At 43.6% G+C, this 143671-nt stretch overlaps 4 protein-coding genes and 2 pseudogenes across 17 annotated transcripts; 2 read left to right on the forward strand and 4 right to left on the reverse strand.

The window, feature by feature from the left end:
- The first annotated feature begins 2178 nt into the window (after positions 1 to 2178).
- On the forward strand, positions 2179 to 13244 carry LOC130707020 (ATP-dependent RNA helicase DDX24-like). Its single transcript, XM_057539651.1, is given in 6 exon segments — positions 2179 to 2895; positions 8382 to 8849; positions 8852 to 8926; positions 10003 to 10156; positions 10416 to 10931; positions 12936 to 13244. Coding segments are annotated over 6 exon segments (2028 nt in total). The 5' UTR covers positions 2179 to 2180; the 3' UTR covers positions 13036 to 13244.
- On the forward strand, positions 10944 to 102102 carry LOC130704545 (cyclin-Y-like protein 1). Of its 14 annotated transcripts, none has more exons than XM_057539654.1 (14): positions 10959 to 11311; positions 12936 to 13011; positions 14156 to 14178; positions 19808 to 19929; positions 20324 to 20473; positions 41084 to 41158; positions 43045 to 43079; positions 49137 to 49237; positions 52793 to 52828; positions 55030 to 55081; positions 56054 to 56173; positions 59995 to 60161; positions 63437 to 63599; positions 65152 to 65660. In XM_057539654.1, exons 4-14 carry the CDS (start codon positions 19857 to 19859, stop codon positions 65266 to 65268), a joined length of 1089 nt encoding a protein of 362 aa, XP_057395637.1. In that variant the 5' UTR covers positions 10959 to 11311; positions 12936 to 13011; positions 14156 to 14178; positions 19808 to 19856; the 3' UTR covers positions 65269 to 65660. The 14 variants fall into 14 exon arrangements, with proteins under 14 accessions (XP_057395647.1, XP_057395642.1, XP_057395637.1 ...); XM_057539655.1 differs by having other exon boundaries at positions 19812 to 19929; XM_057539653.1 differs by having other exon boundaries at positions 10960 to 11311; positions 19804 to 19929.
- Positions 45884 to 46624, reverse strand: LOC130707021 (10 kDa heat shock protein, mitochondrial-like). The gene has a single exon (XM_057539666.1). It carries the CDS (start codon positions 46324 to 46326, stop codon positions 46018 to 46020), a length of 309 nt encoding a protein of 102 aa, XP_057395649.1. The 5' UTR covers positions 46327 to 46624; the 3' UTR covers positions 45884 to 46017.
- LOC114238582 (frizzled-5-like) lies at positions 70650 to 81154 on the reverse strand (annotated as a pseudogene).
- LOC130707018 (thioredoxin, mitochondrial-like) lies at positions 93059 to 93574 on the reverse strand (annotated as a pseudogene).
- Positions 102103 to 112077: 9975 nt separating the features above from the next.
- On the reverse strand, positions 112078 to 113895 carry LOC130704560 (interferon alpha-inducible protein 27-like protein 2). Its single transcript, XM_057539648.1, has 4 exons — positions 113756 to 113895; positions 113587 to 113616; positions 112849 to 113010; positions 112078 to 112298 (listed from the first exon to the last, which is right to left on the reverse strand). The coding sequence occupies exons 1-4, from the start codon at positions 113760 to 113762 to the stop codon at positions 112096 to 112098; spliced, it is 402 nt and encodes a 133-aa protein (XP_057395631.1). The 5' UTR covers positions 113763 to 113895; the 3' UTR covers positions 112078 to 112095.
- Positions 113896 to 143671: the final 29776 nt, after the last annotated feature.

Here is a 143671-nt window from a genome sequence, read left to right on the forward strand (position 1 = left end):
GAAGTGCAGTCCCCGTAGGCTTCAGGCACCAGTTGGGCACAGACTATGCCACCCAGGCTCTTGGGGACACACTGGCAAGTTCCTCCAAGAAATGAGTTAAGCTGTGTCCCATGCTGGCTCCGGGGTGGTGGGGAGGCTCACTCGACCTAAGCTTGGTGAATTCCCCCGTTGTCCTTTAGGACTTCCCAAAGTCACCGGACATAGAGACAGTGCGTGGGAAAGGTTTCCCAGATGGTCTGGTGATCCCCACATCGAAAAAAAGATTAACTACCGTGAAGCTGATTTCTCTGCATGTAACAAAGGACCCAGTTTAGCTTGATTATTGGAGGCAGCCCGACCTTCCCCAACCATCAGTGAGCAACAGGCGAGGCATGAAAACCTGCGGAAAACACCTCCAATACAGGCTGGTTGAGTTGTAAATTAAATGCTAAAACGTTTTCGAGGCTCCAGGCACACAGCCAGTACGTAAACAGCCACTGCGCTAAAACCAAAGCAAGAATACAAGAACTTACGTTCCCATACATGAGCTAGAACAGAGCCCCTTCAGAGGAGGTACGGCGGGCTCCACCTGTTGATCCCGCTCCCTAAGCCCGAGAGGAGGACCTACCCGCGCAGCCCATTGCACCCACCGTCCGCGCTCTCGGTACCTGGACTGCGAAAGCCGCCCCGGGCAGCGAATTAAATGCGGGGTCTAGAATGGGGGCGGGACTTCCTTCCCAGCGCGCAGGCGTTCGTGAGCGCAAGCCCCTCCCCGGAACTGCGGTGGACGCGGCCGAGGAGGGCTGGTGCAGCAGTGTCTGAGGCGGTTGGTCGGCTTCCCTAAACGGTGAGTACCGAGGCCGGAGCCGTAGCGGGGCAGGAGCCGTAGCGGGGCCGGGGCCGGAGCCGGCACCCGAGAGGAGCTGGAGGTGGCCTCCCAGCGCGGGGCTCTCCAGGCCGTTGGGTTCTTGGGACCAGAGAGGGCGGCCGGCGGCCTCGTCAAGCGGCCTGGCCGACCCTGCGCCGGGGGCCCCTCGGTTTCTCTGCTTCGTGAGCCGGTTCGTGCCTGACGCGAGGCGCCAGCGCCGGGCTCCTGGCCGGGCGCCAGGAGGAGCGACCCCCCACCCACCCCCACCCCCGCTTGCTCTCTGGGTCGCAGTCCGCGTCCTCGCCCCCATGTGCCTCCTCCCTTCCCCCCCATCGTTGATCCGGGTTGCTTGTCATCGCGGCGTAGCCCGTGCTGGGGGTGAACCTTCGTTGCGCTCTGGGTTGCTTTGCCGGTGGGGCGCCATGCTGAGCGGTTCTGGACGTGCGTCACCTTTTTGTCTTCGCGTGACGGTCCAAGGATAAACAGACCCTCATCATCCCCATTTTCCAGACGAGGAACTGAGGCTCAGAGTGATTAATACGTGCACCCCAGACCCAGAGCTGGCCAGTGACGCGTCCAGATTTGAACCAAGGTTTCCCTTTGTCTTTCCACAGGATCTATTTTTCTCGGCCTTTCTGAAAGGGGAGAACGTGGCTCGAGTTCCAGTCTGACGACTTGTTCATAGATCACTTGTTTTTAAATCACTTAAAAGGTAATGAAAAAGCTGGTTGGGTTTTAAGCCATTTGGCAAAGGCCAGAGTGGTGGCAAAGGCATCTGCCCTCTTGGGGCAAGGCTTGAGAAGGAAGAAGGCTCTGTGCACTCTTAATAAAGCTGTCCCCCTCACCCACCCTCCAGCGACCCCCTCAGGTTCTTATTCAGCCTTCAAAATGGCTTGGGAGTGGCAGGCTTCACCCACCACGCTTTACAGAATGTTATTTATTGCAGAGAACATTTTGTGACCTAGCTAGTAAACCCCTCCCCCCTTTTAAAAATATGAGAACGCTGAGGTTCAGAGAGGATTAAGCAGGAGCTGCCAAGGGCACACGAGCGGTTGGCATTGGATCTGGAATCCAAACCAGATCTCGCTCATATTTCTTTGCCACACCTCCTGTGTCCCCTCTGTTGCAGGCCAAGCTGCCCACTCTGCGGGTACATTTCTTTCCTTCTTTGATCTTCTCTAGCTGGCAGCATCAGCGTTAGAGCCATCTTTGTGTCTTCACTTCTTTGCAGGGCGTGATACTCTGTAGGCTGCTTAGAAGCTATCTGTTGCCTCAGAACCCTGTGCTTCTCAGTTGCCAATCTAATGGAACATTTCTCTCCTTTTCAGCAACCATGAAGCTGAAAGAGAAAAAATCGAGGCCAGAGCCACCAAACTATGGCAGAATTCAGAGGAAGGGCATCAGAGTTGTGGGAAAATGGAAGCAGGTGAAGATTGACCCAAATATGTTTGCAAACGGACAGATGGATGACTTGGTGTGCTTTGAGGAACTGACGGATTATCAGTTGGTCTCCTCTGGGGAGGGTTCCTCCAGTCTCTTCTCAAAGGAGGAGCCCAAGAAGAGAAAGTCACAAGCTGTTTCAGAAGGAGAGGAGGAAGGAGAGTCTACCTCCTCAAAGAAGAAGATGAAGTTGAAGAAGAGTAGAGCTGTGGAAACTGAAGGAAGCAGTGCCCAGAAAGTGTTTGAGGGCAAAGATACTGAGCCAGGGCCCCAGGGAGATGGCACAGTTTGTCCTGATCCAGAGGTAGGGGAGATGGCATCAGAAAGCCCGGCCCAGACGGTTCCAAAAAAGAAGAACAAGAAAGGGAAAAAAAAATCAGAGCCTCCCCAGGGTACTACTCCAAAGGTGCCCAAAAAAGCAAAGACGTGGATGCCTGAAATGCGTGATCGCAAGGCAGATGTATCAGCTTGGAAGGATCTGTTTGTACCCAAGCCAGTTCTCCGAGCGCTCAGCTTCCTAGGCTTCTCTGCGCCCACACCAGTCCAAGCTCTGACCTTGGCACCTGCCATTCGTGACAAACTGGACATCCTTGGGGCTGCTGAGACAGGTAAGGGCATCCTTATCTGGCCAGGGCAAGATTGCTTCTGGATTGAGCTTGTGGCTGCTAACAGGCTGGTTGGCTGGGAGACGGGAATGTTGGGGGCACGACCACAAAAGCACTGTTGAGTGAAGGTTTTCAGAGGTCGGCTAGCTCTGGGTTGAAAGAGGCCACTTCCTGATTGGTGCCCTAGGCAGGTCACTTTATTTCTCTGCGCTCTGTAGACCCTATTATAAAATGGAGATAGACAACTGCAGTACCTACTTCTTTTGCTATGTGGGTTAAATGTAAGTGCCTACTAAATTTATACATTTACACAATAGTAAACTAGTAACAAAGAGCAATAGTAAACTAAAATTTACACAGTGCATTGTAAGTGATCTGTAAATGGTAGTTTTTTTCCAGGTCTTGAGCCTTTTCTGCATGGCTCAGAGGTAAAGTAGGGCTAAGATCAGCCCTCTGGAGAGGTAGATCTTCATTAGTATGAGGAAGAAGTGTCTCATTCGCAAGAGTTGTCCAAAGATAAAAAGGGCTGCGTTGGGAGTTGGTGGGTTTATTGGCATTGGAAGGATTTGAGTTTGTGATGACCATTGGGTGGATTTGGTAGGCAGATTTGGGCAGGAGGTGACTGTTGGGACTAGGCATTGTTTGAAGATCCCTCATTCCTTGGGCCACCTAAGACTTTGTGAAGCCAGGACAGGTTGACTCACCCTGGGGAGACTCAACTACTGATGGGGGAAAGAGCAATACAAGCCTGGAACTATTAGTCTAACTTGACCAGCAATAACCAATAGAAATATATATGTAATGTGAGCCACATATGTAAGTTAAAATTTCCTAGGAGCCATATTAAAAAAGGTTTTTAGAAAGTGAAAATTAATTTTAGCAATATATTTAACCAATTGCATAGCATATTTCAGTACGCAATGAATGTAAAATTTTTGAGATATTTTACATTCTTATTTTTATACTGTTTTCAGACTCTGATGTGTATTTTCAACTTGCCGCCCATCTCAGTTTAGAGTAACCACATTTTAAGTGCTTGACAGCTGTATGTGGCTAGTGGCTACTATATTGTATGGCATAGAACTGTAACCAAAAGTGGGTCCAGCTGCTCGCCGCTCAAAAGCCAATAAAGAGGCCAGCTTGGTGGAAAGGAAAGTTTGCTTTATTTTGGATGCCGGCAACGGGGGCAGTGGGGGGTGGGGTGGGGGGGTGCTCCTGTCTGAAGGCCGACCCCCCCCCCCCCAACCAGTGGACAAGAGCTGTTATAGATGGAGGGGAGGGGGCCGCATGCAGAAACAGCAGAGTCAGCTGTTGACAGTCATCTTGAAATTGGTCATTGGTGGTCTGACCAGCATCGTCTTCATTGTTTTAAGTACAGTTAATCTTCAGTTCCAGGGTCGGTTTGTTTCCATTTTCTTGAGGCCAGTTCTCGGAATGGCAGGTTATGTCATGGCTACAGTCTGGTCATCATGTAGTTAACTTTTTCCACCTGGTGGGCGTTTTATCTGTAGATACACAGAGGGTATCTACAAGACAGCTCACAGAATATGGCTCAGAATATTATCTGTAGCCCTCGAGAAGGAACTAAAGGTCCTTAGCTATGCTTATTGACTAAACTTTTATGATTTGGTCTTGTTGGACTGCTTTCCTTTGCTTCTGCATTTTCTCACTTCTCTGATTAAACTTATTCTTTGGCTGAAGTTTTTCCACAGACAAAGGCAGGCAGAGGACATGGGAGGTGAGGACCATAGGGTCCTGCTGCATTTCAGAGCTAGACCATGTAGACCAGCGGTCCCCAACCTTTTTGGCCCCAGGGACCGGTTTTGTGGAAGACAGTTTTTCCACGGAAGGGGGTGGGTGGTGGTTTCAGGATGATTCAAGTGCATTACATTTATTGTGCACTTTATTTCTATTACTGTTAGTTACATTGTAATATATAATGAAATAATCATACAGTTCACCATAATGTTGACGGGAGGCCGAGCTCAGGGAGTAATTTGAGGGATGGGGAGCGGCTGTAAATACAGATGAAGCTTCGCTAACTCGCCGGCCGCTCACCTCCTGCTGTGCGGCCTGGTTCCTAACAGGCCACAGACCGCTTCGGGTCCGTGGCCTGGGGGTTGGGGACCCCTGATCTAGACACTCTGTGCCTTGGATTTCTGGAAGAGTGGTCAGGAAACTTGAGGTGAGGTCCTGTATAAGAATCATAAAGATGGAAGAGGGAGGAAACCCCAGGAAAGGGGGATGGAGGTAACAGTAATAGCTTAGAACATTTATTTAACATTTAAAATACGTCACGTCCTGTGTTACATGCATGAACTCAGTTTCTCAAAACCACCCTGAGGTAGGTTCCGTTATTATTCCCATCTTAGTGAAGAGGAAACTCGGCCTCACAGAGGGTAGACAGTGTCCCTAAAACTGCCCCACTGAAAAGTGGTAGTGCTTGAATAGTTCTAGACTAGGTCTATGCGCTGTTAAGCATTCGGCTACACTACTTTGGTATGTGCAGAGAGGCCTGGAAGTCTGTTTCCGGAAGGCAGAGGAGAGATGTGAGCCACTGTGGCTAGAGATTGACATTTGGATTTATACCACAGCTCCTATCAGGCTATTTCTATGGAATGCTGTGAATCCACAGGTCCAAGTCTCCAAGACTTTTGGGGCTGTGGGCAAACTGCTGCCAATGCAGATAATGAATATATCCATCACCCCCAAAAGATGTTTGGGCCCCTTAATAATCCCTCCTTCCCTACCTAGGCTCCCCTCCTTGTTCATCCCCAGGTAACCTCTGATAGTCTTTCTATCGCTATCAATTAGTTTGCATTTTCCAGAATTTTAAAATGGAATCATACAATATGTATTTTGGGGAGGGAGAGTGTCTGCTCTTTAAACTCAGCATACTTTGAGATTCAAAGCCATGTTACTGCAAATACCAATGGTTCGTTTCTTTTTATTGATGAGTAGTATTCCACTGTATGGATAGAGTGCAGTTTGTTTATCTGTTGATGGATATAGTTCTGTTCTTCCTAGTTGTGGGCATTTACAAGTAAAACTATCATAAATATTGGTGTATCAGTCTTTGTATGGATATATGCTTTGATTCCTGTTGGGTAAATACCTAGGTGTGGAATGGCTAGGTCTTATGGTAAATGTAACTTTTTAGGAGTTTTCCAAAGTGATTGTACCATTTTACATAATCACCAGGTTATGAGAGTTCAGATTGGTCCATGTCCTTGCCAGTACTTGGTGTGGTCAGTCTTTAATTTGATTTAGACTTGAAAAATTTTAGTGATATTTCCTTGTGGCTTTCATTGGTATTTCCCTAGTGACTCCTTGAGCAGTGTCTTTTCCAGTGCCTAATTGTATCCATGTTATCTTCTTTGGTGGTGTCTGTTTAGTTCTTTTGCCCATGTTTTAACTGGGTTGTGGTTTTCCTATTATTGAATTCATAATATATTCTAGATACACCTCCTTTATCAGATATGTGATGTGCATTGTTTTCTCCCAGTCTGTGGCTTCTTTCTTCATTCTCCTTACAGTGTCTTTCGAAGAGCAGGAGTTATTTATTTTTTTAATTTTTATTTATTTATTTATTTATGGCTGTGTTGGGTCTTCGTTTCTGTGCCAGGGCTTTCTCTAGTTGCGGCAAGTGGGGGCCACTCTTCATCGCAGTGTGCGGGCCTCTCACTATCGCGGCCTCTCTTGTTGCGGAGCTCAGGCTCCAGACGCGCAGGCTCAGTAATTGTGGCTCACGGGCCTAGTTGCTCCGCGGCATGTAGGATCTTCCCAGAGCAGGGCCCGAACCCGTGTCCCGGGCATTGGCAGGTAGATTCTCAACCACTGCGCCACCAGGGAAGCCCAGAAGTTATTTATTTTGATGAAGTTTAAATGATCACTTTTTCTTTTACAGATGTGCTTACCTAAGAATCCTTTGCCTAACACAAGATCACAAAGATTTTCTCCTATATTTTCTTGTAGAAGTGTTACTAGTTTTAGGTTCTGTGTTTCAGTCTGATCCTTCCTGTGTTAACTTTTATGGGGAGAAATACAGATCAAAGGTTTGGTTTGGTTTTGCATGTGGCTATCTAATTATTCCAGCACCGTTTGTTGAAAAACTACTCTTTCTCCACTGAATTGCCTTTGCATCTTTTTTGAAAATCAGTGACCGTATAGGTGTGGGTCTATTTCTGGAGTCTTTTCTTTGCCATTGATCTATTTGTCTATCTTTACTGTTTTCCCAATACGTCACTATGTTGGATACAGTAGCTTTAGAATAAGTCTTAAAATCAGGTAGTATAAGTCCTCCAGTTTTGTCTTTTTAAAAGTTATTTTGGCTATTCTAGGCCCTTGGCATTTCAAGGTGAATTTTAAAGTCAGTTTTTCAATTTCTACAAAAAAGTCAGCTGGTATTCGGATTGGGATTGCATTGGTAATAGAGCCAACTGAGGACATGACATCTGGACAATATAGAATCTTCCAGTCCATGAATGTGGTATAGCTCTCCATTTTTTTAGGTCTTCAGTTTTTCTTAGCTGCGCTTTGTAGTTTTCAGTGTATGCACATCTATTAGATTTATCCTTAAGTATTTCATATTTTCAATGCTTTTGTAAATGGTAATTTAAGATTTCCTATTTCTGATGCTAATAAATAGAAATCTGCATTTTTGTATATTGATCTTGTATCCTGCAACTTGGTACCATCAACTGGTTTCTTCAAGATTATATAGGATTTTCTTCAAAGATGACTATTCATCCAGTCTGGGTGCCTTTTGTTTATTTTTGTCTTATGTGTTGCACCGGCTAAAACTCCAGTACAGTTGGAATTGAAGTGCTATAGTGGGCATCATTGCTTGATCACTTATTTGCTTCTGCTTGAGGCATTTTAATTTTGGAACCACTTTAAATTCTCAGCTTGAAGTGTTTTGTTTTGTTTATTTGTTTTTGTCCACACAGATGGTGTGAATACTTAGGCTCCATATACGTTCAAAGGCTAGTTTGAAAATGTTCAAGCATAGACAGAAGTTTTAAAGTTTTCTCGAAAACTAAGAAAATTTTCTTTTACTCCCTCCTTCCCCACCAGGGAAAGGTTTTGGGAAAGTATTATATAGATTTTCATTCCTTACCCTTCAATTTTGTGTTCCTTCACAAGAGCAACAAACACACACACACACACACACATACACAACTTGCCCATCTCTTTAGGGTTTCATTGTTTGGACATTTGTCTGTAGTTTATTGGTGACCTCAGCCCGCAATGCCAGTCTGTCAGACTTTTCCTCAGACTCCTAATTACAGGTGCCCTCTGGTTGCAGAGCTGTAGGGGTACCGTACCTGTGTAGGGTAGAAGGAGCTTTGGATTGGTCAGGGTGGCACTTGGCTATGTCAGGGTCCCTCATTCCGTGTAAAGGATAGAACCTCAGGCAAAAGTATGTACATCTGTTGATTGACACTGTTTTTGTTTGTTTTTTGTTTGTTTTTTGTTCTGCTTCTAAGGAAGTGGGAAAACTCTTGCCTTTGCCATTCCAATGATTCATGCGGTGCTGCAGTGGCAGGTGAAGAAGAAGCGTATCCCAGCTCTAAGTAACACAGGAGCACCACTTGGGAAGACCAGTAATGAGGCTGGAGTTGAGACAGGATCACCAGGCAGGGCTGGAACTGAGTCTGGAGCTTTGCCTGCTGAGATTGGAATTGAGGGTGAAGCACTGCCCAGTGAGGCTGGAGCGAAGGCTAGAGCACCACGCAGCCAGGCAAGAGCCAAGATTGGAGCTACAGTCTCAAACCAGGTGCTGCCCTCCTGTGATGATGATGATGATGATGCCGGTGAAGGACCTTCTTCCCTGATCAGGGAGACGGCCATTCCCAAACAGGATGAAAACAAGGAGGACAAGCTTGATGAAGAGCAGACTAGAAAGTTCAAACGAGAATTGGGTGGCAGAATTGCACATCCAAGGCGTCCTTTGCTTGACTGGTTCTGACTCCCACTCGAGAGCTAGCCGTTCAAGTCAAACAACACATTGATGCTGTGGCCAAGTTTACAGGTGAGGTTTAATTCCGTTTAATAAATGTTGCCTGAAAGGATTCCAGTAGCTGGGGTGGCAGAGGTGAATCAGCTGTGCCCGCCCTCTAGAGGGAACCTTTCTCTTCTGCCAGAGAATTAAGCCCGACAGAAAACTATTTGAGTGACACATTCTTTATTCTCCCAAGGATAACACATAGCTAATGCTATTCTAGCTGCATAGGAAATTGGTTAACTTACTGGATACAGTAGATACTTGGGGCAGTGTTTGGCAAACCACTGTTTGGGTTTCTTTTTTTTTTTTTTTTGTAAATAAAGTGCTGCCACACCCACTTATTTACATATGTCTATGGTCACTTTTGCATCACCAATGCAGACTGGAATAGAGGTAGTAATTGTACAGAGACCATTTAGCCCACAGGGCCAAAAATGTTTACTGTTGGAAAAGTTTGCTGACTCCTGCCTTAGGGCATTAGAACTTAACTTTTTCAGGGAATTCTTTGGGAAAGGCTGCAGAGTCGGGGTTTCAATTTTATAGTAAAAGGAACAGTTACTTATCAAGCTCTGACTGTGTATTACAAGGCACTTTACTAAACACTTTGCTTGCATGATCCTTTGTGTTCCTTCCATACTGGCTACCTTACGAAGTCCTCCACTAGAGAGGAGAAGAGAACACTAGCCATCAGAGGAGATTCAGTTAAATTTTAATTGAGGGGCATGGGCAGGAACTCCTAGGGGAGGTGTGTCACAGCTACAAGTTACATCTTTCCCAGCACTGTGGTGCACCACTGCTCATTTTTTCCAGAGCTTTGGATGTCACCATGCCTGGGTTCAAATCCAGCCCTACTGGTGTGGTTGGAGGGGAAAGAGTAGAAAAAAATGAGGTTGGGGAAATAGTCAGGGCCTAGATCATAGAAGACCTGGTAAGCCCTCTAGCAATGGCATCAACAGGGCAAGCCAGCTCTTAGCACCCCCCTGGAGAGGGGAGCTGTGCTGGTGACTGGCAGCCTTTACTAATCTGGGGGCGCCTGTGTCAGCGTTGGAAGAACTGAGCAATTAGTCTGAATAACAGTGTCCCTTTTGTTTTGTGTACCATAGGCATTAAAACTGCTATTTTGGTTGGTGGAATGTCCACACAGAAACAGCAGAGGATGCTGAACCGTCAGCCTGAGATTGAGATTGCCACTCCAGGCCGGCTGTGGGAGCTAGTTAAAGAAAAGCACCCTCATTTGAGCAACCTTCGGCAGCTCAGGTGAGAAACAGTACCTCCCCCTTGCCCCCACCCCCTGTTCTGAAGCGGACCTGAGGTGACATGGTACAGTGTGCAGTGCCTTCTCCCTGTTACAAAGTGCCATGGTGTGGTACTAGCCAGACTTGGGCCTTTAGAAAACCGAGCATGTGTGAGGGAGATTGGTTGAGGGCCCTGGGGGTGGTGGGGTGGTAGAGTATGCTGTGGATGACTCCTCTTACCTGCTGCTAACCAGGTGATGTGGGTCTGTCTGGATCCGTAGGTGCCTGGTGGTCGATGAGGCTGACCGCATGGTTGAGAAAGGCCACTTTGCTGAGCTCTCAAAGCTGCTAGAGATGCTCAGTGATTCCCAGTACAACCCAAAGAGACAGACACTTGTTTTTTCGGCCACGCTGACCCTGGTACATCAAGCTCCTGCTCGAATCCTTCACAAGAAGCACGCTAAGAAAATTGACAAAACTGCCAAACTTGACCTCCTCATGCAGAAGATTGGCATGAGGGGCAAGCCCAAGGTCATGGACCTTACAAGAAAGGAGGCCACGGTAGAGACACTTACAGAGACCAAGATCCATTGTGAGACTGATGAGAAAGACTTATATCTGTACTACTTCCTGATGCAGTATGCAGGCCGCACCTTAGTGTTTGCCAACAGTATCTCCTGCATCAAACGCCTCTCTGGGCTCCTCAAAGTCCTGGATATCATGCCACTGACCCTACATGCCTGCATGCACCAGAAGCAGAGGCTCAGAAACCTGGAGCAGTTTGCCCATCTGGAGGAGTAAGTCAGGCCTGTGCACAGATTAGCCATTGGGTCTAGGTCACCAGGATGGTGGGAAGCTACCTTCTCTCGTGGGAGCCTTATCGGTAGAAGGTAGCCTTTTTTTTTTTGCACAGCGTGAGGCAGGCTTACTCTCATCTAGTACGTTTGGTTGCTGGGAATGCCCAACAGAAACTTCTTTAATAATGAGTAATGGTGACAATAATACCTATTATTATTGAACACTTAACAACAGATTAAGTATTGTGCTTGCATTTTAGATACATTATTACATTCATTCACTTGTAACATCCTTGAGAAGAAGAATAGAGTCAGGGTTCAGAGCACAGACTGGAAGCGGACTGCTTGAGATCAAATCCTGGCTGTGTCACTTCTAGCTGGTCGGATTACTTTGTGTTTCAGTTTTCTCATAATCAGTATAATAATAGAAGTTATGGCAGAGGGTTGCTCTGAGGAGTAAGTGAATTTATGCATTTGAAGTGTTCGGAACAGTGCTTGGCACATGGTATGAGCTTGCTAAATGTTAGCTTTAATACTTACCACTTGTCATTATTCTTATTTTATAGATTAAAAAAAGTAAGGTTTAGAAAAGCACTTAAGCTTGCCCAAGGTTTCTCAGCTTGGAAGTGGTAGAGCTGGGCCTCAGACCAGCCTGTCAGACTGCGGAGCTCACGCTGTCGTGTCCATCTGCTCTTGGGCCAGAGTGATGGTCAGGCAGGCAGCACGGGGCAGATTGTCAAAATGAGGGCCTGGGAAGCTGGGCTTTAAATTGGCTTCTGCCCACATTGTTTTGTCAGGTTACCGGTTACAGATGAGTTTCAAGAACAAGTGGTTCACTTCCCTCTGAATGTTAGTAAGTAGAGTTAGTGGTTCATTGGATCAGGAGTTGGCAAACGATAGCCCATGGGCCAGATCTGGCTTGTTGCCTGTTTGTATAAGTAAAGTTTTATCGGAACACAGCGAGGCCTATTTATGTATTGTCTATAGCTGTTTTTGTGCTATAATGGCAGAGTTGAGTAGTTTCAACAGACATCACCCACGAAGCCAAAAATAGTTTACCCTCTGGCCCTTGACAGAAAAAGTTTGCTGACCTTGACTTAGAGCGGTGGTTTAATATTTTACAAACTTTAGTTTGCATCATGTTCCGCAGCCCTATCTCAGAGATACAGGAAGTGGGGACCCTGAAGGGCCTAAAATCTTAAGTTTTTAAGACATACGTCAGGTGCTTTTGACTCCCCTGAAACTACACATACATTAAGAAACATCACCCAGTACATATTATTGAGTGCTTGCTGTGAACCTGGCACTGTTCTAGGGGCTGGTAATAGAATAGTGAGTAGTACAAAGTCCCTGCTGTCATGGAGTTTACATCCCAGGGGAGGGAGGTAATAAACTGAGAAGTAAGTATGCAGTTCGTCAAGTGGTGCTAAGTGCTAAGAAGTAAAGTTGTATAGGGAGTTGTGCAGACTGTGGGTGTGTGGTCTGGGAGGCTTTTCTCATAAGGTGAGATTTGAGCAGAGAGTAGAAGAAAGTAAGGAAATGTGAATATCTGAGGAAGACCTTTATGGCCTAAGGTGCACTAAGTGCACAGGCTGGGAGGCAAGAGCAGGTTTGGCATGTTTGAGGAAGAGCGAGGAGAGCAAGGACGCCTGTGCGACTGGAGGGAATTAAGTGGGAGGGTGATAGGGGATGAGGTCACCGACCTAGAGTATGGCCCCATTTAATGCACTTGAGGTAGTCTTTATTATTGCAGAGTGTGGCTTGTCGATTGCGGCCAGTGAAACCCAGGTTTGGATCCTGGCTCCACAACTGAACAGCCATATATATACCTTGGGAAGTTAATCTCTCTGAGCCTCAGCTTCTTTATCTGTCAAAGGGACATATGTAATAGTATTGTCTCATAGAGTGTTTGTAAGGATTGTTGTGTTTAGAGTACTCAGTGGTAAGAATTTGATTAATGATAGCCGTTAGTTATTATTAATGAGCTTTCTCTCTCCACCACAGTTGTGTTCTCCTGGCAACAGATGTGGCAGCTCGGGGCCTGGATATTCCTAAAGTCCAGCATGTCATCCATTACCAGGTAGGGACATCAGGGAATTTGTAGGCATCTCCCAACATTGAGTGGGGAATTTTTAAAGCAAGGGTTGAGGGAGGAGGAATTGTTGGTCCCAAGGCCTCACGCAACAGAGAATACCACGAGCATCTAGTGACCAACTGGCTGCTGCCACTTTTGGAACACTGTGGTGAGAGTTATTCTCCAAAACCTCTTGACACTGTCTGATGTCAAATATCAGATAGCCCCTTTCTTTTTGACTTGGGCAGGCTACTTACTATTGGTAGGTTAGAGTCTTAGTTTCTTCCATGAAATGGGCATAATAAGTTTAGCATGTAAAATGATTACCCTGCTTGTAGAGAAATAAAAGAGTGTGGTAATTAAGTCCTGCCTGGGCTTAAATCCCAGCTGTGTACCCTTGAGCAAGTTATTTAGTGTCTTTGTGCCTCAATTTTTTCATTTGTTAAATGGCAGTTATTACAGTATCGACTTCTTAAGTTCTTATTAAGGTGAAATAAGTTATTACGTGTGAGGAGTTTAGAAAGCCAGGTGGCACTTCCTAAATGTTAGCTGCTGTTGATCCTGACATTAATATCAGCACATGTACCTGGTAAAGATTAGCATAGAGTGGTGGTTAGGCATATGGGCTCCGGGACCACACTTCCAGTGTTTGAATGCTTCTTGGCTGCTGCTTAGTGGGTGAGCTTTCGGCATGTGACTTAGTATGTCTGGTTTCAGTGTCATCATTTGTAAATTGGGAGTAATAACGCTACCTACGCCATAGGGTAATCACTGAATTAAACGAGCTAATGCTGACGGATCGCATAAATAAATAAAGTAAAATAAAGACTCTTCACTGCATAATGACCGAGGGATCAATCCTAGACGAAGATATAACAATTGTAAATATTTATGCCCCCAACATAGGGGCAACTCACTACATAAGGCAAATGCTAAGGGCCATGAAAGGGGAAGCTGACAGTAACACAGTCACAGTAGGGGACGTTAACACCCAGCTGGCGTCCTCAGCAGCCTCACTACCTGCAGAACTTCTGACACTGCTCTTCCTTCCCAGACAGTGACCTCGCAGGGTAGGCAGGGCCGTAGGAGGTGGGGGAGGGGAGAGAGCAACAGGACTCCACTCACTGTATCCCTCTCTGCTTCCATCCAGGGCTGCTGTCACTGTGACCAGAGGTGAGTGTGCTGGGAAGGGGCTTGAGCCCACCTTTACCAGGAGACTTTGGGAACCTCCAGTCTTGTATCAACCCAGGTCACTCTGAAGCCCTAAGACTTAGGCTGGGTGGGCAGTGGGCGGGGCAGAGATGGATTATTAGACGTGAACAGGATTCTGGAGATCAGGGAGCCAAGTAAAGTCATTATTAACTTTAAAAGTTGTGGTCTGGTTTAGATAGCCTCAACCACCAGAGGGCAGACAACAGAAGCAAGAAAAACTACAATCCTGCAGCCTGTGGACCAAAAACCACAGTTACAGGAAGACAGAGAAGATGAAAAGGCAGAGGGCTATGTACCAGATGAAGGAACAAGAAAAAACCCCAGAAAAACAACTAAATGAAGTGGAGATAGGCAACCTTCCAGAAAAAGAATTCAGAATAATGATAGTGAAGATGATCCAGGACCTCGGAATAAGAATGGAGGCAAAGATTGAGAAGATGCAAGAAATGATTAACAAAGACCTAGAAGAATTAAAGAACAAACAAACAGAGATGACCAATACAATAACTGAAATGAAAACTACACTAGAAGGAATCAATAGCAGAATAACGGAGGCAGAAGAGCGGATAAGTGACCTGGAAGACAGAATGGTGGAATTCACTGCTGCGGAACAGACTAAAGAAAAAAGAATGAAAAGGAATGAAGACAGCCTAAGAGACCTCTGGGACAACATTAAACGCAACAACATTCGCATTATAGGGGTCCCAGAAGGAGAAGAGAGAGAGAAAGGACCAGAGAAAATATTTGAAGAGATTATAGTCGAAAACTTCCCTAACATGGGAAAGGAAATAGCCACCCAAGTCCAGGAAGTGCAGAGAGTCCCATACAGAATAAACCCAAGGAGAAACATGCCGAGACACATAGTAATCAAAGTGGCAAAAATTAAAGACAAAGAAAAATTACTGAAAGCAGCAAGGGAAAAACGACAAATACCATACAAGGGAACTCCCATAAGGTTAACAGCTGATTTCTCAGCAGAAACTCTGCAAGCCAGAAGGGAGTGGCATGATATACTTAAAGTGATGAAAGGGAAGAACCTACAACCAAGATTACTCTACCCGGCAAGGATCTCATTTAGATTTGATGGAGAAATCAAAAGCTTTACAGACAAGCAAAAGCTAAGAGAATTCAGCACCACCAAACCAGCTCTACAACAAATGCTAAAGGAACTTCTCTAAGTGGGAAACACAAGAGAAGAAAAGGACCTACAAAAACAAACCCAAAACAATTAAGAAAATGGTCATAGGAACATACATATCGATAATTACCTTAAACGTGAATGGATTAAATGCCCCAACCAAAAGACATAGACTGGCTGAATGGATACAAAAACAAGACCCATATATATGCTGTCTACAAGAGACCCACTTCAGACCTAGGGACACATACAGACTGAAAGTGAGGGGATGGAAAAAGATATTCCATGCAAATGGAAATCAAAAGAAAGCTGGAGTAGGTATACTCATATCAGATAAAATATACTTTAAAATAAAGAATGTTACAAGAGACAAGGAAGGACACTACATAATGATCCAGGGATCAATCCAAGAAGAAGATATAACAATTATAAATATATATGCACCCAACATAGGAGCACCTGAATACATAAGGAAACTGCTAACAGCTATAAAAGAGGAAATCGACAGTAACACAATAATAGTGGGGGACTTTAACACCTCACTTACACCAATGGACAGATCATCCAAAATGAAAATAAATAAGGAAACAGAAGCTTTAAATGACACAATAGACCAGATAGATTTAATTGATATATATAGGACATTCCATCCAAAACCGGCAGATTACACGTTCTTCTCAAGTGCGCACGGAACATTCTCCAGGATAGATCACATCTTGGGTCACAAATCAAGCCTCAGTAAATTTAAGAAAATTGAAATCATATCAAGCATCTTTTCTGACCACAACGCTATGAGATTAGAAATGAATTAACAGGGAAAAAAACGTAAAAAAGACAAACACATGGAGGCTAAACAATACGTTACTATATAACCAAGAGATCATTGAAGAAATCAAACAGGAAATAAAAAAATACCTAGAGACAAATGACAATGAAAACACGACGACCCAAAACCTATGGGATGCAGCAAAAGCGGTTCTAAGAGGGAAGTTTATAGCTATACAAGCCTATCTAAAGAAACAAGAAAAATCTCAAGTAAACAATCTAACCTTACACCTAAAGAAACTAGAGAAAGAAGAACAAACAAAACCCAAAGTTAGCAGAAGGAAAGAAATCATAAAGATCAGAGCAGAAATAAATGAAATAGAAACAAAGAAAACAATAGCAAAGATCAATAAAACTAAAAGTTGGTTCTTTGAGAAGATAAACAAAATTGATAAGCCATTAGCCAGACTCATCAAGAAAAAGAGGGAGAGGACTCAAATCAATAAAATCAGAAATGAAAAAGGAGAAGTTACAACAGACACCGCAGAAATACAAAACATCCTAAGAGACTACTACAAGCAACTTTATGCCAATAAAATGGACAACCTGGAAGAAATGGACACATTTTTAGAAAGGTATAAACTTCCAAGACTGAATCAGGAAGAAACAGAAAATATGAATAGACCAATCACAAGTAATGAAATTGAAACTGTGATTAAAAATCTTCCAACAAACAAAAGTCCAGGACCAGATGGCTTCACAGGTGAATTCTATCAAACATTTAGAGAAGAGCTAACACCCATCCTTCTCAAACTCTTCCAAAAAATTGCAGAGGAAGGAACACTCCCAAACTCATTTTATGAGGCCACCATCACCCTGATACCAAAACCAGACAAAGACACTACAAAAAAAGAAAATTACAGACCAATATCACTGATGAATATAGATGCAAAAATCCTCAACAAAATACTAGCAAACAGAATCCAACAACACATGAAAACGATCATACACCATGATCAAGTGGGATCTATCCCAGGGATGCAAGGATTCTTCAATATACGCAAATCAATCAATGTGATACACCATATTAAGAAACTGAAGAAGAAAAACCATATAATCATCTCAATAGATGCAGAAAAAGCTTTTGACAAAATTCAACACCCATTTCTGATAAAAACTCTCCAGAAAGTGGGCATAGAGGGAACCTACCTCAACATAATAAAGGCCATATACGACAAACCCAAAGCAAAACATCATTCTCAATGGTGAAAAACTGAAAGCATTTCCTCTAAGACCAGGAACAAGAAAAGGATGTCCACTCTCACCACTATTACTCAACACAGTTTTGGAAGTCCTAGCCACAGCAGTCAGAGAAGAAAAATAAAAGGAATCCAAATTGGAAAAGAAGAAATAAAACTTATTGTTTTTAGATGACATGACACTATACATAGAGAATCCTAAAGATGCCACCAGAAAACTACTAGAGCTAATCAATGAATTTGGTAAAGTTGCAGGATACAAAATTAATGCACAGAAATCTCTTGCATTCCTATACACTAACAATGAAAGATCAGAAAGAGAAATTAAGGAAACAATCCCATTCACCATTGCAACAAAAAGAGTAAAATACCTAGGAATAAACCTACCTAGGGAGACAAAAGACCTGTACTCACAAAACTATAAGACACTGATGAAAGAAATCAAAGATGACACAAACAGATGGAGAGATATACCATGTTCTTGGATTGGAAGAATCAATATGGTGAAAATGACTATACTACCCAAAGCAATCTACAGATTCAATGCAATCCCTATCAAAATACCAGTGGCATTATTTACAGAACTAGAACAAAAAACCTGAAAACTTGTAGGAGACACAAAAGACCCCAAATAGCCAAAGCAGTCTTGAGGGAAAAAAACAGAGCTGGAGGAATCAGACTCCCTGACTTCAGACTATACTACAAAGCTACAGTAATCAAGACAATATGGTACTGGCACAAAAACAGAAACATAGATCAATGGAACAAGATAGAAAGCCCAGAGATTAACCCACGCACCTATGGTCAACTAATCTATGACAAAGGAGGCAAAGATATACAATGGAGAAAAGACAGTCTCTTCAATAAGTGGTGCTGGGAAAACTGGACAGCTACATGTAAAAGAATGAAATTAGAATACTCCTTAACACCATACACAAAAATAAACTCAAAATGGATTAGAGACCTAAATATAAGACTGGACACTATAAAACTCTTAGAGGAAAACATAGGAAGAACACTCTGACATAAATCACAGCAAGATCTTTTTTGATCCACCTCCTAGAGTAATGGAAATAAAAACAAAAATAAACAAGTGGGACCTAATGAAACTTCAAAGCTTTTGCACAGCAAAGGAAACCATAAACAAGACGAAAAGACAACCCTCAGAATGGGAGAAAATATTTGCAAATGAATCAACGGACAAAGGATTAATCTCCAAAATATATAAACAGCTCATTCAGCTCAATATCAAAGAAACAAACACCCCAATCCAAAAATGGGCAGAAGACCTAAATAGACATTTCTCCAAAGAAGACATACAGACGGCCACGAAGCACATGAAAAGATGCTCAACATCACTAATTATTAGAGAAATGCAAATCAAAACTACAATGAGGTATCACCTCACTCCTGTTAGAATGGGCATCATCAGAAAATCTACAAACAACAAATGCTGGAGAGGGTGTGGAGAAAAGGGAACCCTCTTGCACTGTTGTTGGGAATGTAAATTGATACAGCCACTATGGAGAACAATATGGAGGTTCCTTAAAAAACTAAAAATAGAATTACCATATGACCCAGCAATCCCACTACTGGGCATATACCCAGAGAAAACCGTAATTCAAAAAGACACATGCACCCAAATGTTCATTGCAGCACTATTTACAATAGCCAGGTCATGGAAGCAACCTAAATGCCCATCAACAGACGAATGGATAAAGAAGTTGTGGTACATATATACAATGGAATATTACTCAGCCCTAAAAAGGAACGAAATTGAGTCATTTGTTGAGACGTGGATGGATCTAGAGACTGTCATACAGAGTGAAGTAAGTCAGAAAGAGAAAAACAAATATCGTATATTAATGCATGTATGTGGAACCTAGAAAAATGGTACAGATGAGCCAGTTTGCAGGGCAGAAGTTGAGACACAGATGTAGAGAATGGACATATGGACACCAAGGGAGGAAAACTGCGGTGAGGTGGGGATGGTGGTGTGCTGAATTGGGCGATTGGGATTGACATGTATACACTGATGTGTATAAAACTGATGCCTAATAAGAACCTGCAGTATAAAAAAACAAACAAAACAACTAATACTAAACTTTCATTGGGTTATTTGTATGGAAATATGTTAAGATAAATGTTTCAGACATTACATGAAATTTCTAAAAATCTTATATTTGTATTTGTATGGAAATATGTATGGAAATATGTTAATATAAATGTTTCAGACATTACATGAAAAAAAAAAAAAAAAAAGCTGTGGTCGTGTGCAGATTTGGGGGGCAGGCTGGAAGTGCCCGCAGGCTCCTGTAGGACAGAGGACAAGTCTGGGGCAACAGAGAGGTGCCCCTGACCTCCCCCCACCAGTCCATCATAAATCAGGCAGAGCACTTCTGATTTTCACACTCTGTTTCTCAGAAAGATAGTGGTGTCCTTGGCTCTGCACCTAGTGTTCCCACACTGCCTCCAAGATGTCAGCTAAAGCCATAGAGAGTGGGGGAGGAGATGCCACTGACCCCTTCCGGCCGGAATCCCCCTCTGATGGTGAGTGCCCTAGGGAAGCTCCAGAGGGCGGGGTGGCCCAGGGCTTGGGGTGCCTGAACCAGGGCGGAGGGGGTCTGGGTTCTGGCCTGGAGCTGCCACCAGGTGCACTGTGCCCCATCAGGTCTCTAATCTCCTGGGCCTCACACTCCTGCTCTGTGAAGTCTGGAACCTGCCAGCTCCGCGTTGGTGCTGGGTCTGCCTCTCTCTGTCTTCTCCTTGGGTTCACCTCCAAGCATCTTTGTCACCTCTTAGCACAGCTGCCATTGAGGTCCCCTCCCAACATCAGAGTTCTTGGGAGTTTCAGGAGATGGTGGAGGGCACCGTGTGGGGCCTCTAGTCCCTCAGCTGCCCACCCTGCTGGGAGCTCCCCCACCTCTTTTTTTTGTTTTTCCAGAGGAGGATGAACCTTCCCAGTCATCCAACCAGACCTCTGATGGTTCTCCTGGCAAGCCACCACAGGGGCCACCCCAGGGGCCAGATGGATCTGGCTCTGACCCCAGAGACCCACCCAAGGATGGAGGCAGCAGTTTCTCCCGTAAAGCAGGTAACTGATCCCTGACCATCAATCCACGGGCCCTCACCCAACTCCCCACTGCTTAGTTCAGCCTTCTGAGTTGTCAGTGTCAGGCCCACGTTCCGGATAGAATCGCTGAAACTCACATTGTCAGAAAAAGGACACGGTATACATGAGAGATGAAAGAAATGACGCTCTAGAATCAGAGGAGCCACACTTCAGGACTTGGCTCTGCCTCTGACTTGCTGAGTGACCCAGAACCAGTCACTTGCCCTCTCTGGGCCTTGAATGGTTTGCTTTGAAGCACAGTGTAGGATGAGGTCCCTCTTAGGGCTTTCCCAGAGCCAGATCATATTCTGTTAGGAGGGACGGAGGTGCTGCTCAGGCTCCAGGGCAGCCGGCAGGCGCAGGCTCAGGCTCAGGCACGGCTCCTTGCCGGTTAAGTCCACTGGCCGTGCCCGACCTTTTGGCCCCATAGCACCCAAGGCGGGTGAGTACCATTTCTCCATTTTCGCTCCTCCCGTGATGCCCCAGGGCCTGGTTGTTAAAGTCCACCCAGGACACACCCTCGCAGAGCAGTGTCCCGTGTAAGGGTGGGGCTAGCCTGGGGCCAGGGCAGCAAAAGACACAGGCTTTTTGTTTTATTTTGGGGGGGGGCCCATAGAATACACACAGCATTAAATTTACCAAGGTAACCATTTGTCAGCGTGCAGTTCAGTACTGTTGACTATATTCGCATTACCATGCAGCCAACCTCCAGAACTCTCTTCATCTGCCCAAAGTGAAACTCTGTACACATTAAACATTAACTACCCATATCCTCCTGCCCCCAGCTCCTGGCAACCACAGTTCCTTCTGGCTCTAAAAATTTGACTAATCTAATCTAAATTCCATGGAGGTGGTATCATACTGTGTTTGTCTTTTTGTGACTAGTTTATTGTACTTAGCATAAGGTTCCCAAGGTTCACCTGTCTGTCAGAACTTGCTGTGTAAGGCTGAATGATATTCTATTGTGTGTATATACCACATGGTGATCATCCGTTCATCCGTTGATGGACACTTGGGTTGCTTCCGCCTCTTGGCAATTGTGATCAATGCTGCTGTGAACACGGGGATGTAAATATCTCTTCAAGACCCTGCTTTCCATTTCTTTGGATATATATCCAGAAATGGGATTGCTGGATCATATGGTTTTCTATTTTTAATTTTCTCAGGAACTGCCGTACATTTTCCATAGAGGTGATGGTGACTAGGGTGGCAGTGGTGGAGCCAGAGACAGATTGGAGTCATGCAGCCACAAGCCAAGGATTGTTGGCAACCCCTAGACAATGATGCTAGAAAGAGGCAAGGAAGGATCCTCCCCTAGAGCTTTCAGAGAGAGCCTGGCCCTGCCTACACCTTGATTTTGGACTTCTGACCTCCAGAACTGTGAGGGACCATGAGAGAATCAACACAGTTTGTGGTAGTTGGTTACAGCAGCCTCAGGAAACTAATATGGGCAGACCTCATTTTATCGTACTTTGCAGATACTGCGTTTTTTACACGTTGAAGGTTTGTAGCAACCTAGCATTGGCAGATATTGGTTCACATTTTTAGCAATAAAGTATTTTTAAATTAAGGTATACTCCGTGTCTTTTTAAACAAAAGGCTATTGCACATTTAGTAGACTAGAGTATAGTATAAACATAACTTTTATATGCAGTGGAAACCAAAAACTTCACGTGATATTCGCTTTCTTGCGGTGGTCTGGAACCGACCCCTCAGTATCTCTGAGGTGTCCCTGGACAGAGATTGAAAATCCCATTGTGGTTGAAGGCTGCATTAGAGTCAGAGTCTATACAAGGAGGAGGTGGGAGTCTCTAGGGGGGTGCTGGACATTGGTAATAGAAAGGGGGCAGTTTCTGTTAGTGACAGGGTCTAGGGCAGCACCGTCCAATACACCTTTCTGTGGTGGTAAGCATGCTCTCTGCGCGATCCAGTATGGTAGCCACTAGCCACATGTGACTATCGAGTCCCTGAAATGTGGGCCGTGGGACTGAGGACCTGAGTTTTAAATTTTATTTCATTTTAATTAACTAAGATTTAAATAGCACACATGGCTAGTGGTTCCTATAGTGGCCAGCATGGGCCTAGTGTATGACCTTGGGTGTGTGTGGCAGAGAGTTCAAGATCTTTGGAAGTGAGGCATGAGAACTTCAAGGCCAGTTTGTTGGAAATATCATCTGTGCAGAAACGGAAACCCTCAAGACAGGTCAGGGGTACTGATGGAGAGAGAGGTGATGGTGAGCCATGAGCTGCAACCTTCAAGAAATGACTGCAGGTCTGAGCCTGATTTCGTACCTTCTCTCCCTTGCCTGGGACCAAGGCTCCTCTTTGTGGGGAGCTGGCTGAGCTCACTCCTGCAACTCCTGAAATCTCCGAAACTCCTGGTCCCAGCTGCCCCAGCACCCCAGTCCCTGCCCCTGTCATATGTCCCTGCCAGCCCCAAGAGCTCTCAGCAATTCAACATGGTCCAGGCATGCTCTGCCTCGTGGTGCCAGGGGCTTCAGCCACAAGGCAGGATACACACAAGGAGCAGGGTGACTTCTCTATTTTTTTTTTTTTAATTTTTGTATTTTATTTTATTTATTTTTTTATACAGCAGGTTCTTCTTAGTTATCCATTTTATACATATTAGTGTATACATGTCACTCCCAGTCTCCCAGTTCATCCCACCAGAACACCCCCCCACCACTCTCCCCGCCTTGTTCTCTACACTTGTATCTCTATTTCTGCCCTGCAAACTGGTTTTTCGAGGTTCCACATATATGCGTTAATATACGATATTTGTTTTTCTCTTTCTGACTTAACTTCACTCTGTATGACAGACTCTGTATGACGTAGATCCATCCACGTCACTACAAATGACTCAATTTCGTTCCTGTTTATGGTTGAGTAATATTCTATTGTATATATGTACCACATCTTCTTTATCCATTTGTCTGCTGATGGGTATTTAGGTTGCTTCCATATCCTGCCTATTGTAAATAGTGCTGCAGTGAACATTGGGGTGCATGTGTCTTTTTGAATTATGGTTTTCTGTGGGTATATGCCCAGTAGTGGGACTGCTGGGTCATGTGGTAATTCTATTTTTCGTTTTTTTAGGAACCTCCATACTGTTCTCTATAGCGGCTGTATCAATTTACATTCCCACCAACAGTGCAAGAGAGTTCTCTCTCCTCCACACCCTCTCCAGCATTTGTTGTTTGTAGATTTTCTGAGGATGCCCATTCTGACCGGCGTAAGGTGATACCTCAATGTAGTTTTGATTGCATGTCTCTAATAATTAGTGATGTTGAGCAGCTTTTCATGTGCTTCTTGGCCATCTGTATGTCTTCTTTGGAGAAATGTCTATTTAGGTCTTCTGCCCATTTTTGGATTGGGTTGTTTGTTTTTTGTTAATATTGAGCTGCATGAGCTGTTTATATATTTTGGAGATTAATCATTTGTCCGTTGATTCATTTGCAAATATTTTCTCCCATTCTGAGGGTTGTCTTTTCGTCTTGTTTGTAGTTTCCTTTGCTGTGCAAAACTTTTAAGTTTCATTAGGTCCTATTTGTTTATTTTTGTTTTTATTTCCATTACTCTAGGAGGTGGACCAAAAAAGATCTTGCTGTGATTTATGTCAAAGAGTGTTCTTCCTATGTCTCCTCTAAGAATTTTATAGTGTCCGGTCTTACATTTGGGTCTCTAATCCATTTTGAGTTTATTTTTGTGTATGGTGTTAGGGAGTGTTCTAATTTCATTCTTTTACAAGTAGCTGTCCAGTTTTCCCAGCACCACTTATTGAAGAGACTGTCTTTTCTCCATTTTATATCCTTGCCTCCTTTGTCATAGATTAGTTGACCATAGGTGTGTGGGTTTATCTCTGGGCTTTCTATCCTGTTCCATTGATCTATATTTCTGGTTTTGGGCCAGTACCATATTGTCTTGATTACTGTAGCTTTGTAGTATAGTCTGAAGTCAGGGAGTCTGATTCCTCCAGCTCTGTTTTTTTCCCTCAAGACTGCTTTGGCTATTTGGGGTCTTTTGTGTCTCCTACAAGTTTTCAGGTTTTTTGTTCTAGTTCTGTAAATAATGCCACTGGTATTTTGATAGGGATTGCATTGAATCTGTAGATTGCTTTGGGTAGTATAGTCATTTTCACCATATTGATTCTTCCAATCCAAGAACATGGTATATCTCTCCATCTGTTTGTGTCATCTTTGATTTCTTTCATCAGTGTCTTATAGTTTTGTGAGTACAGGTCTTTTGTCTCCCTAGGTAGGTTTATTCCTAGGTATTTTACTCTTTTTGTTGCAATGGTGAATGGGATTGTTTCCTTAATTTCTCTTTCTGATCTTTCATTGTTAGTGTATAGGAATGCAAGAGATTTCTGTGCATTAATTTTGTATCCTGCAACTTTACCAAATTCATTGATTAGCTCTAGTAGTTTTCTGGTGGCATCTTTAGGATTCTCTATGTATAGTGTCATGTCATCTAAAAACAATAAGTTTTATTTCTTCTTTTCCAATTTGGATTCCTTTTATTTTTCTTCTCTGACTGCTGTGGCTAGGACTTCCAAAACTGTGTTGAGTAATAGTGGTGAGAGTGGACATCCTTTTCTTGTTCCTGGTCTTAGAGGAAATGCTTTCAGTTTTTCACCATTGAGAATGATGTTTTGCTTTGGGTTTGTCGTATATGGCCTTTATTATGTTGAGGTAGGTTCCCTCTATGCCCACTTTCTGGAGAGTTTTTATCAGAAATGGGTGTTGAATTTTGTCAAAAGCTTTTTCTGCATCTATTGAGATGATTATATGGTTTTTCTTCTTCAGTTTCTTAATATGGTGTATCACATTGATTGATTTGCGTATATTGAAGAATCCTTGCATCCCTGGGATAGATCCCACTTGATCATGGTGTATGATCGTTTTCATGTGTTGTTGGATTCTGTTTGCTAGTATTTTGTTGAGGATTTTTGCATCTATATTCATCAGTGATATTGGTCTGTAATTTTCTTTTTTTGAGGTATCTCTGTCTGGTTTTGGTATCAGGGTGATGGTGGCCTCATAGAATGAGTTTGGGAGTGTTCCTTCCTCTGCAATTTTTTGGAAGAGTTTGAGAAGGATGGGTATTAACTCTTCTCTAAATGTTTGATAGAATTCACCTGTGAAGCCATCTGGTCCTGGACTTTTGTTTGTTGGAAGATTTTTAATCACCATTTCAATTTCATTACTTGTGATTGGTCTGTTCATATTCTCTATTTCTTCCTGGTTCACTCTTGAAAGGTTATGCCTAAGAATTTGTCCATTTCCTCCAGGTTGTCCGTTTTATTGGCATAGAGTTGCGTGTAGTAGTCTCTCATGATACTTTGTAATTCTGCGGTGTCCGTTGTAACTTCTCCTTTACATCTCTAATTTCATTGATTTGAGTCCTCTCCCTCTTTTTCTTGATGAGTCTGGCTAAAGGTTGATCAGTTTTGTTTATCTTCTCAAAGAACCAGCTTTTAGTTTTATTGATCTTTGCTATTATTTTCTTTGTGTCTATTTCATTTCTTTCTGCTCTGATCTTTATGATTTCTTTCCTTCTACTAACTTTGGGTTTGTTTGTTCTTCTTTCTCTAGTTCCTTTAGGTGTAAGGTTAGCTTGGTTATTTGAGATTTTTCTTGTTTCTTGAGGTAGGCTTGTATTGCTATTAATTTCCCTCTTAGAACTGCTTTTGCTGCATCCCATAGGTTTTGGATCATCGTGTTTTCATTGTCATTTGTCTCTAGGTATTTTTTAATTTCCTCTTTGATTTCTTCACTGATCTCTTGGTGAAGAGATTTAGTAACGTATTGTTTAGCCTCCATGTGTTTGTGTTTTTTACGTTTTCTTTCCCTGTAATTGATTTCTAATCTTACAGCACTGTGGTCGGAAAAGATGCTTGATATGATTTCAGTTTTCTTAAATTTACCAAGGCTTGATTTGTGACCCAAGATGGGATCTATCATGGAGAATGTTCCATGTGCACTTGAGAAGAAAGTGTAATCTGCTGTTTTTGGATGGAATGTCCTATAAATATCAATTAAATCTCTCTGGTCTATTGTGTCATTTAAAGCTTGTATTTCCTTATTAATTTTCTGTCTGGATGATCTGTCCATGGGTGTAAGTGAGGTGTTAAAGTCTCCCACTATTATTGTGTCACTGTCGATTTCCTCTTTTACAGCTATTAGCAGTTGCCTTATGTATTGAGGTGCTTGTATGTTGGGTGCATGTATATTTATAATTGTTATATCTTTTTCTTGGATTGATCCCTTGATCATTATGTAGTGTCCTTCCTTGTCTCTTGTAACATTCTTTATTTTAAAGTCTATTTTATCTGATATGAGTATAGCTACTCCAGCTTTCTTTTGATTTCCATTTGCATGGAATATCTTTCTCCATCCCCTCACTTTCAGTCTGTATGTGTCCCTAGGTCTAAAGTGGGTCTCTTGTAGACAGCATATATATGGGTCTTGTTTTTGTATCCATTCAGCCAGTCTATGTCTTTTGATTGGGGCATTTAATCCATTCACGTTTAAGGTAATTATCGATATGTATGTTCCTATGACCATTTTCTTAATTGTTTTGGGTTTGTTTTTGTAGGTCCTTTTCCTCTCTTGTGTTTCCCACTTAGAGAAGTTCCTTTAGCATTTGTTGTAGAGCTGGTTTGGTGGTGCTGAATTCTCTTAACTTTTGCTTGTCTCTAAAGCTTTTGATTTCTCCATCAAATCTAAATGAGATCCTTGCCGGGTAGAGTAATCTTGGTTGTAGGTTCTTCCCTTTCATCACTTTAAGTATATCATGCCACTCCCTTCTGGCTTGCAGAGTTTCTGCTGAGAAATCAGCTGTTAACCTTATGGGAGTTCCCTTGTATGGTATTTGTCATTTTTCCCATGCTGCTTTCAATAATTTTTCTTTGTCTTTAATTTTTGCCACTTTGATTACTATGTGTCTCAGCGTGTTTCTCCTTGGGTTTATCCTGTATGGGACTCTCTGCGCTTCCTGGACTTGGGTGGCTATTTCCTTTCCCATGTTAGGGAAGTTTTCGACTATAATCTCTTCAAATATTTTCTCTGGTCCTTTCTCTCTCTCTTCTCCTTCTGGGACCCCTATAATGCGAATGTTGTTGCGTTTAATGTTGTCCCAGAGGTCTCTTAGGCTGTCTTCATTTCTTTTCATTCTTTTTTCTTTAGTCTGTTCCGCAGCAGTGAATTCCACCATTCTGTCTTCCAGGTCACTTATCCGTTCTTCTGCCTCAGTTATTCTGCTATTGATTCCTTCTAGTGTAGTTTTCATTTCAGTTATTGTATTGGTCATCTCTGTTTGTTTGTTCTTTAATTCTTCTAGGTCTTTGTTAATCATTTCTTGTATCTTCTCAATCTTTGCCTCCATTCTTATTCCGAGGTCTTGAATCATCTTCACTATCATTATTCTGAATTCTTTCTCTGGAAGGTTGCCTATCTCCATTTCATTTAGTTGTTTTTCTGGGTTTTTTTATTGTTCCTTCATCTGGTACATAGCCCTCTGCCTTTTCATCTTGTCTATCTTTCTCTAACTGTGTTTCTTGGTCCACAGGCTGCAGGATTGTAGTTTTTCTTGCTTCTGCTGTCTGCCCTCTGTTGGTTGAGGCTATCTAAGAGGCTTGATGGGAGGCTCTGGTGGTGGGTAGAGCTCTCATTTACCAGTTTTATTTTACATAGGATGCCTCATTTACTAAAACCATAGATTCCAAGTTGCTCCATGAAAAATGTGATATTCTTAGCTGTCAACATTAGGGAATTTCCCCAATCACATTTTTAAATTGATTTAATGTGTTATTTTTGAAAACATAAGTTGGGATATCACAAAATGGACTTAGCCTGCAGAGGCCTACTTTCAACCAGAGAGCTCCATTTCCATGTTCCGCTTAACAGAACCCAGAATGATCTTCCTTCCCAAACCTCTTCCTTTTCCTGCACTATCTAAGAAAAAGTAACCACACTCTACATAGTTCCCTAAGCCAGAACCCTAGCAGCCATTTTTGCTTCTCTTTTCCCCTTCCCGCTCCATATCTAGTCACTGAGCACTTCTATTCTACCTCCCAAATGACCTCAGATCCTTTCCCTCCACTCCAATCTCTGCCACTGCCTTTAGTTTGAACCCTCACTCCTCTCTTAGATGAATATAAAGTCTCTTAATGGTTTTTGTTGCTTCCATCAGTCCTACTTATTCTCAAGCGTGACCTCACTACAAACCACCTGATAGTGACTCCTTAACTTCACAACATTCAATGGCTCTCATGTTTCTGGGAAGAAAACCAAGCTCTTTACCCCAGCATCTACTTGGGGTTAATAGATCTAGGTTTGAATTTCAGGTTTAAGTACTTTGCAGCAGTGTGACCTCAGACTATTGGGCTTTCTAAGCCTTTGTTTTCTCACCGTGCCTGAGGTCACTGAGGGCAGGACTATTTTTCACACACGGGTGCCTGGCATGTAGGAGGGACTAATCAATGTTGAATGAAGGGAAAGTATTTTAAAATCCACATCAAAAAATTGTTCCTCCTTAAAAAAAGAAAATCCTGATACACTATGCCACTTCCAACCAAATTTGACTTCTACCTTTATTTTCTGATGATCACAATAAGGTGCCTTTGGGGATCCACACAATCAGGGATCAAATCCTGGCCACACCCCTGAGCAATCATGTGACCTTGGGAACGTTACTTAGCTTCTGTAAAATCTGTAAAATGAAGGTTTCTGAGGATTTTGTTCCCGAGGGTTAAATGAGTACCTCACTTGGAATGGGGGCGGGCGCATAGTGTTTGCCAAATGTTAACTATCGTTATCATCTTTATCAAATCAAGACCGTGGTACTTCACTTTGTGACTCTCAAGTTTGTATGAGAAAATCGTGCTTTATGCGTTGTTGTTGGCTAAAGTAGGGAAACCTGGAAACTCCTGCCGTGGAAGAGAGAAACAGGCGAGAAAAGCGAGTTGCTGAATCCCAGCGCCTCAGAGGTGGGAGGGAGGAGTTCAGTACCTAATTTACTGATGAGGAAGTGGAGGGGTGACGTGTCCTCGAGTCTCATTCAAGACACAGCCACAGCTCTTTATTGAGAGTAGGACCAGGGCCCCGGGGGTTGCTATGGTTAAACTGTAGGTGGAAACTAACACTCTTTGGAAGGCAAGACCGGAGGAGCATTCAGTTATAAAAAACGGTCAAAAATTGGGGTGAAACTAAGTTCGTTGAGCAATACATCAAATGAGTCAACTGTCGACCCGGTGAAACCGAGTTGCTAACTGAACTGGCATTTTAGGAATAGGGGCTTTCTACAGAGCCCACTGACTCAGGACGGCTTCGATTAACAAACTCCCACGGCGCTTCCCGCAGGACTGGAAAGCTTGGAGCGCGAGAGATGAATGGAAACCAGAGTCCGGGGCGCGCCGCTCGGGGGGGCGGGGCAGCCGCGGGCGGGGGCGGGGCATTGTGAGTCACATGCCTGCGCTCTGAGGGAACTCTGGTCGTGATTGGTCCGTCGTAACCAGGTGACCGAAGGACACATTCCGGTAGGCAAGGGCCGGCCGGGCTAGCTACTTTCAGTCGGGAGGCAGCGGCGGAAGGAGGAGGAGCTCCGGCTGTGCTCTCTCCCTGCAGTGGCTGCGCGTCTCAGCGCTTGTCTGGTTCCCACCCCTTTTAAATAAGCCGGTCTGGTCACCGCCCTCACAGACTAGTTGGCTCCGGGGAGGCGGCGGCGGCAGGGGTGCGGCCGCCCCTGCCGCCCCTGCCCGGGGCCCGGCGGCTGGGCAGACAGGAGAGCGGCGGGCGAAGTCGCTTCTGCATGTGCGGCACAGCCCCGGCATAGCCTGGGGCTGCCAGTGCCCGCCGCGCCATTGTTGGGGGAGGGGGCGGCTTCTGAGCTCAGCGGAGTCGGGGGACGAGCGGAGGCGGCGGCGGCGAGGAGTGAAGGCGCCCCATGGGGAACTCGCTGTCTTGTTGCCTGTGCCCCAATGCCAGCCCCAAGTTGGGCCGGCGCAGGGGGTCAGCGGAGCCGGACTGTGAGTCTGAGGTCTACAAGGCGGCGGCCGGGAACGCGGTGGCAGTAGCTCCGGCGGCGGCTACCGTGGAACCCGCCGAGTTGGATTTCGCAGGTGGCGAAGGCCACCACCTGCAGCACATCAGCGACCGGGAGATGCCCGAAGGTAAGAAGCGGCTGGCGCGCCTCGCCCCTCGCGGGGTAGGCGCCATCTGCTCTCGGGCTTACCTCTGGCCTCCGCCGCCCCCAGGGTCCTCCGGGAGGGAGACGCCGCCTAGGGCTCCTTCTTGCCCGGAGTTGGCTCTCCCAGGGCTGGGCACCGGGGACGAAGGCTGGCTCTGCTTGGCGTCCCCACCCCTTATTCTTTACCAGTCGCGTCCGGCCAGTCTCCTTCCCTCTTCCCTACCCGAATGCCCAATTCTTTCCCCCGTTCCCATTTCCCAGCCCGGCCTGAGACCCTCCAATCCGCAGCCCTTCCTGTTCGTGGTTCTATTTAACATCTCGTGGGACTTAGCAGAGACTTTCTGGTGTATTCTCTCTTTTCTTAATGAAAACTTAAATACTCTAACTTCGGCGTATCCATCCCGTCTCCCTATCCAGATGGTACCTAAGCGAAGGAACTAGGTAAGGGCCTGATGATAGACTTCTGTTCGTTAAGGTAGTTGATACTCGAGACAATTAAGACAAACATTAGAGGATTTGTCATTTAAATTCAAAATAGAGATGGACAGAGTCAGTGTGGTGTTCTTAACTAAAATTCTTTGGATTTTAATGTTTTCAGTCGCCCTGATAGAAGCTACTTTATCCCTTCTAACTATAATTTGAACACGATAGGAAAGAAAATGGTGGGAGAGGGGCTTAAAATAACTGGGAACGGTGTGAAACGTTACTGCCACGGCTGCAGAGAATAGTTGTTGGGTTTTTTTTCTTTACCAAAGGAGACCCCATGGAGTTCTGATTACTTTTAAATTCCCACTTTGACACAAGTATGTCTTCAGCTGCACAGCCTTAACCGACTTCTTTTGCACGTTGCCTGTTGTAAGGGAGGGGTGAGGTGGTTCCTGAGACTGCTGGACAGAAGTTTCAAAGGAGAAAAAACAAATTCAGATTGTCATTTGTAATATACAGGTTTGGGAGTTAACATACCACATCCATCCTGCAGAAAAATGTCTCCATGGCTCCCTCCTCCGCCCCCCCCCCCCCGCCCAGTAGAATACTATTCAACTTTAAGAATGTTCAGGTAAAAGTTCTGAAGACTAAGTGGCTGGGGGTGGGTGTTGTCGGGGAGGAGAGGAGAGAGAGAAGAGAGGAAATGTTTGATTTTTGCCTCTAGAATTTTGGAAAGGGATGGCTCTAGGTTAAAAACAAAAATTTCTGGGTAGCATAGTGGCACTTTAATAAAGACTGTTCTTTGAAGTATAAAACATTGTATCTAAAGATGTTAAAGCCCCACTGGCCCATTTGTTTCATTGAAATGCCAGAGATTATTTCATTATTTCATAGACGAAATGTCTTACAGCTCTTCTATTTAAATTTTAGTTGGGTTTATTTAATTTCTTTAAAAGTTAGAATAATTAAGCCTGTGGATTCACCCTTATGATGGACGTGGCTTTGTAAGTGGAAAGTACTCCCTTTTCAGAATAGTTAGATATTGTGAAAGAATGAGCACATTATGTGAATTAATTGTAGCTTTAAACACAAAGCATGTAAGTACTTGTGAAAACTGCTCTGCTTGTTGCTATAAGGTAAGCCTCTAAATGATTTTTAAAAACAGTTAGTAGTTGGCTAGTGTAGGATGAGAGACGAAAATTGGACCTTTATAGAATTCTTTTCAGATTTACAATGCATTTTCTTGTGTATTTCACTTGGCCCTTCCATCTACAAATAAGGCCCGTATATATTCTCCCTCTGTTGCCGATGAAGAAGCCAAGACTTGGAGATCTGAAATGACTGTGTAACACAGCTACTGAACAGAAGAGACAGACTTGGGAGGTGGTAGATATGCCAAATTCAGTTCTTGGGATGCTTAAGAAACTGTTTAGAGTGCACCTTATATTTTATAATTTATCCATAAGTTAGGCCTATCTCAGCATACTCCAGTTTTGATTATTGCCATTCCAGTTTATTGTACACAACTCAGAAGCAACATTTACCTCTCCATTCTCTGTCTGTACATACATTGCAATGGATATGAATAAAAGTAGAAGTCATGAAATAGCCTAAATTTATCAGTCAGGTAAACACGTTGATATAATTTAAAGAGTTTGTTCTGGTGAAATCCAATTGAAGCCGAGAATGCCCTGGACAGAGGGACATTAGGGGAAGCTGGTAAGCGGGCAGGTAAGGTACTAAGCATTTAGCATACGACTATGTGTGATAAGGAAGGAGTGCTAAATCAGGAACTGGAAAAATAGAGTTCATGAGTACAGCATTTACTTTTTTATGTTTAACATGATTGTTAAAATTTCATTTCAATTTGTCTTTTTTGGGGGGGCATTCAATAAAGTGATAAGAGAAACCTCAATTTCAGCATTTGCCTATTAATTAAGTTTCCATAGAAACAAGGTCAGAACACCAAATATAAAGTACAGGCACATTGGAAGTTTGCTCTTAATGTCTTTATTTCAGACAATTTTGTATCAGTTTCCCTGGAAACTGAGAAATACCTACTCAGATATAAAACATTTTGGCTTTTCTACAGGGAAGAATTATTTGGTTACTTAGAGAAAATCGTACATAAATGATGCTCTGTCTTGTTCTTCAGAAACATTGGAGAAGAACATGATTTCTTCAAGCCATCTCAAAAAAGTAACTCCTAAGAACGTAGTATAGATTTCAGATAGACTCAAAAGAATTTTTTACTACTTTGTCTTTAACAGTATATCTAATATAACTGATGGTAGTGTCATAATAGAAAATAAGATGCTACGGTCCTATTATCTGATTTTATGTTTATTCATCAACTTTTCATACAGCCTTTATGTCTGACCTTAGGAGCTTTGCTAATTTTCTGGTGAAAGGTGCTCTCTCAAGTGACCCCTACCTCCCATCCCCCTGAAGAGTGGGTAGGGTAGGAATTGGCAATATGATGTGGAAAAACCTCTGAGCAACAGATCTTTCCTTTTTTTGGTGACAGTATTAATAAACGTTTGATGTAAAAGATTTAGAAAACACAGAAAAGTCCTTCACTCACACTCAGAATATCCAGAATTTTTATTAATATTTTGGTGTTGATTCTTCCTGAACCTTTTGTATGCATATAAACATAGCACTGTGTTTATTTTACAAAGATGGGATTGTTCTTTATGTGCCACTTTGTAACTTTTTGTTATAAACAAAAGTAACAACATGAAGCTCCTGGAACTGTGCTGACACCTAGAGAGTGCTCCAGGGTGATGTATTTCCATGCAACTGCGCATAGCTCTACAGCCTGCCTTTTACCAACTGTTTACTGTGCCATCGAATGGTTGGAGCATAATTCATTTACCTAGCCTTTATGGTTGAGCATCTTTTATAATCCCATTCTAATGCTTTATTCAGGGGACACAGATAAAAACGGATGCATTGTATTGATACTTCCCTATAGCATTCTGATTGTACACTTTGTCTTACGACTTAATTAAATTCATAGGGTGAGTCATTTTGTAGTAAAGGTATTTTTTTTTTAATGTCTGAAACATTTATATTAACATATTTCCATACATATTTCCATACAAATACAAATATAAGATTTTTAGAAATTTCATGTAATGTCTGAAACATTTATATTAACATATTTCCATACAAATAACCCAATGAAAGTTTAGTATTAGTTGTTTTGTTTGTTTTTTTATACTGCAGGTTCTTATTAGGCATCAGTTTTATACACATCAGTGTATACATGTCAATCCCAATCGCCCAATTCAGCACACCACCATCCCCACCTCACCGCAGTTTCCCCCCCTTGGTGTCCATATGTCCATTCTCTACATCTGTGTCTCAACTTCTGCCCTGCAAACTGGCTCATCTGTACCATTTTTCTAGGTTCCACATACATGCATTAATATACGATATTTGTTTTTCTCTTTCTGGCTTACTTCACTCTGTATGACAGTCTCTAGATCCATCCACGTCTCAACAAATGACTCAATTTCGTTCCTTTTTATGGCTGAGTAATATTCCATTGTATATATGTACCACAACTTCTTTATCCATTCGTCTGTTGATGGGCATTTAGGTTGCTTCCATGACCTGGCTATTGTAAATAGTGCTGCAATGAACATTCGGGTGCATGTGTCTTTTTGAATTACGGTTTTCTCTGGGTATATGCCCAGTAGTGGGATTGCTGGGTCATATGGTAATTCTATTTTTAGTTTTTTAAGGAACCTCCATATTGTTCTCCATAGTGGCTGTATCAATTTACATTCCCACCAACAGTGCAAGAGGGTTCCCTTTTCTCCACACCCTCTCCAGCATTTGTTGTTTGTAGATTTTCTGATGATGCCCATTCTAACAGGAGTGAGGTGATACCTCATTGTAGTTTTGATTTGCATTTCTCTAATAATTAGTGATGTTGAGCATCTTTTCATGTGCTTCGTGGCCGTCTGTATGTCTTCTTTGGAGAAATCTCTATTTAGGTCTTCTGCCCATTTTTGGATTGGGGTGTTTGTTTCTTTGATATTGAGCTGAATGAGCTGTGTATATATTTTGGAGATTAATCCTTTGTCCGTTGATTCATTTGCAAATATTTTCTCCCATTCTGAGGGTTGTCTTTTCGTCTTGTTTATGGTTTCCTTTGCTGTGCAAAAGCTTTGAAGTTTCATTAGGTCCCACTTGTTTATTTTTGTTTTTATTTCCATTACTCTAGGAGGTGGATCAAAAAAGATCTTGCTGTGATTTATGTCAAAGAGTGTTCTTCCTATGTTTTCCTCTAAGAGTTTTATAGTGTCCAGTCTTATACTTAGGTCTCTAATCCATTTTGAGTGTAGTAAAGGTATTTTAACATTAAATGTTCTTTTCCCAAATTAAAGTTACCATTGATTTTTCACTGAACATTAGATTTCCTCTTTTAGGTTTTCGTGGTTCTTGGTAACCTGTCTTGTGTCTTTGATTCTGAGTAACTAAACTACTACTCTACGAGATCTGAAATTAACTCTGGTCTTAGGTGACAGACACATCAAAAGACAGCATTAGAAGAAATCTTAGATGATGTGGGAAAATTGGGAGAAACTTAACTGGTTTTGGGTACACTGAAACATGATTATTAGGCACCATTCCAGAGGCAGGACAAACAGTGGTTAGACAAGACAAAACCCGTATCCTAACTCAGGTCCTTACTTTCTAGAGGTGCCTGGGGGCTGACGACACAAGAATAACATCAGGTAGTGAGAACACTAAGAAAGAAAATGAAGGTGTAATGGGCTGGGGAGGAGGACAGTTTTACAAGGGGTGGTTAAAGACAGCTTCTCTCCTTAAGCGACCCATGAGCAGTCCTAAGAGAGCCATGTGAGGCTGTGGGAGAAGAGGCTTCTGTGCAGTTCCTAAGAAGGGAATATGCTTGATGCGTGCCAAGGACAGAAAGATGGGTGGCTGCAGCTGAGTGAATGAATGCCAGGAGGAATATGGGGGATTAAGACCTTGTATGCCTAGTGGGCCTTGACAAAAAAATATGAATTTTAGTCTCATTGTAATGGGAAACCATTGAAGGATTATATGCAGGGGAATGATGTTAATTCTTAGAAAAAGGGAAGGGGGGTAGAGAGGGTGGAGGGAGATCAGACCAGCTACTGTGTGAGAATAGACTGTAAGGGTGGAAGGAAGCAGAGAGGGAGACCAGTTAGGAGGCTGGTGCGGTAGCTCAGGTGAGAGCCAGCAGTGGCTTGAACAAAAAAGCGATATTAATAAGGGTCTAAAATAGGCTGTAGTATATAGATTGCTCTTGCATTTCATTTGATTCTCACCATGTTCTGAGTTAGGTAGTGTAGGAATTCTTCTCTTAGGTATAAATTGAGTTGTCCAAGGTTTTAAAAATGAGTATTGATAGAGAGTAGGACTGTAAGTTCCAAATGCATGGCATATAGGAAGAGGATTTATTGTTGACATTATGTGAGCTTCTTTGGAATACTACCTTTTTTCTCACCCTTTGTTGTTGTTGTTGTTTTAGTGTATTAAAGTAATAAAACTTAAGAGTTAAAACAGTAACACTGCATAATGTGAAATGAAATGAAGGTAACTTGCAACCCAGAAAGGTTCTTAAAAGTCCAAGAAACTGAGTAAAGTACTCTTTAGAAATATATAAAGCCAGGTGTACTTACCTATGTGTCACCTCTCAGTCATGATCACTGTACCACTGATTGAGGATTAAAATAAGGCAAAACTGAGAACCAGGGTAGAGGCAGGTACAGAAGCAGTTGGAAACCAGAGCTGGGAAGTTGGGAAGCCAGGATTGTCAGAAGCTAGGGAAGCAGGGTCAAGGCGTGGGTGAGCCGTAGCCTGGCAGGTGCAGGAGCCTGCTGTGTCCCCTCTGGTGAGGCAGCCCAGCTCAGGGCTGGCTGGCAGGAACTCCCTGACTGCGGTGGCAAGTGTGGACTCAAAGAGATGAAGTCATCAGTTTACATGGTAATTGTAAAGATTGTAATGTTTGTATTATGAGCCATAAAACTACTACACTGTCCAGTGTAGGGATGCTCGGGCAGGTCAGTAAGTGCAGTGGTTACCGTTAAGTAAACTGGTGCTCAGCAGCTGCCCAGAAACTGCTGACGTCGCCTGTTTCTTTGGAAGATATTGGAACCAATATGTTGATACTAATCGCTTTCTGAAATATGCTGCTTCTGTCAGATGCTTTCTTGGTCACTTCCCTCTCCCTCTAATATTTTAACAAGGAAAAATCATTTATCGACAGTTTGATAGCATAGTTTTTAACACTTTTAGCCTTCAGTAATGCATTTCATTTGTTCTAAGTTGCCTATGTTTTCACACTTTTAACAACTGCAATTGAGATGGATCTTAACAACTGGTAGAATCTTAGGTTGGAGGAAAAACAGTATTCAGTGTCGGTGGTGTTTTACAGGTTTCCTCTGAGGAATGTTTACATTAAGACCGAGTTTAATTTTTTTTAATCATACTTTTTCTACATCGACCTATCATGCTGTCAAATAAGTTGCAATTTAAATTGATAATACAAAAATGATGGGTCTTAAAATACAGTTTTAATCATAACCCCTAATCATGAGCTCAAGAATATTTCTCCTGGGTAAAACATTCTTAGAGGTTTCTAAAGAAATAACTTTCGGAAGAATCCATGTAATTTCCTGGATGCACAGTAATTTCCTGAAGTCTCTAAATTACTGTGTGTGCATGTGGTGGGGAGAGGGATGAGAGGGATGGTGGGTGGTAAAGCTTTGCTTAATAGTCAGCAGTCTTACCTTTGTGATAGTGAAGAGTGTGGTAGGTTTTATCATAGTCTCCTTAGGCTCTTGGGAAGATAGTTAATGGGAAGTGCAGAAATATTGTGTGTATGTATGAGTTTACTGTCTAATGGCTCACATGTCCATTCTATAAGATAGTGATGTGGTATTTTTCATTAGCAAAAAGTGCAAGTTATATAGAAAATTGTTAGTTATATAGGCTATAAACAAAAGATTAATATTTTCTGAAAACCTCATGCAAACTGACAGCAGTAGGGCCCTGGTGTTTACAGTACATTCAAATGATAGGCCAACTCACCAAAGTGGAAATGACACTGATAACTGTGGGAAAATGGTCAAACTGTGTAATCAAAAGAAATACAAATTAGATCTACAGTGAGGGTCCTCATTCATATCAGTAGGAATTTTTTTTTTTTTTTTTTCAAGTATCCAAAGCAAGGGTAGGAACTCAAAATGTCATGATTGGTAGCATTATACCCTAATGTGCCCCCCACCTTCTTTAGGAAGCAATTTAGCATTGTACATGGAGCCGTGAAAGTGATCTAACCTTTTGGCTTAGTCATTCCACTTCCGAAGATCTTTGCTAAGGAGATAAAACCATTATTTTAAAAAACTATGTACATGAAGATTTTCCTCATAATATTTTAAGAATAGAACTTTGTAAGCACCAATCCCCAGCAATAGGGGATTGGCTAAGTCCAGTATAGGAATAACACTTGATGGGCCAGTGTGTATTCATTAGACAATAAATATGCAACAGTGGGGTGGAGAGCGCTTGTTAGTAACAAGAAGACATAAATTGTACACTAATTAGAGCTTTTTTTAACGTATAAGAAAAGCAACTAAAAGTAACGGTTGTGAATCATTGTGTGTTAATGATTGTGAATGGTTGTGTGTAATTTTTAAACAGAGCATCGTTTTGTCTCATGCAGATTTTTGCTCATGATATTTGTTAAAGGAATGAGCAAGTGACTTTTACCTTTCCCCACCTTTAGTGTGATCATCAGTACTGCTGATTAACCAGGTCTCCTTCAGTTGCAAGTTAAAAGAACATCACAGAGTTAAGCACTACTTGACCCAGGAGTTAAATGATCTCCTCAGTTCTGCTCTCCTCTGTTGATGTCTCCTGAAAAGCCTTTCCCCTCATGATAGCAAGGGGGGTGTCCAGCAGCTCAAGACTAGCTAAGGATCCTAGAGTACAGTTCTGCCTTTCTCTTTTCTTGGGAAGTCCCAGGACAGCTGTGATTGATTGGCCGGTCCTGGGTCCTGTGCCTACCTTTGAACCCCCTAGGATAGAGTAGGGAGAGTGCCAGCTTTTTTCTGGTCACTTGGGCTAAGTTTACTTTTTTTTTTTTTGCATGTTGTCATTTCTTTTATCCCAGCCTTCTTGATTTTTGTATTTAGATCTGTAGTAGCACATCTTGGTTTGGCGGGTGTGTGTGTGTGTGTGTGTGTGTGTGTTAAAGCTTGCTTCTCTTTGATTCTGGCACTTAATTTTCCTGGACTTCCATTGAAAATTGTTAAGTTTTACCATGCCATAGACACTGATAAATAATACAGCTACTTTGCAAACATTTCTGCTTATTTTTTAGATTCAAATGTAGTCTATTTACTTTCTTTTTGGTATAGGTAAGTAGTCATGAATTCTTTCGGAAGCTATAGGTTAGAGGCAGCTGTGAAAGTCTCTGCCTGCCATTTTGTGTACAGCTGAAATAATTTATTTTCCCATTGTCTTAGTTTTTCAAATATGTAGGAGAAAAAAACTTTAAAATAATTCTATGGGTCTTTTACATAAAAATGTTGAATAGAATATTTTCTCCAAAAGCAGCTTGATAAACTTCAAATTCAGTGAAGGAATTTTCATGAAGAACAAAGCAGTTGGTTTAGCTCTGTAAATTACTAGTGCTGGCAATGACATTAAAATGGATGGCTCAGATTCCTGTTAAAACGGGAAGTCCAAAATTACTGTTCGTGCAAAATTCTTTCTGGGTGGGAGAAGGGGATTCTAGGTAGATACATTTGTGGAATGCTGGGTTAGACAGAATTCACTACTAGACTAATTAGTTTTTAATATATCAATGTGTGTATTCTTTGGATTCTCTAAGAGGCAGGGATATATTTGTATTTCACTTTGACCATCAAAGCTATCTTTCAAAAACAGATCAGTTATTATGTGGTTTGGGAAATAATTGCCTTAACCATTACTCTTTATCTGAATCTTGGTCCAGTTTCTTAAAAGATTGGTTAAATGGTTTGAGATGGACTTTGCTGAGGACGTGTCATAGGGCTTTTATGTTTGTTTGTTTGTTTTAAACAACAACCTTACTATCCTGTGTGGTAGCTTGTGCTTGTTTTGTATTTCTGCCTAAATAGAAGACGCTATCCCACCTTGGTGCAAGGTGGGCTACAGGCAGACCCACCTTTTCGTGTAGGTATGGCCAAAATTTTTTTCTAGTAGCCCTATGATCTGCTCCAGAAAGTACTCTTATTGAAGCCCCAAATTAATCACGCAGCGTGGAATGAAGAAGTGAGTTTAGCTTTGGAAATAGAGGGCAAAGTTAAAAATCACTATCATGGAAGTGTTCCTATAGATTAGAACATTGAACTTTTATGTAGTCCTCTTAAATCTGCCATGATGAATAGCCCCCAGATAAACCACAGCCAATTAGATGAGTTCATTTGTGGAATGGAGTTAGAATTAGCCATTTGATTGTCTGAAGAACATTTGCCAAAAGCAACTCACTTCGTTTTGGCATATTTGATATATTGAGCTGGTATCTGACAGTAGTTGGCCACAGCATAACTTGCTTCTTGAGACTGTTCCTGGAATGTGCTAGTAATATCAGCTTTAAAAGAGGGTGACTGAATTTTTAATTGATAAATAGGAGGGGAGTCACATATATGATTCATCTAAAAATGGCATAGATTATTTAGGTGCAAGTTAAAGAAGTCTAAGACATAGCCATGGTTTTATTCCACATGTATGGAGAGATTCTACAATTTTGCTGTTTCCCAATAGGATTTTTATATTGTGCCTTTACTAAAATTGCCTTTTTGTCATTACTAAAAGCTCTTCTCAAGACTATTAAAAGTGGTTTCAATCAATGTGTAGCTATCTTTAAAATCATGTATTTTTCTACTCAACTAAATCACCACACCTTTTTCTCTTCTTCCTATACAGACTTAGCTTTGGAACCAAACCCTTCTGACCACCCAAGGCCAAGCACAGTTTTTCGGAGCAAATCTCAAACAGAGGGTAAGGCAATGCTTTTTTTTCCCTGAGAAAAAGAGTGAAAACTGTTTTTGTTTTGTGTATTATAGGAGGTATTTAGAAAAACTCTTACAGTGGTTTAAATGTTTCACTTTTTTTATGTATTCACTTGTCTTATTTTAATATGTTGATGATACAGTTTCCTTTAGTTGTCAGTGTTTTAGGGAGGAGAACACTTAGACTACCTGTTTATACATTTTGCCACCTCTTTATCAACATAGTCAACTGGCCACATGATTTAGATGTGGTCTATTTCTCCATGCTACTTTGTCCTTTTCCCCTTGCTCCGAAGAGCACATATGTTAAAGACAAATGATAGGGTTTAGGTCACAGTTAGGTTTTCATTTGATCAAATCAGAAACATCAGTTGTTATATATGGGAATTGAGCCTTGTGATTTTGGCCCTGTTTTACACAGTGTTCAACCAGACGAGCCTATCTCACATCCAGATTTATGCTACTCAGAACTTTTAAGCTATTCAAAACGTTCTCATCCTAATGTAGTGCTGTGCCAGGGTAATAAGAGCAACATGCCATATGGGGTTTTCCAGAAGATTATCCTCAGCATGTGAAACTCATATAAATTTCCTGTGTCCTCCTTGTTTTAAGATGAGAATCAGAACCGTAGAATTTTTTGCACTCCTGCTTGCCTGCTTGTCTTCCTTAATGTTATGTTAAATCCTAGTTTATTTGCTAAAAAGCCATACGTGACCAAGTTTTTGAGTTGATTACGAGAGCAGGAATACAAGAAGTGAACATTCCATCATATTTAAAGTGAAGCAGCACAATAAAAAACGGAGGTTTGGTTTTTTGTTGTTGTTGTTTTGCTTTTTGTTTTTTTCCGTTAGATCACTGGTTTTTATAAAAGGATATAACTCAGGAACAGCCAGATGGAAGAGATGCATAGGGCCAGGCATGGGGACAGGGCACAGAGCTTTGATGCCCTCTGCAAGGGTACTACGTGTTCACCAACCTGGAAGCTCCTGGGGTTTCTAACTTGCATTTTTCTCGTGTGTGTACTTGAGCCACTCATTTCTGGTTAGGATTGCTCTATTTCTCAGTTTCTTCCAGAGCCATGAGCTGCTCACATGTAGAGGGGCTCTGGAGACAGGAAAAGAAAAGCTGTCCCATGCTTGTCTCTCTCTTCAGCCTTAAGGAATCCGTGCCTGTGATGCCTGTCTGGAGTTAAAGGAGGCAATGTGAGCAAGAGTGTGGCCTAAGACCCTCTTCAGGCTTTTATTCTTCTGGCCTTTGTTGGAGCAAAACAGTTTTGTGTGCTGTAGATATGTTCATTTAGGTCAGCACACTCATTTTAAAATTTACGTTTAACATAGGTTACTTTCCAGTTGTGTATTTTTTCAGTAAGGTATTTGAGTAGGTTACCATTAAGTGGTTCAGGATGCTTCCAGAGCTACTGGTGCGTTCGGAGATGAGTGCCTGGCCAGAAACTGGTTCTTAGAGTTGTCATCTGTAGGTTGTGGTAATGAAAGTAAGCTGTGTGTAAATGAAGAATTAGAAAATACTCCTGGCTAGTAGTTCAGCTATGCAGCAGGTAAATTTTTTTATTAGCTAAGTTTCTCACCTGGCCTAATTTGCTTTGTCCTTTTCTTTTGTAAATGGGGAGTCTTTCATTTGTACCTAATACAGAATATCTATTAGGTCAAAAAAGTGAAACTAAGTTTTTAGATTTTATTTATAGGACTCATCTTGCTGGGTGATTTAAATTATATATTTTGTTGGAAATTATTTTAAAAAATAGAATGGAATTTTATCTCATTGTGTTATTGGTAATCCATCAAATAATTAGTGACTACTTTTATTTTTCTATGGCATTTGTATCAGAATTCATCAGTTAATTTTTTTTATTCTTAGTGCGGGAAAAGAGGACGAGCAGCCCTTTAAACCATGTAAGTAAACAGTTGAAAAGTTAAGAAATTAATAGTTTGAATTAAAAATATGTCTGCCATGATTCCTAAAAATATGATGGATCCAATACTGTTAGCATGGACCTCTTTTTGGTAGATTTTCTAAATCTCTCTTTTCCTAATTATCAAATGTATTCAGGAAAGTCTTTGACTTGGTAGTGCCCATTTTTTAAGGGTTCTGACATTTAAGTTAAATTTCACTAATATGGTTGTAGTATAAAGATCTGCCTTCAATTCTTTTGCCTTATTTTTTTGATCTTATTTTTTAACCAAAGGAATAAAAGTATAACAGGTAAGTTAATTTTTAGCACTGTCCATTGACTTCTTGTCATAGCAGGTGAAAGCTTAGCTTCTTCGGTCCACCGTGACGTTATTTCCCTCCCTGTGTTCCCTCAACGTGTATCAGTTTTCATGAAATCAGAATCAATGTTTACATTACTACGACTCTGCAAATATTGTGCACTGCTGAGCCATATAGTTCTCTGACTGTGCCTCCTCCTTGTACGCCCTTCATTCTTCTTCTTCAATATTAATGAAATTGGAGCCCTTCTGCACTTCTCTAGGATAACCCAACCCCCCTTTTCCTAGCCAACGTGATCTCACACAGCCACATGCAGTAAGTAGCTCCCTGCCCGGTCTCCCTGCTTTCACATTCTTCATTTTTTCTGTGGAATTAATTTCCTGACTATATTCACTTGCCTGTTTTCTAACAGCTATTTTTTTCCCCAAATGTTTTAACATTTGTCACATGCCTATCAAAAATATTTTCCGTCTACTAAGCCACATCTGTTCCATTTTTTTCTTGGAGACACTTTTCCCCAATCTTTTGTCTTCCTACTCCCATATAGACTGGTGTTCCCCTAGGCCGGCTCTATGCCTCTTTTCCTGGGATATCTGTGTGAAGTCATCTGGGATCTCACATAACTCTGCTCTCTTATGTTGGATCCCCTATGTCCTAGATTCTGTTTCCCTCTTGTCTTGTTATACTTCCTTGTTTTACTGGAGCACATTTTCGTGGGAAAAGGGCACATGGGCAGAAAGTTTATAGAGATCTAGCCTCTCTGAAACTCCTTCTATTTGATAAAGTATAGAATTCTCAGTTGAAACTAATTTTTGCAGTTCTAAAGACACTTCCCTCTCATCTTCTCATTTACACTGTTGCTCTTAAACCTGTTGACATTGTATGGTACATTGTACATTACCGATTGTAGTCATTTCCCCCCATCCCTTCCTTCTCGGGAACCTTTTAGTACCTTCCCTCTCCCTGGGATTTTGAAATTTCATAATTTGGTTTGGTATAGACCTTTTTTGTGTGTTTCTTTGACATTCTGTTTTTTTCTTCCAGGTTCCTATTATTCGGATGTTGGAAGTCTTAGACTTACCAGATCGCTAACTTTTTTCCCCTCCTGCTTTGCATTTTGTCTTTTTGTCCTGCTTCCTGGAGATTTCCTTGACTGTGCTCTAATCCTTCTATTGAATATATTGTTTTGTCTACCTTATTTTCAATTTATAGAGTTCTCTTATATCCTGTCATTCTTTTTTTCACTGGTGCAATTTCAAGTTTTCATTTGCTCCTGAGTTTTTATCACTCCCATCAATTCCTTCTTCCTGTTTTGTTTTGTGTTTTTTTTTAAAGCATCCTTATATTTTATTTTATTTATTTATTTTTTGGCTGCATTGGGTCTTGGTTTCTGCACGTGGGCTTTCTCTGGTTGCGGTGAGCTGGGCCTACTCTTTGTTGGGTGCGTGGGCTTCTCATTGCAGTGGCTTCTCTTGTTGCGGAGCACAGGCTCTAGGGCGTGTGGGCTTCAGTAGTTGTGGCTCATGGGCTCTAGAGCGCAGGCTCAGTAGTTGTGGCGCATGGGCTCAGTTGCTCTGTGGTATGTGGGATCTTTCTGGGCCAGGGCTCGAACCCGTGTCCCCTGCATTGGCAGGCGGATTCTTAACCACTGCGCCACCAGGGAAGTCCCATTCCTTCTTCCTGTTTTGATCTCTTACTTGTTGGGGGCTTCCCTCAAACGTGTGATGGTCCTTGGCTGTCTGTTAAGATCTAATTGGAAGCATCACTTGGACAACTCGTTAACTGATGGGCCTCACTGCAAGGATTTGGGGACCACGCCTCTGAACCCTGAGCCTGCCTTGGGTTCTGTAAGACGAACTGGTTTTCTTGTTCCTGTCCTAGTCACTCTCCGTAGGTACCAAGGTTGTGCTTCCTCCTTTCTGCCATGTCAGTTACCACTCCTTTATCTAGTCTTTTCACCTTTCAAACATTAAAAATCATCTGCTGTTTATCCTGTCTTACGTATAGCTTTTTTAAAAAATGCCTTTAATTCTACTGAGATGATATCTGAAAGAAGGGGAAGAGGAAATAGATTTGTGGTCAGTCTACTCAAACTTAGATTTATTCTTTGAATATAGGTTCTGAGTTTGAGGTTTAATTCAATATAATTAACGATATTAATTCAGACAATATTTTTGATTATACCTATAATTAGAATATTATACTTTTCTACTAAGGCCTGGAGTATGAATTCTATTCAAACCACTCACCCTACCATATTGTCCATTAATGTGCAACATAGATGGAGTATTACAGACTTTTCAGTTAAAGTCATTGATTCTTAATAAACGTATCCAAAACTTGTGAAAAGGGGGAAGAAAAAAGTGAACTTCAGCTTTATTCTCTTTTTTTTTTTTTTTTCATTTATATACTTTTATTTGGGAATGTTTAAATCAATACAGAGAAAACTAAATTTCAGAGACACTGAATATCATTAGTTTGGATATCATTACTTTATTATAAAAAAAACACGGAAATTATTTACAGGATGAAAGATTTCAGAACTTCAGTGGCAGCTTCACGTGATGCCATTGGGGGAACGGGCAGCTTCACGTGATGCCATTTCAATAGTGACTTATTTTAGTCGACATATTTTCCAAGAATGTCACCATCTCTAAATAGGAAATAATCCTTGTCATCTAGAACTACTTTGGTGCCTCCGTATTCTGGGAGAAGAACTTGATCTCCAACTTTCACACTAACTGGTTGAATCTCTCCAGCCTTTCCTTTAGAGCCTGATCCAACAGCTACTACCATTGCTTGCAATACTTTTCCTTGCGATTTTTCTGGAAGCATAATGCCTCCTTTGGTTACAACTTCGGGTGCACTTCTTTCAACTAATACTCGGTCAAAGAGGGGAAGAAACTTTCTAAATGCCTGTCCTGCCATGACTCGGGTTGCCGCGCTTCGTACTCTCGCTCTCTCCAGCTTTATTCTTTTAATGGGTTAAAATCAGAGGCAGTAGGCACAGTGGGAAGAGTCATTGGGTGGGGGCAGGATTTCAACAGGTACTTGACCTTTAATGATAAGCTTTGAGGGTTGTTACTTACTAGCCTCCTAGGTATGATTATTTTCTAGTCTTCACCATTAAACCTGAAGTCTACTAAGCAACCTTTCCCCTTATAAAGATTGTAAAAGTCCATGTATTTTGTCCTTAGTGCTGAATGAAGATAAATACTCTTCTTCAGTGACCAATTGAAATAATACCTATGAACATTAAACTGTCAGTAGTGTTTTTTGCTACTTGTTTTTTTTTTTTTTTTGTATTTGCATTTTATACCCTTATGTGTGTCAGTGCAGTTTATTGAGGTTGTGAGCCAGCAATGGTAAGGCTTTAATCATAAAGGACAGTTATCTTAAATTTTCAAGCAAGATGAGAGGAAAGTAATCTGCTGGCAGCTAACATAGCTAGGCTTTGCTCAGAGGCTTCAATTCTGCCATCCTTTAGTGAACACTAGATGCTGGAAAGTTTGAATAGTTTCAGGAGTAGGCCTGTGGAAGTGTTTCTCTTGTAGGATCGAGCCAGTAGACTGTAAGTTGCTGATACATTAAATGAGCCCCCATAGGACTATAGACCACATCTAATTAAAAATTTTAAATGTTTTAGCAGTAATATTTCCAAAGACAAATCAATATACATTCATAATAGAAAAAAAAGTTTTTAATAGAGGAAAACAGGATAAATAGCACCCAAAGCTCTACCAACTAGTCTATATTTTGGTATATTTCCTTACTATTTTTATTCCCCTCATATATATAGACTTTTGGTCAGAATTGACTTTTATTACGTGTAGTGTATGTCATATTATACCCTAATAGTAGTGACCTTAAAAGATAACCTGCTTCGTTTAGAATCAAAGTATTTGAATGAGTGAATTTTCATTTTTCATGCTGTATCTGTTTTTTGAGATTCTAAAATTACACATTAACCAAATAGCTTAAGGACCATATCCGAGTTTTAGTTTAAAACATTTCTAGCTTGAAGGAGAACTTAGTCTTCCAAATAGTGATACTTTTCAAATATGTTACATCTAGAACTTTTTGTTAGTAAGGAATAAGTGGCTTTGCATAAAGCATCTGAAACAAGCAAAATGGTGTTTTATATATGCCCTTTGGATATTTCTGATTTTTGGATACTGGCAATTTTTATTTAAATGCTCTGTATTTTCAAAAGCATCAACTAGATTTTCTCCCTGCCTCACCTTTCATGTATTTGTGGCGGACATTGATGGGAGAGTGTGACAGCATGGTGAAAACTATTTTATATTAATGGGAGGAAGGAAGGCTCATCTGAATTAGTAAACAAACAAAAACCAAAAACAAAACCCAGCTTTAAAATTGTTTGTATTCTGTGGTATTAAAGAATGCTACTCTTCCTTCCAGTGGCTTTCAGTGATTGGGATTTGGTTATTGGCCTTACTTTAAGGAAGAGAGTTGTCCTAACATAGTTTAGGCCATGTTAGTATTTGACTATTGCCGTGTTCATGGGCTCTTCACAAATAAATGGATACTTCTAAAGTGTTTTAAAGATAGTTCATTCTCTAGAGGGTCTCAAAAAGTTCTTTGTCACCTATCCAACACCACTGTAGATAAATTCTCACGAATTTGTATCTTTAGTAAGATTTACCTCCAGTTGTAACTGATCTTAAATAATTTCTCAAACACTTGTTGAATCCTAATTTGTCCCAGATTCTGTGCTCAGTAGCTGGAGGTAGGAGAAGACTCTTTCTAACCTGGAGAAGCTTGTTTACTTAAGAGGGTGGTACTATGCAAGCAGCTGAGACCATGGAACAGTTGGTAAATTAGACGTGTGAGTGTGCAGAAAGTGAGAAGTGTTGTGGTGTGCCTGCTGGCAGAGGGATCCTAGAGGAAGATGGGGTCAAGCTTGCTGGGACAGGAGGAAGAAAAAGGCACTGCAGGCAGAGAGCAGCATGGGTGAGGCAGGAGTGTCAAATAACACGTAGAACCGAATTAGTACAATTTTGAAATGAATGGCAAGTATTCTCTGAGGTTCTCACTTGAGTAATGTCATGGCAGTCTTACTTAAACATGAAGTGAGAAGTTAAATTCTCAGAGTTGTTTTATCCGTTTTTTTTTTTTTGGATGCGAGAGAATCTTTAAGCAGTACCTTTTTGTCCTCCAGATAAGGAAGTTGAGGCCCAGAGAGACTTATGGCCCCCAGCTTTTTAGTGATAGAGCAGCCCTGGCATGCCCAGCCTCTGATTCGAAAACGTTTGTTTCGTCACACTGTCTCCTGAACTAATACATTTATTATTGGTGTTCATTTACTGCAGTGAAATGCTCCTACATCGGTATTCCATAAAGCATTACGTTTTATTGTAGTAAATGAATAGAAATAGGAAATCTCAGCTGCATTTCATTGCTTAAGGAAAAAACCCTGAAATCTTATTCTAAACTTTTTACATTATTATAAAGGTAATTTATAATAGGCGCTTGCCAGGTTTGATTATAGGTACTATATCAAGGCAGCATTTTATAACCCATTTCTCAAAGCTCGTCTGTGGAAGTCAGAGTATAGAGGTTTCCCATAGAGCTGCACATGATATCACACTCAGGCAGTTCATGGAGTGTAAGAAAAATCTTAATGCTTTATCGTTTGACATTTTAACCAAGGAAAAAAACACACTTTATAGGTTTAACTTACTGTGACGTTTTCTTCTATTTCCCTTCCCCTTCAGGTATCTCCAGGGCAGCTTACTAAAAAGTATAGCTCATGCTCAACAATATTTCTAGATGACAGCACAGTCAGCCAGCCTCATCTTAGAACCACAGTAAAACGGTGAGTACAAGTAGGTTGCCAAGGGCTGAGTGACAGACCCCCTTATCGCTAAAAGCATCCTAGCCATACATAATTTCATTCATTTGAATTGTCCTTTTCAGTGATCAGGTTAAAAAACTGGTGTCAACTATAGATTGATTTCAAGGACCTAAATATGAATTTTCAGTTTCCATTTTAATCTTAGAGCGCATGCTAGAAGGGAAAGCCAGTTAGCAAATAAGAAATCGCAGAAAAAGTATAAATCTTTATTTGACGCATTTCTGTTGTTAAGCCATTGTTGAACATAATGAGAAAGAGAGGTACTTTTTATTGGCTATTTCTAGAAAAAAATATTTCTTTAGGAGTTGTAGTCCTCAAACAATGTATACTACTTTGGAAGCTACTCTTAGAAGAAGGAACAGCTTGTCCCCTACTGGCACCAAAGCGAATCTGCATTTAAATTTAATTGGATTTTGTCAGATTTATCCCACTGTGCTTTTTTTTTTTTTTCCTGCACTATTTCTGTATGAAATTTTCCTTCTCCTTCCTGTCCCCCAAAGAGGGGGAGAATATATCAAACCAGTCTTAAGAGATACACACTCAAGCTTAATTTCTTTGTAGATGAAATTTGTTCAACTGAGGTTTTAACTTAATAGACACATTTAATTTTTGTTTATATATATAAATATATCTCCAACACACTGTATCAATCACAGCAGAGAACAAGAAAAGAGGTGAGGTTTCGGAAACATGGCTGTGGTCAGGCTTATACTTAAGGAGACACGAACAGTGTCATGATGATGGAAACTATTCTTTAATTTCTGGGAGCACCTCATAGTCCACAATTGGAGATGCACTTTCAAAACACCCTAATGATGAACCTTTCAAGCTTATTTAAGAGAAAGAAACCAAACGGGATGCAGAGCTTCTTGCCTCCTCCCTCGCGGTTGTCCACGAAACATTAACATCTCCTTAGGATATGAATGTTGATTTTCCAGAACACAGTTTGGGAAATGCTATTTGAAACTATGAATGTCCCTATCCTTAATTTTATTTGTTGTCTTAATTTTATAAGCGAATTATATTTTTAATTGGTTTTTAATGTGCCAACTTTTTTTTTAGCTATTTAAATGATCAGTAACTTCTACTTTAATTAAAGACAGCAAGTTCACAGTCATAATAATGTAACTTTCCTCTCTTGCTTACAATAATAGTTGCAGTCAAATCATGTTTCAGCAAAAACTGAGCCCCATCTCTAAAGTCCTGAGTTTGGGCACTTATCACATCATCACTGAATGTTTTTATTCAGCCAAGACACTGAATCTGTGGGTACAAAAACCACTCTACTTTGGCTAGAGTCGCAGCTTCTTTTGAATTCAAAAGAGTCTGATGTCCAGTATATAATTCAAAAGTACTTTGAAGGTTAACCTTGCTCAGGGACTTCCCTGGTGGTGTAGTGGTTAAGAATCTGCCTGCCAACGCAGGGGACACAGGTTCGAGCCCTGGTCTGGGAAGATCCCACATGCCGCAGAGCAATTAAACCCGTGCGCCACAACTACTGAGCCTGTGCCGTAGAGCCCGCGAGCCACAGCTGCTGAGCCCGTGTGCCACAACTACTGAAGCCCACGCACCTAGAGCCCGTGCTGTGCAACAAGAGAAGCCACCACAGTGAGAAGGCCGCGCACCACGACAAAGAGCAGCCCCCGCTCTTGGCAACTAGAGAAAGCCCGCGCGCAGTAACAAAGACCCCATGCAGCCAAAAATAAGTAAAATTAAATAAAATTAAAAAAAAAAAAAAAAAAAGATTAACCTTGCTCAGACAAGTAGGTTTCATCCTTTTTTTTCCCGACCTAGTCTAATTTTTGGAAGTACAGTAAATTTTAATTTGCTCTCATGAAGTTTTAAAAATGATCATTCATCACATTCATTATTGGTGAAATAAAGGTTTACTGAGAAAATTAATAGGGCCAATTGGCTTTTAGGAATGATTTTGAAAATGTTTATCATGGGGTTAGTTTTCAGTGGGGTAGTTGTTCTCAGTGGGGTAGGTGAGCCTTATTAGAATCACGTATGCAACGTTTCAAGATATATGTTTCTGGATGCACAAAGTCCACCCGCCTGCCCCCGCCTCCAAGACACAGTGTCTGTGTGTCTGTGTGTCTGTCTCTCTCTCACCCACGCACACACCTTTTGACAAGATGGGGAATGATGTGAAGCATGATTATATGGACAAAAGCATCCCGAGTGATTCTCCGATCTTAACCCTAACTCATTCATCCCTAAACTTTGCTGCACGCTGCAGTCATCTGGGGATCTTTAAAAACAGTCCTGATGCCCAAGTCATACCCAGTGCTGGTTAAATCAGAACATCTTGAAGCAGAAGCCAGGCAGTTTTTAAAGCTTCTCAGATGATCCCAGTGTGCAGCTGAGCTTGGGAGCCACTATTTGGTTAGAGGGCAGGAGAAAGAGAACTGCTTCTGATAATTAGTGGGACCTTAGGTAAGTCAGTTTTAAACCTTGGTTCCCTTATCTGTAAAATGGGTTGTTTAATTAAATGTCATCTACGGTTCAGTGGTCCTTTCCATCATAAAACTTCTAATGCTGTGATTTTAAAATCAATTTGAAGATGAAACTTTGAAGCACTATAGAAGTATCCATCTTTGATGCTAACGGTGTTACAGGCCTTTATACAAGTGCTAAGATTCTATAGACCTATTATAAAATTCAGATTTGCCTTCCCTCAATTATTTTGAGTTTCATTTTAGACACTGAGAACAAAGGGGAGCATATAACTTAACCAGAGAACCCCTTTGTTGCCTAATATACAACAGCTGTGAATAACTTAGGACTATAGTAACTTAAAAAAGACTACCTAAGGACTTGTATCTATCTGTTCGTTAATACTTTATTTAAAATAATTTGGAAATACCTGTCATTAATAGTATACTGTGTAGTATTATGCTGTATTATTAGCACTGCTTATTTCAGGATAGCTAGACCTAGCATCAGTTTTGTGGCTATAAAATTTTGCTATTAAATTTTCTAATAATTATGTAAAAGTGATTTTAAATCATTTTGGTATAGAGCACTTTTATTATTTACTTTTAGGGAAATAATGGAAAACGGATGGGTAGGTGGATAGCGAACTAAATCAACTGAAATGCAGGGGCTAACAAAAAAACCACACACACACACACACGCCCCCCACACACAAACTACTATATGGCTTAAATTTAAGCATGTGTATAGATAGATATAACTTGTACAGGACAGAAGGTTTTGTGGGTAGAAGGACAAATGACAGGGGAAATATGTAATAATTTATATATTATAATAATCAACCAAAACATGCCTTCTAACAGCATATCTAGCATTTTGGGTCTCCTAATTTTGCTAAAAGCTGAAGAACCTAAAACAAGGGGGAAAGCACCCATGTGGTACTGTTCTGAATTCGAGGATTTCGGGGCCACTGGGCCTCTGGAAGGTCTTCCCTCCTTGCTAACCCCTTTTTAAAACTGTCTTCAGGCCTGATATGATAAAAATCAGTTATTACAATGTATTTTTTTTCCTCCACAGTATGACCTTAGCAATATATTACCACATAAAGAACAGGTGAGCTCTTTTAAAACCTATCTTGTTATTCCAGCTAATTAATTTACAAGGTATCAAGTTTAGTGTTAGGTAATAACTATAGATGTTACTGGCATAAGCTTTTATTATTCGAGTGCTTTTATTACAATATAGAAGTGAATCATTTATTTTTATCTTAGGACCCTTAATTCTTAGGTTACTGAGCATCCCAAAGAGTATTTGTTTATATGGGTTATAGTGATAATTTACTGTATTAGAAATTGAAATTGAGAATTTAAAAACTTAAATCCATTGTATGTTAAAACAGGGTTTGCCTTAGCACTATTGAAATTTTGAGCTAGATAATGCTTTGTTGTGGGGTGTCGTCCTGTGTGTTATAGGATATATAGCAGCACCCTTGGCCTCCACTCACTAGATGCCAGTAGCACCTTCTTCCCTCCACATGACGACAACCAAAACTGTCTCCAGCCATGGCCAGAAGTCCCCTGGGGGACGAAATCACCCCTGATTGGGAACCCCAGTGTTTAACATAAGTCATGTTTTTTTTTAATGAAAAATAACTATTTTCCACAACAAAAAATAGAGAGAAAAGTATCTCCTTAATAGAAGACAGCTGATTCTCATATCTATTCTGTCTTCAGTCATTTGTTTTGAAGAAACAATATGAAGAAGATCCAGCCGCTTGCAGATATATAGTTGGAAAAAGATGTATTTTTAAAGCCTTCAGATAATTTGGTATATTCTTTGATGCTGTACCAAAAGTCTGCATGTGCTAGTTTCTTAAATTAGTTAAAATGGAATTCTAAATCATATCAATGAACTTGTAATAAATACTATGTTAAATTAATACCCATTGATCTGTCATGCATACTGAGTAGATCTTTTTACCTGTACCTGACTTTATAATATTATACATTGGTCATTTGGAAAGTATTGGTTCACATTTCTTTGGACAGTGTCAAAAACTCACTTTTGTTAGTATCACCACCAGTCTTACCAGAAAAGTCTTTTAAGTGTTGAGAAGTTGTCAAGTTCACAATAGAAGGTAGAAGTTTTCCAAAAATCCTGATATTTTTAGCTTGATGGCTTGAATTTTATCATTGGCAACAAATAACTTTAGAGTTATTTTCCTTGAAGTGACAGGCTCACTTTGTTCATTTTTGAAAGAATGACTGTGTCAGTTGTACATTCAAATAACGATGGTGTTCGATGAAAACAGTGTTTCAAATCAAGATGGTGTTCTATGAAAAAAATGACTTACCGCCAAGTCACAAGTGCTTTTCCTTAACACAGCCATATTTCAGTATGTAAAAGTGCTTAATGCATACTTTCCACTTATTCAGAATATTAAAAAGAAGGACCAAGGTTTAAGAACACTATTAATTTTTACTCTTTTATCAAGGATGTTCTTAAAGCAGATTTTTAACTGCAAGTGGCAGTGAATAATTGAATGACTTCTAATTCAGTTTGGTACCACTGCCTTGATTCATGCTCAGAAACCAGCAGTTTTACCCACTTTTGCTTTTATACATCCATAGCAAATGTCACACAATGTGAAGGGCAGGTAGTGTCTTAGTATTCTTATAAAAGCAGTTTTGACCTCTTGGGCCTCCTGAAGGAGGGGATAGGGGAGAATCCCAGAGGCCTGCAGACCACATTTAGAGAACCGCTGTTCAAATGAGCGCAGTGTATTAGTGTGGTGAAATTTTAAATTAAAAAGCCTGGTTTCTTTTAAAATAAAAAGACAATTACATTTTTAACTCAAACTATTTAAAAGAGACAAGAAGAAATACACAATAAGAATATAAAGAACTAAAGAGAAAAAAACGGGAAAAAACCATGAATCTCATATTGACATTGATTGAAGTTAGAAGAATTTATTGCCCACCACCACTGCCTTATAAAATGTTCTTGCATATTCCAGTGTGAGGTTAGAGGAGTGAAAATATATTGGTTTACTAGCATTGCCTGTTAGGGAGGGTCAGTGCTTATAGAGGCAACTCTGGCTGGTTGTTGTAGAAAAGATTTCACGGAACTTGATGTGCTGAGTAAAAATAGGTCAGGAAACCTTTCTAAGGGTGGAATCCAGGAGAAGAATTTCTAAAACTGTTTGCTTTGTTGAAGGTTAAGCTTCCTCTACCCCTCTCTCTACTCCTAGCAGATATTTTACTAAGATAGTAACTCCTGAATTAATTTTTTAAATGCCCATTCTTATTTTATAGAGATGCAGATAGATCCTTGGATATTTTTGATGAGAGATTACATCCACTCACAGTAAGTGTCAGTTTTATTGAAGTGGTATTTTTCTCTTATACAGTTGTGTTTATTTCATGCTGATTTGCTTTTAAATTAAGTACTAGAAGAAAATTACTTCCTCCAGCTCGAAGTCAAATTCATCTTCCTTTAAGTCTTCTTCCCCACGCCATGTTGTGTCTAGTCATTTTCCCGAAGGCGTGTTGGATAAGGGGTTGATGGATATGAACCGAGTTGCACTTTGTATGAATAGTGAGCAGGTAAGTAAACATACCCAAGTAACAGAAAATGTATCTTTTTACAGGATGATTTTCCCTAGCATCAAACAATATAAATATTTGTAAATAAACCTAATATGATAAGGCCTGTAAGAAGAAAATTAGAAAACTGTTTAAATTTTAAACGAATTAAAATGACAAAGTTTTAAAATTCACTTCTTCGGGTGCTCTGTAGCCACACGTGGCTGGCGACTGCTGTACAGGACAGCACATTCTTAGAGCCTTATGGTTACAGGACACTGGAAATGTGTTTTCAAAGTTGATGACAGAAAAGTTTGACATATGGTGATCAGCAAGACTTCTGAGCCTAAAAATATTGGGTTGGCCAAAAAGTTTGTTTGGTTAGTGAATATATTGTTCAATAAAATGCTTGGTGAAAATGAAAACTGTGTCTTTTATTTTTACTTAAAACCAAATGAACTTTTTGGCCAACCCAATAGTTTACATTTGGTTAGAATTCTGTGGGGAGGAACGTGGAAATACATAAATTTTCTGCGGTTGTGCCTGTATTTTTCTTTAATGAATGGTGGTGAGTACTGGATCACTGTGGTATTTTAGGATCCCATTGTTTATATTTAAAAGACTACAAGACATGTCACCCAACCAAAATTATTTTAAGGGGCACGTGGGCCCAAGTGTGAAGACTGCTATCTTAAGGGTACTTTTAAGTATTTTTCTTCCATGGATACATAAATTGCATTTTTTCTCCTTTCAGCGAGAAAAGATGCCAGAGGAATACTTCGAGCATGATCCTGAACACAAATTCATTTACAGATTTGTTCATACTCTTTGTAGTGCCGCACAGCTAACTGCTGAAAGTGCAGTAGTAACTTTGGTAAGATATTTTTTCTTTCATAAAGCATCTGTAGACATTTCTGTCTTGTAGACATGGTATGGTCCTGTTTTTCCCAAATGAAAGTAGGTTCCTGAAATGATCATTAGCACTTTATTAAGAGAAACCTATCAAAAGAAAGTAAAGTATACACATTTGAGCTTTAATAATCATTATGATTTAAAATGTTGCCATTGCTTTTCTCATCACAAAACAATTGCTATTAAAGGCAGCAGGAGAGATTTCTGGTTTCTCCTTCCACGCCTGAGGGGACACATGCACGCACAGTGCACACACGCACACACAGACGACGCATGTTGTGGTGGTAGGGCGGGGCAATAACTGAACGCTCTGGTCCACAGGCAGAAACAGGTTCCGGGTAGTTTGAAGCTGAGTCCCAGACTGTACTGCCTAGGCAGTTCTGATGTGTGTCCTGACTGAGAACTACTGCCCTCAGTTCTCTGTTCCTTGGATAATGGATAATGGTGTTAACCATCCCTGCTGTCCTCTTATTGCCTGCATGTGAAGTTGCCCAGGACTAGGGTGCCAGTAGGACTTCAGAAGGCTTTCCTCTAGTTAGCCTGCTAAGCTACAGCTGTGTAAGGACCTTTTTGTCATCCATTCCTAATTCCTATGGTAAGATTTTATCATTTGAATAATAAATCATATTCAAGTGAGAGGCAGTTGGGATTGTTTTACTTCTCCCTATAGCAGACCTGTAGGGGGGAAAGTCAGCTGCGTGGTCTGCAGGGAAGGAATACTTAGGCCACTCACTGCCTGCTCCTATCAAGGCAGAATTTAGGACAGGAGGCTTGTCCTTTTGAAAAGAGACCCCTCAGTGGGTACTGGATCAGACACAGGCCTTTTCTTGGAGCTACAGGCCACTTGGAGTGCTTAGCACATGCTTGAGAGAGGCAGGAATGGTGCTTGCATATGGAGAGCTAGGAAATGCAGGAAGGAGAGTGTTTGGGTTGGAAGAGAGGCATTTCTTTGTAGACAAGTTAAGCTTGATGTACCTGCGAGACAGCAGAATGGCAGTGTCTAGTAATCATTTGAATATATGGGATTGGAGCATGAATCTGAGCTAGAGGGAGGGCATTAAGTGTAGCTGTTCAAATGCAGAGAAAGTATGTAAAATAAAAAGTGGGTAGAAGATAGATCTGTAGGGACTGTCAGCACTTAAGGGACAGATCCCCAGAGGAGTGGCTACAGTGGTAGGAAACCCAGCAGAGAACCCTAAGAGACACCAGGAGAGGTTCAAGAAGGAGAGTATGGTCCAAACGCTAAATGCTACCAAGAAGTTGCTCATGTCATAAATACCATGTCACTGAATACCTACTCTGTGTCACTTTTCTACATGTGGGGGGTGGAGGAGAGAACAAGTTGGATAAATAAAGTTCTTGCCTTTATGGAGCAAGTGTGGAAGACGTAAATTTTTTTTTTTTTTTTTTTTTTTTTATCGGAGTACAGTTGATTTACAGTGTTGTGCTAGTTTCAGGTGTATAGCAAAGTATAAGTGTTTTTTTTAATGAGTGTTTTTTAAAAGATGACTATTTCAAGTAGTGGTAAAAACCATGAAGAGAAAGCAAGGTAAAGGGATAAAGTGATTAGAGGGGCTTACTAGAAAGCTCAGGAAGAGCCTCTTTAAAGAGGTAATGTTTGAACCCAGGACGTGGCTGAACTGAGGAAGATCAGGTACGCTGGCATTACGGGCAGAGGGGACAAGTGCAAGGCTCTGAGACAGGAACTTGTTCTGTGTGTTCAAGGAAAAGCAAGGTGGCCATTGTGATCCGAGCGGGGAATGAGGGAAAGAGCATAGGTGATGAGGTCACGGAAGGACAAGGCCGTACCGCACAGGGCCTCGTAACTTGCAGGCCACGGGAAGAAGGTATTTGTTTGATGGGAAACCTCTGGCAGATCTGGAGCAGGCGCATAAAGTACTCTTAATTTAAGAGGCTCTCCTGGCTGCTTTGGGGAGAACAGACTGTAGTCTGTTGGGAGGCAGAGAAGTTAGGCAGTGGCAGCGATACAAGTCAGAAGTGACAGACAGAAAAGCGGTCAGGGTCCCAGTGAAGGTAGAGATAACAAGAAGTTCTAACAGATTGGAGCAGGATACACTCAAGTGCAGGTGTTTGGTCTCAGCGACTGGGCGTGTGGCAGTGCTCTTTCATTTATGAGGGGAAGGCCTGGGGAGTGGAGCTCTGGGACGAAGAGCTCTGGGTGGTTTGTGTGAAGGCACCGGTGACCACGGCAAGAGTAGTCTCTGTAGAGTGGTAGCAGCAGGAGGCTGACTGAAGTGGGTTAAGGAGAGGATGGGAGATGAGGAGCTGGCCTCAGCCCTGAGGACGCCGTCGAGGGGCAGTGGGGGACAGGCTGGGGACATGGAAGCATTCACACTGGAGGAAGCCTCTGACAGAGAGGGAGAAGTTGTTCAAAAAGAGACTAACTGTGGGCACAGTGCTCTGCAGAAGTGAGGTGGGATCAACTTCATTCATAGGAGAGTTAGCTTCAGTGAAAAGAAAGAAATCTCGCTTCCTCCGAGACAGGAGGGCAAGTGGGATAAATGAATATCGGCACGTGTACCAAGTTTGCCAGTACAAAGGTGAGAGGAAGTTGAGAGATTGCCAGTGTCGTTTCAGTGCCTCTGATTAGTCCCATAAAGTAGAGAGTTGAACCTTGCGGGGAGAGTCGTTCTTAGGGTACTAGAGAGTGCTGAGTTCTTTGGGGAATGGGAGCCGAATTTCACTAAGAACATATAATCTCAATACCCGTGTTTGAAAACACAGTAGAGTTTGGAGGGCATGGGCGAATCTGAGCTGTCAATCTGATAACCCTTCAGAGAGTAAACAGACTCTTTAAAACTGGACATTTTTCTTTTTGTCAAATGGCATGTACACTCTTCTACAGAGGTAACAACAAATCACAGCTTCCCTCTCTAATCTTTGCTCAGCTGTTAACTCCACCCGGTTCTTTGTAGGGTAGACATTTGATACATGTAAAAGAAACCATGAAATCATCTCACAAACCGGCAGCTTTAGAGGAGCCCCAGGGATACAGACACAGGCAGGTCTTCCCACCTTAAAACCAAAAGAATTGACTAAGCTGCAGATTCTGTAAGACAGAAATGAATAATGAAATGATAATGGAGATGTGAAAAATGGGGGATATGAAAAGGACTACCCTTTGTATGCACGTGTGTTCCTTAAAAAGGCACTAAAATATGGGAATACTTGCCAGCTGTCAAGCCCCTTTGGACTGCCTGTCCTGCTGTGCCACGCAGCGGCCACTGGGAGGCTCTCTTGACCACCCGTTTTTATCTTCAAGTTCATGCCACAGAAGGACTTGTGACTCTGAAGAGAAGGTAAAGATGTGCTCAGGCTTACCAGAATTTTACACACTCAAGCGTTATGTAAAACCGCCATGCAACCACCACCAGTCTTGTAGTTAACATTGCACGTGATAGGCACTCAAGCGTTTACTGACCAGTTGAAGTCGACACTGGGCTGTATGTGCTGCCCTTGACAAGTGGGAAGGTAATAACACAATGCGTGTCTTTAGAATGCCCTTTGCTGAGATGTCCTTTCATTCCTGTGACCAAAATTGGGTTGGAAATTCACACGGGCAGAGTAGAAATATCAGACTAACAGAAATATCTGACTTACAACTGTGACCTGGCCTCTGGCCTTGGCTTGGCTGAGCAAAGTCTTTGTAGAACCCAGGACTAAAAGGGTTGTCAAAAAGAGATGAAATCTCTCATTCCTAACAATTCTTATCACAGCACTTAAACTGAACTAAAATCAAAGATCAGTGCTCTACTTTTGCAGGTTTACTTAGAAAGGCTTTTAACTTATGCTGAGATCGACATTTGCCCCACTAACTGGAAAAGAATTGTTTTGGGAGCCATTCTTCTTGCCTCCAAGTTTTGGGACGATCAGGCTGTATGGAATGTGGACAACTGCCAGATCCTCAAGGACATTACAGTTGAGGACATGTGAGTTTGTAAGGTTACCGTGAACTTTCTAACCATTTTCCAATACCTCATTTGCTCTCATAAAGTTGACATTTTTAAGAAATGTTACATTTTAAGAAAGGTTACCTTGTGCAGAGAGCTGAAATAGACATAAAATTACAGACTTCTTTCTATCTAGCTGTAGTATAACAATTTGTATTTCCCCTCATTAATTGGTAGGTCTTGATGTGTTATTGTTGTAATATTCTGCTTGATAAATTGAAATTATTTTTCTGGTGGTTTTTGCCAAACATTTTACAAGCTCACTACCAGAACAACATGGTACAGTCAGTAACTTGACAGCTTTCTTAAAGCTGTCTACCAGGTCCAGTCCATTTTTAAGGGGCACATGCCTGGTCTTTGAAGCAAGTGGCCACTGTTAAGGTCTTAGGGCCTCTAGACTACTGACAGGTTCTAATTTCAACCTGAGTCACCCATTGTGTATTTGCTTTTGCTGGTCTTTTTCTCCTTTTGATCTGAGGTTCTGTTGTTACAGAAACTAGGATGTACAGGTAGCCACATATAAAGGTTTCAGATCCCTGTGTTCCTGTCTCCTCCCCTAAAGTCTGCTGAGTTAGGAAACACCTACCTCTCAGGTAGTCCGGGAAGCATCCCTGGGGCCTCACCCAGGGCACTCAGCAAACACAGCGGCACTTTGTGGGGCCTTGAGTTAACTAGGCAGGTTCTCCTCACGGATGGCACGCTCACATGGGCATGAAACGCCAGGCTTCCAATCTGGCTCTGGTGAAGGGCCCCAAGGGTGGGAAGCAGGATGAGCCAGAGAGGTAATTCCAGCAGACTCTCGAAGTGCCCGCTTGACAGTGAACCTGTCTTTGTGGGTGGCATTCAGGAAAATGGGAAAGGACACCTCTTGATTATATTGGACAGCAGAGGCCGATCAAGATGGCAGGCAGGGGCAAGAGTTTGTTTTTGTTACCTTTGCCCCTTACTCTAGATAATTCACAATTACCAAAGTGCATATTTACAGCTGAAGCGAGGAAAGTTGTGACTAAGAGAAGGGACCAGTGACTGTCAGTAGCTGTCAAAGTGGCTTTTGGTGAAAATGCCCACTTTGGTGATCATGTAAACCAGGTGGTCATGGTGATATTGCTGGTAGCGATCTTAGCGAACAGTGTAACAGCAGATAATGAATTTGAAATGAATAGAAGTACTTTTGGAAGTTGCAGAAACTAAAGTGACGTTGACCAACACTATCATCAGTCTTTAAACTGGTCCCTTGAAGGAAGGAAAATTTGTAATCGTGAACACCATCCCTGCCATGATGGCAGCTGAAATTTTCCCAGAATCTGCAACTGAGCTGACTGGGGCTCTGGTTCCAGGTACAACATCCGAGAACATGCAGGGAAACGTGTGGGTGTTCACAGACATTGAGCCCAGGAGCATTGGCGGCACTGTCCAGCTATGAAGAAACTAATTCTAAACAACGCTTTTCTGTGTAGAACGGAGAATCACCAGGAGTTATGTTTATAATAGGCTGCTTTTGTTTATGATCTTTGGAAGTTGGAAAGCATTACAACAAAGTGTTTAATACACATTTGTTTCATCCCTCTGCTGTTGACTACTATTTGTAATGGTCTCATTTTGAGTCTGAATTGAAAAATTGCTGTCTATCAGCTTTTCCTTAAAACTTTCTAACATCTCTGTGTCTTGTTAAATATATATTTCCCTTCAAAAGAGTCAGTTAAACTGAGCAGCTGCTGTTCAGACAGTTTGCTGCGCCTGTAAGTGGTAGGCTCTTCAGCCACCTAGCCATTTAAGAACAGCAGAAAACACAGAAGATGCATATTCTGTAGGCATAATGCTTTTCTTCAGTGATTAAAGCTCTATTAATAGACATGTTAATCCTATGAAGTACTGTATTTCCACACAATTAAAATGTATTAGTGGAGAAAATATAAAAGGGATAGTGAAGTGCATTTATTCCTGTAGTAAATTAAGTCCTGATTAGCTGATTATCAAAACATTATCTGATTTACATTGCTATCGACTTCTGGCCGTATGAACAGGAAATGAATTTTGGAAGTAGGTTCAGTTAGGTTTAAAGTTCAACAAATGAGAAACCTCATTTCTGCTCATACTCTGCTCTCCATACAGGAGAACATGGAGCATTTGTTGATTTATCCAATGGATAAAATATTAACACTTTAAAACCAAGAAACCAAATGTATTGTAAAATAAGCCACTTGCATGTTTGTTTGGGTATTTATCATTTTTATATAATCAACTCTCTAAAGTGATTGCTGTGGAAAGTGGTAAGATTTACTCTAATTTTATATTTATTTACTTAAACATTTGGCAAGCAAATGGCTGGATATGGTCATATAGCAGAAGCCTGCTCCCAGCACTCTACTTTCCCACTTCATTGAATTCGTCCTCTGTGGGCGTGTGCAGTCTGTCCTGGCAAGGGGCGGTAGGTCTGAACATTCTGGGCTGCTCTCCTAACACCGGGGGAAACAACTGCTCTATCAGAGGTCGTATCGTAAAGTGGGTTTAGTCTAGCTGAGACATAATCTTACTGCCTTCCTAAGCTTAAAAAGTGCATCCTGTCCTGTCATGGTGACGACAACTCACCCTAGTAAGGTTTTAAGGTGAACAGAAACTTGCATTATGCCCTTTGACACAGCCCCATGCACGGGGTGGGGGTGGGGGGATTCCCTTTCCCATCGAATGTAGCTTATTTATTTATTTACTTGAGATGAATCCTTGTTGCCTCAAGAGTTTTCCCCCCTCAGAGATAATAGCAGTGGCTCTCGATGGATCCCTTGGTTGCCGTGGTGATGTGCCCACTCCTTGTGTTGGCTCGTCTCCACCTCAGTGAGCCCCTTCCTGTCCTCAGCCCGGTGCAAGTGTCTGCAAGCTCTTCAGAGCTAATAAACGGCATCCATCATTCCTTTCATCTGATCACTATAGCGGGGCCTTGTGAGTGAGTGGGGAGCATGACTCGTACAGCTGCACTAATGGAACTCTGAAGAATGAGCCCCTGAGTCAGCAGCATGAGTGCATAAGAGGGCCATAACCTCTTCCCCCTTGTCCCAGACTCAAAGTGCTGGGACGCAGAAAGGACCACAAATAGCTGTACCTTGTTTGAACATTAGGGTATTAATCCAGCTGGGTAGCCATTATTTGTTTCAGAACAGTATTTAGAGCCATCCTAGTAGCTCAGAATGGTATTTTTGAAGATAGCCCATTTGACTGAAATTGTCCTGTGTTGGTTTTGTCTTCTCCTCCTCCCCCAGGAATGAGATGGAAAGGCACTGCCTGGAGCTACTTCATTTTAATATTAATGTTCCTTTCAGTGTGTATGCCAAATACTACTTTGACCTTCGCTCCTTAGCAGATGACAACAACCTGAATGTTCTATTCACTCCTCTTAGCAAAGAAAGAGCACAGAACTTAAAGGTAAGGCTGTGAAGTCACTAACTGGGGTTTTCTGTCAGCCACTGAAGCCACATCTGTAGTTAAATTATATTAAGCAGTGATTAGGAAAATGGAAAGCTGTTAACAGTTTGAAGAGCTTATTGACCCGTTGGCATCATATTTCCTGTGTCTTTTGTGGTTTATACAGGGATCCCACATTATAAAAAAAAAAAAATTGTCTCTTCTGTAACCATAATTCAGAATACTTTAAATCATATTTAATCTGTTCTTAATGGTTTTCCATTTGAACCTCTACACTTACATATAACCATACATGAATAATTTCTTAAAATTGTATCCCTAATCATATGTACCTACATAATCTACTTACCACTCTTAACTGTCTTTTTTTTTTTTTAATAATTGATGTTTTGGACTATTTCTACTGTCTTGATATTTTGAATAAATAAATAAATGTATTTATTTATTTATGGCTGCATTGGGTCTTCGCTGCTGCACGCGAGCTTTCTCTAGCTGCGGCGGGCGGGGGCTGCTCTTCATTGCGGTGCGCAGGCTTCTCATTGCAGTGGCTGCCCTTGTTGCAGAGCACGGGCTCTAGAGCGCAGGGTCAGTAGTTGTGGCGCACAGGCTTAGTTGCTCCTCGGCATGTGGGATCTTCCCGGACCAGGGCTCAAACCCGTGTCCCCTGCATTGGCAGGCGGATTCTTAACCACTGTGCCACCAGGGAATTCCCTCTTAACTGTTTTTTACTCAGCTTGCAGTTCGTGTGTGTGTGTGTGTGTGTGTGTGTGTGTGTGTGTGTGTGTATCACAGTTCAGTCCCATGAGTTTATTAGACAAAGCATCCGTGGCTAACCTGAGAGACCTATACTTGGAAGGTATAATGTGGATTCAGATACTGGCTGTAGAAAGTACATGAGTTTTTAATATAAATGGTAACGTACATGGAACAAAGTAATACTTATGGCTTATGATTTTTGGTGGGTGTACAGCAAAATTCACAACTGAAATGAACACATTTAAAATGGATACTTTCTGTGGTACCTTGGTGGTACTTTAGAATAAGATGTTTTTCTACCATAATTTATGTGCAAGTGAAATAGCACCTTTCAGCGCTTGTCATTAGACCTCTCCTACCTTCAGCACATACCTACCTGATTAAAATTTTCTTAGAGTATGTAATAACTAATGAAAACTGAATAGAAGTTGAATAGCTGAGTAAACACTGATTTTGCCCAAGTGTATGTCCATTACGTTTAAGGATCACGTGTGTAGGTAACAGATGATATTGCTATTAGGAGCCTATCATTAGGAACCCAATTTTTAAGTAACTCTAAGTTATTAGGGCAAGTTACCCCTTGCCCCAGCAATCTAATCATAGCCCTTAAAGGTTATTACCTTAGGGAATTGTCAGTTAGTGTAGATATCAGCTATCCAAAGTAGCAGTAACTATGAACTATCTAAACGAATGTAGATGTGTGGCTTATCAATGATGCTTTTTTTGTTTTTTTAAGGTCCGAACATTTTTTTTTCCCCCTAATTATACCTATGTTCTACCTGATTGACTTTCCTAGGCCATTTCCAGATTGTGTGACGACGAATACAAAGACGTGTGTAGAGCTGCTATGAGAAGGTCTTTCAGCGCTGATAATTTCATTGGTATTCGGCGCTCCAATGCCATCCTCTCTTAAGGGAGAAGTGAGGGGTTGTAACATCATAAACCCCTCGAAACAAGGACTGGAGAAATAGCACCTCTCCTGCTCAGAAACCAGCAAAGTTAGTATTTTCACCTTAAAGAAAGACATTGAATTCAAGAGACTCATGGACAAGCGAAGATTATGCTCATAGGAAAGAACAGGACCTCGTCAATGTAACACGCTCTTCTGTCCTTTTTATTGTAAACAGAGTTACAAAAACCACTCCAAAGCTAAAAGCTCCCAATCCATGCACAGATATCTGCTCCCAATCGACACACAGATATCTGATAGCTGAGAACTATGTGAGGTTTTTTAATTAATAGCTTAAATTTTTAGACTTTAAAGACTTTAGACTTTAACTATATAAAGACTTTTAACTATTTAAAGACTTTAGACTTTAACTATATAAAGACTTTTAACTATTTAAAGACTTTAGACTTTAACTATATAAAGACTTTTAACTATTTAAAGACTTTAGACTTTAACTATATAACTTCTATGTTTTTCTTGCCTCACTGTCCCATACTGCTGCATATTCCTTTAGAATCAGTGCAGTATTACCATCAAAAAATGGGACTCCAAAAAAAAACAAAAAAAAAAAACAAAAAAAAACAAAAAAAAGAAAAAACAAAAAAAACAAAAAAAGGAAAAAACAAAAAAAACAAAAAAAAGAAAAAAACAAAAAAAAACAAAAAAAAGAAAAAAACAAAAAAAACAAAAAAAAGAAAAAAACAAAAAAAACAAAAAAAGAAAAAAAAACAAAAAAAGAAAAAAACAAAAAAAACAAAAAAAAGAAAAAAACAAAAAAAACAAAAAAAGAAAAAAAACAAAAAAACAAAAAAACAAAAAAAAACAAAAAAAAGAAAAAAACAAAAAAAACAAAAAAAACAAAAAAAACAAAAAAAACAAAAAGAAAAAAACAAAAAAAACGAACAAAAGAAAAAAACAAAAAAACGAACAAAAGAAAAAAACAACGAAAACAAACCAACAAAAAAAACAAAAAAAAACAAAAAGAAAAAACAAAAAAAAACAAAAAGAAAAAAACAAAAAAAACGAACAAAAGAAAAAAACAAAAAAACGAACAAAAGAAAAAAACAAAGAAAAACGAAAACAAACAAAAAAACAAAAAAAACAAAAAAAAGAAAAAAAAAACAAAAAGAAAAAAACAAAAAAACGAACAAAAGAAAAAAACAAAGAAAAACGAAAACAAACAAACAAAAAAAACAAAAAAAACAAAAAAAGAAAAAACAAAAAAAGAAAAAAACAAAAAAAACAAAAGAAAAAACAAAAAAAACAAAAAAAGAAAAAACAAAACAAAAAAAAGAAAAAAACAAAAAAAAACAAACAAAAAAGAAACAAAAAAAGAAAAAACAAACAAAAACAAACAAACAAACAAAAAAACAAAAAAAACACACACAAAAAAAACATGGGACTCCTAACAACTCATAAAGCCAAACTTCGGAACAGACTGTTGTAGCATCGTTAGGTTTTGCAGGGTTCTTCCTCCCTACTATATCATTGAAGCTGCTAGTCATTATTGGCAATCAATTTAAACCAAAAAGCTGCTGAATAACACATGTCATCCAAATTCTTTGCAGGCAGTACTTATTAGCATATTAGCATGCTTGCGATCATAAACAGAGAAAGTAGGTTATTTCCTTCTATTGGGTCCATGCTGCATTTCTTGTTAACTATAATGGTGCTTCTGATTTTGTGATGATTTTCCTCTTTGTTCTATACTTGTATTAAAGGATATTTTCATAATTCCAGCCAACATGGTGGTCCAGTAATTAACAAGCCGGTGATGAAATAGAAGGTGTCCCAAAAGTCTTACAACAATTTTAAGCTTTAATATAGTGTGCTTGGATACTCCAGAACACTGTCGCAGAAGTATAAATGCTAGACTGGCAAAACATCACTTGAAACTTTAATCGAATTTCTTCTAAACTCATTTACTTTTGTACATTTTAAACATTAAGCTTTTATTTTTTAATTTTTTATTTTTTTAAATTAATGAATTTACTTAATGGCGTGTTGGGTCGTTTCTGTGTGAGGGCTTTCTCTAGTTGTGGCAAGCGGGGGCCACTCTTCATCGCGGTGCGCGGGCCTCTCACTGTCGCAGGCTCTCTTGTTGGGGACACAGGTTCGAGCCCTGGCTTGGGAAGGCCCGTGAGCCACAATTACTGAGCCTGCGCGTCTGGAGCCTGTGCTCCGCAACAAGAGAGGCCGCGATAATGAGAGGCCCGCGCACCGCGATGAAGAGTGGCCCCCACTTGCCACAACTAGAGAAAGCCCTCGCACAGAAACGAAGACCCAACACAGCCATAAATAAATAAATACATAAATTGTAAAAAATAAAAAATAAAACAATAAACGCTTAACGTTTAAAATTTACAAAACTAAATGAGTTTAGAAGAAATTCGATTAAACTTTCAAATGATGTTTTGTAAGTTTGTGGCATTTATACTTCTACAAGTATCAAAGCTTAAAATTGCACTAAGACTTGAGGGGATACCTCCCCTCCTCTTTTTAAAATAGTCCTTTGCAAGGCTGGGCTGCTTACCTGCTTGATCACCTAAGTTTCTTTTTTCTAGATTTGGTAAAGGAATTATGAACAACAGTGTTAATTCACATGTAATAAATTGAAAGGAACTGGACCCTAATAGTAGGGACAGGAGAGTAAGTGATACGAAACAGCTTTTCTATCCTGTGTGTTAACCTGGCTGTAGGTGTCTCACTTCAATTTCTATTTAAGAGGAAACATATAAACCTTAGGAACCCTTACCTCAGGCTTTAAAAGGCGGGAGGTCCAGTAATCAGTCTTTTTGGAGATTGGTAACGATGTCACCTAAACTTGAAATATTAAAAAAAAAAAAAAAAGTGTTCTCAACTATGTGAAATCTTTCTCCTCCTACCTTCTCAGATGTAATCCTAGGAATTTTGCCTGTAAACAAAGCATTTCTGGGCCAGAAGTACTTTCTCTCTTTATAGCAAGGCTTCACATTCTACTGAGTGCTGCAGGTTCCATCATTTTTAAGGGACAGAGACATAAATGATAAATTATGGTATATAAAATACTACAATCTACCACCTCAAAAAATATTGTTTATGGAGTTTGGAGCTTGGAAATTCAAGTACTGATTGCAGTTTTATTTTGAAAAGAATGCTACAACTTACGTGGTTTTTCTGCCTCATGTTTATATTAAAAGAAAAGCTAATAAACTCTATTTTAATTCAAATATATGGCTACTGTGTTTGTAACACTTCTCACTATTCACATAACATTACAACTCTGCCTAACTCAAATGTTTTCAGTCAGCTCTGATAGTCGGGCCTTAAAGCATTTTCAAACTAACCATTCATAAGTTGTTTTGACCCCTGCCTTTAGTTAAGATGTAGACATTTATTTCTTCAGCTTACGCTCTTTTCAACCTGAAGATAATCTAGTACACTTAAAATCACTGGCTACAGTGCTCAGTGGCATAATGCATTAGATGGCATTTTTGAATTGTTTGTTATGGTGCCAAGATGGAAATGCACATTGAAAGATAAAAGTAGGTAAATACACAGAGAAAGGAATTACAGGAATACTGTAGAATCAGAACTTGTTGTGTGAGGGTTTCAAGCAATTGAACAGGAAAGAAAATGGAAGAACAGGAAGCAGTAGAATTGTGGTTGCTGTTAAGAGGGTGACTTTTACACAAGCCACGTCATTTGACGTTAACCTGCTATTTCACTTCACATTCAGGTGGAAATACACCCGATCGCTAAAGGTTCTTTTAGACCCTAGCCACTGCACTTGAGCAATATTCCATCAGTCCTGATAGTATTGCCGTAGTATTTCATCCACCTTAGTTACCTTCCTAAGGTCACATCTTTAACTTTGTTCTTGTGAAGTTGCTGATGAGGAGAAATGATCTGATTTAGTACAGAAGGGGAAAAAAATCTATCACAAGTCACTGTTTATATCAATAGTTTGCACCGCGTAGTAATATGCCAGTTACTAAGCAGAAATGCTGACCTATCTCGAGTGGTCGAAGGTTTAAATTTATTTATTTATTTATTTTTGCTGTGTTGGGTCTTCGTTTCTGTGCGAGGGCTTTCTCTAGTTGCGGCGAGCGGGGGCCACTCTTCATCACGGTGCGCGGGCCTCTCACTATCACGGCCTCTCTTATTGCGGAGCACAGGCTCCAGACGCGCAGGCTCAGTAGTTGTGGCTCACGGGCTTAGTTGCTCCGCGGCATGTGGGATCTTCCCAGACCGGGGCTCGAACCCGTGTCCCCCTGCATTAGCAGGCAGATTCTCAACCACTGCGCCACCAGGGAAGCCCGGTCGAAGGTTTTAAAAAAAAAAAAAATTGGGGGTAGGAACATTGGGCATGACTGTAGCTTCAAGAACAAGTTGGTAGAATAAGGGGAATCGCTAAAAATTGCTTTTCCCCTTCAGCTTTAATTCTAGAGGCAATACAGCCATTTTAATAAATGGGAAATTGAGGCAACTTAAGGTAAAAATTTAAACATCACAAAGTAGGTTCTCCAACAAATATGGGGCATGGAAACTAGTTATTAATAGGGTGGCAACTATGGCATTTTTTTCCAGATTTTTATACCTAGGAAGGGTTTGTTCCCTAAAGTAGTAAGACTATAAAAGAATATCTGACTACCTGAACTCAAATTTTATTTTTTCGCTTTTTTAAAAAAATGATTTTTCTCTATTGGAATACTGACATCTGTGCAATTTTAACTCTGGTATACCGTGAACTGAACTTTATTCTTTACAAGGAAAAGACAAAAGTTTGAAATGTATGTTTGAACCAAATTAAATTGCCATTTTTGTATGTTAAATTCATGTGGTTGACCCTAAGACAACTTCTTAGGGCCCAGTGTTTCTGGTTAAGAGAAATGTTTTCCACCCTGTATCAGAGTCCATCATGACCCTATTCTTTCACATTTACTCCTAATGTACCCTGTATGCCCATTATTGAAATTCAACAGCACTAAAGCCTAGTTTTACAACAGGTCAAATTTCATTTCTTAGTTTTCCCATTCTATAAAATATACCATTCCTTGATTTTTGAAAAATGCTGAAGCCAGTATTTACTGGAAAACAATTCACTCTGTATTCAGGTTATGCAATGTTTTTGGAAATGTTTACCTATAGCGTGTAGGTTAGCTAAAATCTTTCATCACCCAAGACTTCTCTCTAACCACATGTAAAATGACTACGACTGTTCCCTCACCCAGAAGCCGCATTCTTGAGTATAGAGCTATTTGGTAAAGCACTTGACAGCTGGTAGGGGCTCTCCCAGGGGTAAGTGCTAATTTCTATGCAGAATCTGTAGATTACACCCAGCCTCTATCAAGTTAAGGATTAGATCACCTAAAATCTGAACTGTTAGCCACTCACCAGCCTGGCCAGCCTGACACCGTGCCAGCAAGAATACAAAAGATCTAGGAGCCCTTCAGAGACACCTGGTCCCTTGTACACAGGTGCAATCTGTTTGGCTTCTGAGGCAATTTCCACTAATCCATTTTAAATGGGTTTGGCAGATGAGATAACATGTACTTCATGTGAAAGAAATGTTATGAATACCAGTTTATGGTTTAGGATCTCTAACATGCAGAAAGAACCAGGAAAGTGAAGTAGTATAGAAATTAAGAGAAATCCAGAGTCAAATGAAAAGAGGTTAATGTTCTTTAAAAAAAAAAAAAAAGGAACAGGTTAGGTGATTACTTAACTGCTATGAGGGCAGCTAAATAATTTGAATGTGATTAGAGAAAGTCAGTGACAGCCTCAGAACCTAAGGTCCTCAAGAATATGTCGATCTCTACTTCAAGACCTCAAATTACTCTGCTAGCTTTTTCTTACAACATCTATTCCTTCATCTTACCGTTCTCAATTCTACTGACCTTTACTTCTAGCTCCCCAGATGGTGGCCCTTGATCTCCTCGCTGTGGGAACCGACTCTTCCAAACGCAGGGCATCAGTGTTTTGTCCACCTCCCACTGCCCTCTCTCAACAAGGTCATCTCAGCTTCACCCTTTGACTCTCTGCTCGTGTCCAATGTGGCAGTGCTTGATGTTGGTTACTACTGTGACCCATTTCTAAAACACTATCACCAGGTTCCAGGAAATACAGGATTTATATGGCTCACAGGCTAACTGGCCCCTTGTAATCCCCTTTAATCATCTACTTGAGCCCTCCTGTGTTCCCACAAAGTAGTTGTTCCCAATTTGCTGCACTCACTCCCCTGATCTGCCCACAACCCTAGATGTATCTCCTCAGGCTAGGCAGCAACCCCACCTTCCAAATTCCAAAACTCATTTCATCTGGCATTAGGAATAGATGCCTCACTTCTTAAGGTAACCCCTCTCATCTAAGGGAGAGGATTCCATCCCAACTCTTCAAATCAAATTTCTATATCCAACACCCCCACCACCAGGATGGTGGTGAGGATGGGGCAATTTGACCTTCCTCAGCCCTTGACATGTCCTAGTGTTTCTCAAGATGTGGTCTCCAGACCACCTGCCTCTCATGGGCTGAAAGTCCCTGTAAGAAATGAAGCTTCTCTAAATGCAATGTGGAATCCTAGAACAGATAAAGAACATCAGTGGAAAATCTGGTGAAATCCAAATGAAGTCTGGAGTTAACAGTAGTGCGTTAATGTTGACTTCTTAGTTTAACAAATGTGCTATGATAATATGTTACTATTAAGGCAAAATGGATATATCTTTGCAACTTTTCTGTAAACCTAAAATAATTCTAAAAGTTTACTAAAACAGAACAAAAAGACCTAATTCTTGGATCCCAAATTAATCTCAATTCCTGGAGCTGAAGCCTGGGAATCTACATTTCTAATAGGAACCCCAAATGATTCTTATGCAGACACAAATTTGAAAACTAGTCTTTCAATTCCCTTTCCATTCCATGCCTGAATGGCTGCTTCCTCCTTGTTTTACTTACCTTAACCTGATTGAATCTTTTAGATCTTCTCAACCCTAAACTATAAGTACTATCATTATCCCCCTTTCACAGATGAGAAAGTACTAAGATGCAGTACACAAATGAAGTACTAAGAGCTTAAGTAATTTGTTCAGGATCAACAGCCCATGAATGATGGAGCTGGGAGTTGAATCCCTAATCAGTCTAGCTCCCAAATCTATGCACAGAACCATTCTACTTCCTCTCATTCTGTTGCACGTAAGAGCTCTGTAACTAAATCACGAAAAGAAGCATTATTACCTATTTCTCCAACTTCCTAAGTCCAGCAGTGCCCCCCTTTTCCACTGGGGGGAATGAACAACGAGAAAGCACTGGGAAGACGTGCCCACTAGAGACCTGTACGGGTCAGGCACAGCGGCTCTTGCACCAGGATCCAGCTCAACTGCTGTATTTTCTGTTCTCCCAAATGCCCTAACATGTACCAATCTAATAATGCTCATAGTACTCACTTTGATGCTAACTTAACTATCTCAGGTTTACTAAGCATCGGTCCAGATTGTCAGGGAAGTGCCAACTCTAAATCAATTTACAGTTGGCCCTCCGTATCCACAGGTTCTGCATCAGTGGATTCAACCAACCATGGACTGAAAATATTTAGGGAAAAAAAGTTCAGAAAGTTACAGAAAGCAAAACTTGAATTTGCTGCACACCACCAACCATTTGCATTATATTTACAACTACTTACTTAGGATTTGTATTTGGTGTTATAAGTAATCTAGACATGACTTAAAGTATAAAGGAGGGTGCGGGGGAAGATGGGAGGATTGTGCGTAGGTTATATGTAAATACTGCACCGTTTTATATAAGGGACTTGAGCATCCATGGATTTTGGTATGGGGTGGCACGGGGGGGAGGGAGACTACTGGAACCAATTACCCACAAATACAGAGGGAGAACCATATAGCCTCTTATCTTATCTGGGTTCCCTGACTTGTATTTAGACCTTAATACAAAGTTGTGGATCTAACTGCTGAATGATGAAGTTTTGGGAGTTTCTGACTGCAAACCAGACACACACAACAACAGCAGCACTTCTATCCAAATTGCTTCAGTACAGAGTATAGATGGAGGGTTGATAAACTAGAACACAATCTCAGGTAATGTCTCTGTTCTTATGTGTATTTTCCTTCATTTCTTCAAGTGAATCATGAAACAATCACAGGATCAGCAGGAGAAACCTATGAAGTATATTCAGGTAAAACATGTTTTCATTAGTTCTCCTTCTGGTGATTGGAATTTCTTTGATTTTATTATCCATAAAAACGTTGCCACTTATATTCAAAGTACATCCGAGAAATCTGATCATGAAGTTAGAATGCACATACCTCCTTCAGATACTCTTAGAAAACAGTGTCTCTCCATGAAAGCATGAGAAAAATACTTGTACAGCATCTTATTTGCTTTACCATTGCTTTAATGCACTTTAAAATTTATCTACATTAATTGGGAACAAAGAAACAAAAATAGACATTTCTTTGTTTTTCATAAATAACTACTCTCCATATTTGATAAAAATCTCAAAGCATTATTTTAACTTCCCACAAATATAATACATACAATTTTTTTTTCTGAAATAATAAGGTCAGCAAATTAAGTATCTTGACACTAATATAACCACATACAACTGCTATTCTACTGACTTCCAGGAACAAAACAAAAACAGAAAACTTCTTATCAAGATGCTCTGGGTTTCCTTTTGCTAGTGTTAGGGATCTGGAATTATAATCACCTGCCAGTAATAATTTTATAGATTCTAGTTGATTGTCTACAAATAAAATATCGCTGGCTCTGCTTTGTGAGTTCTGGATTTGACATGACACTGACAATACCGCATGGGACAGGCACTATACACACATGGAAATCAGAAAAAGTACTGAATGCCCTGGACTCGAACTACTGACTCAGTATGTGCCTCACTTGGCTCAGTAATAAATTCACCTGCACCAAACCCGTATCAAAAGTCACTACATCTCTCATATATATAATATATATTATTTAGATACACACCCACAAACACATACACACTATACATACAGTTTGTAACAACATGAAGTAATATTGTCTTCAAATGATGTACCACAGACTGAAATAAATCCTGTAATTGTCATCAAGCTGCTAGAAGCTTTTGAGAGTTCTGAGCCAGGTTACTTAGTTACTTTCATCCTGCCTACCCTTCATTCACCCTGCTTTAATGTCTTGGTAGCTTTTTCTTTCAAAACCACCCTCCTCAACCCAGGCGTATTTCTTTCCCAGGATCACTTGATTGGACTTTGGAGGCAAGAAAGGGCATGCAGGGGGAGCAGGAAATCCTCAGCCACTGTACCTCACACCTGCCTAGATTTGTGATGTTCTCTGTCCTGTTGGCCACATTCGGTGTTAGAAAGCAGTTATTCAAAGCTTTGTCCCTCCTACCCCCCTTGGTCTTTCTGTAGAGCACAAAAGTGAAAGAAGCCTCTTTAGCAGGGGCAGCAGTTCATTAAAATATACAACTACATTTCCTAGCTCTGGGGTTCCCATTCTGTACTTGAGACTGCAGGTCACGGATGCTGTTATTAAGGTGCGGTGTGGGATCCATGAGGTTTTCTCCTGGCAGCCGCTGTCAGGATTAGTGCAGCCCTAGCCCAGGAGGAAACGGCCTAATGAATACCAACTTGGAAACAGTGGTGTCAGCACGTTATTTAAGCTTGTACATTGCTCACAATTACACACAACACACACACAGGCTTATCTCTGGAAACGACTACGAGAAAACATGACAAAGGTTTGCAAGGATAAACCAATAAGGCACCAAGAATACTTATTTTCAGCCAATTTAGACAACTTCAAAGTGTGAGGTTAATAATAGAAATTAAAATGACTTCCTAAGTCTTATCAACTGATTTACTGAGAGGTTACATATTAGTTCCTTCTAAATCTTTACCCCCTAATCTGTGATGGGAGACGTTGCTTACAATTGAACCACGAAAGGGACAGCCCAAAAGCTGTACATGTGAAACTAAACTGGGCCTTAAATCCTCACTAAAATCACAGAGCTGGCTGTGAAGAAGCTGCTAAACCACCCCACAACCTTCCATTTTATAATTGTTTTCACGAGTATGGATTGTTTGCCTAATAAAAATAAAAATCAGAAGAAAACAGCATATGAGATGGAAATAGGGGGCGACCATAAATAGATGGGCTTCTCTGCCCTGGGTAGCGGGAGGGGTGGCTGAGGTAAGACTTGAGGGAAGCAGGTGGGCTTCATCTTTGAGGGAAGGGAGGGGGAGAGCAGCGGTGAGAACAGAGGCTGAAAACACAGGCAGCTCTGAGAGTTGGCCTGGACCTAGACCTCCAAATGCATTGCCTCTCCTTGGCTTAGTATCCTTTGTCTTAACTGTCTTTTTTTTTTTTTTCTTTTTTTAAAGTAAATTGGTTGTTCTTTTTAGGTTTGGTATGTTGCCAAAATGAAAAATAGTTGTTTTAACAGGAAGAATTAAATCACTTCAACCACATCATCCCACAACTTTTAGATACATTCTGCATCATCTTTACACTCCTCCACAAAAAAAAAAAAAAAAAAAAAAAGGAAGAGGAAAAACCCAAATTAGGCACAATGACCTAAGGCAGCAGAATAATCTATGTACTTTCTGGGAAGACATGTTAACTGAGGGAAGAGGTCAAGGTGATCAGAAAAGTTCCTCATTTGAAAAACAAGAGAGGAACTGGCCCTCAGGCAGGGGATCTATTTCAAGGTTCTAAGAAGCTTCTGAACAAGTAGAGAATTAGATGTGCAAAAAGTTCTGTAGCTCTGTGTACAAGGTTTTGTCGAATATACTGAAATTTTGATTCAGAGGATGAGTGTGTAAGAGCAGTGCATTTTTATAAACGTGAATAGCTTTTGAAAGTCCATGAAAACTATAACACCAGGCTTCTTTCCACCAGCAAAGTGCTTAAATACACTATGGAAACTATACACTTGTTTACTTAATATCCATAATGTAAAAACTGACCTGGGCTTAAATCTGACTTTTCCAACTTTGGTATAAATGAAGCGCAAATCCCTACACTTGTTGTTTTTCTAGGGAGACATCCTCAAATTTTAATTGTTTTTGCCATTTTAGCTTCTTAAATTTAGTCCCCACTCAGTCCTGGTCACTGGTATTCTGCTGGCCAATGCACTGTCACCCCCTTCCCCAGTAATGGCCTCACACTCTTCTTGAATGAATGGTTAAATAGATTAGGAAAGCAAACAGAATTTTTAACAGTAAAGTATGTATGCGTGGTGTGTGTACGTGTGTATTCATCAATACATAGGCTTTCATATATAAATGAGGGAATGGTTCAACAGATTAGAAAAGCAAACAGAATTCTCTAACAGTAAAGTGTGTGCTCATCACTATATAGGCTTTCTCAGAAGAGGAGGAAGAGAAAAATATATTGAGGTGGTGGGGGGGGGGGAAACAGCTTTCCTTTTGCTACACTGATCCATGTTTTAAAAGCTTATGCAAGGGTGTTATGGGTCTCATTTGTTTTCAGAGGCCGCAGAGAGCAGTGTCTCGACGCTTTTGGAATATCTGGCTGTAATCTAGTCCAAAGTCCAGGGACACTTATTTTCCCCCATCGCTGCCAGTGTTTGTTCACAGGTAGCCAGCCTCCCTCCCCCCCGGGTCAAGCACCTCCTTCAAGGGTGGGTGTGGTTTCTAATCACAGCTCTCCAGGAGAGGAGGAATAAGAAAAGCAAAAAGACTGTTTAACATGATAAAGGAGGTGGGTTGGGGGTGGAGCAGATAAGAGAGGTGTTGGAAATTTACTTAATTACAGGAGGTATATCCATTTTAGTCCTTAAATGTAAAAAGGAGCCCTCTTCAGCACTATCGCTAAGTCCTTCCAGAAGAAGGAAGTGGGTTTATTTTTACCAAAATGTTAACACAAGTTTAAAAAAGTGGGATCACCGAAGCCTATTAAGAACCACCCACTCCTCCGGCACAAAGCTGCCATCTTAACAGTCTAGAATTCAAGTTCAACCAATCACCATCCCTTAGGTTCGCACTCTTCCAAATATTTATTCCGGACACTGCAATGCTACCTCTAACTTATTCAAGCAAAGCTGGCACTGTTAAGAATGAGAATGATTACAAGTACTACAGAGAAGAAACCGAAGCTTGCTAAACGAAGCTAGGACGGACACATTAGAATCTCTAAACATTGCCTAACCTTGTCACTTTCCGGAGGCCCTAACCACATTATGCTCCCCTGCTCCTTGGTGTGACTTAGGGTGTCCCCTAACTTAGGAACTATAAACAGGGACAAGCAGCTCACCTTAAAGCATCTTGGACACTTTAAGCAGTGGAAGGAGAAACAACCTGGAAAAGCACACGGAACAACTTCCCAGTCACAGCAACTTTCACTGTTCACATTATGTTTAAAGACACAAGTATAGGAAATATATTTTCCCAATTTAGACCACACAGTTCAAAGACACCTGAACCAAGTGGAACTTCATTATAATGCCAACTTTAGGATTGTAAAGCCCCCAAAGCAAAGGTAAATTTTGTTGCCAAAATGCAACAAAGTTAAAAATTAAGAAAACTACATATAAATTAAAAACAGGGTTCCTCTTGAAAAGTCAGTAAGATAGAACAGACGTGAGCTGAGCCCCTTTGAGAAGTCCTGGGACAGGTACTCGCCTTGAAACGGTCCCTTTCCCCTCTCTCCAAGTTGCCCCGGGAGGGGGCATCAGCACCAAGAAGGTAAACGGAAGTGACCTTGGCAAAGCTACCAAACAAAACAACCTCCCTCCCTCAACTCCCGGCCCCGGTCCCGGTCCCTCGGCCTCGGCCTCCTCCTACACGTGCGACAAGGACACCTGCTTGTGGTAGGCGGCGGCGGCGGGGCCCGGCGGCGCGGTCCTGCCCGTGAGCGCTGCGCTCGCCTCGGCGTAGTCCCCGGCGGCCGTGGCGCCGCCGCTCTTGTGGCCCCGCCGCGGGCGGCAGCAGCAGCGGCTGGTGAAGCGCCGCCACGACTCCACAGTCTTGCCGGACCAAATCCAAACGCCCGACGTGATGCCCACCACAAGGCACATGAAGTACTTGAGCATGAGCACCCAATACTCGGGCTTGGCACGCGGCTGGCCGGAGTCCGGGCCGGGGCACGCGCAGGTGAGCGCAGCCTCCCAGCTCTCGTGATAGTGCTGTTCGTACAGGTAGCCGGCCACCACGATGCTGGCTGGCACAGTGTAGAGCAGCGTGAAGATGCCGATGCGGATCATGAGCTTCTCCAGCTTGTCCGTCTTGGTGCCGCCCTCCTTGATGACGCTGCGAATGCGGAAGAGCGACACGAAGCCCGCCAGGAGGAAGAGCGTGCCCACCAGCAGGTAGAGCACCACCGGGCCCAGCACGAAGCTGCGCAGCGAGTTCAGGTTCTGGTTCCCCACGTAGCAGATGCCGGCCACCGGGTCCCCGTCCACGGAGCTCAGTGCCAGCGCAGTGATGGACTTGACACTGGGGATGAGCCACGCGGCCAGGTGGAAGTACTGCGCATAGCCCACAATGGCCTCGTTGCCCCACTTCATGCCAGCCGCCAAGAACCAGGTGAGTGACAGGATGACCCACCAGATGGAGCTGGCCATGCCAAAGAAGTAGACCAAGCAGGAAGACGACAGTGCACAGCGCAGGGCCCGTTGTCTCGTAGTGGATGTGGCTGTGCTCGCGGCTGCAGGCGACGCTGGCATGGCCCACGACCAGGCGCACCAGGAAGACCAGAGACACGCACAGGTAGCAGGCTGACAGGAAGATGATGGGGCGCTCAGGGTAGCGGAAGCGTTCCATGTCTATTAAGAAGGTGGCCACCGTGGTGGAGGTGGAGATGAAGCACAGTACAGACCACAGGCCAATCCAGAAGGTGGCGAACGTGCGCTCGTCGGGGCTGAAGGACGGCTGGTAGCAGGGCACCGCGCAGTTGGGTACCTGGCCCGTCCTCACCTTGTTGTAAAGCGGGTGCGACTCCTTGAGAATGGGCACGAAGGGCTCGCGGCACTTGCACACCGACGGGCCCCCGGCGGCGCAGTCGCTCCCCGAGGCCGGCGACCCCGGCAGGCCTGAGAGGGTGGGCTTGGCCGGGAAGGGCCTGGGGGGCGCCGTGGTGGCCTCGCTGCGGTTGTAATCCATGCACAGGACCTCGGCGTCGCGGCCCAGCACCGGGAGGCGGTCGCAGCTCATGCGATCCGGCCAGGCAAAGCCATACTGGCGCAGGAGCGGCGAGCAGCCGGCCTTGGCGCGCTCGCACACCAAGCGGCAGGGCGGCAGCGGCTTGTGGTAGTCGGGCAGGCAGATGGGCGTGTACATGGAGCACAGGAAGAAACGCAGGTCCGGCGAGCAGTGGATCTCCACCAGCGGCCAGAACTGGTGCACCTCCAGACCCGCCTCGTCCTGCGTGTCGTGGTTGAACTGGTTGGGCATGTGCGTCAGGTTGTAGCCGATGCCGCGGCACATGGCACTGTGATTTCCTGGCACACCGGGGCCTTGGAGGCGGCCGCCGCCCGGCCCGCCAGCTGCGCTAGGAGCAGCAGCAGCAGCGAAGGCGGCGCGGACGGGTCAGGCCGAGCCATAGCCCCCTCCCTCCCCTCGTCTCCCGCAGCCCGCGCGGGGCCAGCTCAGGCAGGGGAAACCGGGATCCGGGCTTCCCTCTCCGCCGACTTGTGTGGCGCCGGGACTGGCAACCTGTTGGTTTCTTTTTCTTCTAAAGAAATCCGTCCAAAGATAAACTGTTGCGGGAGGGCACTGCCTCCGCAGGGAGCGCTCAGCTCTTCGCTGGATAGGGCTGGGGAGGGACGGTTAGGGCTCCGATTCCAAGGAAAGGACTCTTTAAAAAAGAAGGTGGGGGAGAAGAATTGCAACCACTCCCAATTAGAGGGGCGTCAAGGGCACAATCCCCGCAAGCGGTCTCCAAAACTCTAAGTTAACCTCTCTCCCTCCCCTCCCCTCCACCTCCAGGAACCAAACTACAGACTCCCCGCCCCTCACCCCGCCTCCCTTCTCGCAGGGCCTGCCAGCCTGCACCCCAAGGTCAGAGCGCTCAGCCCCCCGGAAAAGGGCAGAGGACCGGGAAAAGAACGGGGAGAAGGGGAAGGCGCGGGCTCTCACCTCTGAGGATCCTGAGAGAAGCAGATAGTCCGTAGGCAGCCTGGGCCCTCCGTCTCTGGGACACTTCGCTCAGAAACGCGACTCAGAGACAGGCTGGCATGGGGAAAGTTTGGCGATAGGCTGGGTACCCGAGGAGGCAGCACATGGCAGCAGGTGGGGGCGTCTCAGAGAGGGGGTCGCCCCCTGAACGAGGTCGCCGCAGACCGGTCATTCGCCCTCACCTCCTCCGGGGCCCCCCGCATGATCCGGGCGGGGCAGGACGGGGGGCAGGCCGTGCGTTCCACCAGGGTCCGGGAGCCGGACGGAGGGCGAGCGCGCCTGGCAGCACCTGGGCAAGAGGAAGGCGGTGTGCGGCGACCGGGGGATCCCGCCGCCTCACAGCACGGCGAGCAGCCAGCGCTGGCCCCGCCGGGACTGCATGGTGCGCGCCCGCCGCCGCGTCCCGCCCGCCGCTCTTCTCCTCCCCTGCAGGGGGATCCGCGCTCCAGCGGACTCCTGGGGGCGGTGGCGGTTCTCCCGGGACGCGCCGGGCTCCGCTCCTCCCCCGCGCTCTAGCACCCTTTGGCCCACCTCCGGCGGGTATTGAACTGCGCGCGGCGGCGGCGGCGGCGGCGGCGGCGGCGGCGGCGCTGGCCGCAGTGGAGTCACGGTCTCGGGCTGACTGGCCTCTCCCGCCCAGCCTGGGTCACCTGCTTCTAATGCCCGCCGGGAGGCTCCGCCCCGGCCCCGCCCCTTCGCGCTGGGGCTCGGTTGGTGGGCCGCCCCGCCACGCTCTCCGCGCGTCCCCACCCACTGCCCAGCGGGCTCAGCCTCTCCCCAGGCGCCCTCCGGCCCCGCCTGGAGCTGGCAGCCGAGGAGCGTGGGCCAATCGCCGGCCGGGAAGCTACGGGGGGCGGGGCGAATGCTAATCACGCCTTCTTGAGACCCAGAGCGGGAAATCCTAGCTAGAAGTCCCTCCTGAGTTCTCTGCTGGCGTCCACTGGTGCGGGGCTCACTTTCCCGTAATGTTCTAGCTTATGAACCCTAGCTTCCAGGGCACCTACCGGGTCTCCTATCTGCAGCTAAGCATCCTTAGAGTCCAGCGCTTGTTTAAAAAAACTGCTCAAAGAATCATTCTTAACCGTGGCACCTGTCTCCTCTCTGCGCTGCCCTCACCAGGTGAGCTCAAATTGAGAGAAGTACAAATGCTTACTGAGCCCCTACTGTGTGTCAGACGGCGCGTTAATCGTTCTCATCTTAATACAGGATGTCTCAGATCCTTACAACAATTCTTATAGGTGAAGAAACAGAGTTTAGAAGCATACCAAGGGAACCGAGCTAATGATAGTTCCCCCAAGAAAGCCACAACCTAGATAATCTTGTTTAGCGCGGTATTCCGACCGCCTAGCACAGAGTAGGCTCTCAAATGGCAAACCCGGGATTTGAACTGAGATAGTTGGGACGCGACAGCCACAGTTTTTACCACCTCCTCCCCCCTCCCCCCATATGCGACCGGTTATCTCCCAGGCTTTAACCTTTACTTTTGCATTTCCTAACAAAATCTTACTGTTGCGACAAGAAAGTGATTTTCTTTCTGTCTTTGGAAGACTCCAGACATGTTAGTCCTTTATCAGTTTATCGGGTTAAAAATCCAGGCAGTTCGAAGTCGCCCGCAGAGAAAAGCAACACTGGCTCCGGGCTCTGTGATGGGCAGGGGCCGGCCCCCCCACCCCCGCCGGGGGCTACCCGCTGCTTAGCTGCGCACCCGCGCGCCGCCGGGGATCCGGGGCGCACGGAGCTGCGGGAGCCCGCGCGAAGACCTGCTGGGCGCCTCGACCACTGGGACGCACTGTGACGCTCTCCAGATGGGTTATTATGCTGCAAGTTTTAAATGTCCTAAAAATGCCTCTTTTCTACATGTTCTAATTAGGTTGGAAGACTGAGGTGTTTAACATTCTTGAAATTCATTCACACGCTTACAAAGAGGGTTTGAATTGTTTCCCGCTCCCCCCACCCCTTCCTTCTACTGGAAGAAGGCGGAAAAAAGGCAGGAGGGCCTGAGTTCTTGAGGGACTCAGGACTGCACTTTAGGGCTGAGTCGTTCTTGTGTCCTGGATCCCACTTACACAGACTGGGAGACAAAATTGCAGACTAGCTCTCTTCCTCCTGCTTATCAACAAGACTTTGTGAGAAATAATGAGGAATACGTGTATTAATCCCAGCCTCAAAGTTAAAAGAAATAAATATAAATCTCTTCACAAACATTAAAACCGTTAATAAATATGTTTAAAATGTACTTTACCTCTTTCATTCCCTGGGATTCTACAGGTGCTTATATTTTTTTGGTGTTTTTGGAACTACTTGGCACTCAGTGTCGGCAAACATCCCAGGGTTGAAAGTAGTGGGAGTTGAAAAGCTATGGAATAGCAATCAAAAAGAAAGGGAAACCCTCAGTGGAAAGTATGCACAGATTGTGAACATGCCAAGAGAGGCTGCCTCATTCTGTGGCCTGTATGCAACATGTGTATTATTGGGGATGGACAAGTGTTGGCTAATAATAAAAATTATTTGAAGTTGGAGAATGTTAATCACTCATGCTGGAATTTAACCAGAATACATGTGTTATTTCGCTTGGTTCTGACTCAAAGGATGTTATCTCCTAGTCTGTAAACCTCTCCCTTCTTAATCAACAGGGAGATGTTATTTTTGCTTGGAGATCTCTAATAATAGTAGTAATAATAGCGGGAAAACTTGGCCAAAAGAAACGTATTTTGCATTGTATAGCTTTTTGTATCATTTGAATTTTTGCTTTTCTGCGTATAGTATTTCACTTTAAAGGCAGTTTAAAATATGCTGTTTAACATGTATTAGGCAGGGTGCTACATAATTCATTTCAGTTAGCTCATTTGATCCTCACAACAATCAGATGGAACTGGCATCATAATGGCTTCCTTGAAGTTACATATTTAGTCCATGGAAAGGACAGAAATCACAATTTTCTTCTGAGTCATAGTTATTGTTTAACAAACTGGAAAACACTGAATTACTTTTAAAGATGCAATTTTTAAGCAACTAGAACATTGCCAGGCATTCTTAGCTATTAATTCACTCATCTATCCTTCCATCTAGCCAGCCATCCATCCATCCATCCAAAAACACCAAATTTCTGACTTGAAGACACTACTGTTATATTAAACGTGTTGCTACAAAGTGGAATTCATGAGGTTCAACTTAAATGATGTCCAAGGTGTGCTTATTAATTGATGAAAATACGGAGGATCATGCCAAACATTCCATCTAGTAAGACTGTGACATTTTGAAAGTTTTGAAGTATTGGTTTTGGATTTTGTCATCAGAGAATAGTTATTGCTTTTCTAATCTGACTATACTTGTACTGATTATACATATTGAGACACTTGAGAGTTCAATGCTATAGGAATGACTGGACAGGTAGCCTCTGTATACTCTTCAGTATCCTGATAATCAAGCCTGGAACAGTGTGCTGCCCATAGATGCCTTTGGTAAATATTTGTGAAATAAATGGATGAATAAATGGCAACTGAGATTAACTTTTTAAACTTTAGCAAGTGGCATTGAATCCTTGGATAAAGCTTACCTTATGAGCTATATATATCTCTGAGGTTGACCATACCCTGTTAAATGCAGCATGAGTCCAAACCTTGGCTCTTCCTTTACTAGCTGCCACTTTGGACAAGTCACACAACAGCTCCAGGTCCTTTTTCCTCATCTGTAAAGTGGAGTTACCCCTCATAGGGTTGTAGTGAGGGGTAAATGAATTTATATGGTGAAGAGCTTATAACCATGTCTAGCACCTCGTAACTCTATTTAAGTCTGTTATTAGTTTCTACTGGGTTCATGCTATTTTTCTGTTTTCCCACTCTATTTTCTTTTGTGTATCACTTTAATAATGGGAAAAAAGTTACATTTTTTAGATGTACAGGCATACCTCAGAGATATTGTGGGTTTGCTTCCAGACCACTGCAATAAAGGAAATATCACAATAAAGTGAGTCACATGGAGTTTTTGGTTTTCCAGTAATGTCTATAAAACTTATGTTTACACTATTCTTCAGTCTATTAAGTGTGCAATAGCATTCTGTCTTTAAAAAGAGTACATATTTTAATTTAAAAATACTTTATTTCTAAAAAATGCTAACCATCATCTGACAACTCAGGGTTGTCACAAACCTTCAATTTGTGAAAAAGCAAAGTCTGCAAAGCGCAATCAAATGAGGTATGCCTGTACTTTATGTCTGAGCACATTCCCAGCTGTCACCAGCTATCTCTAGCATTTAGATATTAGCTAGATTTTATGCCAAAGCAGGGATCATTTCACTTGCCCTGGATCAAAGTGCGTACACCTGACATCAGCAACCAGCCCGCAAGTGTGCGAGTGTGCACAGGGCTGGCACAGGACAGACACCCACAAGCCAACTTGAAATCCCTCACAGGTATTTCCAGACTAGCTTTTTCCATGTCCTAGAGCATTTCTGATAACTCCTCTTCTCATCAGATCAGACACCTCTAGATGAGAAACCCAGACACTAATCAGAGGATTAACATGATGAGTCATTTATCCAGGTTCATAATAAGAATGCCTTGTTCACATTATAAGTGGAATCATTCAACTGTAATCTTTAGTCCTCTCCCCTCCTCCACTGTGGTGGAGATTATAGAAAAGTAAGAGCTTCTTTCTTCTTTCCCAGAGGCGATGGAAGCGCTAATCTTTCCCACTCTCAGCAATGGCTCTCAGCTGCACATTACAATCACCTGGGGAGCCTTAAGATCTACTGATGCTTGGGCCCTACTGAATCAGAATCTCTGGTTGACGGACCCAGACATTGTTTCTTGGTTTCGTTTTATTTGTTTATTTTTGGTGCCGTTTTGTTTTTAGCTCTCCAGGTGATCCTGATTTTCAGCTAGGGTCGAGAGCCACTGACATAGATGGTTTTGTTATTTCCTCAGCACAGCCCCAAACTTGGGCCTAGCTGGATCTTCTGCAGAAAAGGGTTAATCACATCATGATGTAAAATGGAACACCTCGGGAGAAAGTATAGAGAAGTACGTTCTAGTCTAACTGCATGTGAGTCTGTTTGGGCTGAAGGAAAGTGTGTGTATATGAAGTAAAAAATATGTAACAGAATTGTGGTACAGGGCTGGCACAGTCAACAGCAATGGTGGCCGCAACAGTAACTGATGGGTATTGGGCATTTCCAATGTGCATGCACTGTGCTAAGCATTTTACATATATAATCTCTTTTACCCCCAAGAATCCTGTGAGGTTGATATTATCAACCCCATTTTATAGATTAAGAATCTGAGGTTCAGAAAGTAACTTGCTACACAACGGCACACACCTTCCAACTTGGGTTTTCCTCGCTCCAAAGGCTATGCTGCCACTGATTGCAGGCCTCGTTGTAGGCCCAGCAGTAGAGGGTCCTGAAAACCACCAGATGGTAACTCTTGAGATAAGCAACTCCCCTTGTTCCTTATCATCCTTTTCCTGGGGACCAGGTCAAATTTTCAATTCTGGTGTGGCCTCTTGTGTGGGGGACTAAAGTACGGAAAAGCTGAGGGCTCTGGATTCATCTAGAATCCAGTATAAGTCTAGAGCCACTTGTTCATTGGGCTTTGCAGACCAGGCATGAGGTGGGGCACCCTTTAGACTAGATTTCAGGACCTGTCTGGTATCTTGGCAGAGGGAGCTTCAGTTCGGTAAATATTGATGCTGCACATGCTGTGAGCCAAACACTGGTGCCAGGGGTGCAAAGATGAAGAGGCATGGGCTTACCAGGCAGGACGTGGTGGGAGCACAGAGGAAGCACCTGGCCCAACCTGGTGGCTCAGGGAAGACCCAGGCTGTGCCTGGAAGGCTGAATATGAACTAGGTGATCTATGAGTCAGGGTTTAGTACAGGAAGAAACCACTCTAGGTGTTTCAAACAGAGAAATATTTAATACTGAGAATCAAACAGAGGCTTACAAAATTGATGAGCTGGAGGGGCAGAAGTCAGGGGGGTACCCCTGGGCTACTGAGTTCATGGGCCTACCACAGTAGCTATGTTCCAGAAGTTGGGATGGTGCTGCAGCAAGGGCTCGTCACACCCATGAAACTGGTGACTAGACACTGAAACAGGACATTGAGTCCAACAGCATTAAATGCCTCTTGACATTATTGCTCAAACCTTGCTGGCCAACAGCAACAGCAACAGAATGATGCCTTCTCCTTGCATCTGCCTCCAAATCTTACACAAGTGCACCTGATTGACTGAACTTATTTCAGATCAAGACCCTAGCTGCAAGGGAGTCTGAAAAAAGTAGTTTTGCAGTTCGCCATCTCTTCAAGCAAATTACTAGAAGGATAGAATGGACGCTGGAGAGGCAATCACTAGTATCCACCTATAGGTAAGGAAACTGAGAAGGACTTCCTAGACAGAGGAATCAGCACAAGTAACGGGCACAAGGCCATGAAAGAGCACGATTCAAGTGGTGAACAGCTGGGCATGGCTATGCTATCAGAAGCATCTGAATCAAGGTTTTTACCTGAAAGTGCACTCACGTCTAATCAACATATTTTTGATTAATTAGACTCGTATGTACACTGTACACATGACACTCTTTCCTATTGATACAGCGCTTGATTTATTCAACTGACTACTAGTGCAGAGGAGAAAGGAAAGGAGCAAAAAGCATGAAAAAGAATAAATAAAATTGTTAGGTAATAGTCATCCACAAAGAAAACAGAACATTAACCTTCCCCAAGCCTAATGTTGCAAACACTGTTGATTATGTGCCGAGGAGTCATCTCCCCTTTTTCCTTCCTAACAAAACCCCCGTTATTTGTTTTGTTGTGTTTTGTTGGGGAATCCACCCTTTTCTGCATAGCCCTGTGCTTCAGGAGAGGCAGGAGCTTCAGGTCAAGCCCCAAGGAGTAACACGTGATTAGTCCAACCGCTCGTGTTTCTCCCCTTCTTCTTATCAGCGTTTAGGTTACATACATGCATGGGACGCAGTTCTAGCCAATAAGGCGTGGTGTGGGGGCCAGTGTGAGGTAAGTCTGTCAGGGGCTTATGGGAAAGATCTTACTCCAAAGGAGAAGTAGTCCTCTCCCCTGCTGGGTATTGTTTTGTCTGCCTGTGATGCCTACCACTGTGGGCACCATCTTGCAACCACAAAGGAGCTAAGTTGACCCAGTGAAGAAGGATGGCATTGAGGCTGCCTGAACTGTTGGCCTCCAGACTTGTTGTTATGTGATACGATACACTGCTTATTTTTTAATACATTTGAGTCCCTGTTTTCTTTCACTTGCAACCAAGAACATTGTAACTACTACATGCAGTCTGTACACTTAGGATGAGATCTGCCCACTTAAACTTGGCTAATGAAGTCTCTGGAGGAGATTTAAGGAGAAAAATTTGTTCCCTTTTTTTTTCCACCAGAAAAATTGTTGTTTATCCTTCAAGAGCATTCAAGACCCACTCAAATGTCATTTCTGTCAAGCTGAGTGCTTTGTTATTGCCTGTACTCCCACAGCCCTCCCACTACTTCTCTATTACAGCACTTTACTCATATACTCTTTCCGCAAATATTTATTGAGTGCCTATTTTGGGCTTGGTAGTGTTTTAGGCACAGGGGTTACAGTAGGAAACTAAATGCATGGAGATTCCAATCTAGTAGAAGACAGACAATGAATGAAAAAATTTTAATGTGATGACTCTTATCAAAGGGAAAAAAAAAGAATTCTTGTAAAAGAGGGGGAAATAACTACCTTGAAATTTATTTTATTGTACTGTGATTCTCTGTTCATATGTCAGTTTTTTCCACTAGATTGTGTGTTCTTGTAACCTCACATCACCCACCACTTCCCTGGGGGATTGCATTTTCCAAAGATGGCTGCGAAAACCTCTCCCATCCCACAGGTTTTTCTGCAATGTGATCTTGCCATTCCCCATAGGGGAGGGATGTAGGAGGTCCTAAGTCTCCTCCTCTTGAATCTCAGTGGGCTTGTGATGGTTTTGACCCATGGACTGTGTTGGAAGTGATGCTCTAAAACTTCCATGGATAGGTCATAAAAGGCCGTGTAGTTTCTACCTGGGTCTCTTGGGACACTTGTTTTTTGGAAGTGCTTTTTCTTGGGACACTCCCTCTTGACACCTACATATAGATGCTCCACTTGACAGTCCCAGCTGAGTGAGCCTTCAAGTCATCCCAGGTTAGGTAAAGAAGCTTCCAGATGATTCCAGCCCCCAACCTCAAGTCATTCCTAGTTGTTCAAGTCTTCCCAACTGAGGCCCCAGATGTCATGAATCAGAGACAAGCCATCCCTGCTGTGCCCTCTCCAAATTCCTGATCCACCGTATCCATGTGCATAATAAAATGCCTGTTGGTTCACACCACTACTTTGGAGTGGTTTGTTACACAGCAGCAATGACTGGAACCCGCCAGATCTGCCTTTCTGTGAAATTTTAATCCAGTAGACAACTTTTTTTCTTTTCACCTGACCCAGTTGGTGATCAACTTACGCACTGAAGCTTGAGAACTTTCATCCATCTTACTTTCATCCCATTGAGTGTCGCTGTTGATGATATGCATGTGAAATGTCTAATCTTTTAAAACACAAATCTTCACCATTGATCTTAATATCCTGCTGCAGTGAGTTCCCCAGTTCAATTGTGTGTAGTGGGAAAAATGTGCCTCCTTTTATCCATTTTAAACATGCTTCCTTTTCATCTCATCTTGTCCTCTTGCTCTTCCCCAAGTAAAGTGATTTCCATTTTGTGGGTACCTAGACACAGAGAACTGAGTTGAGACAATAATCTTTCTGTGGTTGCCCAGAAGGCCTCGGGCGTGCTGCGACGGGGAGCAGTGGATTTTAGCTGGTGACTTAAAGGTGGTGGAACACTGTATTCTACTTAGTCACAAGTTTAGTTCCAAGCTGTCAAAAAATAGTCTAGATTCTGCAAGACACGACACAGTAGGTGTCCTCTTGTGGTGCTGGGAAGTAGAGCACAGTAGAAAGGGAAGAGCATTGGCCAGTACATAGGCAATCCGGATTCAAGTCTCATCTTGTGAGCCAGCTGTGTGCCCTTGGGCATAACACTTAGCCTCTCTGGACCTCATTCTCCTCAACTATAGAGTGAAGAGATTCAACCAGAGGGTTCTGGAGCACCCTTTTGCCTCTAACTTTGTATGAATTCTATGTATTTGCCAGTCATTTTGAAACATCTACTACATAAATCCACGGGAAGAAAAAGTTTGTATTCTAAACAGTTTGCCATTTTAGCTTCAAAGTGGAGTTGGAGAGAACCACCACTCCCCCCTAAAAAATTTTCTAGTTTTTAGAAAACTAATGTTATCATTTTCCAAAAACACAATCTAAATTAGGCTTCAATTACCAAAAATAGATCCTGCTGTGACTGTTAAGTGACAGGTCTTGCAACCTGAGTCCTTTTAGTTTGGGGGTGCACCCCAGGGCTCCCATCAGCCTTACTTTCATGAGCCTATCAATTCTCACGGTGCCATTGCTCGATGTTTGCATGGGGACAACTCCATTCTAAGTGATGAGAGTGAATGGATGGGGTGAACTGCTGCTGCATATGGCCACCTTGGGGAGGAGAAAGAATATTGTCCCAGTGAGCAGTGCAGTAGGAACTATTCAAGTGAATCTCTAGAAATCTGAAATCTCTTCCCAATTCTTTCTCTCCCTACAGAAGAAAAAAGGCAGTTACCATGTGGGACTTGGGGAAAGCATTCAGTCTCACTCAACCTGGACTCATTTCACTAATTTCCTGGTCTGCTTAATATTTCTTCAACAGTTGTGACTCTTAGAACTTCGTGGGCTCTAACCCACTTCTTAAGCTCTGCATCCTGTTTTGTCTTACTGAATTTTCTCTTTCCAATCCCAGGTGGGTGGGGGAAATGCTTCTCATCTCTGATTTTAAAATTCATTACAGAATCTCCACTATTGAAGTGCTACCATGCATTGAGAGGACAGATTGCTTTCACTGTTGGCTTAACAAACTCTATCAACAGCAACAAGTAGCATGACGAGGTTCTACTCCACAGAAACTTACTTGTAAGCTTAAGAAAACCCCTGCGGTCCTTAGACAAAACTTCAGAACAGCAGTAAAAGTAATAAAAAATATATCTAGTGTTTAGAAGAGCTTTTTGAAAATATTCTAAAGAAGAACCCCCCCACCCACACTTTCCTTAATAAGATATCTCATATGTGATCACACATATCCACTTCCTTATCATCAGTGTCATATGCGAGGATGTTTTAACGTTTTTGTTAAGGCTTTCAAGGAAGGCTTGAAAACAACACAGCAGCATCTATAATGCATAATACTGTCAGTTGTATCAATGGGAAAACTGAAGATCATGTAGGATGAATCACTTGGTTATTATTTGCTTATTTAAGTTATTTGGGTAAAACAAGTCAGAAGTGTCGCTTGTTTCTTAGAGCGGTGCTACCCCTGCGAGGCTGCCTTCGTGTGCTCAGTGACTCCTTGATTGTAGCTAAAAGGGGGACCCAGGGTTCCACACACCACATTCTGTTCCCCCTTCTGTCATTCCTGCTCACACTCTAGTGGGGGGATGAGTTTGAAGGCTTGTTGTCTTCAAAACCCTTCTGTCTACGTGGGCTATGCTGCATCATTGCTTGTTGCCCAAAGGCGCTCTGCAAAGATAATTTACTGCCTAAGAAAGTGGTATATACAGAACTGGTCAAGCCATGGGTTGCACTTTTTACAAAATTACTAAACAATTTTTTAAAGCAGTTTTAGGTTTACAGAAAATTGAGCAGATAGGGCTTCCCTGGTGGTGCAGTGGTTAACAATCCTCCTGCCAATGCAGGGGACACGGGTTTGATCCCTGGTCTGGGAAGATCCCACATGCCACAGAGCAACTAAGCCCATGTGCCACAACTACTGAGCTTGCGCTCTAGCGCCCGTGAGCCACAACTACTGAGCCCGCGTGCCACAACTACTGAAGCCTGTGCGCCTAGAGCCTGTGCTCCACAACAAGAGAAGCCACCACAATGAGAAGCCTGTGCACCATAACAAAGAGTGGCCCCGCTCACCACAACTAGAGAAAGCCCGCGTGCAGCAACGAAGACCCAACACAGCCAAAACTAAAGAAATAAAGTAAAATAAAATTTAAAAAAAGAAAATTGAGCAGATAGTACAGAGAGTTTCCATATATCCTCTCCTTTTCCCACTCACAGTTTCTCCTTAGTGCGGTTCTTAGTTCTCTTGCCTTAGTGCAGTTACAATTTATTACAATTGATGAACCAATATTCATATACCATTACTAACTAAAGTCCATAGTTTGCATTAGGATTCGCTCTTTGTGTTATACAGTTCCGTAGGTTTTGACAAATAATGTCATGTATCCATCAATACGGTATCCTACAGAATAGTTTCACTGCCTTAAATATCTCCTGTGTTTCACCTAATCATCACTTCCTCACCCCGCCTTGACCCTTGACCCCTGACCCCTGACTATCACATCTTTTTACTTTCTTTCCCAGAATGTCATATAGTTGGAGTCATTCAGTATGCAGCCAATAAAAGATTGGCTTCTTTTATTTAGCAATATGCACTTAAGGTTCCTTCGTGTCTTTTCATGGCTTGATAACTCATTTCTTTTTTTTTTTTTAATATCCTCTTTTTTTTAGAAGAAGAAATTACAAATAACAAAACAGTAGCAAAATGAGTAGAAAGTACAGCGACTTCTCATATACTCCCCCTGCCCTCACACATGCACAGCCTTCCCCATCATCAACATCCCACACCAGAGTGGTACATTTGTTACAATAAATGGACCTACATTGACACCTCGTTATCACCAATGACCGTGGATTGTATTAGGGTCCGCTGTTGGTACTGTATTCTATGGGTTGTTTTTTTTGGTAATTAATTAATTAATTTATTTATGGCTGTGTTGGGTCTTCGTTTCTGTGCGAGGGCTTTCTCTAGTTGTGGCAAGCGGGGGCCACTCTTCATCGCGGTGCGCGGGCCTCTCACTATCGCGGCCTCTCTTGTTGAGGAGCACAGGCTCCAGACGCGCAGGCTCAGTAATTGTGGCTCACGGGCCCAGTTGCTCCGCGGCATGTGGGATCTTCCCAGACCAGGGCTCAAACCCGTGTCCCCTGCATTAGCAGGCAGATTCTCAACCACTGCGCCACCAGGGAAGCCCTGGGTTTCTTTTTTGCTTCTTCTGTTTTTTTTTTTTTTTTTTTTTTTTTTTTACAAAACAGCAGCAGGAAAGAAAAATGCAGGAGGCAGATGAGCCAGGCACCGGGGTTCAGATCAGAAGGGAGCAGGGAGACCAAGCTGTTACTGCAGGCTGGCCCGGGGACTCTGTCCCAGCATCCTGGGAGCACGGCAACAAGCCCTAGAAGGAGCAGAGAGTGGGTGAGGAGACGGCTGTCCCAGCTCGGTGGCGGCACCGCTCCTTGGGCGGCCACCCTGGCGGTCAGCCAGGTTGGGAGCACTTGAGGCTCCTGTGTTTGGAGGCCTGGTCTCCAAAGCACGGACCCACAGGGGCCAGGCAGAGGGAGGAGGTAGGAAGGGCCGGCACAGAAGGGCTGTGAGTTCTATCTGGGTCCCCCGGGACCACGGGGCCCAGGTGGGCAGGGGCAGTCAGGACGCTTCCCTGCCTGTCAGACAATCAGCTTCTTCCGGAAGGTCTCCAGCTGGTCCTCATCCTTGATGCCCACAAACTTGTCCACCACATCCCCGTTCTTGATGGCCAGCACGGTGGGCACAGCTGATACCTCATACTCTATGGCGAGGTCTGTGTGGTCATCAATACCCGCCTTGGCCGTCACCACCTTTCCGTGCTGCTTGGCCACCACCTTCTCTGACCTTGGCCCCAGGATCTTGCAGCGACCACATCGCTGTGCATGGAAATCCACAACCACTGGTGTCTCACTGCTGACAACTCAGTCTTGAAAGTCTGGTCCATCCTGGATGTTAAAGGTCATTGTATAGACTCTGGTGGTGTATATTGACTGGGCTTGGCTGGGTGTTACTGTCAGGTTATTAGGACTGCGCTGTGGGGTCTGCAGGGCCCTGGAGGCAAGGGGCGCCCACTGACTCTGAGAGGGCTTCCTGCAGATTATGGAGGCCAGGAACCTCCCCAGGAGAAGTCGCTAAGCCATCTCCCTGCAGCGAGAGCAGAGGGGTGCACAGCGCGGCCCTCCCCACCGGTCAAGGACACTTCTGTTCCCTATTCATTTCTTTACTCACTGCCTGCCATCCAGCTTGCACACGTCCCCAGTCACCCAGTTGCCGCAGCCAATGGTATTTGTAGCTTTCCTGCCCCACGGACAACACTGGACAATTGCGAATGGAGCATCTACTGGCCAGGTACTGTGCTAGGTGCTCTGCTCCAGAAATGAGAAGCAGATGTGATCCCTACCCTCATGGGACTCACGTGATCAGTCATTCCTAATTAATACTCAGGTCCCTTGATTGCCACTGCTCCCTTTGGCAGGTTTAGTTAAATGCCACTTAAATCTCCCTATTTTTGAAGACCTCTTCTTTCCTTCCCTTCCTTCTCTTCCTTCCTTCTTGCTTTCCTTCTTCCCCTCCTTCCTTCCTTCTTTCCTTCCTTCCTTTCTTCCTTTCCTTATTATACATGTCTTCTCAAGGCAATCACTTCTATACCTACAGCTTCAATTACTTTGTGTATACTCTAATGACAACACAATTTTAAATGTTGTTTTCATTTACCAGTTTGTTTTTTTTTTTGGTTTATTCCTAGGTATTTTATTCTTTTTGCTGCAATGGTAAATGGGAGTGTTTCCATAATTTTTCTTTCAGATTTTTCATCATTAGTGTATAGGAATGCAAGAGATTTCTGTGCATTCATTTTGTATCCTGCAACGGTACCATATTCATTAATTAGCTCTAGCAGTTTTCTGGTGGCAGTTTTAGGATTCTCTATGTATAGCATCATGTCTTCCGCAAACAGTGACAGTTTTACTTCTTCTTTTCCAATTTGTATTCCTTTTATTTCTTTTTCTTCTCTGATTGCCGTGGCTAGGACTTCCAGAACTATGTTGAATAATAGTGGTGAGAGTGGACATCCTTGTCTCATTCCTGATCTTAGAGGAAATGCTTTCAGTTTTTCACCATTGAGAATGATGTTTGCTGTGGGTTTGTCATATATGGCCTTTATTATGTTGAGGTAGGTTCCCTCTATGCCCACTTTCTGGAGAGTTTTTATCAGAAATGGGTGTTGAATTTTGTCAAAAGCTTTTTCTGCATCTATTGAGATGATCATATGGTTTTTATTCTTCAATTTGTTAATATGCTGTATCACATTGATTGATTTGCGTATATTGAAGAATCCTTGCATCCCTGGGATAAATCCCACTTGATCGTGGTGTATGATCCTTTTAATGTGTTGTTGGATTCTGTTTGCTAGTATTTTGTTGAGGATTTTTGCATCTATATTCATCAGTGATATTGGTCTGTAATTTTCTTTTTTTGTAGTGTCTTTGTCTGGTTTTGGTATCAGGGTGATGGTGGCCTCATAGAACGAGTTTGGGAGTGTTCCTTCCTCTGCAATTTTTTGGAAGAGTTTGAGAAGGATAGGTGTTAGCTCTTCTCTAAATGTTTGATAGAATTCACCTGTGAAGCCATCTGGTCCTGGACTTTTGTTTGTTGGACGATTTTTAATCACAGTTTCAATTTCATTACTTGTGATTGGTCTGTTCATATTTTCTGTTTCTTCCTGGTTCAGTCTTGGAAGGTTATACCTTCCTAAAAATGTGTCCATTTCTTCCAAGTTGTCCATTTTATTGGCATAAAGTTGCTTGTAGTAGTCTCTTAGGATGCTTTGTATTTCTGCGGTGTCTGTTGTAACTTCTCCTTTTTCATTTCTGATTTTATTGATTTGAGTCCTCTCCCTATTTTTCTTGATGAGTCTGGCTAATGGCTTATCAATTTTGTTTATCTTCTCAAAGAACCAGCTTTTAGTTTTATTGATCTTTGCTATTGTTTTCTTTGTTTCTATTTCATTTATTTCTGCTCTGATCTTCATGATTTCTTTCCTTCTGCTAACTTTGGGTTTTGTTTGTTCTTCTTTCTCTAGTCCCTTTAGGTGTAAGGTTAGATTGTTTACTTGAGATTTTTCTTGTTTCTTTAGGTAGGCTTGTATAGCTATAAACTTCCCTCTTAGAACTGCTTTCGCTGCATCCCATAGGCTTTGGGTCGTCGTGTTTTTATTGTCATTTGTCTCTAGGTATTTTTTAATTTCCTCTTTGATTTCTTCAGTGATCTCTTGCTTATTTAGTAACGTATTGTTTAGCCTCCATGTGTTTGTCTTTTTTACGTTTTTTTCCCTGTAATTCATTTCTAATCTCATAGCGTTGTGGTAAGAAAAGATGCTTGATATGATTTCAATTTTTTTAAATTTACTGAGGCTTGATTTGTGACCCAAATTTTGATCTATCCTGGAGAATGTTCCGTGCGCACTTGAGAAGAACGTGTAATCTGCTGTTTTTGGATGGAATGTCCTATATATATCAATTAAATCTATCTGGTCTATTGTGTCATGTAAAGCTTCTGTTTCCTTATTTATTTTCATTTTGGATGATTTGTCCATTGGTGTAAGTGAGGTGTTAAAGTCCCCCACTATGATTGTGTTACTGTCAATTTCCTCTTTTATAGCTGTTAGCAGTTGCCTTATGTATTGAGGTGCTCCTGTATTGGGTGCATATATATTTATAATTGTTATATCTTCTTCTTGGATTGATCCCTTGATCATTATGTAGTGTCCTTCCTTGTCTCTTGTAACATTCTTTATTTTAAAGTCTATTTTATCTGATATGAGTATAGCTACTCCAGCTTTCTTTTGATTTCCATTCGCATGGAATATCTTTTTCCATCCCCTCACTTTCAGTCTGTATGTGTCCCTAGGTCTGAAGTGGGTCTCTTGTAGACAGCATATATGTGGGTCTTGTTTTTGTATCCATTCAGCGAGCTTGTGTCTTTTGGTTGGAGCATTTAATCCATTTACATTTAAGGTAATTATCGCTATGTATGTTCCTATTACCATTGTCTTACTTGTTTTGGGTTTGTTTTTGTAGGTCTTTTCCTTCTCTTGTGTCTCCCACTTAGAGAAGTTCCTTTAGCATTTGTTGTAGAGCTGGTTTGGTGGTGCTGAATTCTCTTAGCTTTTGCTTGTCTGTAAAGCTTTTGATTTCTCCCTCAAATCTGAATGAGATCTTTGCCAGGTAGAGTAATCTTGGTTGTAGGCTCTTCCCTTTCATCATTTTAAATATATCGTGCCACTCCCTTCTGGCTTGTAGACTTTCTGCCGAGAAATCAGCTGCTAACCTTATGGGAGTTCCCTTGTATGTTATTTGTTGTTTTTCCCTTGCTGCTTTCAATAATTTTTCTTTGTCTTTAATTTTTGCCAATTTGATTACTGTGTGTCTCGGCGTGTTTCTCCTTGGGTTTATCCTGTATGGGACTCTCTGTGCTTCCTGGACTTGGGTGGCTATTTCCTTTCCCATGTTAGGGAAGTTTTCAACTATAATCTCTTCGAATATTTTCTTGGGTCCTTTCTCTCTCACTTCTCCTTCTGGGACCCCTATAATGCGAATGTTGTTACGTTTAATGTTGTCCCAGAGGTCTCTTAGGCTGTCGTCATTTCTTTTCATTCTTTTTTCTTTATTCTGTTCTGCGGCAGTGAATCCCACCATTCTGTCTTCCAGGTCACTTATCCGTTCTTCTGCCTCCGTTATTCTGCTATTGATTCCTTCTAGTGTAGTTTTCATTTCAGTTGCTGTATTGTTCATCTCTGTTTGTTCTTTAATTCTTCTAGGTCTTTGTTAAACATTTCTGGCATCTTCTTGATCTTTGCCTCCATTCTTTTTCCAAGGTCCTGGATCATCTTCACTGTCATTATTCTGAATTCTTTTTCTGGAAACCACTTCATTTAGTTGCTTTTCTGGGGTTTTATCTTGTTCCTTCATCTGGTACAGAGTCCTCTGCCTTTTCATTTTGTCTGTCTTCTGTGATTGTGGTTTTCATTCCTTAGGCTGCAGGATTGTAGTTCTTCTTCTTCCTGCTATCTGCCCTCTGGTGGATGAGGCTATCTAAGAGGCTTGTGCAAGTTTCCTTACGGGAGGGACTGGTGGTGGGTAGAGCTGGGTGTTGCTCTGGTGGGCAGAGCTCAGTCAAACTTTATTCCGCTTGTCTGCTGATGGGTGGGGCTGGGTTCCCTCCCTGTTGGTTGTTTGGCCTGAGGCGACCAACACTGGAGCCTACCCGGGCTCTTTGGTGGGGCTAATGGCGGACTCTGGGAGGGCTCTCGCCAAGGAGTACTTCCTAGAACTTCTGCTGCCAGTGTCCTTGTCCCTTGGTGAGCCAAAGCCACCGCCTGCCTCTGCAGTAGATCCTCCAACACTAGCAGGTAGGTCTGGTTCAGTCTCCCCTGGGGTCACTGCTCCTTCCCCTGGGTCCTGATACGCACACTACTTTGTGTGTGCCCTCCAAGAGTGAAGTCTCTGGGACTTCCCTGGTGGCGCAGCAGTTAAGAATCCGCCTGCCAATGCAGGGGACATGGGTTCCATCCCTGTTCCGGGAAGATCCCACATGCCGCAGAGCAACCAAGCCCATGTGCCACAACTACTGAGCCTGCGCTCTAGAGCCCGCGAGCCACAACTACTGAGCCCGCGTGCCACAACTACTGAAGCCCGCGCCTAGAGCCCACGCTCTACAACAAGAGAAGCCACTGCAATGAGAAGCCTGCACACTGCATCGAAGAGTAGCACCCTCTCGCCACAACTAGAGAAAGCCTGCCTGCAGCAACGAAGACCCAACGCAGCCAAAAATAAATAACTAGATAAATTTATAAAGAAAGAAAAAACAGCGATGTCTCTGTTTCCCCCAGTCCTGTCAAAGTTCTGCAATCAAATCCCGCTAGCCTTCAGAGTAATTCTCTAGGAATTCCTCCTCCTGTTGCCGGACCCCCAGGTTGGGAAGCCTGAAGTGGGGTTCAAAACCTGCACTCCAGTGGGCGGATTTCTGTGGTATAATTGTTCTCCAGTTTGTGAGTCACCCCCCCATCAGTTATGCAATTCGATTTTATTGTGATTGCGCCTCTCCTACCATCTCATTGCAGCTCTCATTTGTCTTTGGATGTGGGGTATCTTTTTTGGTGATTTCCAGTGTCTTCCTGGCGATGACTGTCAGGAAGCAGGGTGACTTCTGATGGGGGAATTAGAGATGCTTCCTGCAGAAAGTGACAAGTAGGCTGAGCCCTGGAGGATGGGGGGCTTTCACTCCAGCTGTAGCCTGGGATGGGTATAGGGTGTCTGGAAGAGGAAAAGACCAGAAAAGTCAAATTTATTCCATCGCAAATGAAAATAGCATGCTTTTCTTGATTTTGTATTGTTTTTTTTATTTTTTTGAGAAAATGATACCAAATGTATTGACTTCACAGAGCAGCATGACACCTTTTCAAGGCAGGTGCCCCTTGCCATCTGGAGCATAACAGAGCTCCAGACTCTCGTCCATCCACCTCTGCATTCTCAGAAAATCAGATTTCTCGGGAAAAGCAGGAAGAGGCCAGGCAGGGGCTGCTCTCTTCTCTGATCCAACTCCAGGGAACCCCACCCACTGTGGCAGCAGCAGGGGTGCAGGGGGAGGCCAGTGCCATGCACCCATGGGGGTGCTTTGTGTCTCCAGGCATGGCCTCTGCAGCCGTGATTGGAGGAAGTGAGTCAGCCTGGCATCATCTCTCCTCCCAAACAATAATGCTGAGCCTCAGATACCCTTTAACTGGGCTCTTGATTCCTGAGTCTCTGGTTCCATACCCCAACCACGTGGCCCACTGGTCACTTCGGGTTTAGCTTTCATACCCCTTCAGCTCTTTACTTCCTTCGCCGCCACCCCAAAGCTCTCTTCTTGGGGAGCTGGCTGAGCTCACTCCTGCACACCTTGCTAGTGTTAGAACTCCTGGTCCCCACGGGCCCCAAAGATTGCAGTCCTGGCTGCTATGGCTGCTGCAGACCGAGAGCTCCGCCAGGGAGTTCCAGGGACTCTCAGTGTTGGGGAGCCAGGCAACTATGGTCCAGGGTTGTGAGGGGCTCCAGCCACAGGGGATCAAGGATGGTTCTGACTGGGAGGGTCAGGGTCCGCTTTCCAGAGGAAGGGGCAACAGGTGGGGCCTGGGAGAATCAGGAACATTCAATGTGTTCCAGCACTGTTTTCAAGCAGCCTTCAGGCCTTCAGCAGTGCTTGCCCTGATTTCAGCCGGGTCCTGCAAAATGAAACACACCTCTCCACAAGGACTTACTGCTGTCGGAAGAGGTTTCTCTGGACGAAGGGAGAAGGTTATATAACGGCCCCCCAGACACACACTCGTAAATCACCAACCCTATTTCAGATGAACTAACATCCCGGCTCAGAGGGCGTGACACTCACTTCCTTCGCCTCTTCCTGCCCGAGTCAAACCACCATGCCCTAAATTACTTTGCCAAGAGTCCCGCATTCACTGTGAAGGGGGCTGCAGCTGCACGCCTTCCTTCCCAAATCTGTAAGGTTTTGTTTGTTTTTGTTTTGACCAAACCTGGCTTGGAAGGCAGAGAGAAAAAAGAACTTCTGTGCTTCCCACAAACAACCCCCAACCAATCAGTCCACAGACATTAAAAGACACGCAACAAAACCCCTATCTGATGGTTGGGTTTTTCTGGAACAAGGCCCGCAAACCCCGTCTCCAGATTACTCTAGGCCCACGCATGCAGGTCCACTGAGGACAGGTCACCCGCCTCCCCAGCAGCCCTTGCCAAGCTCAGGGCTGTGGCTCACCTTCTCAGGAAGAAGCAGGCAGGGGTCCTTCCTCCCTGTGTCTCCCAGCCTGGGGCAGCCCCCCCGTAGGCGGGCTGTGGGCTCAGGGAGTGGAGGGGCAACCAGTGTGGATCCACTCACGGAATGTTCTTTCGGTTTCCAGCCAAGGCTGCTGCAGCTGTGGTGGGAGGAGGTAAGTCCCTGCCGCGAGAACCTGCTCCTGGCCCATCCCCAGGCCCTGGGACCTGGAGAGCCGCTGGCCTTGCACCTGCCCCAGGCTTCCTGTACGTTGTAGGGTGGGAGGCGCTGGAATGAGAAAACTGAGGAGCTTCCCTGCTCGCACAGAGGCAGCCCCAGCAGGGGCCCAACCTCCTTGCCCAGCCTCCACCCCGTGACTTTGGATGTGGCTTTGAACTCCTCTGGGTTCAGCTTTCCTCGTGAAAAACAGGCCAAGGCTGCCCGTTCAGGGTTATCGTGAGGGTTACGTAGGATGAGACATGCGCACAGTCTGGACCCAGGAGGTGTGTTAAGGAGAAGCCATTGGCTCAGCGACTCTGGCTTCCGAGTGCTCCGCGGTGACGCCGTGGAGACCCAGAGTTGGGACCCAAGCAGGGCTCAGACCGTGCTCCTTGCTTTATGCTGGGCCCTGGGTAAGATTTGCTTGTATTAAAGATTTCCTCAGCGAAGACAAGAAGCTTGCACACCTCCGCCCCGCCCCCAACTTAGTTCCAGGATTTTACTAAGGCAGAAACAGGCCTTTCCCCAGGAAGGTCCTGCTGCGGATCAGAGGCCTGACCCCGGTGACCCCGCGGCCCTCCCCTCCGCTTTCCCCACCAGCTGTGCCGCCCTCGACTCCTGACTGCGGGCCGTGCCTGGAATCTCTCCCAAGCTCAGGCTTTACCCCTTCTCCAGGCTCCCTGAAGTCCCCCAAGCTTGATGTGCTGTGCGTGTGTGATTTGGGGGCGTGTCCATCTCCCCCTCAACCCAGCTCCTCTCTCCCTACAGCCCTGGCCGTGGTGGCTGTGCCCACGGTGCTGGGCGCCATGGGCTTCACCGGGGCAGGAATCGCCGCCTCCTCCTTAGCGGCTAAGATGATGTCATCGGCCGCCATCGCCAATGGGGGCGGAGTTGCCGCCGGCAGCCTCGTGGCCACTCTCCAGTCCGTGGGTAAGTGTCCCCGATGGGCTTGCTGTGGAGGGTGAGGGAGGACAAGAGCCTCAGAGCATCCAGCCCTGACCTTAGCCCTGGTGAGCCCCAGTCTGCCTGTGCCTTTGTCTCACCCTCCGTGGTCACTCTCTCTCTGGGTCTCTGAAGCAGGCATGTTGCCGGGGGCAGGTGCTCTGGCCTAGGGTGTGCTCGGCTCAGGCTGACTCTGCCCAAAGCAGACTTTCTGAGTTAGCTGGGGCATCTCTGTCCCACCTGGGGTTCAGCCTTCTTTCCCAGAGAGTGAGGCAGCTCCCAGCCATCGGTTTCACCACTGGAGTTCATGCCTTTGGGTACCTGCTTGCAGCAGCCTTTCCCAAACAGAGATCCTCAGGGGTTGGGGAAACAGAGAAGGGTTCTGGGTGGGATCTCTGGGCCTGAGGCCCTCCTGACAGGCCCTGGAGTCTCGGACCCCATGGTTCTGCCCCACAAGCTGCCCCAGGCTGCCTGTCCCATTCTACTCACCCTCTGCTTCTCCCCCAGGATCAGCTGGACTCTCCCTGTCATCCAGAGTCCTCCTGGGATCTGCTGGGTTTGACCTTGTGTCCCCCGTGGTGGGCTTGTGACAGCACCCTGTCACTCCCTTTGCAGAGAAGAGGACCAGGTAGTGCCCTGCTCGCCAGCCTGATGCAGTAAGGGCCCAAACGCTGCACCCCCAGAGGAAAATAAGAAATAAAAATGAGTTGTTGCAGCCCCTCCGGATCCCTTCCTTCTTGTTTGCCTGAAGTCGGGGTGGGGGAAGGCTCACTTCTCTTAGAGCGACATGGTGTCGGGGTGCCCAGAGATGGACTGAGTCAAACTGTGAAGCCTGGAACCTGTCCTTGCCCAGCTTCTGACTCTGTGTGTGACCCCGGGTGGGTCACCTCCGCTCTGGGCCTGCATTCGGCCCTCTCTATATGGGGAGTTGGTCTGAAAGACCTCAAAGGTCCCAGCCAGGGTGGGTGTTTTGGCTCAGTTCCTGTGCAGAGTCAGGAATGGAAGGGGAGGTAGCATCCTGTTTGGAGCCTCATTTGCACGCACCCCACTCCCACCCTCTGCATTGCAATGGCTATTTCCTAAGTGGCCTGGCTGAGGCTCAGAAAGCAACAGCCCCAGGATGTCACTGCTTCCTCCCAAAGTCAAAGTCCAGTGCCCTGGCCTTTTCCCCCCAACAGCTAGAAAGAAAATCTAGTTTGTCAAGGGCTCTGATCTTTCTGCTTCAGGGCCATGGTCCCTAAATATCCTTCTCCCCCCAGTACAAGGTCTTGTAGAAACTTCTCATCACCAGGATGGGATCTATCCCAGAACATCAGAAAATTCGCTTACATGTTGATTCACTCCTCCTTTCCACAAACTCTTTGAGCATGTGCTGTGGGTCAGGCACTGGGCTGTGTGCTAGGGAACTTGGCCTTTCCTAGGTAGCACTCTTGGTCTGCTGGGTGGGTGGACCAACAGGCAGACAGCCATTGATGTTGCCCTCTGATGACACCAGAGGCCAGCCCAGGGCTTTGGGGGTGCCCAGAGGGAAGGCACATAACAGCAGTGTCTTAGTCCGTTCAGGCTGCTATAACAAAAATACCATAAAATGGGTGGCTTATAAACAACAGAAATTTATTCCTCACAGTATTGGAGGCTGAGAAGTCAGAGATCATGGCTGCAGCAGATTTAGGTTCCTAGGTGGCTGTCTTTTCACTGTGTCCTCACATGATGGAAGGGGAAAGAGAGCTCTTTGTGGCCTCTATTAGAAGGACACTAATCCCATTCATGAGGGCTCCACCCTCATGATCTAAGCACTTCCCAATGTTTCCTCCTCCTTATACCATCACTTTGGGGGTTAATATTTCAACTTCTGAATTCTGGGGGGACACAAACATTCAGACCATAACAAGCATATTGGGGAAGGGGAGCTTGGATTCTGTCCTGAGGGTTTTGGAGAAACACTGAAGGGTTTTCAATATGACCATGACCCTATCACAGATCCTATTTTGCAAGAAGGGGGACCCCTTCCAGGTCCCAAGAGTGGGCTCTTGTCTAACACTTGGAAATGAATTGTCCAAGGAGACACAGGTGCTGGCAAAGCAAGAGACTTGATTGGGAAGGGGCACCCGGGTGGAGAGCAACAGGGTAAGGGAACTCAGGAGAACTACTCTGCCATGTGGCTCGCAGTCTCAGGTTTTATGGTAATGGGGTTAGCTTCTGGATTGTCTCTGGCCAATCATTCTGACTCAGGGTCCTTCCTGGTGGTGCGCGCATTGCTCAGCCAAGATGGATTCCAGTGAGAAGGATTCTGGGAGGTTGGCAGGACACATGGATGGGCGAATCCTCTCTCCTTTTGACCTTTCCCGAATTCTTCTGGTTAGTGATATCTTGTTAGTTCTGTGTTCCTTACCAGGACCTCCTGTTGTAAGATAACTCTTGCAAGTGGCTACTATCTTGCCTGGCCAGGGTGGGCAGTTTTGGTCCGTGGTTGCCCTAACACTACACCCCTGCACACCCTGTCCTAGATGCTATCAACAGCCTGACAGGATCTCAGTTTCCAACAAGAACCAAACTTGTGAGTCTGGTTTTATGGACCTTTTAAAAATTAACTCATCCATGTCCTCAAGAGGCTCCTAGTGGGGTCAGTGAAGCATAGTTGTACCCAACCATAGGAGAAAACTCCTTAGGGTACTAATTAATTCAACACTTGATTCTTTTTCTTTCCCCCATTTTTTTGATGTCTTGGAGACTCTAAGAAAAGCTGTGAACGTTTCCCCCCAAAATGCACACATTCCCAAAATAATGCTCTAACTTCAAGTCCTTCATTAGAGCCTCCGAAGTTCCTCCTGGAGCTAAGGGCAAAAGCCCCTGCCTTAACTACAAGTCTGAGTCTCCCACAAGAAGGGCACTTGCTCTGATTTGGATCTGGAAGGATGGAGACCACCCTCCTGGAAGGTCAAGACCATCTGAACTTCGGACTGACAACTATTAGATGATAAATGCATGTTATTTTAAGCTGCTAAATGTGTGGTAATTTATTACGCAGGACTGGAAACTAATACAGCTTTGATTTCCGCCCCCCCCCCCCCACCCAGCTGAGGTTGTTCACTCAGGAGCTGGCCGAACATACTCTGGCCACCCCAGCATTCCTGAAACTTCTGGCTTCAGCTGGCTCCCACCCTGCCCCTGTGGATCCAGGGGTCCCTGCCTGCTCTCAGGAGTCCCCAGGGTCGGAAGCCGGGCACATCCACTGCTCACCATGTCCCTGCACACAGGGGCCCAGCGTGCGGTAGTGAAACAGGAGGAAGGGGGCAGGGCACAGCCTTTAAAAGAATGACACAGCCGTGGAGGATACAACACAAACTGTTTTGCTGAGAGACTTATTCTCAGGTTTCAGGTTCGGAGGATTGTTGGCAAAATAACCACTCTACACTTAATTAAGTAAGAGATAAGAAAGTCTATTAGGTTAGTTATAAATCGTAGCACGAAGATAAGCAAAATAGTAAGAAATAAATGTATTTACAATCACCAAATTGGGGAAACAGCTACATCTAGATCCAAGCAAGGCTGGGAAGTCCCTTGAATAACAATCCGGAGTCCCAATTGGAAGTAGGAAGTTACAGCATAAGGACAAGCAACATAGCAAGAAATAAATGTATATACATCACCAAAGTGGGGAAACACCTACATCCAGATCCAAGCAACACTGGGAAGTCCCTGGAACAGTGATCTGGAGTCCCAGTTGGAAGGTCCCGAGCAGTGCATCCACCCCATGGGTGAGACTTCAGAGTACTGCTCAAAGGACTCCTGTTTGTTTGTTTTTTTTAAGTAAATTTAAATTATTTATTTTTGGCTGCGTTGGGTTTTCGTTGCTGTGCACAGGCTTTCTCTAGTTGCAATGAGCAGGGGCTATACTTCGTTGCGGTGCATGGGCTTCCCATTGCGGTGGCTTCTCTTATTGCAGAGCATGGGCTCTAGGCGCACAGGCTTCAGTAATCATGGCATGCGGGCTCAGTAGTTGTGGCTCGTGGGCTCAGTAGTTGTGGCTCGTGGGCTCAGTAGTTGTGGCTCGTGGGCTCTAGAGAGCAGGCTCAGTAGTTGTGGATCGTGGGCTTAGTTGCTCTGCGGCATGTGGGATCTTCCCGGACCAGGGCTCGAACCCGTGTCCCCTGCATTGGCAGGCGGATTCTTAACCACTGCACCACCAGGGAAGCCCTGGAGTCCTGCTTTTAATGCCAAGCCGCAAGCTGATAATCACCAGCTTATGTGGAAATATGCAGCTCTGGCTATTATCAGAAATGTTTTGCTCTCTAGTCGTAAGTCTCAGAATGTTCACTGATCCTTGGGAACTGGCCAGATTCCCTAGACCCAGGAAGCTTCATGACTTCCTTCCTTTCTTATCTGTTGGTTCTGAAGACTTGTTAATGCTGTTTCTGTTGACCTGCACGTAGTCCAGCAGTTCGGCATGTAGTTCCTTTCAGGGTCTTCTTTTAGTCAAAGGCCTATTACGGCCTCTGAAGCCTGAACAAGCCTGTTAACTTCCCCAACACCTACTAGGCCCAAAAGGGTGGAAGATTCGACTTCCAGTAGACCTTGAGCCTCATTATATGCTCACTGTGATACATCAGCATGCTAAGTGACACACATACAGGCACCACGACAGTTCTGAGGCCCTAAAAGGGCAAATAGTGGGCAGTGGCCAAAATAGTTGGAATAATCCTCAAAAGAGTTGGAATACAGTTAGAGCAATTCTCCCACTCATTAGCCTATGAGATTACCCAGCCCATAAAAACTAACCACCCCATATTTCAGGACCTCTCGGCTTCTGAGATGGCCCACACTCTGTCTGTGGGGTATGTTTCCCCCAGGGCTGCTCTTGCCTTTTGAGACAGACCGCATTCTGTCTATGGAATGTGTCTCTCTCTAAATAAATCCACTTCTTGCCTATCACTTTGCCTCTCGCTGAATTCCTTCTGTGCTGAAACATAAAGAACCCGAGCTTCATTAAGTCCTGAGACCGGGTGTGCGATCTTAATTAAGATCGTGTGGGTTAGAGTCCCAGCCCGTGGGTCCAAGTCCCAATCTCAGTTTTAGCTGGATTTGAGTCCCGTCTGAGTTGCGCAGTTTCAGTAGGACACGGGGAGGCAGAGGCAAATTCTCACTGTGGGGATCTAGGATAGATTCCTGTCCTCATCAGAGTGGCAGAGGCTGCTAGCAGTCACCCGATGCCTACTCTTTCCTTCTGGTGCATAGGAAGAGAGCCCTGATTTTTGGCCAGGTGCATGATTCCCAGCCAAGGATTGCATTCCCAGTCCTCTTGCGGGAAGGTGTGCTCACCAGACTGGGTTCTGGCCAGTGGGATGTGAGTGGAACTGAAGTATGCAACTCTCCGGGTATGCACTTAAGGGGAGTGGGTGAGTCCGCCTTGCCCCTTGGCTCTTTCCCATGGGCTCTGCTGCAGGTGGGGGAGTGACCATCTTCCACCCTGCAGATGACAGCAGCACCTTAAGGAAGCAGAGCAACAAGACTGCAGGAGCCTGGGCCTCCCTGAGCAGAGCCACCACTCCAACTGAGACACTTACACAACCAAGTAACAGAGAAAGAAACTTCTCTTGTTTAAGCCAAGAGGGCGTCTTTTACAACAAGCAAACGTAGCTTTTCATGAACATGGGGGGATCTTTTGATTGCAAGCAACAGAAGAATCAATCCAACAAAGAGAGTTGCTTTCACCTGCTTCTCAAAATCCCACTAAAATAACAGTAAAGGACTAAAGAAAGGCTTAAATCCACATCAACAAAGAGACAGGAAGAGAAGATTAGAGTAACACAATTTAGAAGCCAGAAATCACATGGACATGGGGTTCCACTTAGCAGTCCCAAGAAAGCTGAATCTTAAGGTGTCAGTGGGGAAGGGGAGAAAGAGGCAACTTTGCCCTTAGGACCACCAGAACCTCAGTCATTGGAGTGGCTACTGGAGGTTGGCATTAAGGTAGACTGGCAGCAAGAGGGCTGGCTGGACGTCTATTTAGGAAGCAGGCAGACCCCCAGGTAGCTCCCTCCAGCAGACGCCTGGAGGTTTAGTTTTGGTGAGGTTGGGTCTCTGGGCCAGGAGGCACCAGGAGCCAGGAGCTGCATACTAAGAATGACAGTCTCCATACAAGCGCCGAGACCCTCAGTCTTCTTCATTGATAGGCACCAGAACGCTGCAGCCAGGTTCTAACATCCACAACAGAAGGAGGAAGATTCTTCTTGGGAATCTTACCAGCCCAAGAAAAGAAATGCTCATATTCTGATACCTGGGAAAGGGATGCCCAATGAAAGGTTCATCCAGACCACATACGGTCCCGAAGTTGACAAGAGCCACTCCTGTGGCAGAGCCTGTCATGGGACATCTGTGAAGACCTCAGACATAAATGGGAAGCAGACTAACCCCCCGCGTCTCTGGCCCTCTCCCGCCTTTCACCCTCGGCCCTGGGGCACTCACCCTCTGACAGAAGTGCAGCTTCACCACTGGCTTACCCACCCCCTGAAAGACTCGAGGGACCAAGGTGGCCGCATGGCTGGTCTGAGACTGTGGAAAACAGAGGTGGAGGGAGTGCAGCGGGCCCAGGAGAGATGTAGACCAAGGTGTCAGGACGTCCATAGCACCTGGGCTGGGGGAGGGAGGAAAGGGCTTCTGTTTCCTAGGAGCCCCACCGTCTGTCCTCCTGAGTCCCCACAGCAACTTCCGGGACAACTTTGGGGCACCCTAAATACCCACAGAGCAATTCTAAAAGCCCTGGGACAAGAGGATCAAAGTGAATAACATTAAAAATATTGACTCTGGTTAAGACACTGCCCGTGACTCACCACATAAAATCCACACACTATTTCAAGAAAGGCAACACTGTTACCCCTGTTTTCATAGACATTGTTGAGAGAACCTATAAGAGATGATCCAAAGTCCCTAATTCCTGCTGCTATTGAAGACGGGCATCTTTCCATAACTCGCATTTACTTTGCGGGTTATTTCCAGAAGATTTGGAGTCTTTACCTGGCTCGCTGCCCACCAGCTCTGTCCCAGCTGCCTTCTCAAGCAGTCGGCCTGTGTTCAGGGAGACAAAATCATTTTCATAATGAATCAATTTCAAATTGATGAGATTTGGGGTGGGGGATAGAGTAGTTCAACAATTACAACTCTTGTCCAGCCAGCCCTGGCCAGACTCTCTTCGAATGTTGTTGCAGCAGAAATAGAAAAGAGGCTTTTCTGACAAGGAAAATAAGGAAACAGTGAACAGGCTTGGGAAACAGCATAAACAGGCCTGAAAGAGTTAAGCAATCTTGGTTATTCTTTAGCTGTTACTACTAACACACACTTGTAGCTAGACGTGTCCTTCACAAAGCTGATTACTCTCTGACTCCATACGAATTACCCTTTGCACCTGGCATTTCTTCTCCCCCCCCTACACTCCCTCATAGCACTCTTCATTTCACAAAGAAGGTCATGGGGCTTCCCTGGTGGCGCAGTGGTTAAGAATCCGCCTGCCAACGCAGGGGACAGGGGTTAGAGCCCTGGTCCGGGAAGATCCCACATGCCGCAGAGCAACTAAGCCCGTGCGCCACAACTACTGAGCCCACGTGCCACAACTACTGAAGCCCGCACGCCTAGAGCCCCTGCTCCGCAACAAGAGAAGCCACCGCAATGAGAAGCCTGTGCACCACAACGAAGGGTAGCCCCCGCTCATGGCAACTAGAGAAAGCCCGCACGCAGCAACGAAGACCCAATGCAGCCAAAAATAAATAAATAAATACATTTAGTTATTTATTTAAAGAAAAAAGAAAGAAGGAAGGTCGGGGCCGATAACTTCAGGGACACCAGACCCGGTTGCTGAGCTGACACCAGCTCTGGCCATGAATTTGCAGAAGAAAAGGAATGCAAGACCTTCATTACTTTGAGCCTTCTTACCCCAGACCACGAGCCCCGGGCTATATAACCTTTCCCTATTCCCCAGGGAAGGGGGCACAGTTCTTGAGGTGCTAGCCTGTTATGTTACCCCCTTTGCCAGGCAGCGATTAAAGCCATTTTCCTCATTCCTCCAAAACTCCGTCTCCGTATTTCGTTTCGGCATCGGTGCACAGAGAGTCAAGATTTTTTGGCATCAGTGTCTTTGGTAACAGGGATTTTCCAGCAGAAAAGGAAACTAAGAAGGCACGTTTTTCAAACTGAAATCGTGCCAGGCTTTCCCTGACAAATTGCAGAGACTTAGGGATTGTCCACTGGTTTGAGTGATCTCCCTCAAGGCCCTTGGCTTGTGGCTTTGTGCAGGGTAGGCCAGCTGGGGACCAGCCCCAAAGCTGAGCTGTGTTCTCTGCTGGGATTCCAACAGATCTGGGCCCGTCTGGGGTCCTGACCTGGTGGGTCACCATGAGACAGACTGTGGAGCCTCCTGTGTGTGCCTCATCCTGATGGAAGGAGGTGGGTGAAGCCTGAAAATAGGCAGGTTTCAGGAATAATCTGAGAGCACTGTGGCTGTCTGGGGTCAGACCCCTGGGCTCCTGAGTGGGGCTTGAGCAGAAGGCAGGAAGCTGTCTTAGGCTGAGACCCCAAGACAAGGATTTGAGTGCAAGTAGTTAATTTGGGACGTGACCCCAGAGAGCACCAACAGGGAAATGGGGGGTGACAGGGAAAGACAGGCAGCTGAGAAATGGCCCATTCGTGAGTTTGCACTGGGGGCAACTGAGGCTGACTCCTGCTGGAGACCTCTGGGGGTTTATCCGCCAACTAAAATCCATCACTGGCTGAGGGCTATTCTGGGGGGAACCAACACCTGACACCTCCAGCCAGCCTTGCAGGCCTCAGGGGCGGGGCCTGGCAGCGGGGAACAGCAGGCGGACGCTGGGAGACACATGGCGGGGGGACATGGGCAAGGCTCCGACAGTGTCTGTTGCCCCAGTTCAGTAGAGACAGAGGTGAACGGTATTTATGCCAGGACCTGCACATGGGAGGTCGATCTTATCAGGAGTTCATCTGGGTTTGGATTTTGTTGTTGCTATGGCTGCTGTCTGTGATCCATCAGATTCAAATCAGGGTTCCCTGGGCTTGCGGTGGAGGCTGATTTTTCTATGTCTGCTCAACCCTTGGCTAAAGACTTCCGTTTGGTCTGTGCATCTTGGAGAGGGTCTCTGCACGCCTGCTCCACCCGCAGTGTAGACATCTGTTGCTTGTCACTAGCCAGCCTGGCGGCAAGGGCAAAAGGGTTCTCTATGGTCCCACCCGGCCTCAATCTGCGCAGGCGCTGTGGGCCTGGGCCTGGGGGCGGGATTTTCTCAGAAGCGTTCCCCTCCCCCTGCTTCCCTAGTGGTGGGCCGATCCTTACTGTCTGAGCCCCGGAAAGTTTAACACCCCAAATTCAGAGGTAGAGGGTTTTTTTCTCTTTTTTTCCCCCATCTACACTGATCTTCACCTGTGCTCTGCGGGCTGCAGAGTTTACTGCCCTTCCCCCAGCAGCATGAGGCTTCTGTTCCCTAGGTGGTAGGGCTGCATCTCCCCTCCGCCAGTCTTGCCTCAGTAAGGGAAGTTTCTCCTGACTCCAGTCTTCCTTGGGAGCACCCAGTGGGTCCTTGGAGAGAAACCTTAAGGTTGGCCTGAAGCATCCATCCTTGTGACTGTAGCTCCCAGAGTTCCCTGCGCTCATGGTAGCCCATCCTTGCCCTTGAACGATCAGTTAAGGTTTTTAGCTGAACTTGCACTGCCTGCTCTGGCCGCACCTGCCTCCTGTGCTCTGCCCCAGGTGGCTCAGTGCTCTCCTTGGAGGCACCTGACTTCCCTGAGAATTCAGGCCATCTGGTGGCCCTGCCTCTTCAGCTCTCTTAGGGGTTCAAGGAAAGTTATGCTTTTGTAGGTTTTCTGGCTTTTTCTTATTGTCGGGTGGGAGTAACGCTCTCTCCAGCTTCCTGTATCCTAAGCAGCTCTTCCTTCTTGATAGGTCGGCGAGTGGCCTACAGAATGCAGCGCCTGCACCCTGGACGCCTCCTCAAGACTATCTATTGGGGGTGTAAGCAGAAGAGTTAGAACTGATATCTCATCCTTTAGAAAGACTCCAGAAAATGAGGCCACTCTGGAAGGAAGTGAGACCTCACTCTGAAGGTGAATGGAGTCTCAGGGGACACCAAGAACGCCTGTCGGCAGCGAAGGAACTGGTGAATGCCAGTTGCCTTTCGATTTTCCAGACACAGCGTAGTGACCATTCCTGATTCCATCTCCTCACCTTGAGGTGCCCAGAGCCCGACTGTAACACTGGCATGCTGTCCTGTCCTTGCCCTGGTGGTCTGCATGTCAGCCTCCCCACAGCACTTTGAATAGGGTCCCGCTCACCTCTGGATGTCTGGTGCGCATTAATGAGGAAGGGCAGAGGGCTCTGGGGTCAGTGGCTCGATGTGCATCCTGGCTACCCCTCACCTCTGCCTCCCTAGGAAGCTTTGTCAACCCCATCACTGAGTGAGGGGTAAACTGAGACCCACCGATGGTGCACAAATGGCCCTGGGTTATACAGCCCATCCCCTGTAGGATGGGGACCAACCAGAGCCTCTTGCCAAGTGATTCTGTGCTTGATCAACCTGCCACCTCCCTCTGCCCCTCTACCACAAGGCAGGTTGGGAGAATGGGGAGCACTCGAAACTTCCAATTCACAACTCACAACCCCCCAGGACCGCAAGGAACAAAGACAGGAAGGTGCATCTGCAGATGATCTTTATTTCTCATGCTTCTCTGAACTGAGTGGGAGTTTTGGAGGTTCGACTTGGGGTACATTTTCTCCTGGCTGGTCCCCTTCAGCTCTGGGTCCAGCTGGAGGAGAGGAAGGAGGTGCCTTTTTTGCACCTCCAAGCAAAGCCCCAAAAGCTGATCCAACGGAGCCCAGGAGGATGTTGGATGATGTGGAGAGTCCAGCTGCCCCTGTGGGAGACAGAGGGTGAGCACAGGAAGGGTGCAGTGGCCGGTGGCGGGGGCCCCTCAGGAGGCCTGAGGCCCAGAGATCCCACCTGGATGCCTCCCCTGGGTCCTGAATCCCCCAGGGCTCTGCTTTGGACAGAGGAAGGGGGTGAATTCATGGGAAGTGAGAGACAGAGGGAGAGCCAGCCACAGACCCCAAGAGCTACAGGTCCCACTGAAGCCTAGAGAGGGGAGGGGACGTGCTTAGGCCACCCAGGTGTCAGATTTGGGTAGGGCTAGACCCAGAGCCCAGCTATCACATATCCTGGGCTCCTTCCCTTCTTCTCTTTTCCAGAACCCCCTCACCGCTCCACTTCCCTCCTGCCCCCAAACGTCACCCAGGACTCAGAGAGGACAGTGAGGGAGAGACAAAGGACCAGGGACACTGAGGACCACGAAACTGGAGAGGGCAGACAGGTCCTCCCTCAGGGTTAGCCGCTGGGCTGAACCTTGTGCTGGTCTGACCCTCCCCGCCCTCTCCTTGCTCCTGCCCCCATCCTGCCCGGACACTTACCCACGGACTGGAGAGTGGCCACGAGGCTGCCGGCGGCAACTCCGCCCCCATTGGCCATGGCGGCCGCTGACATCATCTTGGCCGCTAAGGAGGAGGCGGCGATTCCTGCCCCGGTGAAGCCCACGGCGCCCAGCACCACAGGCACAGCCCCCACAGCCAGGGCTGTAGGGGGAGAGGAGCTGGGTTGGGGCGTGGGCTCAGGGGAGTGGACTCCCTTAGGAATTCCTTGACAGTTTCTGGGGACTGTCGGCTCGGAGCAGACGGGAGACAGCCGCTTGGAGAGGGGTCCCAAGGGAAGGAAGAAGATGGGGGTGTGGAGCCAGCTTGGGACAGTAGGTTAGAGTAGGCCCCTGGTTGGGTCTCTAGTTTGCTGGGTGACTACGGGGAAGTCACTACCCCTCCCTGGGCTTCAGGTTTGTGTCTGTGTAAATGTAGAGGTGAAATAAACCAATAAACCACTGCTGTTTTTAGCAGCAAACCCCGTTTCAAATGAAATCTTCTCTACATGCTCATTACATATAAGGACTAGAGTTGCAGCTACGTCGGGGATCGCGGTGACCTTTTCCGAGCGAGTACCGCTCTCGGCCCCTAAGATTCACCCGCGCGGCTCCGGGAGTGGAGGGGGTCTGGTGAGGCAGCTCTCACACCCCCGGCAGCGCCACCTCTCTAAGGCCTCCCTCCCATCCTGGGACCCAGGCCAGCTGAAGGCCCGGCGATGCGGGGATCCAGGAAAGTCACCTCCTCCTATCGCAGCAGCAGCTGCCTGTTCTTGAGAGAGAGAGAGAAAGAGAGAGAGTTGATTGAGGGAGTGAGGGAAAGAAGCGAGTCCTCTGGCCCTCCGTGGGTTGGGGTCTGGGAGGCCCGCCCCCTGCCCAGGCCACCAGCCAGATGGGGAAGAGAAACTTACTTATCATGGTGACGCCCTCCTCGCTGCAGCTGAGCTCAGGAAATGACTAAGCTGCACGAGATGCTGTTATTTCCTGGAGAACCACTAGGGACGCGGCCGGCCCCTCGCGGCATCTTGACCCCAGCAAAACGCAGGAACGCACGTTCTGCGCGCCCGTTCGCCCGCCCCCCATCCCGCTTCCCACCCCTACTCGCCGGTCTTACCCGCCTCCCACCTTCACCTCCCTAGTCCTTCTCCTCCCGGCGCCGCCTCTGCTGGCTCCCCGCGGGTGGTTCTCTCTTGTTTGGTGGCTCCACCAAAAGGGAAAGACCCCTAAAGCACCTGAAAGCCGTTGCAAGTGGACCGGGGTTCCAAGTTGTAACATTTTGCCCCCTGATGACAGAAGAGTTGTTCGCTACAAAACAAAACAACAAAACAAAACAAATCAAAACAAAAAACAGAACGTAGGAGAAAATTTAATTTCACTTCCAGAGGGAGACACTGGTAGATTTTGGTGCATTTCCAGGCTATTTCGCCAGGACCGCCCCATCTCCGTCACTCTCTGAATGTGTAACCTCACCTCCAAGATCCAGTCACACTTGCACACTACTTTGTAAATTACTCATTTTATTTAATCGGCCGTTTTTGTTTCCCCAGGCTGTTTAATATTCTTCAACAGGATTTTTTTTTAAAGTTAAATTTATTGAGGTATAATTTACACAGAGTAAAACTCAACTTTTTTTTTTTTTTTTTTGGCCGCCCTGCGCTCCCTGGACCAGGGCTGGAGCCCATACCCCCTGCAATGGAAGGGTGGAGTCGTAACCATTGGACCGCCAGGGAAGTCCCAAAGCTCAACTTTTGAGTGTACTTTTCTAGGAGTTTGGACAAACTTTCACAGTCGTGAAACACCGGCTCAGATACAGAACGTTTTCATCACCCATCTTCCCCATCCCCCAATTCTCTCATGCCTCTTCCTCATCAACCCCTCCCTGAGCTCCGGCCGGCCGTAGCGGCCTATGATCAGTTTTCCGTCCCTAAACATTTGTCCTTTTGTATAATTTCAACACGATTTTTGCTTGTCATCAAACATTCTGTCCTGGGGATAAACTATAGTTCAATGTATCAGTCCGCGCCCCCCCCCGCCCCTTTTTGTTTTGGCTTCGCAGCGCAGCATGTGGGATCTTAGTTCCCCTACCAGGGATCCAACTGGTGCCCCCTGCATTGGAAGTGCCAGGTCTTAACCACTGGACCACCAGGGAAGTTCCCCCTTTTTAAGGGTTTAAATTCTTATTTTTGCTCTATAAGTTATCCTGGCTTGAAGTGCTTACATCATGGTTCACAAGTATTTTCTGATAATATAGCCCTAGAGGAAGAATTGCTGGGTCAGTAACTGTACATTTCTTATGGCACTTGATACTTTATTGTTAGGTTGTCCTCCAAAAATATTGCACCAGTTCACACTCCCCCCAAAAGTATGTGAGAGGATCTATTTTTCTCTACTCCTAACCAACAATTAGCTTTGTCATTAAAATAAAAAAAAACCTTTGCTGATGAAAGGTGAAAGATGATGACATTTTAATTTACATTTCTTTTTTACTTCTAATCAGGCTAAACCATTTTTAAGTTACTAAGGCTTATGCGGTTTTATTTTGTGAATTATCTTCTAGTATTCTTGTAGTATTCTAGTATTCTTCTTCCATTGAAGTGTTACTTTTTTTTCCTTACAGATATATAGGAATTTATTTATATTTAACTATTTTAATCCTTTCTCATAGGCGTTGCAAAGTTTTGTTTCCAGTTCATCACTTTTTTTTTTTGAGGGGGTAGGGGGACTTTTTTTTTAACACAGAAAAGTTTTTAATATTTATGCAAATATGCCAATATTTTACTTTATTATTTTTTCCTTTGTGTGCCTAAAAAGGCTATTTCTGCTAGCTATCAGATACATCATCACCTGTATTTTGGTTTTTTTTTTCACTTTTTAAAATTAATTTTTTAATCCATATGGAATCTAGTTTGGTACATATAAGGTGCTTTACATATCTATGTATGTCTTAGCCAACCAGCTCAGATATAAACACCATTTATTAAATTCCAACACTATTTATTAAATCATCTTCTCTTTCCTCTTTGATTTGAAATTCCAACCTTATAGTCAATATTCATATACTTGTATATATGCCAGTATACCTGTTTTGGAATATTCTATTCTGTTCCAAAGACCTATCTTTTCTGGCAACAAGATCACACTGTTTTAATGTTTATAAATTTAATATTTGATTTAATATCTGTGCTCATTTTCATTTAGGTTTAAAAAAATCTTCTGGCTCTTCCTTCCTATTAGTTCTTCAGATGAAATTTATAAATATTTTTTCAATTTCAAAAAATTTTTTTTTGCTATTTTGATTGAAATTGAGCTAAATTTTTGAATAAATATTCCGGGAGAAACATTTTTGCAAAAGCAATTTTTTATGGAGGTATATGATAAGTCTTTCTACTTATTCTTTTTCCATATCCCTGCATAAAGTTTTGTAGTTGTCTTTGTACAAGGACTACATATTTTTAAATAAACTTTATTTTTAAAGAAAGTTTTAGATTTAAGGAAAAATTGCAAAGATAGTACAGAGAGTTCAAATATACCCTGCACCCAAGGTTCCCCTGTTATTAACATCTTATATTATAGGGTACATTTGCTACAATTAATGAACCAATGTTGGCATGTTATTATCAAAGTCATACTTTATTCAGATTTCCTTATTTTTAACCTAATGTCCTTCTGTTCCAGGATCCTATCCGGGATAACACATGACATTTAGTCATCATGTCTACTTAGGTTCTTCTTGGCTGTGACGATTTCTCATGCTTTCCTTTCTTTTGATGACCTTAATAATTTTGAGGAGTACTGGTCAGGTATCTTGGAGAATGTTACCTCACTGGGATTTGTCTGAATTTTCCCTCTCATGATTAGATGACAGTTATGAGTTTTGGGGAGGAAGGTCACAGAGGTAAATTGCCATTCTCATCACAGCATATCAAAGGTACATGCTATCAACTTGACTTATAACTGTTGATGTTGATGGAAGACATTTTCACATATTGAGGTATGGGGAAGGCATTTTGGCCTATATGTGATTTGGCTTGAACTTTACAATGATAACTAGGATGGCCTGTCTTATGGCCTGTCAAATATCCATTGTACATCTGCCTGAACCACAACAACAAAAAGAATGCAGTTACCACATTGTTTAGAATGTCCACTTTGAAGATATGGATAGATGCCTACCCACTTCCCGTAACATCAATGCTAGTACTCCTTTGAAGATGAGATTCCCTCACTAGACACCAAGGTCATGTGTATGTGCTAGACTGTCTCTTTTGAAACCTTGAAGGAATGTACCCCTGTCATGTTTCATGTTTGGTCTTTGTTCTGACAAGATGTTAAACTGTGGTTCAGGCATCCAAAATGGATCTGGCTGGCCATTGTGGATGTGGTTTCAGACACATTCCTGCATCACTGAGAACTTGAATTTTCTGAAGTGTATCAAACTCAAGGACACCACCAGCCATTCTCAAAACAGTATCTGCTAGCAGCTACCAGCTGCCACCTTATGGTCTCAAGGTCTCCCCTGGTAACTATGCAACCATTTTGGACCCCAACCAATTCTTGCTTAAGAAACACCCTTACTTCTTGCCAGTTCCAATCCTAATTCTTTTTTTTTTTTTTAACATCTTTATTGGAGTATAATTGCTTTACAATAGTGTGTTAGGTTCTGCTTTAAAACAAAGTGAATCAGCTATACATATACATATATCCCCATATCTCTTCCCTCTTGTGTCTCCCTCCCTCCCACCCTCCCTACCCCACCCCTCTAGGTGGTCACAAAGCACCGAGCTGATCTCCCTGTGCTATGCGGCTGCTTCCCACTAGCTATCTATTTTACATTTGGTAGTGTATATATGTCCATGCCACTCTCTCACTTTGTCCCAGCTTACCCTTCCCCCTCCCCGTGTCCTCAAGTCCATTCTCTAGTAGGTCTGTGTCTTTATTCCTGTCTTGCCCCTAGGTTCTTCATGACCATTTTTTTTTTTTTTTTTTTAGATTCCATATATATGTGTTAGCATACGGTGTTTGTTTTTCTCTTTCTGACTTACTTCACTGTGTATGACAGACTCTAGGTCCATCCCAATCCTAATTCTTGACAAACAGCTTATGTAACTTTGTGCTTTTTGCCTAGATAGGCCTTCCCCATTTTGTAGTCTGGCAGAACACAATTCAAGTGTTTCTTGAATCTGTATTTCCCACACTATAGTCCTTAGTTTGGCTTGAATAAAACTCTTTTCTGTTCCTATTATAGACTGTTTCTTGATTATTTCCGTTGACAATGTTGAGCTTGATCACCTGGCTGAGGTAGTGTTTGTCAGGTTTCTCCACCATAAAGCTACTTTCCCCCATTCCTTTCCATACCATCCTCTAAGGAAGGAAATCACTGCAGCTGACATTTCAGGAATGGGAGTTGATGCCTCACCTCTTTGAGGATGGAAAATCTTCATAAATTATTTGGAATTATGCATGGGAGATTTGTCTCTTCTCCCCTACTTATTAATTTCATCATTTGTTTATATCAGTATGGACTCATTAATATTTATTTTATACTTTGGTGCATAATCCAATACTACCTTAATTATTTGGTTGCTCAAGTTTTTCCAGCTTTGGCCACTGGGTGTCTCTCAGTTGATTTCTGTGTCTCTTTGACATACCCTCACTATTGTGTGTGTGTGTGTGTAGCACTTCATTACTTTCTGCCACTATAAGATGGTCCAGGAAATATTTTGTATAGTCCTTGTCCCAGTCCTAGAATTGGAGCCCTGGTTTCTTTTATTGGCGCATGGGATTAGACAGCAACATCTGCAAGCTAGGTGTGCTCATTGCTGCTGGGGTATCATTGCCTCTACGTCCTCTCAGCTGCAGGTCAAAGAAATATAGGTATGTATACTAACCCATATATGTACACATATCCACAAATATTTCTACTTGTAACCATGTGTACTGATGTTGAGCCAAACATGAGTTCACACTGATATCTCCAAGTCTAATCCATCACTTCATGGGTCATTCTAACCTCTCTTCCTTTCTTATCTTAATTCCCGCTCCAATAGGGAAAAACATTGCTCTCTCCACCTGTCGTCCACTTACTTAATTGTTCAGTTCCAGTGTATAGCATAGCAGTATCAGAAGCGTTAAACCAGTGCCATGTATTTTTTGTAAACATTTAAAAATACTTTGTAATGATCTCTACTGTCCTGAAATGGAATTCATAAGTAACATCATCTAGCTACCCACAATACATTGCCAAAAAAGTAATATGAAAGAGAAGTAAAAGGAAGCTATTTAAAATTAAAAAGTGTATATTTCAATATGTATGTGACCAAGCACTATTATACCAGAAGATAAAATGAATCAGTTGTTTGCATCCATTTAAGTTTAGATTTAGGTTAATATAATTATTCAACTAAAAATCATTAACACTTTTTTTATAGCTGATATTTTGAAGCAAGGGCTTAAGACATATACCTATACATTCATAGATCTGTATCTAATCACCATGTATGTGACAGCTGCACATAGAGACTGATTCAAGTACCATGTCAAGTAGTGACATTGCTACTATGATACAATTTTTTGAAGTGGTTAATAACTCTTGGTAAATTCCAGAACAAATCAAAGTACAATGTCTCCCCGATTTGCAAGATAATTGCAATTCCTAGAAAATTCAATCTATATTAAAATTATGCAAAAAATACTTGCATGTAAAACATGGTGAAGTTCTAGGCTTAGATACTTATGAGTTTTTTGCTTATGTGAAGGGACCTTTGAAATTTTTATAGGATAACTTTTAGTTGTGCATTACCGTCCTGTGTATTTCAGATGTCAGGCATCCCTGGTCCCTGTGGGCTAAATACTAGAACATCCCTCCATCACTGTAACTATTAAAAACATGCCATCAATTTTCCAAAATGTCCCCTAGGCGGCAGTACCATCCCAGTTAAAAACTAACATCTTAGGCAGTAACTTAAAAAACCTGGAATGTTTAGAACTATTTAAAGAGAAAATAAAATAAATACAACCAATGTTATTCACATTTTGGACATTCGTTTTAAGAATAATTAGTGCATATTGAACATTTAACTTGTGCATAAGAATTTGGTATATGTGCATTTTAGAGTTATGATCCCAATTTTAATGGTGTGCTTCAGCAAGAGATTTAATCTTGTGATTATAACGATGAAAATTATTCTATTTTAAACCAATTTTATAAGGAAAACTTAATGTTCAAAATTGTATAAATTTATTTTATTAAATTTATAAGATTCACCAAAGTTCATGCGATAGCTTTGCTTGTTAGAGACAAATGCAGTGTTTAAAAAGAAAATTGGGGGCTTCCCTGGTGGCGCAGTGGTTGAGAATCTGCCTGCTAATGCAGGGGACGCGGGTTCGAGCCCTGGTCTGGGAAGATCCCACATGCTGCGGAGCAACTCGGCCCGTGAGCCACAATTACTGAGCCTGCGCGTCTGGAGCCTGTGCTCGGCAACGAGAGGCCGCGATAGTGAGAGGCCCGCGCACCGCGATGAAGAGTGGCCCCCACACCGCGATGAAGAGTGGCCCCTGCTTGCCACAACTAGAGAAAGCCCTCGCACAGAAACGAAGACCCAACAAAGCCATACATACATACATACATACATACATACATAAAAAGAATGTAAGCAGACAAGAATAGCATTAAAAAAAAATAAAAAAAAAAAAAGAAAATTGGTTACATAATATACACAAACTTAGAAACTTGGTTATGTTAATATATAGGCAACATAAAATATTTAGGGGAATTTGATCAATAAGTTGTAAAGGTCCTCTGAGATTTATAAATAGAATATTAAGGTTTTAATTAACCTTAAAAACAGAAATATTAGCTTTTAATTTGTTATTTCAATAAATTCAATATTAATTAAAAAACCCAAGCCACAAATATTCTTACTGTTTACAAAAGCTGCTTTCAAGGATAACCTAAAACTCAAATGTATACCAGTCACCCTCTTAGTCTCCTTTGAATAGTGCCAACTGGGTCTTTTCTGATTTCCTGGAATTTTCAAATAAAGACTATAGTTTAAAAAGACTGTAGTTTAAACAAATGCTGGAGAGGGTGTGGAGAAAAGGGAACCCTCTTGCACTGTTGGTGGGAATGTAAATTGATAGAGCCACTATGGAGAACACTATGGAGGTTCCTTAAAAAACTAAAAATAGAACTACCATATGACCCAGCAATCCCACTACTGGGCATATACCCTGAGAAAACCATAATTCAAAAAGACACATGCACCCCATTGTTCATTGCAGCACTATTTACAATAGCCAGGACATGGAAGCAACCTAAGTGCCCATCGACAGATGAATGGATAAAGAAGAGGTGGTACATATATACAATGGAATACTACTCAGCCATAAAAAGGAACGAAATTGAGTCATTTGTAGAGACGTGGATGGATCTAGAGACTGTCATACAGAGTGAAGTAAGTCAGAAAGAGAAAAACAAATATCGTATATTAACACATATATGTGGAACCTAGAAAAACGGTACAGATGAACCGGTTTGCAGGGCAGAAATGGAGACACAGATGTAGAGAACAAACGTATGGACACCAAGGGGGGGTGGGGGTGGTGTGATGAATTGGGAGATTGGGATTGACATGTATATGCTAATATGTATAAAATAGATAACTAATAAGAACCTGCTGTTTAACAAAATAAATTAAATAAAATTGAAAAAAAAAAAGACTATAGTTTAAACCAAACACAAAAAGCACTTAACCATATAGGATAGGTTATTAATTTGAATACATTAAAATTAAAAGTTTTTTTTTTTTTAAAGAATGAGTATTCTGCTATTGTTTATTTATTTATTTATTATTTTTGGCTGTGTTGGGTCTTCGTTTCTGTGAGACAGCTTTCTCTAGTTGCGGCAAGTGGGGGCCACTCTTCATCGCGGTGCGCGGGCCTCTCATTATCACGACCTCTCTTGTTGTAGAGCACAGGCTCCAGACGCGCAGGCTCAGCAGCTGTGGCTCACGGGCCCAGCTGTTCTGCGGCATGTGGGATCTTCCCAGACCAGGGCTCGAACCCGTGTCCCCTGCATTGGCAGGCAGATTCTCAACCACTGCGCCACCAGGGAAGCCCTAAAATTAAAAGTTTTTATTCAACAAAAGACACCACTGGAAGAATAACAAGTCAAGTCACACAGTGGGAGAAAATATTTGCCATACATATAACAAATAACTGATATCCAGAATAGATAAATTACACCTACAAATCAATAAAAAGGCAAACAATCAAATAGAAAAACATGCAAGAGGCTTCAAAAGAATCCACAAAAGGAGGTTATTCAGATAACCAATTCATATGTGAGAAGACGTGCAGCAGCATCACAAATCCAGGAAGCATAAATTAAAACCACAATAAAAGGAGTTCTGTTTCTGGCTAAGATGTAGGACGTGAAAAGCCTTTGCTACTGCTGAAAAACAAGAAATTAATGGATAAACAGCAACAACAACAACTATATATATATATATTTTAAGTAGGTGTTCACAAATATTCTTTAATGGGCCAGAGAGAAAATACTTTAGGTTATACACGGTCTCTGTTGCATATTCTTCTTCTTTTTTAAGACAATCCTTTAAAAACATAAAAGCCATTTTTATCTCATGATCTGTACAAAAACAGGTTGTGAGCTGGATTTGGACTGTTGACCAACCCCTGCTTTAAAGTCATCAAAGAGCTGTGGACAAAGATATCTAAAATAAATTTTTAGTTTCTAGAAAAAACGCTAGACACAATACAGAGGCTTAGCTAAAAATTAATTGAATAACTAAATGACATACTAAATAATACTTAATTCATCCAAAGTAAGCCAGAGAAGGATGAGTGAAGGAAAAAAGAATATATGGGACAAATGGAAAACTAAATCAAGGTGGTAGTCTTAAACCCAGCCATACTGATAATTATTTAAATATCAATGAAATAACTACTTCATGTAAAAAAACAGAGATTGTCAGACTATATAAAAAGACGTATAGAATATTCACCAAGACAGACCATATACTGGGTCATAAAGCAAATATTAATAAATTTCAAAAGACTGAAAACATACTGGGACTTCCCCGGTGGTGCAGTGGTTAAGACACTGAGCTCCCAATGCAGGGGGCCCAGTTTCGATCCCTGGTCAGGGAACTAGATCCCACATGCATGCTGCAACTAAGAGTTCACATGCCACAACTAAGGAGCCCATGTGCTGCAACTAAGGAGCCCGCCTGCCACAACTAAGACCCAGTGCAACCAAATAAATAAATGAATAAAATAAATATGAAAACATTCAGAGCACATTATCTGACCATGAAGGTGTTAAATTAGTAATCAATAACAATAAGATATCTAGAAATTTCTCAAATATATGGGAAAGGAGCAACACAATTTTAAGAAATCTATGGAACAGATTTAAAAAATCACAAATAAAATTAGAAAATATTTTGAACTGAATGAAGATAAAACACTAAAATGTGTGGGATGCAACTGATTAGTATATAGAAATATTTTTTGTACAGCTTTAAATGTTCATATTAGAAAAAAAGATTTAAAATAACAGCAAATTAAATCCAAGGTAAGTGGAAGGAAAGAAACATAGCAGAAACTGATGAAATAGAAAACAAACAATAGGAAAAAAAATGCACAAACCCAACTTTTTTTTAGTAAAACATTTTTTAAAACTCTATCTAGAGTTTTCCTTGATCAAGAAAAAAATGAGAGAAAACAGAAACTGCCATCATCAAGAATGAAAGAATAGTTATCACAACATTAAAAGGATAAGAAGGAAATATTATAACCAACTTTATGCCTATAAATTTGACAATATAAATAAAACGGACACGTTCCTGGAGAAATTAACAAACTGACCCAAGAAGAGATAGAAAACCTGAAAAACTCTATACATTAAATTAATTTAATTCATAACTGAAATTATTCCCACAAAGAAAACTCCCAGCCCAGATAGCTTCACTGATGAAGTCTATCAGATGTTTAAAGGAAGAAAAGCTACCAGTTTTGCACAAACACTTTCAGAAAATGGAAAAGAGAATATTTCTAACTCACTTCCTGAGATCAATATAGCCTCAATATCAAAATCTAACAAAAGCATTTCAGAAATAGAAAACTACAGACCAATATTTCTTTAAAAATAGATGAAAATATCCTGAACAAAATATTAGCAAATGAAATCTACCAATATATAAGAGAGACTGTATCATGACCTAGTGAGGTTTATCCTGGCAAATAAGGTTAGTTCAACATTTGAAAATTAATCAAGGAATTTACCACATATACAGAATAAAGGGAAAAAAATAATCATACTCATCTCAATAGGTGTTTTGATTAAAAATTCTAAGCAATTTAGAAATAAAAAGAAACTTTTGCAATCTTACAAACGTTTTCTATGAAAAAATCAGCAACAAATATCATTCTTAATGCTGCTGTATTGGGTGCATTCCCCTTCTCATTGGGAGGAGGAAAGGATGCCCACTTTCACCACTTCTCTTCAGTATTGCCCTTGGACGTCCTAGCCAGTGCAATGATGAAAAGGGGGAGGGGGGAGAAAGGCATGAAGATTGAAAAGGAAGAAGTAAACCTCTTTCAGGCAGAACATGACTGTTTATGTAGCAAGTCCTAAGAAATCCACACACAGAAAAACGCTAGAACCAACAAGTGAACTTAAAATATTGCAAAACTCAATTGTATTTATAAATACTAAAAACAAAAGTAAAAATGACACTTCAGTAGCATCAAAGGATCTTCAAAATGACACATACAATAGCGTCAAAATTGTAAAACAGGGATATATTAACAAAATATGTGCAAGACATGTACATTGAAACTAGAAAATATTGCTGAGAGAAATGAAAGGGGACCTAAAAAATGGAAAGATAAACCATATTCATGGGTTGGAAGACTGAATTTTAAGTTGTCAATACTCTACAAATTGACCTATAGATTCAATGCAATCCCTTAATTCCTCTCCCAGGTATTTACTCAAGAGGAATTGAAGACAAATGAAGTCCATACTTGTAGACTTGTACACTATGTCCAAAACAGCTTTATTTAGAATAGCCCCATGTGAAAAGAACCCAAAGCGTACAGTAACAAGTGAATTATACAAGCAGTCCATGTTCATTAGAACTTTTAGAATGTAATAGTATGCAAAGTGGAAAAAAAATTAAAGGTCTCCTGTTTCCTACTACTAACCCCTGTTGATGTTTTTGGCTACGGAGCTTTGCCCCCATTTTGCCTGCCTGTCATTTAGTCCTTAGGGTTACCTCTAGCTGAGGCCTCCTGCCGCTGCTCTTCTGGAAATTCTACTGGGTTTGAGCCAATCATCCAAGTCATAATAAAGTGACTGAATTTGCCTGGGATGTGTCATGCTTCAGAAGATGTGGCAGCGCCAGGTGGCAGGCCAAGATTTCTGAGATCCTGGGTGCTACCCTCTCACAGTCTCTGCCAGCCTTGCAGACTGACTACCAACAGCTCATCTAGTTGGGCCTACTGCAGTGGAGATCTGAGGACCAGTTTTTGGGAGAATTAGATTCCTGACTTTGCGCGCCCTCTTGTGGCGGTACCTCAAACCGAAGCACTGTTGCAGGTGGGCTGGGTACCACACGTACAGCACCCAACTTGGCTGAGACGGAGATTTATTTTGAGGGCTGGAGCAAACTTGTCATGAATCTCACACTGAAAAAGCTGCAAGGCTAATTCCCTTTCTTGGAGCAAACTTTTGTATTGGGTGAGGAGAGATCTCTCAGTGGAAGAGGTTTTCCAGTACCTTCTTTTTTGGACATCTCCCCCACTCTCACCCATGCCATTAAATGTTGTTTCTTCCCCATTCACAGGGTGGGCTCCCAGAGTCCATGCTCGTGAACATGACCTCACTTCCCAGACCACATTGATAAGACCAGGGCTGGGCACTTGGCAAAGCTGGACCAACTGGGGATCTTTCCCTGGAAATTTGGAAAGAAAGTGATACAGAGACATTAACTGAGTAGCTGGGTCTATAATAAAGGACGTGGGAGTCATGGGGTAGCTGCTTACAGAGTTGTTCTTTGCTGTGTCCATGTGGGCTGAGTAGGAGAGAAAGCTGATCCACTGGTAAGGAGAAATGGAGCAAATGTACAGAAAGAAGCCAGAGTGAGGACGGAGAGAGCCCTCCCTGTGTTCTCAACTCTAGACCCCACTGAGGTCTGGCTGCATCCAGCTTTTGGGTTCTGAGATGCTCCTAGGCTGTATTATTTATGGTCTTAGGTCTTAAGCTACTTAAAGTCCTACCACATCCGTCTTGGTGCTGGCTTCTAGTGCTACTCATTCATTCACTCACTCGTTTATTCATTCAGTAAATAATTATTGACCATTTGTATGTATCAGATATTGCTATAGAATCTGGGGAAAGAGCCATGAACAAAAAGAAAAATGTGCTCTCAACTCCCTCATAGTGAGGACAGTAAGTGCAAAGGTCCTGAGGTAGGAGGTGTTTGAAGAACAGCAGGGACGCACGTATGATGAGAGGAATGAGTGAGGGCTGAGATGAGGTCAGAGTCGCAGAGGGAGCGTGGGGTGAGGGAGACTGCGTGTATATATGTGTGCAGGTGGCACAGGGCCTTGTGGGCATTTGAAAGGACTTTGGCTCTTGCTCTGAGTTACATAGGAAACAACTGGAGGGGTTTAAGTATGTGTTATGATCCTACTACCTTTTTTAAAGGTAATATGTAATCAGACATTAGTGTTCATTTCAGAGCCTGGGGAGATCCATTCGAGACTCTGAAATTGCAAAAGCACCGTAGGGTGTGGGTGGGTGGCTAACACTCCCTGGAGGGCACAGGTCTGGGTCCTTGGCAGCAATTGGGATGTATTTGTAGGAAGAATGGGGGCTCAAACAGGCTGGGCTTGGGTACCAGCCATTTGACATCTTCAGGTCTTTGCCCATTTGATTCATTCTCTTTTAGGAGTTTCCATCTCTCTTCTCCCATGAGACTGGGAACTGAAATGTGGGCCGGGTCTGGTCTCCTCTTGCTTGGGAGGAGGGACCGCTCACTCTGCCCAGATCTCCCTCAGTAGACAAGGGGGAGTGTGGGGCTGAGGGGGAGGGGAGGCCTGCAGTAGGCAAGACGGATCATGGACCCTCCCAGGTCTTTGCATCTTATTTTATTTTTATTATTATTTTTTTGGCCACACCATGCGTCACGCGGGATCTTAGCTCCCTTGACCAGGGATCAAACTTGTGCCCCCTGCAGTGGAAGCATGGAGTCTTAACCGTTGGGCGGCCAGGGAAGTCCCGGTCTTTGCATTTTAAACAATTGGGAATCTTTCTCGAATTCATGATATAAATCATCTCTCCTATTTCACTGACACACAGGGTTCTCCCAGTGCATCTTTCTTTGTCCCACTTTTGATAGACATGTGTACTGAGAAAGTGTCTTAATACAAGAAAAACTATAGTCCAAATGCCATAATAAATGGCAACAGAGGCTGGAGAGGACTGGGCAACTCAGAGAATTGCCGTCCTGTGCAAGGGAAGGGTCAGATCTGAGATGCTGCCCTGTGGGATGGGGTTCCAATAAGTCCAGATCTTCTGAATTTTGAAGACAAGTGAAGTCTCCGGACAGTCTTCCATTAAGACAGCATCAGCATCCAGAACAACCACTGCATCCTGGCCATCCCAGCCTTGGGTAGATCCAGCCCACAGGCCACCAGACCTGGGCCCCAGGCCTCTGGAGAAGGGCTTTCCTCCCCCCAGCATTAGTCGTTCCCTTTGATGCTCAGTGGGGCCAGGCCTGTGTCCCCCGCTGGAATGATCCACCTCCATCTCTTCTGCATGGGAGGGCACTAACTTATTTTAGGGTTGCCTTGGTCTGTTTCTCGCCATCTTAGAGAATTAGGCAGGGTGACTGCCGGTCTGTGGGATAAACTCTCATGGCCCTAAAGTGGGGTTAATGGAGCCTGTATCGATGTGGGGTTTATTTATTCACTCAGCGAATATTTATTTACATTTCCTACATGTCAAACATTGTTTATCCCCAAAGCGGAGTTAGTGGAGCCTCTATCAAAAGCCTTTCCCTGAAGAGCAGGTGCAATGCCATGCAGGTGGTCCTGAGTATTCAGTAATGTCCCATTTTCCCACTTTCTCAATCTATTAAAGATGCTGTCACTGGAAAATTAATCCCAAGCCACGAGTCCTCGTTTGCACAACATTGGGACAGCTCTTCTTCAAGTGTTTGTAATCTCGCTACATAACCACTTACCATGATGCTTTAAAAGTCTCGTGACTTCGTGTCTAGCACTTGCACAGTGAGACCACCCTCCCTGGGAAAAATTATGAAACTCCTTTTTACCAGTTCTGCCAAGTGATCTTTATATGCATATGAAACTAGCTTTGACTGAAGGAGTCCCACAGTGCTCTGTTGTACAAAGTAAACAAGAAGCCACCCCTTAGGATGAGACACTTTATTTATTTATTTATCTTACCAAAGTGACATTGATTTATAATATTATATAAGTTTCATGTGAACAACATTGTGTTTCTACTTCTATATACCTTACAGCGTGCTCACTACCAAAATTCATTTTCCATCCAACACCATACAATTAATCCCTTTTTCCCATTTCACCCTCCCCTCCTTCTCCTCTGGTAACCACTCCTCTGGTCTCTGTATCTTTGTACCTGTTTTTGTTTGATTTGCTTTGTTCACTTTGTTTGTTGGTTGGTTGCTTTTTTATAGTCCACATATGAGTGAAATCATATGGTATTTGTCTTTCTCTGTCTGACTTATTTCATTTAGCATAATACCCTCAAGGTCCATCCACGTTGCTGCAAATGGCAAGACTTCATTCATTTTTATGGCCCAGTAGTATTCTATTGTGTATACACACCATGTCTTCTTTATCCATTCATCCCTTAATGGGCACCTAGGTTGTTTCCATATCTTTGCTATTGGATACAATGCTGCAATGAACATAGGGGTACATACATCTCTTCAAATTAGAGTTTTCATATTTGAATAAATGCCCAGAATTGGGATAGCTGAATCATATGGTTCTAGTCTGAATTTTTGAAGAATTTCCACACTTTTCCACAATGGCTGCACGAATTATTCCCATCAACAGTGTATGAGGGTTCCCTTTTCTCCACATCCTCGCCAACGTTTGTTATTTCTTGTCTTTTTTTTTGGAATTAATTTATTTATGGCTGTGTTGGGTCTTCGTTGCCGCGTGTGGGCTTCCTCTAGTTGCGGCGAGCGGGGGCTACTCTTCTTTGTGGTGCACGGCCTTCTCATTGCAGTGGCTTCTCTTTGTTGTGGAGCACGGGCTCTAGGCGCACAGGCTTCAGTAGTTGTAGCACGCGGGCTCAGTAGTTGTGGCGCACGGGCTTAGTTGCTCTGTGGCATGTGGGATCTTCCCGGACCAGGGCTCGAACCTGTGCCTCCTGCATTGGCAAGCGGTTTCTTAACCACTGCGCCACCAGGGAAGCCCCTTTCTTGTCTTTTTGATAATAGCCGTTCTGGCAGGCATGAGGTGGTATCAGGATGAGACACTTTACACTTGCTCATGTGTGAAGGGACTATTTTCTGAGGGATATTTTTTGGGGGGAACTCTTCCCTCAGTAGATGATTCTGTGCTGTGATTCAGGGTGAAGGGGTGTATTAGCTTCTGAGGGCTTCCATAACAAATTGCAGAAATCTCATGGCTTTAAAAAGAGATTTATTCTCTTACAGTCTCTGAGACCAAAAGTCTGAAATCAAGGTGTTGGCAGGCTCCACGGGAGAATCTTCTTTGCCTCTTCCAGATTCTGGAGGCTCTAGGTTTGGCTTGTGGCTTCAACACTCTGATCTCTGGCTTTGTCTTTACATGGTCTTCTCCTCTTCTGTCTCTTTTGTTTTTTTAATTTTTATTTATTTATATTTTGGGTTGTGCCCCAAGGGATGCGGGATCTTAGTTCCCAGACCAGGGATTGAACCTGGACCCCCTACAGTGGAAGTGCAGAGTTTTAGTCCCCTGTCTCTTTTAAAACGATGGGTTGTCACTGGAGTTCGTGGATAACCTAGGATGATCTCATCTTGAGATCCTTAACTCAAACACATCTGCAAAGACCTTTTTACTAAATATGGTCACATTCGCAGATTCCAGGTATTAGGACATGGACATATCTTTTGGGGGCCATCATCCAACCCACTCCAGTAGGCAAGTACCCCATACCTGCAAGGTCCCCTAAATGCAACCCCTGAGTGCCCCTGTGTGATGGTTAACTTTATGTGTCCACTTGACTGGGCTAAATGATGCCCAGATAGCTGGTGAAATACTTTCTGGAGGTGTCTGTGAAGGTGTCTCTGGAAGAGATGAGCATTTGACTTGGTAGACAGAGTAAAGAACCTTTACCAATGTGTGTGGGCATCATCTAATCTGCTGGGCGCTTGAATAGAACAGAAAGGCTGGGGAAGGGCATATTCAGTCTCTCTGCTTGAGCTGAGACAGCCATCTTCTCCTGTCCCTGACATTGGTGTTCCTGGTTCTCAGGCTTCAGACTCAGAAGTGATACCAGCAGCTCTCCTGGGTCTCCAGCTTACAGACGGCAGATCCTGGAGCTTCTTGGCCTCTAAAGTCATGTGAGCCAATTCCTATAATAAATCTGAATCTATCTGCCTATCTATCGATCTGTGTATCTATCTATCCAATTGGTTCTATTTCTCTGGAGAATCCTGACTAATACACCCTCTCTACCCATTTGGCTCCTTCCCGTTGTCAAGTCCTGCCTCCTGAAACCTGGCACCTGCCTTGTCCTTGCCCTGCCCCCACCCACAGGAAACAGGCTCAATTCTGGGTCTCCCTTGCCTGCCTCGGCCCAAGGCTAACACTCTGACCAGCCCTGTCCTGCCTTCCAAAGCTGGGCTCGAGTCTCAGTAAGATGTAACTTCTCATTTCCCATCTTCTCTCACCTCAAATGCAGATGTGGGTCTTGTTGATCCTAGGTCCTGGGTGTTCCCAGCTCTGCCATTGCTTTCCTGCCCCCCTGTGAACTCCACTTCTGGTCTTAGGTTCCCAGGATTACATGCAGCTGGTACAACTGGGCTCTGTGGTACCAAGGTGTATGATCACTATGTGTGCCTGTAGCTGAGAACACCCGACAGCCCAAGTCCATCTTCAGAATAAGCTGACACAGTGTAAGGAGCTCTAACCTTCCCCTTCTTTCCTGCTCTCCTTGTCTCCCTCCTTATTTCTTTTCCTCCCGTTTTATTTTTCCAGTTTCATCACATGGTGTATTAGTTTCCTAAAGCCACAAGAATGCCACGTAATAAACCATCCCCAAACGCAGTGGCTTAAAACAACAATCTTTTTTTTTTTCCCTTTGGCCCTGCAGGCAGGATGGGGCAGTTGTTAGTCTATGCTGGGCTTGGCTGGGTGACTCTGCTTCAGGCCGTGGCATCCGCAGTACCTTTGATTTTCTCTGATGGTCTGTGGGCAGTTGGGGTGGCTCTGATCCAAGTGGGTTCATTCTGGAGTCCAGCTTGATGGGGCAGCAGCTGCCCAGGGGAAGTTTTTTTTTTTTTTAAAGGATTTTTCTTATTTATTTATTTATTTATTTATTTATTTATTTTTGGCTGTGTTGGGTCTTCGGTTCGTGCGAGGGCTTTCTCCAGTTGCGGCAAGCGGGGGCCACTCTTCATCGCGGTGCGGGGACCGCTCTTCATCGCGGTGCGCGGGCCTTTCTCTATCGCGGCCCCTCCCGTTGCGGGGCACAGGCTCCAGACGCGCAGGCTCAGCAATTGTGGCTCACGGGCCCAGCTGCTCCGTGGCATGTGGGATCTTCCCAGACCAGGGCTCGAACCCGTGTCCCCTGCATTAGCAGGCAGATTCTCAACCACTGCGCCACCAGGGAAGCCCCAGGGGGGGGGGAAGTTTTTTTAAATGGCGGTGGCAGAAGCATATGAAGCTTCTTTTTTTTTTAATTAATTAATTTTTGGCTGCATTGGGTCTTCGTTGCTGTGCACGGGCTTTCTCTAGTTGTGCCGAGCGGGGGCTACTCTTCGTTGTGGTGCACGGGCTTCTCATTGCGGTGGCTTCTCTTCATTGCGGAGCATGGGCTCTAGGCGTGCGGGCTTCAGTAGTTGCAGCGTGCGGGCTCAGTAGTTGTGGCTCGTGGGCTCTAGAGCGCAGGCTCAGGAGTTGTGGCGCACGGGCTTAGTTGCTCCATGGCGTGTGGTCCCGGACCAGGGCTCGAACCCATGTCCTCTGCATTGGCAGGCGGATTCTCAACCACTGCGCCACCAGGGAAGACCCCATATGAAGTTTCTTAAGGCCTAGGCTTGGAACTGACATGCTGTCACTTCTATTCCATTCCATTGGCCAAAGCAAGTCACACAGGCCCAAAATCCGGGACTGTGGAATTACCCTGTCCAAAATGAGGCCATGGCAAGGGTGTGGATATAGGGAGGGGTGAAGAATTGGGGCCAGTAAATCAATCTGTCACACCTGGTCAGTGCTCAGTCCATACTATTGATCCCACATGTTGGCTTATATATTCCCTGGGTTTTGAGTGTGCACCCAGGAGCATTTAAAACTATTGTCTGGGCTTCCCTGGTGGCGCAGTGGTTGAGAATCTGCCTGCTAATGCAGGGGACACGGGTTCGAGCCCTGGTCTGGGAAGATCCCACATGCCGCGGAGCAACTGGGATCGTGAGCCACAATTGCTGAGCCTGCGCGTCTGGAGCCTGTGCCCCGCAACGGGAGGGGCCGCGATAGAGAAAGGCCCGCGCACCGCGATGAAGAGCGGTCCCCGCACCGCGATGAAGAGTGGCCCCCGCTTGCCGCAACTGGAGAAAGCCCTCGCACGAACCGAAGACCCAATACAGACAAAAATAATAAACAAATAAATAAATAAATAAATAAAAGAAAATCCTTTAAAAAAAAAAAAAACTATTGTCTGCAAGGACTTCTTTAACATGATTTCCTCAAGGGATTGTTTTTAGCTGCGGAAAGCACAGAGGGCCAGGCTGCCTGTGGTACTTGAAAAAAAATAGAAGAGATTTTTCAGAAAAAAAGTCCATCAGCCATGAGTCAGGGATTTTAGGATCAGGGCCGGGGACTCCATCACCATGAACTAGAAACGTCGATTAGCAGAGCCATTACAATGCAGCTGCCAGGGCTGAGGCCAAGGACGAGGCCTCTGGGGCAGACCAAAGCTTTCAATTCATCTGCGAGATTGCAGGGAAAAAATTAATAACAAGTCCTATGCCAAGAGCAGTCCATACGTTCTGTCATTTAATGCTCACCACAGCTCTGTAAAGTTGGTGTTTTTAAACCCACGAAATGGAGCACTTACATCTGTGCAATTATAATACCTCCCCCTGGGTAATTGCTTGGATGGAATTTTGTCGAGTGTGATGCAGTCCATTTCCCAGCATTGCTGGAAAATTTTGAAACACGGGTCAAGTCCTCTCACGTTCAGGTTATATCAAGAAGCCTGCTTAATAGAAAATCCAGTGTAATAAGAATGTCACTCATTAAATGTGCAGGCAAGGCCTCCGAGACAGCCTGTAAGCCAGAGGATGCGGCCGCCCTGTGTTCCCCCAGTCACTGGCTGACCTCAGGCTTGGGTCTCCAGGTACCACTCATGGGGAGGCTCTGTGGTCTGGGAACAAGCTGACAACCCACCAGCTCTCCTGGAGGAACTGGGGACCCTCATAGCCCCAGGCTCCTGGCATTCTCTTTCCATCTGCGTTGGTTGCCACTTCGGGATACCTGCAAGCAGAGCAGGAACTGCCCACTCTTCAGCTGCCTTTGGTCAACAGGTTTTGGCGACTGGGGAAAATATGGGTGGAGGTGACACAGGGCAGGCAGAAGGAAGCACTGACCTATTTCCTGCTCTTCTCCATCATTTTATCGTCTCCATTTCCCATCTGGCTATATCTGGCTACCCCTTACTATCCTTTTGCCCTGCCAGGAAAGTGAAAACAGCATGACTGTTTTCTAATTGTAGAAACAAGGCTCCAGCAGCTTTTCCAAGGCCACGAAGGCAGGCAGTGGCAGAACTGAACTTGAACTAAGAGCTGCAGGCTCCACTCGGCACCTTCTTGTCCCCGTGCCACACTGAGGTTTGCTTATCACAGCGTCTCACACAAGTCACCCGGGGGTCTCGGTAAAAGTCAGATTCCTATTCAGCAGGCGAGGAGAGAGGCCTGGGATCCTGCATTTCTAACAAGCGCCCACGTGATGTTGATACTGCTGGTCCCTGGGCCACCCTTTGAGTAGCCAGAGTATAGTGTTTTACAGAGAACTTCTACGTGTATTATTCCTCTCTCTTTTTTTTAAGCACGGAAGATCTTTGTATTGAAGCAACTTGATACTTACGCATTGGCATAGACAACTATGCAATTTACATAATGTCTCCCTTGTTTTAAATGGCAACGTATGTAGTTACTATATCAAAAATTTAGCAGTTTTGCTAAAGAATTTTTAATTTTTAAAATCTTACCTATTTGTCTAGGTTTTAATGTTTTCCGGGATCTCCAACACAGTAACTCATGTATTATTCCTCTCTCTTTTTTTTAAGCACAGAAGATCTTTGTATTTAAGCAAGTTGATACTTACGCATTGGCATAGATAACTATGCAATTTACATAATGTCTCCCTTGTTTTAAATGGCAACGTATGTACTTACTATATCAAAAATTTAGCAGTTTTGCTAAAGAATTTTTAATTTTTAAAATCTTACCTATTTGTCTAGGTTTTAATGTTTTCCAATATCTCCAACACAGTAAATCGTGTATTATTCCTCTCCATCCTGGTTGCAACCCAGCAGGGCTGGGAGGGCAGGAGCTAGTGTATTTATATTTTAAAGGTGAGGAGGCTCAAGTCCAGAGAGTTGGCATGACATTTCTGAGGCCTCCTGGGTAGCAGGCAGCGTCAAAATTGGAACGCAGGCTTCTGATGAGGAACCTGATGCCTGCTTGGCTGTGCTGCTTGGCTGCTAAGATGTAACCGCGTGAAGCTGTGGGCTCCAGCCTGCCAGGTACAGCCCTGTAGCTGCTGCAAACACATTCTATGTGTTTAATGTCACCCACATCACTGTCTCTAAGCGCAGCCTTGAAATTGGGGTGATTGTCCTGTTATTCCCAGGTCCCATTGTTCCTGGCCTAGTGAGGTGCCCCAGTAAAGTGAAAGACTTCGGAAAAGTTGTGTGTGGTCATGGGTGGAGAGCACACGCATCTCAGAGGACAGAGCTCCCAGTTTCCCTGTGCAGGATCAAGTGTGCTTTGTGGGCTGTCCTTGGCAGTGGAAATGGGCCATATAAATTATACATTGAAATAATAGAGGCTGCTGCAATCCACCGGAAGGTCTGTGATGGCAGAGATGGTGGACTTATTTGCTGGGGAACTGGCTGTGCCGAGGGCACCCAGAGAACTCAAGAAGTTAGGCGCCAGGCATATTCAACTTCTGGATTTCTTGTTAGGAGTGAAACATGCTTTTCTTTACGGTCAAAGCTTGCTGGACTTTGGCAAAAGGCCAATATACCCAGAGGTGCATATCTTGGGCAGGAAGAGAAGGATGAAAAGGGTCCGATCAATGAGTTATGACTTCAGCCCCAGTGAATACGAGAATGTCGGGGTTGGAGGGGTGAAAGTGAGAGAGTCTGAGAGCCCAGCCCATCTGCTGGGCAGCGGGGGAGACAGAAGCCCGTAGACAGGGATGCCTGCCCGAGGTCACCCTGCTTATTGTGGGCAACGCGGGTGCCAGGGTGCTGGCTTCTCAATTGTAGTCTCGAATTTTCCCCTCTGCTTCGCCTCTTTGCCTTTTCATGGACCAGATCTTGTGTTCCTTTTTTTTGGCCACACTGTGCGGCTTGAAGAACAATCTTAGTTCTCTGAGCAGGGATCGAACCCAGGCCCCCTGCAGTGGAAGCACGGAGTCCTAAGCACTGGACCGCCAGGGAATTCCCTTGTATGACTTTTCTGTAGCAGGATAAGGTGCTCTGGATTAAAACAGGTGGCAGCAGGGCAGCAGCCTGTAGAGACTTGGAGAGAAGGACTGGTTCTGGGGGCACACATGGAAAAAAGGCAAAATCTCAGGCATCAGGGAAAGACATATTCCAACAGGTTGTCACCCCTTTTGGTCCTTGTGCAGGACTCTTTTCTTGGGCCACTATTCAGCTGGCATTTCAACATGCCTCGCCTTAGACTACACTGTTTATTTGTCTGCCCCTCAGTTCGTCAATCCCACGAGTGGATGAACTGTGAGTACAAGTCTTCATCTCCTCCAACAAGCCTGATTTGACATCTCCTGTCTGCCAGGTCCTGTGCCCGGCGCTGGCCACCAGAGATCCATGTCATGGTCTCTGCCTTCAGTGACCATTGTTACAACGTTCTTATGTAAATAACATGAATGTTATTATAGCTACAGTTTCTAGAGCAGTGCTACTCAAAGCACCCACCTGCTTCTACAAAAGGAGCTTGCACCGTAACGTAAATCAACAAGCTGTTAACTTCACCGGGAAAGTCTTCCTGTGAAAAAGAAAACTTGGCTACAGCCTAACGAGAGTGCTTAGCAGAGTAGTTGATTTATCCTCTAGCATGAGGTGCTATCCCATCAGGGATCCTAATAGTAATTGTGGGCTGCTGACCATTGAGTAGAACTGTTCTAGATCACTTTCTGTGCATCAGGCACACAACTAAACACTAGATGTGTATATATACACACACGCATACACATATACCTATATGCGTGTGTGTAGTAATTTTATTCTTTAGGTTATTCAGTAAAATTGACTTTCCCCCCGTTTTGGTGTACAGTTCTATGAATTTTAACACATGTATAGGTTCATGTAACCCCCACCATAATCAAGATACAGAACAGATCTATCACCCCAATAAATTCCTGCCTGCTATCTCTTTCCAGTGACCTTCATCCCCCATCCCAAGGCTCTGGCAACCACTGGCATGCAGACATAAATGGGGAGACAACTCAGACCCCATAGATGCAGGCAATATCTTAGGGCTAGAAGGAGCATGGGCCCCCGAGACTTCACAGAACAGAGCTGAGTGAGAATAACCTCCTATCGTCATGCCCCTCTCCTTAAGGGCAGGACCTGGAAATTCTGTTCACCAATCTGCAAAGGATTCTGGGAATTAAGGCCTTTCTTCTGCGTGGCCATCATCACAAGCCTCTCCTACAAAATAGGAGGGGTGACAATTAGTCTCTCCTATAACGTTGAGGTTCAAGAAATGTCTCGTGTCTTTATTTTTCAAAAATAAATCGAGTCTGGCTTGGAGCTGCCATTGTCAAGGTCTGGGACAGGCTGACTGTCTCCTGTGGGGCTCCCTGCAGCACAGCCTGGCTCCACGGTCTAGAGAGACCCCGGTATTGTGCACCGTTCCCTCTGCTGCCCAACGCAGCTGGCCAGGGCGGTGCCTTTGTTCTCTGAGGGGCACTATGGCTCCAAGGAGGGGACAGAAGATACCTCTTCCTGCGGACTCGGCCACGGGGACTCATGCCCCAGCCGTGAAGGTCATGGTCTTCATAGCGTGGCTCCTCGGCATCTCCTCAGCCACCCTCATCCAGGGCATTGCCTTCGTGCTTTGCATGGCATTCTCGAGGAACCTCCAAATCCCAGGGGCTTCTGACATAGTCTCAGGGAGTCTTATGGTTAAATCTTTCAAAGAAGTATGAATTCTTAAATTCATCCTAATAATGATCTTAAAGATACATATATATTTCAAGTCATCTTTAAAAGAGAAATTCAGAAGAGCCTCAGGGAACCTGACCGACCTATGACATGTGACGAAACCTAACAGTGTTAGGTACAATATTTAGAAAGTAGGTGTCTCAAACAGGAGCCTGGAAAGAAACGGATGACATAGTCAATTTGGGTAATTTCAGGAGAACTTAATAAAGGGACCACGCAGTACTTTGGGGCTGGTAACATCAGGGGGCCTGAGGGAGTTTGGGGGGGAGCTGTTACCAGGACGTGGAGGGGGAGAGAGCTGTGGGGAGGGGCCTTCTGTGGCCTCGCCCTCAGCAGCCTCAGGGAAGGAGATGGGAGAAAGCAATACCCTGACAGCGCTCTCCTCGCCCCCTTCCTCTGGGTTGCTCATTAGCTGAGCCCAAAGGGAAGCTAGAAGCAAGGATCCAGGTCCTGCATCCCTGGGCATCAGCCCCCATGGACAGAGACTAGGTCTGGAGAGGCACATGGAATGAAGCACTGACGGCATCCAGCACAGTGGGTGATGGAGGACGAGCGTAATAGTAATAAAAACCAATACAGTAAGTCCCCTGCGTACATACCTACAAGTTGCGAACTTTCAAAGATGCGAACGTGCATTCCATCAACGTCCGGCGTGAGTGAAATTGCAGCTTGTCCTCTGTCTCCTATTGCTGACGATCCTTCAGCTCTACCGTCTCCCACCTCCTCTCCCTCCACCAGTCAGTAACTCTTCTTGCCTGTTCACTCGATGCCAGCCCCTGTGTGTCAGCTGTTGTGCTGTACTACTGTACCGTTCAAGATACTGTCCGGTAAGATTAAAAATGTTTTCTTTGTTTGTTGTGTTTGTTTGTTTTTTACGTATTGCGTGAAAAGTATTATAAACCTATTACAGTACAGTACTGTATAGCCGACTGTGTTAGTTGGGTACCTAGGCTAACTTTGTTGGACCTAAGGAACAAATTGGACTTACGAATGCATTCTTGGAATGGACCTCTTTCGTATGTAGGGGACTTACTGTACTTCTTTAGAGCTTGTTTTGCACCAGGGATTATTCAAAGGGCTCTTCATAGATTAACTCATTTAATCCTGCAGGGCAATAATAAGCAAATGACACATAAAGCGAGGTGAGGATTCGGAGGCATTCCTGGCAACTTTTGATTGAAGGGATGAGGGAGGAGGTGGATTAGAGCTGGGTGGCACGGGGGGGAGGGGCTTGAAGAGGACATATGTATGTTGAAATGCCCAGATCGAGGCACAAAAGAGGAGCAAACACTCCTGGATCAAAATGCACAATTTATCTCATGGGCCAACGATGGCGAGTGACATTTTGTATGTGGCGGGAGGGAGGGGAGGAGTTAGGTAGGAAGGGTTTTCATGTTCAGGCAGGATTGGCATCAGGAAGAAGTCAGTGCCTTCCTACCCCTGCCACAGCCATCCAGCTCTCTTTAATCACACCCTCTGAGAAGGCCAGGCCAGAAGAAGGAGGCCTTGGAGATCATTGATACCAAGGGTAGCCATCGTCATGAAGCTCCCTGTATGCCAGATCTGTTTCCGCCCATTTCCTCTAAAAATCACCACAATCCTGCAAAGTAGATACTATTGTCCTTTTTTTATAGATGAGGAAACTAGGTCCAGAGAGGGTTAGTAACTTGCCCAAGGCCACACAGCTAATAGGTGACAGAGCCGAGGCTCAACTTCAAATCCAATGCGCTTCCAACTAGACAATGTTGCCTTCTCTCTGTGAAACAGAAACATGAAACACATGGAAGTGTAGAAAACTGGACAAGACCATGTGCATAAACGATGGGGGTATCGGGATTGAGGAGGAGAGGAGAGTTAAGTTTATCTGGGATCATTCTAGAAAGAAAGCAGGCATACATTGAACTTTGAAGGACAAGGTAGATTACTATTAGTGGAGAAAAGGGAAAGAGTATTCATGGTGGGGGAAATGTGTAACCAAGTGTTTGGAGGCAGGAATGAGCATGGTTTCCAGCACAAGCAGAGGCAGCAAACCTGGTGAGAGCAGGAGGCTGAACTGTGGAAGGACTTTACAATAGAAAATATGGGGGCTGAGACTTTGGACAGCCTTCAGTGGGACTTAGGCATCAGTTCAAGTTCTTGAACAGAAAAGTGACACCATGAAAGCAGTGATTAAGGAACATTAAAATCTAAGGTACACAATTTCCCCCCGCAGACAGGACTTTGAAGAATGCACATGATACAGCGATATGAGTTAGGTTTTTGGGTTTTTTTTTAACATTTTTATTGAAGTATAATTGCTTTACAATGGTGTGTTAGTTTCTCCTTTATAACAAAATGAATCAGTTATACATATACGTATATCCCCATATCTCTTTCCTCTTGCGTCTCCCTCCCTCCCACCCTCCCTATCCCACCCTTCTAGGTGGACACAAAGTACCGAGCTGATCTCCCTGTGCTATGCGACTGCTTCCCACTAGCTATCTATTTTACATTTGGTACTGTATATATGTCCATATTATGAGTTAGGTTTTAATAGCAAGTGGCTTTTAAGCACAGTCATTATCTAAGTTTCCCCTCTAGCATTGGGTATGTTTTTTAAAAGGCTGTCATTCAAAATGCAGCTAACGTATGAAGTAGGTGTTTTTTCCTTTTTCTGACTTAATGAGTTTATCTGATACTTGTATTACTACTTTTCTGGAAAACTACTGCCCCCAACCACAACCTATGTGTGTGTGTGCCCACACAGTGGTGTGAAGAGCCCTGTTATTTGACAATGGAGATGGTGGGCACCAGTCACTAGAGCCCTGCCATCTGCCCCCTGACTTGCCCGAACCCTCGGCAGGTGCTGAATAGGAGGGCTTGCTCTGGGGAGCCTCAGGGCTTTGATGCCTAGAACAGGCCTGGCCTGCCTGACCCCGCTTAGACCCTTAGTGGAAGAGTTCCTCTTCCAAGACACAGTAAGAGTCTGGAAGCTGGCCTTGAGTTGGTTTTTATACAATTGTCAAATCAAAGTTAAGCAAATATAAATGAAATTTCCCTAGGGCTCAAAGAATGAGCAAGCTAGAGAAAGGTGCGACCAATGGCTGAGATGATAAGTGGTCCTCTGAGATGCCTAAGTAGGTGACAGTCAAAGGCCATGGTCATGGCACACCCACCAAGTGTGAGGCTCTGTGCTAGGCACAGGGTAGATGCACAAACGACTAAGGCCAAGTATCTGCCCTCAAGTGGAGAAGCCACAGTTGTGGGTTCTCAGATGTTACTTCTTCAAGGACCCCTTTTCTGACACACACACACCTGTCCCATTCAGGAACAGGCGCCTTCTCTGGGGTCCACAGCCCTGTGTGTTTACCCTGATCTCGTTGCTCACCACACCAAATGGTTGTTTGCTAACTTATCTGTCTCCCATGCATTATCCCTTGGATCAATGTCTTAAAAAGTTGACTGTCCAGTAAAACGGGGTAAGGAAATTGAAATCCAGCCAGGGGAGTGGAGGAATAATTTTGAGTTCTCTTGCGACCATTTGCTTTCCTAAGAGAAGTGATTTATGAAACATCCTCTCCAAGCTCAGAAAGAAACCATCTCATGTGCTTCTGGGCTCCAGAGTAATTGTGGAATTCTGGGAAACTGCAGCCACCCACAGGCTAAAGGATGCTCAGCCAGCCGGGATGGGCTGGACGTTGGGGCAGGGCTACTAGGAGGAAATGCCAGTCACGTTTGACCCTCTCAGTCCCGGGGGGGAAGATGCAGCCGGTCTTTTTTTCCACCAGTCTTCGTTCTCCTACAAGGGAAGTGGCTTAGGGTGACAATGCCCATCACTGTGGGAATATTGCCCCTCACTCTTCTGGTTCACTTACATCATGGCATCCAGGCCTGGGTGTCCATGCTTGACCAATATGACAGCACAGTATTTGAAAGGAAAAAAGGACAGCTAATGAAAGGCCACCACCCAGTGGTTAGGTCTTTGTGGATTGTCACGTGAAGAATCATATTTCCTTCCTCCCTCCCTCCCTCCACATGATCTCAATTCTTCCTTGACTTCTCTGTTTTTTCACCTGGTTCTGGAAAATATTCTTTAGGCCTCTGGACAATAATAGACTAACTATAGGTGATGAAAAACACAATCCCACATTCCATTCTCCAATGTTAAGTTCACTCTAATTATGTGGGCATAATGAGTTGACACAAGACACAGAGCGGTCACACGCATACTAGGCAGTCGTGGTTTCTTAGCAACAAGCTAGAAACTTTGTTAAGCAGGTCTTGTTTGTGTCTGGGTTCATGGGCATTCAGAGCTGTAGTGACTGTTGAATGTAGATGGACATTTTGTACGTGTGCTGATTTCTTCTCGAGACTCTATTTCAATGCAATCACTTAACAAAGAGTTTGAAAGGCTGTAGTATTCTTGAAATTGCTTTATGGGTCTGGAGCTAACTTTAAGAGGAATTAATCTTATTTGTTTATGCTTACCATTTAATGTGTGCTGTGCTCTGAGTTATAACGATTTGCCTGAAGTGGCACAGAATATTTGTTCTTAAGAGCCATCAATCCGTCGCATGTCCTGTTGCTTAAGTGATCTTAAGGACATGCCTTATTTCTACTTCAACTCCTGTAATAAAGGTTCGGGGAGGAGAAGACACATGTCCCACGTGACTTAGCTAGTGAGGGTCAGGACTAGGATTCAGACCCAGCTCAGCCCACTGGGTCATGTCTGTGCGGTATACAGGAGGTTTTTGGTTTGAGACTTGAACTCCTATAGTGTGACCCCTCAAAGATGGTAGCCGGTGCGTTCTTGGGTGTCTGTGAGTTTTATTACTCTCCTAGAGCCTAGGATCAAATGGTCATTGTTCTGTAAGGCCTTCCTTCTGGATCAAGATTCCCTGGGAGGGAATAAAGCCAGACTCTCGACTCCACAGTATACACTGCCTGCTCCATCACTGGCATTCTATCAGTATGTGCTGAAGAGTGAGTGAGGGAGTAAACGAGTGATTCTAATTCTGTTCACAGCCAAGGTTGACGCTTGCCATGCAAACCGAAGCAGGACATAATGGTTTCCATTACCCAACACTCAGGAGATTACTTTGCCATAAACGACAGTATTTTGCACGTTACCAGAGAATTATAAGTTCTCATTGTTCAAATTATTGTTCTCAATAATATTGTGGTGACACAGGTAGAGAAACGGAGCTGCCCTTTCTTATGAAACAGCGAGCTGGCGTGAGTCAGGAATGAGCCTTATCAGGCATTGGGGCGAAACAGGTGCCAGCAGACAGCCTGGGCTCTGTGTGCCAAGGCAAACGCTGTCACAGCACACAGCGTTAAAGATCCTCGCATAGTCTCGCTGAGAAATTGTGTGGAAGTATTTGACACCAGCTCAATCTGTTTCACCCTGAATGCGGCCCCTTCTGATATAGGCTGACTTCTAAGGTGCTTTGAGTCTTTTGGGCCACAGCACCTATTTATAGCTGGGTCTCCAAATATAAATGAATAAAGGCTCTGCTTCACTTTCCCCATCCAACCCACACCCTCTGGAAGCACCTCATAGCACATTCTGTATCTTCAAGTTGTACCTGGATGTGCAGTCTGGAGAAGCTAGTGGACCATCAATCACTCTCTCATTTGTGTCTATCCATTAAACATTTTTTCTATTTTTTTTCTCTCTTATATTACATACTCATCAATTTCTTGCCAAGTGCCAGACTCACTGGGAGATGTAAAAATGAAGGAAGAAGCCCCACTCATGGGACACAGTGCCCTGGTCTGTGGGGCAGATTTTATCAAAGTTTTTCGGGCAAAGGAGGGGTCTTTACAACTCAGCAATGCCAACTACTTAATATGGAATATTAGACATCACTGTCTTTAAAAGTCCTTCCACTATTATGCCTTGTGTTTTGGTATCTCTTCTCTCCCCTCTTCCTTAGCAGGGGTGTCTTTCTTTCCTGCCCCCTAAATGATTCAGGGAAGACCTGTGATGACTAAAGTTTCATTGAGGCAATCTCCTTGAACAGGAAGCACCCTCCTTGGTGTTATTTCCTGTCTTACCTGTCTTTTTAAGGGGAAAGAGTGAGTAGTATATCTATGTATTTTACTAATTTTATTTTTGTTTAATTTTTAAAGTTAAATTATT

The sequence above is a fragment of the Balaenoptera acutorostrata genome, unplaced genomic scaffold, assembly GCF_949987535.1.
Source record: "Balaenoptera acutorostrata unplaced genomic scaffold, mBalAcu1.1 scaffold_663, whole genome shotgun sequence".
In the NCBI taxonomy this organism is placed as follows: domain Eukaryota; kingdom Metazoa; phylum Chordata; class Mammalia; order Artiodactyla; family Balaenopteridae; genus Balaenoptera; species Balaenoptera acutorostrata.

What these genes read in the sequence shown, in the direction of transcription:
- LOC130704545 (XM_057539652.1), top strand. Translation starts at nt 30,437, where the DNA reads ATGGGGAACTCGCTGTCTTGTTGCCTGTGCCCCAATGCCAGCCCCAAG. An exon ending in GAGCAAATCTCAAACAGAGG is followed by an intron (nt 41,159 to 43,044) that starts GTAAGGCAATGC and finishes TTTTATTCTTAG; the next exon opens with TGCGGGAAAAGAGGACGAGC. An exon ending in GACATTACAGTTGAGGACAT is followed by an intron (nt 60,162 to 63,436) that starts GTGAGTTTGTAA and finishes CTCCTCCCCCAG; the next exon opens with GAATGAGATGGAAAGGCACT.
- LOC130707021 (XM_057539666.1), bottom strand. Translation starts at nt 46,326, where the DNA reads ATGGCAGGACAGGCATTTAGAAAGTTTCTTCCCCTCTTTGACCGAGTA.
- LOC130704560 (XM_057539648.1), bottom strand. An exon ending in TGCTGCTGCGATAGGAGGAG is followed by an intron (nt 113,011 to 113,586) that starts GTGACTTTCCTG and finishes CTCCCCCTACAG; the next exon opens with CCCTGGCTGTGGGGGCTGTG. An exon ending in GGCCACTCTCCAGTCCGTGG is followed by an intron (nt 112,299 to 112,848) that starts GTAAGTGTCCGG and finishes TGTCTCCCACAG; the next exon opens with GGGCAGCTGGACTCTCCACA.